Below are 130250 nucleotides of genomic sequence, written 5' to 3'. Positions count from 1 at the left end.
GGCTGGGATTGAGTTTGGGGGTGATGAATCATAAGGGGGTTCAAAAAATTTAAGGGGGGATTTTTTTCCCCTTTTTATACGACCGCAAAAAAATTTTGTGGTCGTATATTGGTATGACGTTGGCGTCGTCGTCGTCGTCGTCGTCGTCGTCGTCGTCGTCGTCGTCGTCCGGCGTCGTCGTCCGAAGACACATTGGTTTTCGCACTCTAACTTTAGTTTAAGTGAATGGATCTTTTTGAAATTTGACCATAAGGTTAAATACCACAAAAGGAAGGTTGGGATTGATTTTGGGGGTTAAGGTACCAACAGTTAAGGAATTAGGGGCCAAAAAGGGGCCAAAAATAAGCATTTTCTAGTTTCCAGGCAATAACTGTGGAACGGTGTATGGATCTCTCTGAAATTATACTACAAGTTTCCATACCACAAAGGGATGGTTAGGATTTGCTTTGGGGGGTTATGGCTCAAACCGTTTAGGAATTAGGGGCAAAAAAGGGGGAAAACAAGGTTGTCCTGGTTAATGGACAAATACTTTAGTACAAAACATAATTTAAAGCAGTGTAAGGGAGATAAATCAAATACATCATTGAAATTATCTCCCTTACACTGCTTTTAAATTATGTATAAAGTAATGGTTAATGAACAATAAAGATAATTTAAAACAGTGTAAGGGAGGTAATCCAAATACAACGTTTTGGTTACTTCCCTTACACTGCTTTTAAATTATGTTTAAAGAAATGCATATTTATAAAGGAAGACCAGTAAAAATATCTGCAAATGTTGCATCTTTTTTTTTTACAAAAAAATCCATATGAATGATTTGACACTATATTTTTAATTCTATTATAAAATAGATTAAGTTAGCACTATGGTAAATTTAAATGGGTAATTATGGTTGCCAACTCCATTGGAAATTTGAATTGAGATTATGACCATATCTTGAGGGAAAGAATTGTTTTAAGGGAAAAAAGGGGGGGGGATAAAAAGAAATTGTGGGGGGGGGGCAATTTTTTCTCATTTCAGAAATTAAAAAGAATTATTCCTCAAATATTATTTTTTTTTCAAATTTCAAATATTGAAAAATTTCAAGAAGTAATCTTTAATTGCACAGTATGGCGCATTAGATTTGTAAAATCTTTGATCACATTTATTTATTTGTTATGCCGAATCTAACAGTGTATTTAGATTATTAATTTTGGGTCCAGTTTTCAAATTGGTCTACATTAAGGTCCAAAGGGTCCAAAATTAAACTTTGTTTGATTGTAGCAAAAATTGAATATATGAGGTTCTTTGATATGCTGAATCTAAACATGTATTTAGATTTTTGATTTTTGGCCCAGTTTTCAATTTGGTCCAAATTGGGGTCCAAAATTAAACTTTGTTTGATTTCAACAAAAATTGAATATATTGGGTTCTTTGATATGCTGAATCTAACCATGTATTTAGATTTTTTATTTGTGGACCCCGTTATCAAATTGGTTCATATTGAGGTCAAAAGGGTCCAAAATTAAACTTTGTTTGATTTCATCTAAAATTGAATTATTGGGGTTCTTTGATATTCCAAATCTAACCTTGTATTTAGATTTTTAATTTTGGGTCCTGTTTTTTAAATTGGTCTACATTAAGGTCCAAAGGGTCCAAAATTAAACTTAGTTTGATTTTAACAAAAATTGAATTCTTGGGGTTCTTTGATATGCTGAATCTAAACATGTGTTTAGATTTTTGATTATGGGCCCAGTTTTCAAGTTGGTCCAAGATAGGGTCCAGTATTTAAACTTTATTTGATTTCAACAAAAATTGAATATATGGGGTTCTTTGATATGCTGAATCTAAACATGTATTTAGATTTATGATTATGGGCCCAGTTTTAAAGTTGGTCCAAATTGGGGTCCAAAATTAAACTTTGTTTGATTTCAACAAAAATTGAAAATATGAGGTTCTTTGATATGCTGAATCTAACCATGTATTTAGATTTATTATTTGTTGGCCTTGCTATCAAATTGGTTCATATTGAGGTCAAAAGGGTCCAAAATTAAACTTTGTTTGATTTCATCAAAAATTGAATTATTGGATTTCTTTGATATGCCAAATCTAACCGTGTTTTTAGATTTTTAATTTGGGTCCCGTTTTTTGAATTGGTCTTCATTGAGGTCCAAAGGGTCCAAAATTAAAATTAGTTTGATTTTAACAAAAATTGAATTCTTGGGGTTCTTTGATATGCTGAATCTAAACACATGTTTAGATTTTTGATTATGGGCCCAGTTTTCAAGTTGGTCCAAGTTGGGGTCCAAAATTAAACTTTTTTTGATTTCAACAAAAATTGAATATATGGGGTTCTTTGATATGCTAAATCTAACCATGAATTTAGATTTTTTATTTGTGGGCCCCGCTATCAAATTGGTTCATATTGAGGTCAAAAGGGTCCAAAATTAAACTTTGTTTGGTTTCATCAAAAATTGAATTATTGGGGTTCTTTGATATTCCAAATCTAACCGTGTATTTAGATTTTTAATTTTAAGCTCCGTTTTTTAAATTGGTCTACATTAAGGTCCAAAGGGTCCAAAATTAAACTTAGTTTGATTTTAGCAAAAATTGAATTCTTGGGGTTCTTTGATTTGCTGAATCTAAACATGTGTTTAGATTTTTGATTATGGGACCAGTTTTCAAGTTTGTCCAAGTTGGGGTCCAAAATTAAACTTTGTTTGATTTTAACAAAAATTGAATATATGGGGTTCTTTAATATGGTGAATCTTACCATGTATTTTGATTTTGGACATTGGACCATAATAGGTAAATTAAAAAAATTCAAGTTCTTAGACCACATTCTTTCTGTGTCAGAAACCTATGCTGTGTCAAATATTTAATAACAATCCAAATTCAGAGCTGTATCAAGCTTGAATGTTGTGTCCATACTTGCTCCAACTGTTCAGGGTTCGACCTCTGCGGTCGTATCAAGCTGCGCCCCAGCGAAGCATTTTATTTTCTTTAAAATTTTCCATTTTAAATTGGTTATTTCTGATTTATATATAAAAGCAAATAATAATGATATGGTTTGAATAGGTAAATTAAAATTTATTAAGTTCTTAGACCACATTCATTCTGTGTCAGAAACCTATGCTGTGTCAAATATTTAATCACAATCCAAATTCAGTGCTGTATCAAGCTTGAATGTTGTGTCCATACTTGCCCCAACTGTTCAGGGTTCGACCTCTGCGGTCGTATCAAGCTGCGCCCAGCGGAGCATTTTATTTAATTTGGGCACAGTTTTCAAGTTGGTCCAAATCTGGGTCCAAAATTAAACTTTGTTTGATTTCATCAAAAATTGAATATGGGGTTCTTTGATATGCTGAATCTAAGCGTGCAGTAAGATTTTAGATTGTGAGTCCCGTTATCAAATTGGTCCACAGGGTCCGAGATTAAACTTTGTCTGATTTCATCAAAAATTGAATTCTTGGGGTTCTTTGATATGCTGATTCCAACCATGTATTTAGATTTTGGATATTGGACCATAATTTGTAAATATCCAATTTAAAATTATTTAAGTACTTAGACCACAATCATTCTGTGTCAGAAACTATGCTGTATAAAATAATTTAATCAGAGCTGTATTGCACAATTAATAGAAATTATAAGTAGTAGAGTCATAGTTAAAAAAATTATATGATTATCTAATTTCAGAGAAGAAATATTGTTTGAAATTTACTGTTTATTATGTATGTCCAGTTTCTGATATTACCACTCCGGGACAGGAACAATGAAGTTATTATTTTAACATTTTTATACGACCGCAAAAAATTTTGCGGTCGTATATTGGTATCACGTCGTCGTCGTCGTCCGAAGCCATTTGGTTTCCGGACAATAACTTTAGTAAATGTTAATAGAAATCTATGAAATTTAAACAAAAGGTTTATTATCACAAAAAGGAAGGTTGGGATTGATTTTGGGGGTTAAAGTCTCAACAGTTTAGGAATTAGGGGCCAAAAAGGGGTCCAAATAAGCATTTTTCTAGTTTTCAGACAATAACTTGTGGAAAAGTGTATGGATCTCTCTGAAATTATACCACAAGTTTCCATACCACAAAGGGATGGTTAGGATTGGTTTTGGAGGATTATGGCTCAAACCGTTTAGGAATTAGGGGCAAAAAAAGGGGAAAACAAGGGTTTCCTGGTTAATGGACAATTCAAAAGCAGTGTAAGGGAGGTAATCCAAACACATTTAAAGGACAATGTTGTGTATGTTTGGATTTACCTCCCTTACACTTCTTTTAAATTATGTATAAAGAAATGTATTGTCTTGAGGTGATTAGCTGTCAATTTATTTTTAGAAGTTACTATTAAAGGAATTTTAATTTTAGCCATGATTATGTATGTCATTTTCTATTTTAAGACTTTTATGATGTATTTAAATTGGTAATTATGGTTGCAAACTCCATTGGAAATTTGAATTGAGATTATGATCATATCTTGAGAGAAAGATTTTTTTTTTTGGAAAAAGGGGGGTGTGTGAAAAAAAAGGGGGCGGGGTAAAAAAGAAATTGTGTGGGGGGGGGGGGGAAATCTTTTCTCCTTTCAGATTTCAGAAATTAAAAATATTATTTTTTTTTGCAAAAAAAGGGGGGGGGGGGGGGTAAAAAAAAATTTTTTTTTTTGGGGGGGGAGGGTAATATGCAACAGCATAGTGTATTGCACAAAAATAAAAAAAGGGGGGTATATTTTTTTTTTGGGGGGGGGGGGGGGGGGGGGGGGGGTCAATTCGCAACAGCATAGTGTATTGCACAAAAGCAAAAAATTGAATAAAAATTAAAATCATATAACCAATTCTAAGTTCTTTGACTACAGTTATTCTGTGTCATAAACCTATTATGTGTCAAATATTTAATTACAATCCAAATTCAGACCTGTATCAAGCGCGAATATTGTGTCCATTTTTGCCCCAACTGTTCAGGGTTGGACCTCTGCGGTCGTATCCAGCTGCACTCAGCAAAGCATTTTATTATAACCATAGATATAATAGGCTATTATATCTATGTTATAACTGATCATGGAATTTGAATATTAAAATGAATAAAGGAAAGTTTGTGATTAATTAATTCCCTTTACACAAGCTAATGTGTGTATTTGTTTGATTATTTTGTAATTCTTTGTTTGTTATATTTCAATGTATTTCATGAGGGCCTCGTGGAAAATTAGTTTTACAGCTAACTGTGTAACCTCTTTAAATAAAGGATTATTATTACATGTATAATTATAATTATTACTTAAAAAAAAATAGATTTTTTTTACTTCCTTTAAAAGCTGCACACAATTTGTATTACATATTTACACTTGTAATTAATTCACATTTATGAATATGGATAAGTGTTGTGTATTTACTATTAATTCATTCATGCAGCAATTACCACCTATTATCAAGAAAAGAAAACATGTGGTACACTTATAATATGAGAGACAAATTTATTTGAAAATTTGGTGTTTTCTAAGTGATGTGGCTGAAAAGCTGATTTTAAATCCATCATCGTTTTGGTATCATTTCTTGGGGAAACCTGTAGGACTGTATTAATGGGGAATCGTATTTTGGAAATTGTTTTCTTCATTTTTTTTGTAAATTTTTTTTAAGAATTTAGTGATAGGTTCGTTACTCTAGGTTCGTTAGTTATTCTGTATAAATTTCTTTTCAGAGTGCTATATAAATATATATATTTTTTTTTATGAAGCGAACCCTTTAAAAACTTAGCTCATATTGTCCATTATAAAATAAATTAATTAAATTCTTGGTGTACTTGGATATGCTGAATCTGTCCGAATCGGGGTCCAAAAAATTAATATATGGGGTTCTTTGATATGCTAAATCTAACCTTGTTTTTAGATTTGTGATTTTCAGGGCCCTGTTATCAAATTGGTCCACATTGAGGTCCAAAGGGTCCAAAATTAAACTTTTTTTTTTATTTCTTGGGGTTCTGTGTTATGCTGAATCTATCTCTAATCGTGTATTCAGATTTTGGATATTGGACCATAAAAGGTAAAAGTCCAGTTTCAATTTTTTCAGTTCTATGACCACATTTATTCTGTGCAAGAAACCTATGATGTGTCAAATATTTAATCACAATCCAAATTTAGAGCTGTATCAAGCTTGAAACGTAGTGTCAATATTTGCCCAAACTATTCAGGGTTCGACCTCTGCGGTCGTATCAAGCTGCGCCCTTCGCAGCATTTTTATTCCAGCATGTAATTGTTTCCGAATTCCTATATTTCACACCCATATGTCAGAATGGGTAGTATAAGTGTATCAAACAGTTGTAATTGCAAGTCGACAGGTATTGATAGATTACGTATCTTGCAAAGGCTAAATAGTGCTTTCTGTGCTTGTTCACTTAAACGTTTTTGGAAAATGACGCTATCAGCGGCATGTTTCCGATACCATTGACCAGAACTAACGGAAGTTGATTATGCCTCCGCCTACCGCACTCGGTTTCATATTTACTATTTTACATACTAACTGGAATCTGCTTGTATTACGCTACACTCGAACAAAGTCTTTGTTAAAGTGTTGTAGTCGGACGGGAACCAGTTTACATACGTTATTTTATTTACCAAAAAGATATCTTGACCTGTCCATATGTTTTTTTGTTATTAAATGGTATTTGGAGCTATCCCTTTGTTATATTTTTCATATTTATTCGAGCTTTCACTTTTATGCACATGTCTTACAATCGTAAACAATCGGTATGTATACATGATAAATAGATCCGTTTTGTTATGGTGTTGGACTTTTTACCCTCCAATGATCAGCAATCGCTAGACAAAGTAGTTCTCCTAAATAATGTCAGCCTTTCATGCCATTTCAACTTTACAATCATTAAAAAAGTAATAATCAGAATCATTTTGATATCCATTGGATAGAAACTGGTCTTTATCAAGATTTACGAAGATTTTAATAATCGGAAATTAGTAATACGGTTATACCCACGCGGTGCGTATGAATCTTTGTTCACAAAGTTATAGCAGCAGAGTCTGTAACTGTATCATTATTAATTAACTACACTGTTATTGTACTTAAAATGATGAAAACTGCATATGCAATATAAGATGTCAACTCGGCCAATACAGATTTTTTTTCCGTATTGGCCGAGTTCTGATCCGGCCAAAACAGGATTTCGGAACGTCTCTAGTTTTTAGATCGTAAGTCACGATAAACTCAAACTGAAAGTAAACAGTTGTTTGTACGACGCAGTTTTTATTTACTCACCATAATTTAAACAAGCTGAAACGTTCAGTATGGCATATATTTTAGGTTAAAGACGGTCCCATTCATTTGAAAAGCATTTTGAAAGTAGACGATGGAATTATTTCAGGTTTAGGGAACGAGTAAATTATCACAAAGTTCATTTCTTGACGACCTCATAATTTCATCATGTCGATTTTTACTGTTCACTTTCGCTTCTCATGTTTTGTAAACGGTCTTTTATTTTTAAACCCGAACCAGGCATATGCATTCTGTAATTGCGCAAATCTTCGTTCTTTGGTCAATTGGCTTATGGATAGTTGTATCAATTTCAACTCTTACATTATTTTTTTTTTAAATATATTTGCATTACACATGCAATGGCAGTACCTTTCCAATTACTATTTATGTGTTGTGTCTAAATTAAAGTTGTAACACTTTATAGTGACTGGAAAGGGTAGAAAAATTCATCAGATGAGAAAAGGCTGAAGATGCATGGAAACGGCACCAAATCATTAGATATTGCATCTTATAAAAAGAAACTGAGATTTGGATAGTTCCACTTCAAGGTAAAAATGTTTATCTCTTGTGAAATGAAATAAAAAAATATTGTAACACTGTAGTTAATAAATAAAGATACTATTACATGTATTTCTGTATTGGCCTTATTGTTGGTCCTCGGCCAGCAGTATTGGCCTTCGGCTTCGCCTCAGACCAATACACCAAGACATGGACCAATAACAAGGACAATACAGAAATACTTACGCAATAATATTATAGAATGACAGTATGGTTCAATAGCGGGAATCAGCCCCTCAACTACTTTTTACATAAATATTAACTTCTGGCTTCAACTCCTTGTTCGTCTTGTCTGGAGATCTTGTTGTAGTTCCAGTTAGGCAAGCATTTTAGAGACGTATCCCGTCCATCCTCTCTTGACTTGTAATTTCTGGTGATAGATTTTGCCGCTTGACGTTGTATCTTTTCAAGCTTTTTTTTTTTTTTTTGTTACCGTGTAGGGGTCCCATACTATGGCTCCATATTAAATTGTAAGATCCATTCCTAAAGGTCTAGATCATTGTTCTAATCTGACACAAATTTCAATAACTGGAATGCTACCCGAGTTGAATATATGGTGACCTACTAGAACAGCATTATCACTATTGGAATTGTGTTTAATACCATGATTGTTCAATGTCATTAACTTAAATGGAGACAGACATTTGACCTGAAAGGTGGTGTGGGAGTGCAAAATCAAAAACTATCTGACTATGATATATGGTTAAAGAATGAATATCAATTACATGGGTCAACATGGTCAAGGGCAGAGTTGTTATGAAATAACAATATGGCAGAGAAGTGGTTTCAAGTTTCATATAAAGCGACCTGACTGACATGAAATAAAAAATCAAAGGAGTATCCCTATTTGTCTAATCTTCAATTCAAGGTGAAATAAAACTAGTAAAACAATATTATACTATTGTCTAAATCTACAGAAATATAATTTGCTTCAAGTAACAGAAATAACTAGGTCACTAGTAACTTATTTAATGAGTATGTGGGGTATAAGAGCTTGATAACAACAGGCTCTTCATAATCATTTGGTTTGAAAAGGATACTAGTAGTCTTTATTCTTGATTTAGAAAAATGTAATTGCAAGACAAAAATCACATTACTTAGAATACTTTAGATCATTCAGGTAGTCTTCATTTATATGTACAAAAGAACAGCCAGTAGTCATTGGATATTGTAGATCATTCAAATAGTCTTGACCTATTTATTAGTACAAAAGAACAGCCAGTAGTCATTGGATATTGTAGATCATTGTGGTAGTCTTGACCTATTTATTTATAGAAAAAAACAGCCAGTAGTCATTGGATACTGTAGATCATTCAGGTAGTCTTGACCTATACATTTGTACTAAAAAAACAGCCAGTTGTCATCTTCACATATACGAATATCAACTATATGCTTATGAGACATGTTGGAATGTTAAACTAATTACGGTATGTGAAAATCAAGACTTGCATAAAAAATATCACAATATTAGAGGCAGTGGCGTCATTTTTCCTCAGAGCTTTCAGCTCTTTGATTTTGCTGTAGCAAATGAACCATTGTTATTAAAAGTTAGTCCTAGATATGAATAAGAATCTTAAATTTCAATAGGCTGGTTAAATAGTTGAAACTTTGGTAATGTTCTTGATTTCCGTTTGCAGAACACAACAACCTTTGTCTTTGATAAATAAACGTTTAACTTCCATCGGAAACATTATCTTTCAAAAACATGTAAGGCTTGCTGCATCGATTCAACAATTTCAGATATAATTATAATGTCATCGGCATAATAAAAGAACGAATACTTTAATATAGATATGCAAATAATTGCTGCAAATATTTTCCTTAACCTGCAGGATCTGAACATCATTTTTCAACAAAGAAAAATTCAAGATCGTTGAGATACACAGAAAATAAAAAGGGGGATACATTTTCTTCCTGTCTCACTCCAATATTACAGTTAAAAACGACTGAAACTTCGTTCCCATTTCTAATTGACGATTTATCATCACTATACATGTTATATATTACCTTAAAAATTTTCCCGGAGATATTAGCCTTTTGTAACTTTATCCATAAAGATGTATTAGAGATTGTGTCAAGTACGCTTTTCTCGCCACTTTGCGTCCGTCGTCCGTTAACTTTTACAAAAATCTTCTCCTCTGAAACTACTGAACCAAATTTAACCAAACTTGACCACAATCATCATTAAGGTATCAAATTGAAAAAAAAAATGTGTCTGGTGACCCCACCTGTCAACAAACATTGCCGGCATGACTTAAAATAGAACATGAGGTAAAATACAAGTTTTGTCTATTATCTTGAAAACCGCTATAAAAAGAGAAAATCTGACGATCAAAAATATTCAAGAATTTTGAGATCTACCTACTGTCCATTTACATCAAATCTGTCAGACGACTTCTTATAGAAGCAATTGTCCTTAAATGACGAATTTTTCATTTTTTCATTTTTGCCTTTTATAAATGACAAGTATAATAGATCTATATAGAAAGGAACTGTAAACATCTAAACTGATCAGCAATACAAGAATAAATCAGTCAACATGGCCAAAATCTTTCCAAACCTTATTGCAGTTATTGTCCTGAAATGAAGATTTTTACCAATATTTTGGGTTTAGCTTATTTTATAAAACTATAGTAGATAGATACAAACTTTGAATAGCAAAAATTCGTAAGGGTTCCGCAGAACCCAGTGTCTCGCCTACTCTTGCTGTTAGTCGCAGGCTCAACAAAAATGGGGAAATAATTATTAAAAATTTTCCTCTAGATACTATCTTTTGAATGTAAGAAGCTTCTGTTCAAGTTTGGTAAGAATCCAGGCATCTTCGCTAGCCAAGGGTTACGATCCACTTCCCTTATCTCTGGAGAGGAAGGGAGTGGATCGTAACCCTTGGCTAGCGAAGATGGAATCCAGGATGGTTTATGAATCTAATTAATGTTTTAAAAACTTTAACTGCAGACTGTATGTAATGTTAACTGGAAGAAAAACTAAGTCCATTTATAAGTAATATACGGAAAAACAGGATTTTTTTTTACAATATTTCATTCTAGATACTAGCTTTTGATCATAAACAAGCTTCTAGTTTCACTGTACGTACTGTTGTGCGTTTGTTTTTTCTACTTTGGCTAGAGGTATAGGGGGAGGGTTGAGATCTCAAAAAACATGTTTAACCCCGCCGCATTTTTGCGCCTGTCCCATGTCGGGAGCCTCTGGCCTTTGTTAGTCTTGTATCATTTTTAATTTTAGTTTCCTGTGTATAATTTGGAGTTTAGTATGACGTCCATTATCACTGAACTAGTATACATATTTGTTTAGGGGCCAGTTGAGGGACGTCTTCGGGTGCGGGAGTTTCTCGCTGCATTGAAGACCCATTGGTGGCCTTCGGCTGTTGTCTGCTCTATGGTCGGGCTGTTGTCTCTTTGACACATTCCCCATTTCCATTCTCAATTTTATTCTGTCCAAGTTTGGTACAAATCCAGGATAGTTTAAGAAAGTTATTAAAATTTTGAAAACTTTAACCACAGAGTGAATGTAATGTTAACTGGCAGAAAAACTAAGTCCATTTATAAGTAAAATACGGATAAACAGGATTTTTTTTAACAAAATTTACTTTTGAATACTATCTTATGATCATAAGCAAGCTCCTGTCCAAGCATGGTACAAATCCAGGATAGTTTAAGAAAGTTATTAAAATTTGAAAAAAACTTTAACCACAGAGTGAATGTAATGTTACCTGGCAGAAAAACTAAGTCCATTTATAAGTAAAATACGGATAAACAGGATTTTTGTTTAACAAAATTTACTTTTGAATACTATCTCATGATCATAAACAAGCTTCTGTCCAAGTATGGTACAAATCCAGGATAGTTTAAGAAAGTTATTAAAATTTGAAAAAACTTTAACCACAGAGTGAATGTAATGTTACCTGACAGAAAAACTAAGTCCATTTATAAGTAAAATACGGATAAACAGGATTTTTGTTTAACAAAATTTACTTTTGAATACTATCTTATAATCATAAACAAGCTTCTGTCCAAGTATGGTACAAATCCAGGATAGTTTAAGAAAGTTATTAAAATTTGAAAAAACTTTAACCACAGAGTGAATGTAATGTTACCTGACAGAAAAACTAAGTCCATTTATAGGTAAAATACGGATAAACAGGATTTTTGTTTAACAAAATTTACTTTTGAATACTATCTTATAATCATAAACAAGCTTCTGTCTAAGTATGGTACAAATCCAGGATAGTTTAAGAAAGTTATTAAAATTTGAAAAACTTTAACCACAGAGTGAATGTAATGTTAACTGGCAGAAAAACTAAGTCCATTTATAAGTAAAATACGGATAAACAGGATTTTTGTTTAACAAAATTTACTTTTGAATACTATCTTATAATCATAAACAAGCTTCTGTCCAAGTATGGTACAAATCCAGGATAGTTTAAGAAAGTTATTAAAATTTGAAAAAAACTTTAACCACAGAGTGAATGTAATGTTACCTGACAGAAAAACTAAGTCCATTTATAGGTAAAATACGGATAAACAGGATTTTTGTTTAACAAAATTTACTTTTGAATACTATCTTATAATCATAAACAAGCTTCTGTCCAAGTATGGTACAAATCCAGGATAGTTTAAGAAAGTTATTAAAATTTGAAAAACTTTAACCACAGAGTGAATGTAATGTTAACTGGCAGAAAAACTAAGTCCATTTATGAGTAAAACACGGATAAACATGATTTTTTTTTACAAAATTTACTTCTGGATACTATCTTATGATCATAAACAAGCTTCTGTCCAAGTTTGGTAGAAATCCAGGATAGTTTAAGAAAGTTATTAAAATTTGAAAAACTTTAACCACAGAGTGAATATTTGTGGACGCCGCCGCCGCCGACGACGACGACGGAATGTAGGATCGCTATGTCTCGCTTTTGCGACAAAAGTCGCAGGCTCGACAAAAATGATAAGCAAGACAAGATCTACAAAGAAGTCAACATGGCCGAAATCGTCAGTCAAATGGCGTGTGTAATGACTGAAACTAAAACTCAAAGTTACACACCGTGATGCGAAGCAAAAACTACAAAACAAATATTGTTCATACAACATTATGAGATGTTATGAGGTACATATTGTAATAAACAAAAGACATACAAATAACTTCATATCATTTTAATAGAGTTGCGGCTCATTAAAAGCACTCCTTGTAAATTTATGCATGTGTGTGTAGCAATGCAAGGATCGATGATCCATGAAAGAAAATCAAAAGAATACCAGTTACAGTCAACTGAGAGTAAATAACCACCAAAAGTCAATCGGATATATCACCATCTCAATTTTACATAGGTGCAGTCATGATGTCATGACCACTCATATAAATAATTATTTACAGTTGTTTCAATGCTCTCTGAATATTGTTAATCCATCAACCCCTTGCATTCCACATTTAGCTCCAGCTACTTTACACCCGTATGTTACAGCTTCTTCTAAAGTCTTTCCTCTGGATAAATACCAGATTACTGCTGCATTAAAAGTATCGCCTGCTCCTAGAGTGTCTACTACCTCTGTTGGCGGGAAACATGGAACAGAAATTAGTTTCCGGTCAGGTGACACAGCAGCTGCTCCGTCTTCACCCCATGCACACACGTTATTGTCCTGAAACTAGAAAAATGCTTGTTTTTTCCCCCTTTTTGGCCCCAAATTCCTAAACGTTTAAAGCAATTACCCCAAAACTCAAACCCAGCTTTCCTTTTGTGATATTGAACCTTGTAGTACAATTTCATAAAGATCCATACACTTACACACAAGTTATTGTCCTGAAACTAGAAAAATGCTTGTTTTTTCCCCCTTTTTGGCCCCTAATTCCTAAAATTTTGAGGCAATTACCCCCAAACTCAATCCCAGCCTTCCCTTTGTGGTATGGTACCTTGCAGTACAAATTCAGAGAGATCCATACACTTGAACACAAGTTATTGTCTGGAAACTAGAAAAAATGTTTGTTTTTAGGCCCCTTTTTGGCCCCAAATTCCTAAACGTTTAGGGCAATTATCCCCAAACTCAAACCCAACTTTCCCTTTGTGATATGGAACCTTGTAGTACAATTTCAGAAAGATCCATACACTTACACACAAGTTATTATCATGAAACTAGAAAAATGCGTTTTTTTGCCCCTTTTTTTGCCCCTAATTCCTAAAATTTTGAGGCAATTACCCCCAAAATCAATCCCAGCATTCCCTTTGTGATATGGAACCTTGTGGTACAATGTCAGAGAGATCCATACACTAACACACAAGTTATGTCTGGACGTTACAAAAATAAAATTGAGAATGGAAATGGGGAATGTGTCAAAGAGACAACAACCCGACCATAGAACAGACAACAGCAGAAGGTCACCAACAGGTCTTCAATGCAGCGAGAAATTCCCGCACCCGGAGGCGTCCTTCAGCTGGCCCCTAAACAAATATATACTAGTTCAGTGATAATGAACGCCATACTAAACTCCAAATTGTACACAAGAAACTAAAATTAAAAATAATACAAGACTAACAGGCTAGAGGCTCCTGACTTGGGACAGGCGCAAAAATGCGGCGGGGTTAAACATGTTTATGAGATCTCAACCCTCCCCCTATACCTCTAGCCAATGTAGAAAAGTAAACGCATAACAATACGCACATAAGAGAAGTCCGAGTCTAATGTCAGAAGATGTAACCAAAGAAAATAAACAAAATGACAATAATACATAAATAACAACAGACTACTAGCAGTTAACTGACATGCCAGCTCCAGACTTCAATTAAACTGATACTTAATACTTAATGCTTATTTTTGGCCCCTTTTAGGCGCCTAATTCCTTAACTGTTGGTACCATAACCTCCAAAATCAATCCCAACCTTCCTTTTGTAGTATTGAACCTTATGGCAAAATTTCATAGAGATCCATTCACTTAAGCTAAAGTTAGAGTGCGAAAACCAATGTGTCTTCGGACGACGACGACGACGACGACGCCAACGTCATACCAATATACGACGGCAAAATTTGTTTGCGGTCGTATAAAAATGTATCTTTATTCGTTTCAAAGTTAATCAAAGTATTATAAAGTATAGTAATTATTAATATATTCCATTTTAGAATTGTTTTATTTCTTTCTATGATTGTATGTGATTGTGTTTTGTATATGTTTACCTCTTGTTGCACATGTGAATGTGACATAGTGTTTTAAAATAAAGCGTAATGTATATTGTATAAAAAAGAAAGAAAATTCTTCGTATTTCGTACCATTATAATATAACTGTGGTAATCTAATGACATCATGAAAGAGCACAAACATGCGACCAAGTCGCTATTATCAAGTTAAAATCATTGCAGAAAACATGGTTATTAAATGCGGTTTTACTAATATAATAGAAATATTACTTTATTATGTTCTATTTATAGTATAAGTAGGCATGTTGGTTATTTTAAGCATACAACCAATAAATGATTTTGGTCAACATGTGTGCCATTCATCCTAGTCGCCTTTGAAGTAAAGATATATGATTACTGACAGATGACAAGTACTATATATAGTAATGACAATGACTTACATGTAAGGCCCAACATCGTAACTATCTTCCATCACTTGCTGTGTTAAACACGCTAAGAAGTAACAAAACTGGAAGAGTCTAAGAATTTTATTAATTAGAAGAAAAGAATTATGTTATTAGATATTTAGAACTTGAAAGCCTGTTTTTTTTATCTTCACTTGCTGTTACCACACCGTGTTTCCTTTATTGTAAAATCTTCACCGCTTAGCTAATATTTTTCGCTTAACTTTATATGATCCGGGTTGAGATCCTCATTAGGAATTTGTATGATCCTATTAGGATTGAATTAGTGATGAGTATATAACAGATAAAAAGAGTCAAGGTTGTTTAATAGCCTTCATTGCTATGACCTTCTCCTCGTCCATAGCACTGATGACGGAGACCTGAAAATAAAAAGACAATATGTGGTATCTACAGTACTCATCTCAGGTCAGGTATTTAAAAGGAACTCCCATTTGGATATCTTAGGGAGCTACCATTTGATCTTTATGGGGGGTCTAGGATGAAAAATTTTGTCCTGCCTTTTTTTTGGTTGTAATCTCTGTCCTGCCTTTTTATTTTTTACTCTATTCGGTCCAGCCTTTTTATTACTAGTATTAGTTTCTCCTGACTTTTTTTACATAAATTGTCATCCTGCCTTTTTTTTTTTTGCCAAGTTGCTCATCCTGCCTTTTTTTACTCAAAAGTCCTGTCCTGCTTTTTTTTCAAATTCCATCCTAGCCCCCCCCCCCTAAAAATCAAATGGTAGCTCCCTTAGCAGTCACATGATTATTCAGAATTTATATAATATAATATAACAATACAAAAATATTTTACTTTTTCTGGAACAATTTTTTTTTGCATTTGTATTTTGTTCTAAGAAATTCTTAAACATTCATGCCTGGTTATCAAATAATCTTTCACTTTGAGGAAATGTAATCACATAATCACCTTCAACAATCATGACAATTAAAAAATCTCAATCATGCTGATCTTTGAGTCAATGTTCCGGCGGTTTTGATAAGCTGTCGTTCTCGCTTTTTGTCTTTTTGTCAAAATCATTTAAGTTGCCCCATAGGACACAAAATTGTAATCAAAATCATTCAACATATTGCAACATTCGAAGTATCGGCAAACAGGATGTAGGTAATTGACAAATCCGAAAAGTGCTCATACGTTACATCTCATTACTATTAACCTGCTGATCAAATATGAAGTCATTTTATTTCGTGGTTTCTGAGAAAAGTGTGACGAAAACATTTGCCAGACAAGTGGACGGACGAACGTCTGGATGGACAAGGTGAATGTAATATAGCCCCACATTAATAGTGGTGTATAATTTAGGACATGTATTATTAAGACCTAATTATGGGAAAACCATTTTGCACACGAAAACGAAAAATAACTTAAATATAGATATAAACAAGTGCTATTACGTACCATGAAGTCTTCTTCTTTTTCAAACTTGACCTTAATCTCTTTTCCAAGGTCATCCTCCTCGACCTTGATGTCACTGCGAAGTTGACCTTTGTCATCCATGATAGTCAAATACCCATCACGGCTAATACTAACAATCTAAAAATTATAAAACATAAGCAATCGTTATACATGTTTTTCATTAAATGTGGGCCATTTAATGTTAAGGTCGAACTCACAACTAAGACAACAAAATGCTCCACAGGGCGCAGCTTGAAACCACCGCAGTGGTCGAAACCTGAACAGTTTGGGCAAGTTTGGACACAACATTCAAGCTTGATACAGCTCTGAATCTGAATTGAATGTGGTCCAAGAACTGAAAATTTGAAATTGGGCATTTGTCCGTTATTCTCCAATATCAAAAATCTAAATACATGGTTAGATTCAGCATATAAAAAAAGCCCAACAATTCAATTTTGATGAAATCAAACCCAAAATAAATGTGGATAGTGACCACATGTGGACACAGATGATGCCCCCGCTTGCATATCATATAGTTATAAAGGGACATAACTGAAGAACGGTAAAAGTGATGCTACCCAAATTTGAACTTGATCTGAGTTTTGTGGTAATTACCATTGTGTGTAAGTCTCATAACATTTGGTTGGGGCTAACTTAAGTAGAGAACAGAAACTAACAATTTAGCAATTTTTCTATTTGTAAACACGCATAACTCTAGAACGGTTGTGTATAAGTTTTTGAGACAAACTAAAGTTATCAACGGAAACGAAAAATTCAGCAACTTTTATGTTTATAAAGGGACATAACTCAAGAATGGTAAAAGTGTCGCCACCAAATTTCGTACTTAATCTGTATATCTGTGTATAAGTTTCATAACATTTCATGCATTTGGTTGAACTCCGATTTTATAAAATTACTTGATATTTAGAAGAAAATAAAAATTTTGCAATTTTTCCATTTATAAAGGGGCATAACTCTAGAACTGTTAAAGTGACGCCACAAAAATTCAAACTTGATCTGTGTTTTGTTGTAATAAGCATTGTGTATAAGTTTCATAACATTTGGTTGAGGCAAACTTAAGTTAGAGAACGGAAACTAAAAATTTTGCAATTTTTTCCATTTATAAAGGGACATAACTCTAGTACGGTTAAAGTGACGCCACCAAAATTCAACTTGGCTTGATCTGTGTGTTGTGGTAATAAGCATATTGTGTATAAGTTTCATTACATTTGGTTGGGGCAAACTCAAGTTAGAGAACGGAAACCAATTTTGGGTAGAGACGGACAAGGGTAAAATTAATGCCCCCACCGCTACGGCGGGGGCATAAAAACTTTTTCACATCAGGACAATAAAAGATTTTGAGTAGGCAGCTATTTTCTTGGAAGGTAGGGTTAAGGCAAACAAACATATTCTTTTTTATGGCCCAACGTCATACCATTATTCGACAGCAAATATGTTGTGGTCGTATTAAAATAACTAGCAAAACGACAATTGACACAAAGCACCGATCTGAGACTACTCGAAGTTACTGTAATGCAAGTTAAATTTCCTTACTACTATCCATGATACCAGATATTTAAAATCATGTTCCCACCTGATATTCCAGACGTTTGACATTAGGGACATCCATGTTATGGTGTGCTGGACAAATGTCTTCGTACTTCTTTCCAGTGAACAGATCCAATCCAATGAGGTGAACCTGTAAACATAAATTATAAATTGCTTCGCTGAGTGCAGCTGGATACGTCCGCAGAGGTCCAACCCTGAACAGTTGGGGCAAAAATGGACACAATATTCCAGCTTGATACAGGTCTGAATTTGGATTGTAATTTAAATAATTGACATATTATATGTTTCTGAACAAATGTAGTCAAAGAACTTGAAATTGGTTATATGAATTGAATTTATATTCAATTAAAGATTTCTTGCTGTTGTGCAATACACTGTGCTATTGCGCAATACTTAGTAAATCTGTTGTCAGACTATAATCAAATAAATTTCAATTTCTTCTCAATGTCATATTTGAAATTTATGAAAATCAATAGGGAGATTACATCAATAGCAATAAATAATTCACCAAAGTTTCATAAGAACTGCTGAAAGCATTTTTGAGTTATTGTCCAAAATCTGGAAAATCCCCCATTTTTTAATGAATAAAACCCCATAACTCAAAAATGTAAAATCTAAAATTTATAAAATTCTAAAGGGAGCTTACATCAACAGATATAAACAATTCACCAAAGTTTCATGAGAACTGCTGAAAGCATTTTTTAGTTATTGTCAGAAAACTGTAAAATCCCCCTTTTTTTATGAATAAAACCCTGTAACTCGGAAACGTAAAATCTAAAATTTATAAAAATCGAAAGGGAGCTCATGTCAATAGACATAAACAATTCACCAAAATTTCTTGCAAGTTGGTGAAAGCATTCTTGAGTTATTGTCGGAAAACTGGAAAATCCCCCCTTTTTTAATGAATAAAACCCCAAAACTCAGAAACGGTAAATCTGAAATTTACAAAAAAAACGAAAGGGAGCTCACGTCAGTAGATATGAACAATTCACCAAAGTTTCATGCATATTGGTTAAAGCTTTTTTGAGTTAATGTCCAACATGTTGACGACGGACGGACGGACAGACGGACGGACAGACGGTCAACGGTATACCATAATACGTCCCGTAAACGGGCGTATAAAAATGGAGAAGAGTCCACTATAAAAGTAACAAAGGTAACCTGTAAAAAGAAGGGAAGTGGTTCTGTACATATTTTAGTTGTATATAGTAAAATGAACTTATTGTTCTACACATACGGATTTTCAGTTGATAATTTGAATGAAATACACATTAGCCGAAATTGCCTGTGCAACCCTACATGTGAATTTATTTATGAGACATACTCTTTTTTTTTTTATTTATGGATTGACACTCCTCTATATATATGTACATCAACTGTATGCATCACAACGTTCAGTTACTGTCTGAAGAAACGAACGACCGAATGCTCTAACAGTGAAACTAACATATTTTTTAATATTTATTACTGTGCCAAGTACTTTATTATATATATATATAGATATATTTCAAATCTGCTTCTTTGTGGCATTATTGGCTACCCTTAGCTTGATAGTCCTTTTGTATAAATTCGAGCCTAATTCAGCTTGTTCATATAAGGACGTTCTATCGTACACGTGCATATTTCTCTTAGAGAAAAAATGTTCCGGTATTTGTGGAGGGAAGTATGAACTTACCTTTGCGTGTCCATGCTTTCCTGGGGCAGATGTGGACATCTCTACTATTTTACAAGGACGATTTTTCAGTAGAACATGGCCTCCCTTCCTCAGACTGGAACATTGTTCTGGGTAAGTACTAGATGCTCCAGCATCTCCATGTTCAAATTCCTCCTCATCATTGATAATAATGACTGCTGCTTCCTTGCGAGCACTGAAATCAGAGAACTCAAACTTCAAGGCGTGGCAGATGTACTTAAGCGGCAAATAATGATTTGAGAATTTCCGTCCTCCGTTTTCATTAGCAATTTTGAAAGCTTGGACAAAATAAACTGCTTCACTGAGCGCAGCTAGATACGCCCGCAGAGGTCCAACCCTGAACAGTTGGGGCAAAAATGGACACAATATTCAAGCGTGATTCAGGTCTGAATTTGGATTGTAATTAAATATTTGACATATTATAGGTTTCTGAATAAATGTAGTCAAAGAACTTGAAATTGGTTATATGAATTGAATTTATATTCAATTAGAGATTTCTTGCTGTTGTGCAATACTTAGTAAATCTGTTGTCAGACTATAAACAAATAAAGTTCAATTAATTCTCAATGTCATGTTAGAAATTTATGAAAATAAAAAGGGAGCTTACATTAATAGATATAAATAATTCACCAAAGTGTCATGAGAATTGGTGACAGCATTTTTGAGTTATTGTCCGAAAACTGGAAAATCACCCCTTTTTTTAATGAATAAAACCCCATAACTCAGAAATGTAAAATGTAAAATTTATAAAATTCTAAAGGGAGCTTACATCAATACATACAAACAATTCACAAAAGTTTCATGAGAATTGCTGTAAGCATTTTTGAGTTTTTGTCCGAAAACTGGAAAATCCCCCCTTTTTTATGAATAAAACTCTGTGACTCGGAAACCTAAAATTTATAAAAATCGAAAGGGAGCTCATGTCAATAGATATAAACAATTCACCACAATTTCTTGCAAGTTGGTGAAAGCATTCTTGACTTATTGTCCGAAAACTGGAAAATCCCCCTTTTTTTAATTAATAAAACCCCATAACTCGGAAACGTAAAATCTAAATTTTATAAAAAAACGAAAGGGAGCTCACGTCAATAGATATAAACAATTCACCAAAGTTTTATGCAAATTGGTTAACGCATTTTTGAGTTAATGTCCGACATGTTGACGACGGACAGACGGACGAACAGACGGACGGACGGACAGACGGACAACGGTATACCATAATACGTCCCGTAAACGGGCGTATAAAAACCTGGAGGTATTTTACAAATAAATATCCTTTTGACCCTAAGCTTTCTCGTCCCTCCCCCAAACTGTTCTTCAAAAGCTTATATCACCACATATGATGTTGTGACAAACCACAACTTACTATTCATAACCGGTTTACAAAAATATCCCTTTGTTGGTGAACTTAGACTTTTATTATAAAGCTATAGCATATAAAGGCTTTTATTCTTTACTGTATAATCTACAAATATATTTTTTAAGTAAAACTTTGTGGAAGATGAACATTAAAACCAACTTGTGGAATGCAAGAAAACAGATATTTCTATGTTTTGTGCTATTTTTTCTCTTTGGTCGGGATGTTGTCTCTCCCGTTTCCATTCTCTTTTCTATCAAAATCTAATTAAAATATAGTTCTCTAACTTCGTTATACTTATACTTATATACCCTTTATGGGTTCTTGATACGAATAATAAAAATTCTTATTCTTATGTACAAGCACGCGAGTTAATATAGATTTGAATTTTAATTAGATTGCTATTCTTTATTAAAAACAAGACCTTACAACTGTGATGTGTTTTGGTCGGATATTCTAAAATAAATCTATGAAGAAACTACATATTTTAAAAACAATTTTATAAATAGATAGATATTTCTAACATTGCGATACGGAATACTTCGTTGAGTCATGTGCGGTTGGGGCATGGAACCCCATTTTCTCTATTCTTATTTGCCATTATTTCTATAAATATTATTCGATTCAAACATTTTGGGGGTATGCCATAAAGTATATATAATGTCCTTACTAGACTGAATAATTAATAATAACGATTATTTTGTGTACATGAAAATATGTAAATATTTAAATCACCATGCAGTTATCGATTTATCTCCAACGAGCGCCAGTATGTATGTTGTGCAATCAGTGGATAATCAAGAACTGTGCCAAAATACAATGGATTGAATTTAGTTATTTTATACATACAAAATATAGTTTTTTAGTTAATCATTTTATATTTTCGAAAAGATTTGCAAAATTTTTATATCCACATTCCCCCCCCCTTTTTTCTTTGCAATTCTCAATTCGAAAATGTATCAGGGTGGTACATAAAGTATATATTATGTTATGAAAAAGATAAAAACAAATTATCGGAAACTTTTCGTAATGCAATTTTTCATTAAATTCTTAAAATGTTTAGAAATATATGCATCCGTTCCTTCCCGGTATAGAAAATGTTCACTCTGCATTTTTTGATACCCTTCCTACCTTGATCCTTTGTTTTTGTTTTTCATTGTTAGTCCTTTTCCTGTTTTTCCTCGGAATTCCGCAAAGTGTTCGCACTATAGATATTGGAAATCAGTAATATGGCGTCAATATCAAAGTTGTATTAATATATATAGTACGTATTGCACAACCAGTTGTAAATAAATTATAATTGAAAATGAGGTCATTTTTTTTATAATCACATGTATCGCGTCACATGTTTGAACTTAAAAGCAACAATTAACTTACTTTCTAAGTTTTATAAAATGGAACAACATGTCGTTTGTTTCGATGGAGAGGAAACGCAGATAAATTATGCGAAACAATGACCGTACCCCTTGTGGGTACCTCTAATAATCCAGCCCCCTCTGTCGGCCAGATTTTTCATATTAACTGGGGTTTTTCTTCCTTTATATTTGTTTCTTTTTTCAATTTGTATAGTTAAGTTTGCCACTGCAAATAAAACTAGTCGCACAAAATTTACTAAAAGGCGCTCGAGTGATGAAATTCCATAGACTAAGCTTGAGGGGAGCCCCTTTTTTCTTCAGTGTAAATTTATAAATTTTAACCCTCTATTATTATTATGGAGGGTCAAAATTTATAAACTTCTGTCATTGCAATATCATACGGAAAAGAGCAAGAACACATTAAAAAGTGAAAATAAGTTCAACTATTACAGAATATTTACAACAACAAAACACACAAATAAAAAATTACAAAAAGGGGGGTCCATTTCTCAAGCGATTGTTGTCAAAACAAATCAACAATCATAACACCCCCCATCCCCCCCCCCCCCCCCCCCCCCAACTCCTCTTTCCCACAAAAAGGAAACAAAATGATGAAAAGACGAAGAAGAAAGATGTTCATATTATATGTCAACTTAAAATCGCCTCTGGGTCTAGAAGTTTTGTTAAACAAAAAGATTAACCACTAAAAAAATCTAAGATGTAACAAAAGACATCTACGAGGTTCCCGTCTATGAAATATATGTATACCGGATTTTTAAAATGTTAGTTCACAAGAAGGCATGTCACCCAAACCGGATATTTTGTTCAGACTCGAGGCCGACCGTTCTTTGCTCTTACTCCTATCTGAGACCAAAGAACGCGTGCTTAGGAGCAGCAAGTACCCTAATTTTGAAGTCTGCAAATTTGCGTTCAAAACCATGACTTCCCGCACTTTAGGCGAGAACGCCAACACGAGATAACTGAGAGTTTGAAACATTAAGGAGTTTTAAATATTAAAGGATACAAGATTGACACAGCAGTGAACGCAATATTGTAACTAGAAGGGAAAGATGAGTTAGACAAACAAGCGAGACTCAAACTTGAATGAACAGGGAACATACAATTCGCATTTCACTTTCGATTAATAGCCAAAAGGTTCAGACTGGAATCCTTCAAGAAAAGCTCTTTAACCTTTATAACACGGTATAGAATGAACACGACTTGATTTATGGAGAGATCACCAAAATAACAATTCCTTGTGCAACTATAGCCATATTTTTCAACGTTTAACTATGTTGTTACTGCCAGTAGACTTTGTACAATACAATTGTAATTAAGATGTAAAGGATATGTTTCTGTATGACGTTCTATTGATTTAATAATCAACTGACACAAGAGGTTAGCTTACAATTGCAGATTAAATCATCATCTTGACACCATAGAAGTACTAACATTTAATATGTACATTTTGACTGCATTTTTCTTTTGTAAGAACTGCCACAGTGGTCTCGTTCCATCTCTAGCAGGAAGGTCATTGGTTATTTTCCTGGCCGGTTCAAACTAGCCTTAAAAATTGACATTTGCTCATTTTCCTCTAATCACTCATTCTGAGTCAGAATAAGGCATCTATAAAGGGTGACTGGTCTTCCTGTGATCAATTACTTTGGGAACTAGGAAGTTAAAAATCCAGCTCAGTGTGTCAGTCTCGCATACAAAGCAGTTTTCACGTTCATATGTTCTCACCTGGATTTGCATGTAATATTTGTCAATGTACGTTAAATATGATTTCATCATCGTCCTTTGAATTAGTGGTTGACGGGTAGAAATATTGTTTGAAACACTTGAAAGGAGTTTAAACGTGACGCTCTTTTAAATAGCACTGGATATAAAAATTAGAGGCTCTAAAGATCTTGGACTATATGCATATTCAACAAATAACTCTCCAATATTGTAGACGAGAATATAATTCATGACAAAAATCTGTTTTGTTGATCTTGTATTGCTGATCATTTAGCCTGTTTAGTTTCTTTCTATCTTCTTTAGTTTTTGCTTTAACGCAGAGGGTGAAAAAATCTTCAATTAAGGACAATCACTCCTATAAAGAGTCACAGTCTACAAACTATATCGGCAAAATTTGACTTGTGAGTAGATCTTGTCTTGCCAATTTAAGTTTCTATCTATTATTATTTTTAAGATACAAGGCAAAAACGAAAAAAAATGGTAAAAATCGTCTTCAAACGGCAACAACTCTAATAAGAATTCGACTGACGATTTAAACCATTACACTTATTTGTAGAACTTGTCTTGCTGATCATGTTTACAATTTAAAGTTTCTCTCTTTCTGTTCTAGTTTTCAAGATGATAGGCAAAAAGAAAGAAAAAATGTTAATTTGTCATTTAAGGGCAATAACGCCTAAAGGAGTGGTCCGACAGTTTTTAAGTATATATACAATTGGTAGAACTCAACATTCTGAACATATCTGCCTTGTCAGATTTTTCTCTATTTATAACGGTTTTCAAAATACTAGACAAAACTTTCATTTTACCCCTATGTTCTATTTTTAACCATATCGGCCATCTTGGTTGGCAGGTATGATTGTGGCCAAGTTTGGTTAAATTTGGCCCAGTAGTTTCAGAGAAGATTTTTGTAAAAAAAAATACAGACGACGATGGACGCCAAGTGATGAAAAAGGCTCACATGGCCCTTTGGGCCTGGGGAGCTAATAAAAAGATGTGGTACAATTACTAACCTTTTGTGTTTTAACACAGCTTTCTGCACTTTTGGGGGCCCAATGAGAACCAATGACCTTCGGAAAGTCAATTAAGATTGTAGTCGATCATACATTCAACATGCGGGGTTCAAACTCGCCTCAGTGTTGACAGACTAGTGGTACAGTAGTTTGACTACCTAGACCACATGGCAACCGAGGCCGCCCAATGAAATTAAACCAGAAGTCACGGTACAATAAGGAAAACACCATGTATGTTAAGCTAAAGAAGATCCAAGCATGACAAAATGAGATCCAATTCACGAGAAAAACAACCACCTAAATTTTACATAACAAAAAATTGCAGAGTAAACAACCACCAAAAAATAAGAGCATATTTTGAATTGTTTTAAAGGGACAAAATTATTACTTTAACTACCTGGTATGTACATGCAAAGTTCAATTGTTTTAAGAAAGAATACTGGTATTATGTTAAGACAATGGTCATCTCTTCCCCATGAGATATGAAGCTTTTGTATGCTGCTTTGTATTGCTGGTGTTTTATGTGTATTTGCTGCAATGTTGTTTTTTTATGCATCATGATCTAATAAAATAGATGAATTACTTTATGCCCTGTATCAAATCTGTGCCCATTAGGTTGAATTGTGTGGAGCTGTTTTCAAGGAGTTGTGGATTAACCACCTGTTTTAATTTTGAAGCAGAACAAGTCTGTGTTTTAGTATCGGAAACCCTAAAATCCTTCAAACCAAAAATTAGCAAGTGCACAACTTCATGTGAAATTTTTTGAAACTTTTTTTTACTTGCATATCTTAAATGTGGAGCAACAGACAAATATGATCACTATCTCGCAAGCCTTAACTGGATGCTGTCAGGAGACACAATGTGCAGGTCTTTAAATTCCCTTTTAAGGTTTTATAGCCATACTGGCACATCACTTACATTGGTATGACCAACAAAGTCGACTATTCATGTTCAGCTCTTATGAATACAATCTCAGTTCAATATAATCTCTTAGTTTGAACATTTAAAAGAATGATTACCATGCTTGTCTGACAGGTCAACTAATTTCAAGTTTCTGTTTTCAGGGTTAAGTAGATCGATCACGGATTGGTCAACTTGTTTTTTGTTGTTGTAAATTCAAGGTGCTTATCTGCAGGCCTTTAGACTTTTGATCTTAATTTGCAACCAAGTGATTCACAAAGTCCAAACATACTATTTTCCGTACTTAGGTGACAATTTTTGAGGATGGGAAGCAATGAAATTACTTAAATATGGGTATGGTGGTTTCATTTTCCTTTGAACTTTGTAATAATTTTTAGTTAAATATATTCTTTATTTTCTATGGGGGAATAAAACTAGTGCCTCCAAAACTTTGTATTTGCAGAAAATGAATGGTTATATAATACTTGAGTATTTTTGTAAAGGTATAATATTCCAAAATTAAAGGCATGGGAGGCACTTTTTTTTAAACCCCAACCACCCATACTGTAAAATTTCTTTTTATTTACAACTCTTGCATTATTTCAAGGAAAACAAGCATTCTGTGAGTATTGCCTGGCAATGCATAGTCCCCTTCGGGTTAAAAATTCATTGTATTGGAACAAAATTCGAATTTGATCTGTAACTTGTCATGATAAAACTATATACCAATTATCAAATCAATATCTTCAAGCATGACAAAAAAAATTAAGAAAACTGATTATTTGAGTGAATTTTCTGTCCAAGGACCATAACTCGGCACAAAATCATTAGACTGGACAAAAATTCAAACTTGATCTGTAACTTGTCATGATAAAACTATATACCAATTGTCAAATCAATATCTTCAAGCAAGACAAAAATAAACTGCTTCGCTGAGCTCAGCTGGATACACCCGCAGAGGTCCAACCCTGAACGGTTGGGGCAAAAATGGACACAATATTCAAGCTTGATACAGGTCTGAATTTGGATTGTAATTAAATATTTGATATATTATAGGTTTCGGAATAAATGTAGTCAAAGAACTTGAAATTGGTTATATGAAAGATTTCTTGTTGTGCAATATACTGTGCTGTTGCGCAATACTTAGTAAATCTGTTGTCAGACTATAAACAAATAAAATCTTATAACTCGGAAGAGTAAAATGGAAAATTTATAGAAATCAAAAGGGAGCTTACAAAAATCAATATAAACAATTTACCAAAGTTTCATAAAAATTGCTGAAAGCATTTTTGAGTTATTGTCCGAAAACTGGAAAATCCCCCTTTTTGTAATGAATAAAACCCTATAAATCGGAAACGTATAGTCTGAAATTTATAAAAATTAAAAGGGAGCTCATGGCGATAGAAATAAACAATTCACCAAAGTTTTTTGCAAATTGGTGAAATTGTTTTTGAGTTATTGTCTGAAAACTGGAAAATCCCCCTTTTTTAATGAATTAAACCCCAAAACTCGGAAACAGTAAATCCGAAATTTATAAAAAACTAAAGGGAGCTCACATCAATAGATATGAACAATTCACAAAAGTTTCATGCAAATCGGTGAAATTTTTTTTTAATCATTGTCTAAAAACTGGAAAATCCCCCCCATTTTAATGAATAAAACCCCAAAACTCGGAAACAGTAAATCCGAATCTTATAAAAAACGAAAGGGAGCTCACATCAATAGATATGAACAATTCACAAAAGTTTAATGCAAATTGGTGAAATTGTTTTCGAGTTATTGTCCGAAAACTGGAAAATCCCCCCTTTTTTAATGAATAAAACCCCAAAACTCGGAAATAGTAAATCTGAAATTTATAAAAAACAAAAGCGAGCTCACGTTGAAAGATATAAAAAATTCACCAAAGTTTCATGCATATTGGTTAAAGTGTTTTTGAATTAATGTCCGATATGTTGACGACGGACAGACGGTCAACGGTATACCATAATACGTCCCGTAAACGGGCGTATAAAAAGTGCGGAAAACTGATTATTTGAGTGAATTTTCTAAGTTCAAGGACCATAACTCTGCAAAAAATCGTCAGACCTGAACAAAATTCAGACTTGATCTGTAACTTGTCATGATAAAACAATACACCAAATAACAAACCAATATCTTCAAGCACGAAGAAAAAAGTGTGGAAAACTGATTTGCTGGACTGACGGATGGACAGACGGACAGAGTGCAAAAATTAAGTCCCCTTTGACTTCGTCAGTAGGGGACTAATAAAATCACACACATTTATGTAATTTGAGTGCCTCCCACCCCTACCATAATCAATTTTAGAACAATCCTTAAACATTTTCAACTAATTTCACATTTAAATAATATTTTTTTGGTGACCAGAATACCAAACTGACCTTGAAATCAAATTTTGTCTAATGGTGTATTTCATATATAAGATAGCATATATTCTGTACCAGTCACATTTGTAGATTTAACCCAACAATTTATCTCATAAAACAAGATTCAACGAATAAAATAACAAAGGAAGCATTATTTAAAAGTTTTAACAGCTTTACTTTTTTTTTAAAGATCAAGATGAATCAACAACCATAGAAACTTTTATTAAATAAAATTTAGTGCTGAAATTCTACAATTTTATTTGATATATATCCCTGCCATATATTCCTCTCCATAAAGATCTGTTAACACACTTGTTAAAATACCTGTTCACATTCCGAATGGGCCAGAGTGCTGACACAGGCATATTGTCAGATGCTTCTCTCTATTTATCTTTAATTTCTTGTAATAGTTGTTTTATGAAGATTATTGTTCATTTTCACAACTGTTTTTTCATTTAAAACATTGCAAATATACATCACTAGTTTTCAACCTTTGCTTTAATGATTATAATGTCATTGACCACAATGTCTGATACATGATCTAGCAGGTCTATTATTTAAATCAAATGAATGAAATTACAGATTTCTTGCTCACATAATTTCAGGAAAATTTAAGATTATATTGCCAGTATTAATACACACCAGCTATATCAATAATAAAAACAGAAATTTAAGTCTACAAAACAATCTAAATATTTTTTAACAAAATCTTTAAATGCAGTTTTTCTTCCTTTTCTTTTTTATAGCAGCACCCACCCATCCAATCCCTGCACCAAATTTTTCCTTACTGTCAATATAAAACAAGTTCTTCAAGTACTTCACACAATTTGTTCTGACAGTTATCTATATGGATAAATAATATTCATAAAATATAAGTCAAAAGGTCACAAGTGCATTTCCCCCTTGAAATTTTACCAATTTGTGTTTGTACAAAAAAGTGAAGGAAAATGCTCTTCAGCAAATTATGTGAAATAGAAGTTCATTGTTTTAGAGCAAAGCAGTAGAATTCAAGTGAAAGTTCTTTTTTGCATTTTTAATAGCACTATAATTGTTTTAAAGGCTTGATATTTCAGGAGTCTGGGTAACAAAACAGGACATATGTCATAAGGTTTAAATAGTTTTTGTTGTCACATCAAAATATCAAGCCTTTATATGTCTTTAGGTTATCTGTGCACTACTTTGTCTGAGCTTTAATAGCAATAGCTAGTTCTTCCCCCATAGCTTTAATAACTGTTATCTGAAAAATAAATAACAACTAAATGAAAATGTTTGCTTAGATTGTGTTCTATTCTTCAAATAGTGTTCAGATTGTGTTCTGTTCTATAAATACAGTGTTTAGATTGTGTTCTATTTTACAAATACAGTAAAACCCATCAAAGGGTCGAGCCCTCACAAATATGTTTAACCCTGCCTCATTCTTTATGTGCCTGTCTCTTCAGAAATTCAGCGATTCATGTTGGTTTATTTTTATTTTTATTTTGAGCATAAATTAGGCCTTTGGTATTCGTGTTTGAATTGTTTCACATTTTGTCATACCAGGACTTTTATAGCTGACAATAATATGGTTTTCTCATTGTTGATAGCCGTACAGTGACCTAATATTGCATACATCCATTCATTTGGACTCTGGTGGGTAGCTGTCTCATTGGCAGTCATACCACATCTATTTATTTTTTTAAGGATACAGAAATGTTCCCACATGACAATCAGGTTTTAGTTCAGAAATCAAGCATGAAGTCAGAAAAGAGCAGTTTAAAGAATTCTGCAATGTTTAAGAAGTAAATCAATGTACATGAGAGTTTACTATCTTCCTTTGGGATTTAATATCTTGTGTTCTTTATACATTGGGTATAATTCAATGACAAAAGATCCTTTTTCCAACAGGCTGCACTGTTCTGAGAGAAAAATGTTGAACAAGATGTTAACATGGATCTGCATAGGTACAATGCATGTCCTGGCAAGTAAAACCATTTGCAATCACAGTAGTAGTGTGGGAAACAGTGTACTCCCACACTTTCCATATGTGAGTGGAAGCCAGGTTTGCAAAAGAGAAATGACTCTTGGATACTCACCAATGTGGTAAGATCATTTGATTGGTCAATATATATTGTCAATCAAAAACCTTATTTATAAACCTATTTCAAATTTCTATATTTTATAACTTACTAGAAGTTGCTCATCCTTTTCAAATCTGTCTTTAATTTCTTTTCCTAAATCAGTGTCTGGTACTTTTATATCCTCACGGGTTTCACCATTGTCATCCATAAGAGATAGAAAACCATCATTAATGTCAAGTAGCTAAAAGAAAAACAAATTCAATTACTTTAGATATTTTGAATTTAAAAATGTGCACTACAGACCAAAGCAGTATGGAATTAAATTTTCCACAAATGCATCCTTTGGATATTCAATGGCAGATCCTAATGATTAATTTATATTTTTTTTGCTACAAATTATTGTGGATTGAGGAAAAATTGTATTTTCGTGGATATTCATACCTGCCAATCTCCATGGGGGATTTTAAGGGCAGGAGGACCTATTGCTCCTGTTATATTGCCATAATCTACTACTATATTGTTTGAATGAGTATTGATGTGCTTAAATACCCTTCTAACTGTTTTGAGGTCTTCAGTTTATATAATAAAGAATTTCAAAATTCAGGTCAACACCTCTCATGGGGGATATCCTTCATAATTTTGGGATAGTTGGCAGGTCTGGATATTTTATTTGGTGGTTTTGATGGTATGCAAACAAAAATTTATACCTCTTTGAAGAGTGATATTTGTTGTTCACCTATATCCACGAAATCTATGAAAATTTATATCCAACGAATAATAATGAATCCACAGTTGTGGTATGACCCACTCTGTTAGATACAGTTCAATAAGAGATTAGGGATTCACTATTCACGAATAACTGCAAATAGCAGTGCCACACCTCAAATATGGTCTAATAAAAATACTTGAGTTTCCTCTAACTGTACATACCCCAATTTAAAGAAAGCTACCCTGAAGATTTTTGTTGTCCTATTTAATCAAGCTAGACTGTTTCCTCTGTTAAAACCAGTCAAAAACTTTTGAAAAATAGCATTCCTTCCTACTTAATTTTTTTCAGCATGTAAGCCAACACATAGATATTATTTCATAAGGCCTAACATATTTTACTCCAAATTTCTCCTAAACTGACATGTCTTGCTTGAAAATTTAGTGTGAGGTGCAGAAACAAATGATTAAAATCATTTTGAAAATTGGATTAGACATGTACTTTTTGGGAAGTCAAATATTAGATCAAGGACTGAACAAAGAAATCCACTGTTGAAGGTCTTTAACATCGACCCATAGATCTCGAAAAATAGGCAGTATTTTGAAAAATGCAGACTTTGTCCCTGAAAGTTATACCAATAGTTAAGAAACCTATTAAAGATAAAACAATCTGAAATAGTGTAGTAATGAGAAAACCAAAAAGAAGAGAAAACAAGACTTTGAGTTTCTTGTTTAGGTTAAAAATATCTGGACTATGGGAGATCACTCTACCTTCATTATTATTCAAATGTACCAGTTATTAAACAGAAATTGCATTTAGTATTACCCCTGACATATATATATCAAATTTTGTTGAAATTGTTTCATGTACATGGTTTATATTACTTTTCAGCTAGATAGCAAAAGGGTTGAGGTCAGAACAATTTGAAGTTGCAACTATCTTTTGAAATACATTACCGTAAAATCTTTTCTGATAACATTAGGAACATTCATGTTGTGTGTTGATGGACATATATCTTCATATTTTTTACCAGTGAAAATATCTATTCCAACCATATGAACCTGAAAACCAATAAAGACATTAATAGCATTTACTCTGCAATAATGTAAATGTTAGTTTATCGCTGATCTAGTGGCATATAACTTGTGTATTCATGATTCATGGCACCTAACTGTAACTAGGAAGACTTTACAATTGGTATATTCTTAGAGAAATACATGCACATCTGTACAATTTCAGTGATAGAAAGTGGAATTCAAATCTAAAAGGATAGTAAGTATGCTCTCGTATGTACTTCACACTACTATCATTTATAACTTACACGTAACTGTGGTTCTTCTACAGCAGTTGTTACAATTTCTCACCAGTTGAACAGTTTGATTCAATAATACAAATTGCAAACGGGGCAGAATTTAGAATGAACAGCAATAGATAGAGAGCAACACATATAATCAAATGTAACAGAAAAATCAGCTGAAAATTGAAGGTGTAAGAATTCTAACAGTGTTAGACAGACTGTTGTCATACATCGCCATTTCCTCCTCAACTTTGCAGCAAAAAACAAAAAAATTTACACAGCATTCCTCAAATCAATCAGAATTGATTATTAGGTCAAAAGCAGGCCAACCATACTGACTTATAAAGGATCTGAAACTTCTAATTACAAACTATTTACAAAGAACCACTCCAAATCTACTATTAAAAGGAAGAGCACAAAACAGAAAACTGTTTTTTGTTGTTTATCGTCCCAGACAATAGGTTGTTCTGGAATCAATATTGAAATAAGCAGGCAAATGGAACAAAATTCTTATGTTATCTATTTAGAGCTATTCCATTAAAACAAACATAATGCACAGGCAATGCACTTTCAAAATGGGGCAACCATCTATAGAGGCAATTATAGAATTTGTGTCACCCTGCAACTAAAACATCATCTACCTATGGATGAGATTAAAAGTGCCTTCCCTTTGTCCCATGTATTTATTTCATGTTTCATAAATCAGTGTTCCAGCTTGATTGTTTTCATTACTTATTTGAATTGACAGGTAGAAGTGGTGATAATATGAAGAGAAGTGCTTGATTGTTACAATATTGATATTTTTCCATTTGTATCCTTTGATTTTCTTCCTTTTAGTTTTATACAAATCTTAATTTGTTTTTAATATTTTATGCCTTTTATAATAGCACATAATCAAAGACTTGAAAACTGGTATTGGATGCTTCTTAAAGTACACAGCAACTGGGAGTCAGAATAATGTGTCTCCCTGCGGATTGTTACCTTCTGAACTAGCACAGTGTGTCAGTCTACATGTAGTACAAAACAGGGTCTATATATTCATAACACAATTGCATGTTCTAGTACTGAATGTATTTAATTTGCCACTGAACATTAAAACAGCCATCCATCTGTAATGGTTTACCCACTTATGACTTGCATTGTAATTATATTTGGTTAATAATCCTGAATAGTATAGGTTGTAGTAATACTTGCCACTGGATGTTAAGCAACCAACAATCAATCAATATAGGTTGTAGTAATTCTAGAGATGTTATGCTGGTGAATGTACATGTATGCTATCAATTTACAGAAAGTTATTTTAATATTTTTGAATGATAAATCCGAGGATGTTCAAAGTCGCCATTTTATTTATTTCATTTAATCGTCGACAGTATTAGTCAATGGTCATTTCAAAAATCTAAATTTTCCTTGTCAGTCGCCATTTTCGTTTACCTGTGCGACTTGTAAATCACAAGTTGTCTCCCTTATACCGATTTTGATAAAGACTTGACTTTGCTATGAAATCAGTTGGCCTGCGATTTTCAAAATTCTTTGGTGACTAAAATAGTCATTTCGAGGGTAAGATTATGGCCTGAAAGGTAAGTACAACAGAATGTAAGCTATTGATATACATGTACCATCCATTTATTTAAAAATCATTTTCAAACAACATACATGTGCACACATAACCATTGAGATATGTACCTTAGCGTGACCGTGTTTTCCTGTCTTGGAAGTTGACATTTCCACAATTTTGCATGGACGGTTTTTAATACAAACATGTCCATTTTTCCTTAGAGCAGAACACTGTTGTGGGTAGGTTTCAGAAGACCCAGCATCACCTGTAGTAAAATCATCATCTGCATCTGCCATTGTGAAGCTGGAAAAATTAAATATTTATCAAGATTCTCTTCATTTATCATGTTGAATGAATAAAAAAATTTCTAAATAATTTCTCATGCCTTGTTTATAGTAATCAACAAGAGATGTTAACAGGTGCCTGTAGGCTCATCTGGCAATGTAGTAAGAATATTTACAATATAACAAAATCTACACTTAGATAAAAATCATATTTCAAGGACAATTACACCTGCTACAAGTACAAAGACTGTTGAAGATTTTGACCTGATCATTTTTGCTATTTACAGTTTCTCTCTATTTAATGTAAATTCTGCAAAAAAAGAACAACAAAAATGGGTAAAACTGTCATGCAAGGGCAATAACCCTTATAAGGATAAGATTGAGAATGGAAATGGGGAATGTGTCAAAGAGACAACCACCCGACCAAAGTGAGAGAAAACAGCCAAAGGCAACCAATGGGTCTTCAACACAGCAAGAAATACCGCACCCGGAGGCGGGCTTCAGCTGGCCCCTAAACAAAAATGTGTACTAGTTCAATAGAAATGGACCTCACACTAAACTCCAAAACATATAAATGAACTAAAATTAAATAAAGTTAGAAAACGGAAACGAAAAATTCAGCAATTTTTATGTTTATAAAGGGACATAACTCAAGAATGGTAAAGGTGTCGCCACCAAATTTCGTACTTAATCTGTATTATGTAGTAATAAGCATTGTGTATAAGTTTCATAACATTTGGTTGAGGCAAACTAAAGTTAGAAAACGGAAACAAAAAATTTGTTCTTGATCTTGGTTTTGTGGTAATGAATATTGTGTATAGGTTTCATGTTTGGTTGGGGCAAACTTGTTACAGAATGGAAACTAAAAATTTTGCAATCTTTCTATTTATAAAGGGGCATAAAGCAATAATGGTTAAAGTGACACTACCCAAATTCAACTTGATTTGTGTTTTATCAGTGGAAGTCAAAATTAAACATTGTATTGTATAAAGCATTGATTGTAGTTGATTCAACTCTAATCATGGACAAAGATAACTCCAAATTTAATAAAATGCTTCGCTGAGCGCAGCCTGATACGACCGCAGAGGTCGAACCCTGAACAGTTGGGGCAAATTTGGACACAATATTCAAGCTTGATACTGTCTGAATTTGGATTGTGATCAAATTTTTGACATAATATAGGTTTCTGATACAAAATAAATGTGGTCAAAGTTCTTATAAATCCATTGCGCAATACTGTGCAATTGAAGATTTCTTATTGAAACTTTTCAAAATTTGAAAAATTTGAAAAAAAAATATGAATCCCTTAAAAAAATTTGGGAAAAAAATCCCCCCCCCCCCCCACCCAACTTTTTGAAACCCCCCTTGGAGCAATAACCCCATCTTTTCCTTTGTAGTATGGAACCTTGTAGTACGATTTCAGAGATATCCATACACTTACACACAAGTTATTGTCTTGAAACTAGAAAAATGCTTGTTTTTGGCCCTCAATTCCTAAACTGTTGGTCCCATAACCCCTAAAATGAATCCCAACCTTCTACTTGTGGTATTAAACATTGTGGTACAATTTCAGAGCAATCGAAATATTATACATAAGTTATTATCCTGAAACTAGAAAAATGCTTGTTTTGGGCCCCTAATTCCTAAACGGTTGGGACCAACATCCCCAAAATCAATCCCAACCTTCCTTTTGTGGTATCGAATCTTCTTCAAAAATTTCATAGAGATCCATTCGTTTAAACTATAGTTATTGTCCGGAAACCAATGCGTCTTCGGACGACGACGCAGACATCATACCATTATACGATCCCAAAAAAAATGTTTGCGGTCGTATAAAAATTACTTGATATTTAGAAGAAAATAAAAATTTTGCAATTTTTCCATTTATAAAGGGGCATAACTGTATAATGGTTTAAGTGACGCCACCAAAATTCAAACTTGATCTGTGTTTTGTGGTAATAAGCATTGTGTATAAGTTTCATAACATTTGGTTGAGGCAAACTTAAGTCAGAGAACGGAAACTAAAAATTTTGCAATTTTTTCATTTATAAAGGGGCATAACTCTACAACGGTTAAAGTGACGCCACCAAAATTCAAACTTTATTTTTTTTTTGTGGTAATAAGCATTGTGTATAAGTTTCATAACATTTGGTTGAGGCAAACTCAAGTTAGAGAACGGAAACCAATTATGGGACGTACGTACGGACAGAGGGACAAGGGTAACACTGCTATGGTGGGGGCATAAAAAACCATACAAGACTAACAAACTACTAAACAAAGGCCAGATATTTCTGCCTCCTTGGACTTTTTTGCTGATCATTATTGATAATTATACTTTCTCTATACATTGCATTACGATTATCTTTAATAGTTTTAAACATATAAGTGAAATTTGCAAATAATTGGCTCATTTCAGGATATTAACTCCAATAAAGAGTGCAGTGTTCTAAGAAATTTCTTGTATCATCTTGGTAAACAGGAAATTATGAAATACCATCTTGTTTCTAGAAATTACATGCATAGCATCACATCCATAACACTATCTATAAGAAAATCATTTTAGATACATGTAGCATCACATTACCATGATAATAAAAGGCCCTAGGGAGACCACTGGAGTGGTCCGACAGCTTTAGTTGAAGAATACAGTAGGTAGACCTAAATATTCTGATCATTTCTGCCTTCAGTCAGATTTTCTCTTTTTACAAGGGTTTACATGATAATAGACAAAACTTGCATTTTACCCCATGATGTATTCTTAGCATCATCAGCCTTGTTAATTGGCAGGGGGAAACAAGATACCTTAAATGATTGTGTTCAAGTGTTGATCCAAGGCCAAATCAAAATACACAATTGTTTCCAGTTACCCAATCAACCCTATTTTTATTTGCGGCTGTTTTACCAACCCCAATATTTTTTTTTGTTAAACTGGAAATTTTTCAACTTCAGGAAAAAAATTGGGTCTGTTCTGGCATCATTGGGGTTTTATATTTATCAAATCAATCATGGCGACCAACTGTTTACTGGCAGGTCGCTGAGGGCCACTGGAATAAAGGGAAGCAAGTTAACCTATACCACTAAAAGTCAACTCGTACCAATGTAAACTTGTACCACTGCGAAGTCGCACCATTGCGAAAACTCATACCATTAAAAATATACTAGAACACACCCGCGGTTCCGTGACTGAATTAAAGAACCTACGCTTTATTTTTAGTCTGGATTTTCATCTGATAAAAGTTTGCTGATTATAAGGTGAGCAGTTTTCTCTGCTTTCAAAATCTTTCTGTTTGAACCCATCCTGGTTTTCTTACTACAACCAGAAACTACATGTGACAATGGTTCAATTAAGTAGTGTCAATCCCTATGCAATGACAAAGTTCAGGTGTGATTATGACCCGTGTATATAGCAAATCCCAACATCAACCCTGGGTTGGGGCAGGTTTATTAGAGTTTCAAAATGGCGTCAAGCAGCTCCAACAAAGAAAAGTATGATACAAATTGAAAATAACTGACATTTGACAAAATACAGCCGAAGAAAGGGGCTGACAAGAATTTATTTTTGCCTGTATTTTGGCATCAACAAATATTGTTCATGTGTATATTAACTGTCGGTGATGTTTATGAATAGAACAGAAATTAATTTCGGCATGCTCAGAGTTGCACGTTTTTTATTACAAAAATACATTCACTTTACCATATCAATGTCACTTATGCATGTTATGTAGGATTTCTGGGCGTACATTAACATGGGAGTGTTTGATACATCATCACATCACACTGAAGGGGATATGTTAATTTTCTCCATCTGACTGTCTGTACGTCCGTCGCTCGATAACCCATTAGTACACCTAGACCATTTATCAGAAAGCTTTAAGGGAACCAACAATTCATTTTTTATTGGGGGTGGTGGGGGGTGTTTTTTTTTCTAAGAATTTTTTTTTCGCAAATTTTCCTCAATAATATCTTCCATTTTGAGATTTTTTACTTCAATGTGATTTCAAATTATATACTTTTTACAGACTTATGAGGTATTGAGTGAAATTTAAAAAATATTTATTCATCATTAAACACCATTTGAATGCATTTAAATAAGTTGGTACGAGAATGCAATGATACGAATTTACTGTGGTACGAGTTACCATTGGTACGAGTTTGCAGTAGTACGAGTTTGTTTTTAGTGGTACGAATTGACATTGGTACGAGTTTGCAATGGTACGAGATAACTATAATTCGGAAAAAAGAAGTCACTTTCCTGGTTGTCAAAAACAATATCTGGTTGACTAGGTGTTCAAAACAGTCCCTTTCATCATCAGCAATTTTCCATTTGTACCAAGTCGATGAAATAGAAGATTGTAAAAGACTGATATTTCAAAGTCAAATGTCAAATGAAACTGGTTTGTTGACATAAACGCTTTCCCCAAAAATGTTCTTCTTTCATTTAAGATAAGCCAAATTCCTTATATGTTTATAGTGTTTTCCTACAACAAGGTTCAGTAGGATATGTCAACCTTAGAGAAAACATAATTTTTGGTCCCATGCCAAGTGTACAAGTAAAGGAAATGCATCTTTAAGCAACGCTGTTACAAAAGACTAAACTTGGAACAAAGAAGTTAATAATCTATCCTATAACATGTTAGACCGGGATTTAGGCATTTCCTTAGGTAGGGTTAAAGCCAATAAAGGAGTGAAAAGGGGGGAATGTTGCGAGTACTTCTAAAATTATGAACTTCGGGGCAACAAGTATGTTCCTTTAAGTCAATTAATAAGAAAATTAACTCATTCAAATGTCAGAACAAGTAAAAAGATAGTTCAAAATATAGGTATTGCACAACTGGTTACTTCTAATGTGTTGTTTCGATGTTTCCACAAAACAAAGATGGATGACAAACTCGGACCGACAGCCGCATGTCACATTTAATGACTTCGGCCGTACAATTTACACTTTTCAATATGATTTCACGATATTTGATTTAAAAGTATGTTGAATATTTATGTGTGCTTGTTATTAAGACTTTTTATGGGGGTGAATTATATTCTTTGGCTGAAACATCCGAACTCACGTGTTGCCTGTGTTCCGGTGAAATAATAAGAGACCCTACTACGCATGCGTTCCACGTTAGTTCAAACAGTTTCTTCCCTTGACTAAAGTTCATTGGTGCAAGCGGTCTGAAGTAGAGGGGTCTTTTAAATAAACAGATATATATAACTAGATTGGTTGGTGCTGGGACATAATGTATTGTTTATTTTATTAATGAAACATAGAGCAACATAATCACATGCTACTTTACATCTTCACAGTGAAAACGCCCCTGCTTTTAATTTTCATTCTTTTATGATCTGTATCCCCCGTATCGTTACGTCGAAGGTACCATGCAATTCTGGCTTTCACTCGTCGGGAGAGAAAGCACCTATTGACGGTGTTGGAGAGCTATTTTGAAGCTGTTAACTGACTTGGCGCATACTATATCTTCTTCCAGCTGGTTCCAATTAACCACAGAATTAGTTCTTGAATTGTTCGGTTGTTCTTGTGTTAAATGCCTTTGAGTTGTATAACTATATTTGTTTCTACAACTAGCCAAGAGTATTTTGTTGGAAAGTTATGAGCCTGTGGCCAATCATAGTAAGCTGTAAGTCCATGATTTCAGGTAGATTCACTGTCATGATACCGCCATCTTGGATTGTACAATAGCAGTACACAATCGGTCTAGTTCTTTGACTAAATCTGCAAATTTTGAGACATCTTTGTAGTTTATATGTAAGACTGCTTATTTGTATAAAGAAAAATAAGTGTTTTATTGCATTATCCAAAATGTTTAAACAAATACAAATATTTGAGTTTTTAGAATCAATTTTTTTAAACGTGACCTTTTAAGGGGAGATAACTCTTATAGTAATTTTTTTATACTGGAATGATAGTGAAATTTTCATTTTTAACTTATAGAGAGAAAACGAGTTCGGTGACACCATTTTTTATTTTTATTTTCTCAAAACATATTATAAGACCTATCTTCTCATATTTTATTTCAAAATTCTATCTCATAGATTTCTTTTTATTCACAAAAATGTGTTTTTTCATGAAACATAGAGCAAATTTGGGCAATTTTGCAAGACTTGTAGTTTGAAAAATAGCACAGTGACCCACACTTTTTATTATATTTCTGAAAAAAGCATAGTAAAATCTTCATTTTGGCAAAGTATAAGAAAATTCTATCTGAGGAAATATATACCGACGATCCACCTTAAGTCACTAAACGGTTTCAGAAAAAGTATTTACTAACTTGGCAGAGTGGGACATACGGTTACATGGTTAATATATATATATATATTAATCTTGATATTCAGCTATAGCTATAAAGATCTATAAAATCCGGTTTACTACCCACCATTGTCAAGACTTCGGAAAATTCCAGTACCAAGTACCAAGTCAGGAATATGACAGTTGTTTTCCGTTCTTTCCTAAATTTATAAAGTTTCAACTTCATATCATAATGATTTAATGTTACCATCTGATGCATGTGAGGAGTATATGATTATCAATATTCAAATAATAAAGTGCACACGAACAAAACATAAGCTAGTTTTGCAGCTTTACTTGTTTTAGTGCTATTCACATGCGGATCAAGACAATAAGTGATATGTACAAACTTTGATATTTATTAACTTGGTTAGTTTGCGTTGTACTTTGAAAACAGTTGGTGTCAACTGTTTCCGAAAGGATTTAATAGTACTGCGCATGCATGAACATTCCTTAACAACTTTTGGTAGCGGCATGTTATTGTACTCGATGATTGTTGTGGAAAACAATACCATTTATAACTTTCTTTTCGTAGGTGGAGATTTGCCGAAATGTTTGGTACCTAATGTAATTTTCTTGTTCTAGTATCTGTTAGAATTAGCATGAGACCGTCCATGGATGACCTAATATAGAACATAATCAGCCGCTGGACTGGTTTTGAGGCATCGCTCTGAAAGTGATGGCCATTCAAGTTTGATTATGATCATGCATGGATGTGTATCTGTACCGTTTATAGTGTGGTTATGTATTCTATTGTACATGTGGTATGTGATGATGTACAGCTGAATCAAATTTTGGTCTCTGAGTCTCTATGGGTTGATATGCACGTAATTTGATGTTGTTGTTTGATATATTTAGGTTTCTCTTCAGGAAGCCAAAATATGTGCTTGCAATTGTATGACAATATTGTCGTAGTGATTGTTCCATTTTATTTGACAGAAGAATGCACCAAAATGAATACATTAGTCCCAAAGATATTTGACAAATTGTGTTATATATAAGTAACTATAAAGTCTTTTTTACTCCGGCCAAGTAATAATATATTTCGATCAAGGATTTTTATATCATACTATTCCGACCAGTACTCGATAAGTATGACTTCACGTGATTCATTGTTGGTTGCTTAACGTCCAGTCCAAATATTTCATGCATGTTCAAGACGATTCTTTATTACTTTTTTTTTACTAAATTATATTGTTGTTTTGCCTGTTTTGTTTGTTAGTCTGTGTATTTTTGATGTTTTTTTTTTGGGGGGGGGAGGGGATCTACTTTCTGTTTATTTTTCTTTCTTTTCTTTCTGAAGATACAGATGAATTAAAATATTTCAGCTATACGAAGTTTCAGAAAGTATTTCATTAACAAAAAATTACGTGATTCGACTTCATTTGATAAATAATTAAGATTGTTTTATCGTTAGTGCAAATTTACGCCAAGGTAAAAAGAGTTGACAACAGAAGTCAGTAGGTAGATCACTCTTAAACATGTCTGCTTCGTGTACAACATAACTTTTAAACACTAGATGTAAATGCCCAATGTAAAAGCCCTTTCTCGAATGCACACTATCACGGCGGGCTCATTACATTTATTTTTCGCGCATTTGGGGATTAGTTTTCTTACGATTGCGCGCAATGTTTCACATTATATTTGAACGTAATTATTTTTAAGGTTAAACACTGAGGTAAATATATATTTCATTCAAAATAACTATGCCTATTTTTTTAAACTTTCAATATCATCAATCATATTAAGCGATTCTATATACATATATAAGGGACATAAATAGAAAGCGCATACATGTACTATAACTGTGAATATCAAACAATAACCAGTATTCTGTTTCCTTAGAATTATATTCAGTACTTTCATGCATTTTGGTGTTTCTTGACAAAATCTTGAAATTTCAAATAACCACATCTATCAAAATTATAGGGCTTGAAGCAGTAGTTTTGAGCAGAAGTACGAAAGAGAAAAAAATGAACTTCATGCGTTTAACGGTAAAGTAAAAGCGCGCAAATGTGATGATTTTGACGCGCAGTTCATGGTAATAGGCGCAAATGTAATGATTTTTAAGCATAGTTCATAGTAATGCGCGTAAATGTAATGTTCTGATTACGACAGTTTCTGTATCCATGGAATTAAAATTAACTCAGCGAGTACTGCTTTCCTTTTTGGGCGGAGTCAAAAGTCAGACAGAGAGCCGATAAAAAAGTAGATATGCAAGCATAACATCATTGTGATACCGTGCAGTCTTACAAATAACTGGTTTCCGCTATCCTGGTATACGGAATATATGTGGAGCGTTTTGGTATAAATGTGGACAATGTTCCGGTATACTAGCACAATTAACCCGGTAGTTAAACTAGTAGTTTTTTTTAATACAATAACTATACATGTAGTTACATTACATACTTTAACATAAAATTTCACTCGCAGATCACGATGAACCTAAAAAGCGGACAATACAAAAGGAACTCCCCCTATACAGCATCAATTAACCAAAGGTGGTGCCTTATAAAATATACCTTGATAACATTGCATTGCAACAAGGAGCACTTCGTCTTAAGTAAAAAACATCCTCAACATTCTTAACTAGTCTTTAACATTATCTTTATACAATAGTTGAACCGAGTTGTATATTATAAATTATAATTTATCATTGTTAATCGGTAAAACAGGTAAAATAAAGGTTGTTTGCATACACACTTTAAAAAATGATGACAACGCTTTATACATTTCATGCATCCGAAGCGCTTTCTGGATTTATCTTCATCAGGAACGCTCAGATCCGAATATTAAAGACCAAGATGTATAAGAACCGAAACAGTTAAAGAGCCCTATGACCAAAAAGAACCCACAAATAACAGCCAAAGTCAATCTAAAGTCAACTTTGCCCGTAAGGGAGTTGAAACCTAAGTTTCTTTATATTTCTAAATGTATTACGGACAATTTTAGAAAAAAAGTTTGTTGTAAATAATGTCAGTACAGAAGTACTGACTACTGGGCTGATGATACCCTCGGGGACTGATAGCCCACAGCAGCGGTATTGACCCATGCAGTGCTGTAAGAATGAAAACAACATGTTATAAATTTCAAGCATCCGAAGCGCTTTTCTAGATTTTTTTTCATCAGGAAGACTCAAAGCCAAATATTTGAAAGCAACTTTGGAGTTTGTAAAGTTTTCTATCTGTCTTTTAGAAGAAAGACATGACTCCTGTTGTAAGTGCTACGGGTGCTGGAAATGGATGGTATGACGGGGAGGACAATTTATCTTCGGCTCCTAGGATATTTTTTTGTCAGAGGAACATGTTCTCTTTCTCCTGTCTTGTTGTTTAACTCGCTTCAGAAGTTGGATATGTGTCTATGGGGCTCGATAGGATTACCTTCCTATTGCTGCATGGTCATAGGGAAGTTTCGAGAAGCCGGCATGTGTTTTCCATGCGTTGCGAGTACTCGGTATGTGTTCCTATGTCTTCTCAACCTTGTCGAGTACTTTAGCCTATATGTCTGACTTCATGGCTTACTCATGTTAAGTTAAGTGTGATCATCATGGCTACAAATCGTTTCCGAGTCAAGTCATGTTATATATATCTACACTTGCCTACACGAATCACTATATTGCATATGACCATTCAAGCAAGAGTTCAGGTAGCTGCGACTCTTTTCACAAAAAAATCTTACGAGAAATGATATTCGTAAGTCAGGAACGTTACATCATAATTTAAGATCAATTTAAATCGTAAGATTATTTGTGAAAAGGCAATGGCTATTTTGCCAACTTCGGCAAAATAGCTTCTTAGGTGCTATTTTACCGGCTCCGGCAAAATAGCCTCCTTAGTGCTATTGTGCTGGCTCCTGCAAAATAGCGAATTATATAGTGTTTTGCTATTTTGCCGTTGAAGTTGTTGAGCTTTATTTTTAATTTCAAAACTTATGGGATATTTTATTGTAATCTTTAATAATAGTATCAATTTTATATGTATGCTTTGTTTAAATGTTATATTTTCAAAAAAGACATATTTTTTGTATGTAAAGTATCTTTTAGTTTCAAAACTTATGGGAAATTTTTTTTTAGAATATGCATGCTTTGCTTATGTTTAAGTTTTTTTTAAAGAAGACATATTTTTAGAGATTTCTTATTAACATGTTAAAGTGTATGTTTCTACATTTCTTTCTATTCGTAATTAATATACTGAAAAATCTAAATCAAGACCAGCAAAATAGCAAAACTATATAAATCGCTATTTAGCCGGAGCCGGCAAAATAGCGCTAAGGTAAGGAGGCTTATAGCCACTGCCTTGTGAAAATAGTCGCCGGTACGTTAATGGCTTTGGTCATCTTTCTCAAACTCAGAGTTCGCGAAAACTTATTTTGACCCGTCGGTCATGGGACCGACAAAGCATGATTATTTGTCAGTCCTACAAAATTTTAGCCAGTCCTACAAAATCTCTCAATTTTATCCTGAAAAAAAATTAATAACATATTTTATCGAAAAATAACTTTATTAATATTAGTTTTATTCTCCGCACCCACAGGCAAATTAACAATGAAAGACTAGTTCGGGTCTTCTGATTGTTCTTAATTAAAGTCATCTTCACTATCCATTTCATCATCTGAATCACTTTCTCGGCTGTTACAGTATTTGTTTGCTCCATTGTAAGGTTCAATCGCCGATTGTTTGCCAGGGATGGCTCTATGGACAAATTAAGTAGGCCACGTGTAGATCGCCGCTTTGGTTTGTTTATAATAAATCCGTAAACCAGTACCGGAAATTGGCAGCGGATACATCTGATAACCGATGTAAACACTTATTGGAAACAGTTGCGGTACATCTAATAACCGATGTAAAAAAGTGCCGAAATATGCACTACAACGGCCGTTTTTACATCGGTCATTGGGACCGGCCCTAGCCTTCAAAATACTGGTCCGAGCCTCATTTTGACCGACAGGACCGACAGGACCGACCATTTTCGTGAACTCTGCAAACTTGTTCAACGGTGACGTTTATCCCAGTCGCTGTCCCGTCTTAGGCTTACGTCCAATGTCCTTGACACACACGAACATTTTGTTGTAGCTGCAGGCGCCTTGCTCGAAAACAAAAAGGGGAAGGTTTTGATGATTTGAAGTTCAGTGGTATCTTATTGAATTTTTTTATCCAGTTTGCTTAATGCTTCATCTTTATTGGTCACAGAGAGCAAACCTTCTGAGGGTTACCATTGGATCTCCCAGAACCCACTGTGACCTGTCACTGTTCACCATCTTCGCTAGCCAAGGGTTATGATCCAGTCCCCTCCTCTCCACCCTTGGCGGATTTAGATAGAATTTCGGATCACCGAGGTAATGAATTCTATTAATCGCAGTTGTAACTGGCTGGAGAGGACGGGACTTGATCGTAACCCTTGGCTAGAGAAGCTGCTGTTCACTGACGCATCACTTTCTCGATAGGGTCCTTAATGGAAAACAGGACAGTATTGGGACCTGTATTGATTGCTATATACCGACAATACAACTGTAATACTATGATAACAGAATCAGGGGAGTCTCACTCAATGTTCTTATATCTATTATACAGGGAATTTCTGGTGTTGTGCAACAGTGTTATCAATGAGACATGTCCCAGGGAAAAAATCTGATTGAAGATGCAATATAATCAGTGTTGTCATACTCGAGTGAATACGGAATGGGAAAAGCATCTGGCTTTTTGTTTCAAGTCTTACTCTGAAGCGGGATCACCCTAAAAAAGATCTGCTTGTCACATATCTAAATCACAAGCTGCAGACTAAATAGATATAAGGAGATGTGGTATGAGTGCCAATGAGACAACTCTCCATCCAAGTCACAATTTGTAAAAGTAAACCATTATAGGTCAAAGTACGGCCTTAAGTACGTTGCCCGAATCCCCGATCCGAAAGCCTCAGTGTGAGAAGTGTCCTTTTCATAGAAGGGTACATTGAGCTAAATGTTTCCACCTTTTCGGCTACTTCACACAAGATTCGAAAAGATAGATAGATAAGCTTTTTTCCAGTGGGTAAAGTGGGCCAAGTGTGAGTGAGAGGGTCTCTTAATTTACATAACAACTTTGTTTAAACTGGGAATAGTGTAATAACTTTAAGTGGATTTGAACTAAGTCAATAAACTATGTCCTAGGTTTGAATTGTAATTTTATATTTTAATCAAATAATGTTTAGTTTCTTGTGATGAATAGTTGTAGGGTGGCATAGGGTAATTTTCATTATAACATGCTTGTCAGTTACTGCTAGTAGTCTGTTATTATTTATGTATTATTGTCATTTTGTTTATTTTCTTTTGTTTCCTATTCTGACATCGGACTCGGACTTCTATTATACTGAGTTTTACTGTGCGTACTGTTGTGCGTTTGTTTTTTCTACATTGGCTAGAGGTAAAGGGGGAGGGTTGAGATCTCAAAAAACATGTTTAACCCCGCCGCATTTTTGCGCCTGTCCCAAGTCAGGAGCCTCTGGCCTTTGTTAGTCTTGTATCATTTTTATTTTTAGTTTCCTGTGTATAATTTGGCGTTTAGTATGACGTCCATTATCACTGAACTAGTATACTTATTTGTTTAGGGGCCAGCTGAAGGACGCCTCCGGGTGCGGGAGTTTCTCGCTACATTGAGGACCCATTGGTGGCCTTCAGCTGTTGTCTGCTCTATGGTCGGGTTGTTGTCTCTTTGACACATTCCCCATTTCCATTCTCAATTTTATTGCTAGAAAGATTTTTATTCTATTGATCAATGATGGAGGATTTTCATTTTTGAGACATATTCTTTTAATATTTTAATTTCAGAATGAGGACTGTTTTTTTTTTTCGCCTTCTCTTAACATTTGTCATTGATATGGATATGAAAAGGATTTTCAAAGGACATCATGATGAGTATTTTTAATAAATTTATAATTTTGCATTTTCTGCAAAAAGGTATTGAAAATGTAAATTTTTAACATTAAAAAAAAAAAAGAACTAATTTGATTATAGTTGGGTTCTTTCTTCCTTACAAAAATATGCTTATACAAGTACCTTATTTTTTTTTAAAGATTTGAAATGTTTAAAATATAGATAGTACTTATACATCTTTATTTGTACAGGTTTTATATTTTGTCTGTTTTTTTTAAAAAAGGTCTTGTTAATCCTTTATCACCCTCTTACCTAATCAAATTTACCCAGCAAATTGACAAAACCATAGACATCCATACTACTTGAATGAACTGCTTTAAAAATAGGTTATAACCTCAAGTTGTGCATACATGAGAATTATTGAGAGCTTTATTTCAGTGCGTAAAGATTTAGTAGCTAACATAACTACAGCCTGGTTGTTGAGGTGTGTGCCTTAGGAAGGATTGGAACAATATGTAGTTTTTTGTTTGTATTTATTGTAATTGCACTGTGCTAGAAATGTCTGAATGTGTACAAGGATTTGTATACAAATCTTTGATGTGTATGAATTAAATTGTACTAGGCCAAAAGATCATTCATGCTTGTATCTACCATAGATATATCAACTTATCAGATACCCTCAATAGAAAGTAAAACTATTACCATTTTGTTTTATCTCAAAAACACAATCATAGATTGGACTCATCAATTTACATAACAAAAGTCACCTCAAACCATAAGACATGCTTGTTAATGTTTGATTCAGAACAGGGAGATTCCCAGGGTTGAAATTATTTTTAAAAAATCACATAAAAAAATCTAGAAAATTAGACAGGAACCCACCTATTCCAGATGGAACACCTAAAACCCATCCTTTTAAGAATTTCTGAATCTGCATGCTTTGTAACTTTTCTTAACAAGATTATACCTAATTTCCATAATAAAGTTTATACAGAAATGCATTATATGTCTCTGGTCAACATTAACAAACAGAAATGCATTATATGTCTCTGGTCAACATTAACAAACAGAAATGCATTATATGTCTCTGGTCAACATTAACAAACAGAAATGCATTATATGTCTCTGGTCAACATTAACAAACAGAAATGCATTAAATGTCTCTGGTCAACATTAACAAACAGAAATGCATTATATGTCTCTGGTCAACATTAACAAACAGAAATGCATTATATGTCTCTGGTCAACATCAACAAACAGAAATGCATTATATGTCTCTGGTCAACATCAACAAACAGAAATGCATTATATGTCTCTGGTCAACATCAACAAACAGAAATGCATTATATGTCTCTGGTCAACATTAACAAACAGAAATGCATTATATGTCTCTGGTCAACATTAACAAACAGAAATGCATTATATGTCTCTGGTCAACATCAACAAACAGAAATGCATTATATGTCTCTGGTCAACATCAACAAACAGAAATGCATTATATGTCTCTGGTCAACATTAACAAACAGAAATGCATTATATGTCTCTGGTCAACATTAACAAACAGAAATGCATTATATGTCTCTGGTCAACATTAACAAACAGAAATGCATTATATGTCTCTGGTCAACATTAACAAACAGAAATGCATTATAATGTCTCTGGTCAACATTAACAAATGTTTTGTCTATAAAAACAAATATAAAATAAGACAGTAATTAATAATGCTTGAAAAAGGTTATCATGCAAAATCTTCCAAAAAGAGCAATTATTATATAGGAAAATCCCTGATAACTCATCCAAGAAAATGGGTAACATGGGTATATAGAACTGATGGTTACCATACTTGAAAGGTGCTCCAGAAGGGTAAGGACTCCTTACTAAGGAGATCCTGCTCCACATGTGGCATCTGTCAAGCTTTAGGTTTTTTGGTTCACTGACTGTTTTTGTTTGGTCTATATATCTTTCTCATTATTTTTTATTTGTCGAATTCATACATTGTCATCTGAATTTTCTGATCTCCACCTTTTAGATGGTTCAAAATTTGTTCTCCAATATTTGACACACTATTAACAATGATTACACCAGGTATACACTTTGTAGCAATAGGTATAATAAAACTATATTTCAGGATAATACTATTCAAATAGAACTACACTTTAGTATGTGGAAGAGTTTATTGATAAAATCAATAAATAATATATTTATAAAATGTCATAAATTTGTTCACAATTCATTCAACAATTATAATGCCATTCATATGTAAAAATTTCTTCTATTTTCTCATAACATAACAATTACAAATTATCTCCCCTAATAATGCTAAGAAAAGGGAGATTACTAGGTTTTGTTTTAAGGACAAGAAATGTCTCTCTGCTAGACTGGAATTGGATAATAACCTACTAAAACTTTTGCCTCCACTAAAGAACCTAATATTGCAGAAAATTTAGATCCTTCACTTCCAGTCTAGTGTGAGTGATTAATTTATTCATAAATTGTATTTCAGAAAATATTTTGGTATTTCTTAAAACTTGATATTCTGCAAAATGTCTTCTCTTAAAAATGTCTTGCAGCTTGAAACTCGATCATCACCAAAGGAAAAATTCTTTTTTCAATTTATTTATTAAATACTAGTAACATAAATATGTTTTGAATACTATCAAATGAATATGTTGCATAAATAATGTCTGAATTAATCATAACACAATGCAACTCTTTGTCTATCTAAACAAATAGATAGTTTTAAATTAATGAATTTGAGTTGAGTTATTTCCCTTTGCCACCATATTTTAGGTCTCTACTTTCACAAATTCTGTCATAGTTCAACCAAATTCAACATATTACACTGACTGCTATACTTTAAAAAAAGGTTTTCTGAAATATTTGTATTTGTTTTAGCCTTTTATATAATCACTATGATCTAGTACGGATCTTTTATCAAACTTGATTAAACATCATGTTTAATTTGTTAGTCTAAAATGATAATCAACCAGTTTCACCACCAACATGGCGACCAAGGGTAAAAATCCAGATTCAAATTTTGTTGATTGATACATTTCTACAGGTTTATTTTGCTTCAAATATTAAAACAAGAATAAGATAATACAATTTTTGTAGATCTATGAAACAACTAAATAATTTACATATTTTTTCAAACATCTATGTGTTTAAATTAATATCTTTCTGTATACATTTGTATTTACTTCCCATCCATCTTATTCTACACAATAATGGTCATATCTGTTTATTATATCAATATTATATACAAGTAGACATTAAAACATTAATGAAAGACAAATATAACATTACAGTGTAACCTGTGTTATCCAACACACTGGGGGACCAGAAAAAAATGTTGGATTAAGCAGGATGTTGGAATATTCAGTTTTTTCTGCAAGGATAGGCATATTTTGGGACCAGAAAAATGTGTCGGTTAAAGCAGGATGTTGGAATTCCCAGGTTTGGGATTAGGTAGGTTACACTGTATATCATTATCACAAAACAAGAATCGTTGTCGTGCTAAGCATACTCCCACTTGCAATTCAAAGGATGAATAAACAAGATGTAGATGTCTTATTACAAATAATTACTGTAAAGATGCTGATGAAATATGAAGTCATTCTTTTAAGTATTACTGGAGAAAAGTGTTTTGAAGTATCATAAACAAGAAGAAGGTGTCTGACAGTTCTGAAAAACACATACATGTTACAATTAATCACTGTTAAACTGCTTACCAAATATTAAGTCATTCTGTTCAGTAGTACGTGAGAAAAGTATGACAAAGTTATTTGTTGGATGAATGGAAGGACAGACGTAAAGACATGGTGAATGTAATATAGCCCCACTCCTAGAGTGGGAGAATGATACAAATATACAGTACAATATCACAATAAAACAGATCATAGAAGGCATAACACATTCAATTCATATTTATAAAATATATACAGGAATGCAAGTTTTTTTTAATCCTGATTAAATAATTATTCCGGATGTCATTTTTAATGACCAAAATAATGTGCCAGTGTAATGGAAAAAAGTCTAGCATAAAAGATGACTTGAATTGTTTTTTTTTCCTAATAATATGGAATATTCAGCATTGTCTATTTCAATAACTATCTTTCAGAAATTTTTTGCTTTTGAAATGAAACAGATAGGTCTAATAAACAATTGATTATAAAGTGGCAGTGAATTAATTTGACTTTAAAAAGGTATTCAATTGAAATAAATTTTGGAGGGTAGAAAAGGTAGTTTCATTTTTGAACATGGATCATTTATGATTGTTTGTCCATTCCATGTATGCAAAATTACACAAAGTAGGTATGTTGGTTGTGAGGTTATTTTTCTTAATCTCTTCCTACTCTCCTACACCTATTTTAAATGGAATAGCCCTTACCTTCATTATGATAAAGATGAAAATCCACATACATGTGCATACAAAAATAGTTATTTATAATAATATGTATATTTATGTTGAGCATGAAGGTATATTGCTAAATTTAATTGTAAAATACTGTAGATGCAAACTTTTATGGATGAAAATGATCATAGTGCATATATAATTTACATTGCTTGTTGATCATTATGATTAGCTAATATGCATGTATAATGAGGGGGTGAAATGAAGGTGCTCATTTCCCAAATCCCACTTTTTGTGCAATTTCCCACATCTCAAAAGTGTGTCATCTCCCTTTATAATATCATCTGTAATTTGTTTTCAGTTTGCTGAAAAACAGGTACCCTGTGAATACCAATAACGTAACTAGTTATTGAGTAGCTGACAAATGTTTTATTTCCTCTGAAAAATTTGTTAATATTATTGTATAGAGGAAAATGGTGTAATATAGACGCTGGAAGTGAAGGGAGGTTTCTATTTAGAAGGAAATGAATAAAAAGTACTGTAAACCATCATATATTCACAAGTGATTTATTTTCACAACTTTCAGAGGTAGAAGAGTAAGATAAATATGTCAACCTTAAATCTTCTTATTAGGAATGCGTAAATGAAGTTCAAAGTTCAAGAATATAGATCTCTGACAAAGTGGCTGACAAACGTGATAGAAAGTCTCAGCGAAAATAAGTTGGCTTGCAGTATTATTTTTCAACATCCATGACTTCAAAAATATACGTAAACAATAAATGGCTTTTTAGAGATACCTATTTCACAAAAGCCCACTTGTTACAGGTGAAAACTTAATATGAGATTTTGTAGAGTACAGTTATAGTATAAGTGGGAAAATGTAATGATATAATTCAACATAACATATGACTGACAAATAACATACAACTGATGAGAAACTTATAATAATACATATATCAAATAAACCATGAAAAGAAATACAAGCTTAGGGACCATTTCAAAATTTAAAACTAGATATGGACAATGCTCCCCCCCCCCCCCCCCCTTTTCTGCTCTGCCATATGCATGAGTATAGTTCCATATATTTTAGATTTGACAAACAGTGATGTTGGCATAGAACTTAAAATTGTTACGCTTTTTGTAAGACACAAGTGATGCCCCCGCCTGACCATAGGAAATTATAAATTTAACACTATGTGTGATGATGTAACTGTAGGAGGAGATAGCCAGACAAACCATGATCTCTTTATGCAGCTAGTACCCAAAAACTGACTAAGTCCAACTACCTGTCATTTTCAGAATATTTAAAAGAAATCAAAATCCTGTGGCCATGCACACCTCCATTATGTGTATGAACATCCTACAAAATATTAAATTTGTACCTTCAAAACTGTAGGAGGAGATAGCCGGACAAACAATGTATCCTAATCCGGACAGACTGACGGACAAACGGACAGGGGTAAATCAATATGCCCCCCGATATTTTGTCGAGGTTTAATGTATTAGCTTCCACAGAATCACTTCATTCAATTAAAAGTGTGAAAAATACATGCTAGCCAAACATAAGAAATTTTTAATATTATAATTATTTGCTTTACCTCCAAACAAAATAGCAGATATAAGTTCATGTGAAAAATGTGTATTATGAGATGGTCCCTTACACTTATATATCTTAACTAAAAGAAAAAGCATATAATATATAGATAAAAAATAAAGAAAAGTGGCACTTGACCTTTTGAAGATCATAAGATGACTTAGCACTTTAGAAATGTATAAGTATAATGACTTTATTGCCATTTTTCATATGTACATATTTACATTCCAAATAAAACAAAGAAATAGACAATATTTACATAAATATTCATAAACAGACACAAAAACATAAAAATGTCATAAAATTACAACATATATCACATTTATATTGCATAGCATTTAGACATCAGTCTAATGTTTCATTCCAGGTTTCTTGAGTTTTTCCTTTCATATATACCAAGATAATTGGATGAATACAGATTAGGATATGAAAGCTTTATCTTTTCCAGTCATGGATAAAGCATCAATTTTTCAACTCCACTTTATCTCAGAGCTTTTAATCATCATGTGAATGTTAAAATACAGGTTCCCCCTTCGTGCTCTGACCTAAGAAAAGCATGTACTGAAAAGTTAAAGACAGATACTTCATCATATAAATAGTTACATAATATTATGACAAGTAAATTTCATTTCATAGATTACCTTTTAATTTGATTTAAAACTACTTTATTGTAAAAGGCCTTTCCCTGTTTATAAAAGCTAGACTAAGAAAATTATTATATTGCTCAACTAATTGGAAGTAAAACTTAAAAGTTTTGTGTTTAAAGCTTAATCAAACAGTTATCTATTACATGGGTTAATATGTTTAGTTACAGGTCAAATAAAATTAATAACACTTATATGAGGGTCTGGATGAGGGGTCCTTCATTTCTTTATTTTTTAATCTTTTAGACCATTTTTCTCTATTACCTATTTTGCCAATTATTCTTTATTCTTTGTATCTAAACACCCATTATTCTCTGTTATTTATTTTTTGGGCCTATTTTTCGGTAGTTTATTTTTTAGCCCTTTATTCTGCATTTTTTGCCCATCAATCTCTATTTTGTAAACCCCATCCAGATGCTCTTGTATGTTATGTTCACAGGTAAAGTCTCTAAGGACAATGGACGATATCCAAATGAAGTATCCACAAAAATACAAATTTCCTCAATCCACAAAAATTGGTACCCACGAAAAAATAAATGAATCCACAGTAGTTAATCTACTGATAGGAAATTCGTAATATGACATAATGTTGTTACTTCTATAAAATCTTTGGAATGTCAAAAACAGTGTATTGAACTTGTACAAAAAGCAATGAAGAAAAGATTACAAACTATTGAAAGAGTACTCAGTAACAGTTGTAATTATTAATTCAAATTACTGGTGCCACAGGGGAAAAGTATTCATTGACCTAACATATAGCTGAAGGGAATGACTCAATTCTGTAACACAATGCAGGATAGGCCAATTAAATTATCGCATATTCATATCAAACTCTGTTGAGTGTTCACGGTGTTTTGAGAAATACCTCTCCATTTCCATATCCATTTTGTGTTGAAAAAGTAAATTTGAAATGTTATATGATAAAATTCTTGGTCCTGATTACTTACCTACTACCTGTTCTTATATTTTACATCTACAACATATCGACAGTGTATTGAACTTGTACAAAAACAGTGTATTGAACTTGTACAAAAAGCACTACCTGTTCTTATACTTTACATCTACAACATATCTACAGTGTATTGAACTTATACAATAAGCCATGAAAAAAATTACAAACTATTGAAAGAGTAACCAGTAACAGTTGTAATTATTAGCCATTCAAATCATGATAAAAAAGGATAACTGAAAATCCTTTTTTTGACCAGTCAAGTACCTATATTTACAACAGTAAAAAATTCATGTTTCACCTAAAACAAGCAAACTACATGTATAGAGAATTGTTAATATAAAGTTACACTACCAAATAATCTTGTTACTTTTCTGTGATTGCAATACTCCTAAAAAGTTGAATTTCATAACTTATGTCCTTGCTTAGTAACTATATCTTGTCACACATTGCTGTCTTCATCTGGAGCTGAGATCTGTACATATCTTGTCACACATTGCTGTCTTCGTCTGGAGGCGAGATCTGTACAACTGGATATTCAAAGTCTGCATCGTTTGAATGACTTAACATAAAGTCACTGGGATGAGGTGCAACTTCAACCTCTAATTCCTGAGGGTCAAATTCTTTATCTTCAGATTCTTCCTCTCTCTTTTTAATAGCTTCTTCAGCATCAATCCTGCCTTGAATGGCATTCCGAAGCTACAATTGAAAACCAACGATGTATGATAAGGCCTTGAAAAGATTTCATTGACTGAAGAGGTTCAATGTCAAACAATACATCTGATTGCTTGATTCATAAATTGTTATGGAAATTAAGGTGGTACCAAACACCTTGACTAAAATTAATTTGGCTCGTTTAATTTTCATAAAATTTTGACAAAATATTTACTTTGACCCTTTGACAAAAATATAAAAATTTGAAAAAACTTGAACCACACACTTTATCGGAAAAATTTCATTGGATATATAGCAATTTGATGAACACTAATTTTAATCATTGAGAAGCTTAATATTTCCTTAACAATAAAACGTGATTAAAACGTTCTGCTGATTTTTACAGAGTTATCTCCCTGTAGTGTTATGTACCACCTTAAAGCTAATTTTCAGTACTATCTTACTAAATTTACATAGAACAAAAGCAATGGTCAAACTGTTTTTGTCGCCAGTGTATTGATAAACACAAATAATACTTACTGCTTAAAAATATCTTTTGGGCAATGAATATGCTCTATATTTTTTCTAAGCATGTACAAGTTAAAATGTCCTGATTTTGTGTAATTTTGTGATGTAAGTTACCAGGTAATTGAATTTCATCTAATGGCTGTATAATCTATGAAGAGTATATTAACAAACAAAACTATCTACTAAATAGATTCAACAATTGACTCTGAAGTATATATACAAGTGTTGGGTGGAACTTGAATTATTTTTGTATGGGAGTGGGCAGGTCACAAAGTTCAAATTGTTTTGTTATGTATGCAAAAGAAAATGCAATTGTATAAGTGGATGGCCATAAAAAAGTGCCTACCAACCCCCTTTATCTCCTGAATTTTAATCATTTCTTTGATTAATAACTATCTATATAACATTAATACTAACCTGAAAAAATCTCCAAGAATGAGTTTTAAAAATACCACAAAGCTGACTTTTATTTAGTATCATTTGTCCCCACAAATACTGACCATATCAAATAATACATGTAGCAAATTAAATTACTAAACATTTAATAGTTCTCCATATTCATGCATTTTTTTATTTGACTTACGTATAAGTTATCCCACATGTGATAAAACAATGAAACCTGCATAATAACTTTAATTTAAGGTCAAGTTACAGTAAATGGGCTATGTAACAGATTTTGGTAAAATATTGCATACAACTTTGGCTCGTTTAACTTTAACTGAAAAGCTAAAAAAATAATGCATTTATCTCATTTATTGTCTGAAATATTACTGATTGAATTCTTTAAAATTTGATGATTATTTGTATAAAAAGCTCATAAAATCAGAGAAAAACATTCTAACGAGGAATTATTTGAATCTGGAATAATTTTGAATTCTAGAAAATTGGTGATAGGAAATGTATGATGAAAACTAACCCAACTTAATAGGGTTAGCCATGCACGCGTGCACGCATGGCTAAGGTTAATTTTACTTTCACTGATACTTCGGTATGAACTAACTAACCCCCCACGGCTAACCCTCCTAAATTGGGTTAGTTTTCATCTTACATGTCTTATCAATTTTCTATAATTCAAAATTATTCCAGATTCAAATAATTCCTTGTTTTCTTAAATTTGTCTTTAAATCATCAAATCTCCTATTTCAAGTACATAGATATTTAGTTATAGTTCAAAGAGCCAAAACTGCATACAAAATTTTACCAAAATCTGTGACAGCCCATTTACTGTTCCGTAATCTTAACATATAATTTTTGGAATAACATTTGACTTAAAAGGGTAACTGTTTATTATAAGTTGGTTTGACAGAAGATTTCAGAGAAAATAGGCACACTAATTTATTTGTTTCTAAATTCCGTTGAAAGCTTAGCTTTTTCTAATGTTTACTATTGAAGCATGTGCACAAAGAAGCTTACAACTAATCTATTTTCATATGAAATATATCTTCATGCATTTTCTTTCAATCATAATGTATTCAGATTGATTGATTGTTGTTTAATGCCTCTTTCAGCACTCTTGGCTATATCATGGCACAGGAGCTAGAATACCTGGAAGAGAACCACTAACCTTTGGCAGGAAAATGGCAGTCCTAGTCAATTAAGATTGGAGTCAAACACACCTTGCTATGAGCAGGGTTCAAACTCACAATCTAAGTGTTGACAGCCTAGTGATCACTGTAGATTAAATACAGACAAATGCCCCTAAAGTATTGAGTGTACTGTGGAGGACTTGAAAGAAATTTAAAGATACTTTCGAAAAGCAACAACATTTCCTTATTTATTCTTTTTTCTGTTTATCTTTTTATAATTTGGTAGTTGTTTTCCATACTGAAGACCTATATTTAAAATTTGATCTGTTATTCAAATCATTAAATTCTCTGGACTTTGACATCTTCTCCTTGGTTTTTTTTTAGTAATGTTCATTATTTAGCCATGAAACTATCTGACCTTCTTCAGCATGATTTTCTTTAGTACTGTGGATTCATTTATTTTCGTGCACACCAATTTTCGCGGATTGAGGAAAATTGTATTTTCTTTGAAATTTGACCTCATGGTTTTGCCAAGGACTGCATTCAAGCATTTAGAAAATTTGTACTCCCTCAAATATTGAAATTCTTGGTTCACCTAAACCTACGATATCCATGTGAATTGGTATCCCATAATATAGTACTTAGGACATGTTTTCTGATGCACATGAAAAGCAAACATTACAAAACCAAGCTTTCAATATAATTTAATTCTCCTCAACCTTTTTAAAACATAAAATTCTTACCAAAAATATAAATTTAAAATGATCAAATTTTCGGCAGGTGTCAGTGATCCTTGTTTTTACTTACATTAACACAAGGTAATAGCTTAAAAGAAAATGTCAAATACACAGTTTTTGTAACTTTTTCTCTTCTTCAAATCAATATTTGTACATTTCAAAATACTGGGAGATATCCAAGTTGATCAAAAATGAGTCCTGTTTCACCAATGCCAAGTGAGCATCACTGTTTACAAAACAAGAGTGCACACTCTGAAATGTCTCGCCTGTTTTTCTTATCATTGAATTCATGTTTTTAATTATTTGTATATTCCAGCTTACATGATTAAGGAATGAACCACACAAATTTTACCCCTTGTTCCAAATCCATCAGTGTAAGTGCGAAAAAAAAACACTAAATCAAATTGCTGTTGGTTCTGGATCCATATTCATAACTTTTCCCAAGGGAGACAATCATGAATATTAATAATTAGCCTATCAAAATCGTTTTTATTTTCATGTGATCATGATTTCACCACCTTATTAATGGCATAATTGTAAGCAACCAAGATTCCAAGTGTTTGAAATTTTGAGTTCTATTCCTCAGCTTTTGTGTGAAAATAATACAAGCCATGATCATATTTAATGAATTACAACTTCATAAAATATTTTGGCACAAAATGCTACATCTTAAAAACAACAATTGGAGCAAAATAACTGCAGCCCAAATTATAGAAACTGGACCTAAAAGAGGCAAAATTAAGAATTTACAACTCAACTCAAATCATATTATTAAAATATATATACCGGTAATTTAAGGCAGAACGGTCATACTGAGATCAGGGAAGTAATATATAAATGGCAGTTGACAATAGTGAGGAATATAATTATTCTTGCAAGTTTCACATCATGTGTCATGAAAGAGACAATTGGAATTGATATGACATGGGCAGATATTTGCTAGCCTGTTTACCTTTACTTGATTACTTATAAGAAATCTAAGCTGTTGAATTTTTTGATGATGTAGTAAAACAAACAAAAGGAAGGGCCAGGAATACAAGTGACATAAATAAAATATGAAAAGCTTTGATTTTAACAAAATATTGTATATATCATTCCATTTATAGAAATGGTATTCAAAGTTGAAAAAAGTAAAAAAGAGTTTTGGAATTAAACTGCTTTCAAATGATTTTTTTTACATCAAATAAAAAGTAAAACAAACTTATTCCAAATTGAAAATATCCTTGATGTAACAAATTTGCCTTTTATATTTAAGACTTAGATTTTATGATCCAAATAACACAAGATTTTTTAGAAATTTTTTCTTAAGGGATGGATCTTAAGTTTTTGAAATTTTTGAAATAAATCCTTGAAGTTCTCATTAAACCTTTAATAAAAGAAATTAACGACTCATAAGTTTCATATTCATTTTAATGAGAAGACAACTCACCTCTTGTAAACCACATACACCACATAATTTCCCTGTATTTGTAACATAGGCACGACTTAAACCCAGCAATGAAAATAAAGAATGGACCTGTAAAAGAGATCTTGATTGTTAATTACAAATACATACACAAAGCAAATGCATCTTACATTTCTAGTCATCTGTTATCCCAATTTTAAATGAAACCAAAACTGATTGACAAAAAAATGTTTTTTCTTTTAAATTCAAATCTGAACACAGTGACACAGATGACATGAATTCCAAAACATTAAATTTTGAATTTTAATATTTTAATCTGGACATTCTGATGAAGAAAATTCATTGTCATCTTCATAACGTATGTGAACATTAACTTTATAGCATCTTTTTGTCTACAATTGGGTTAATTATACAATTAAAATTGGTGGTAAAAAAGAAATCCAATCAATGTCAAGACATTTTCAATTTCTAAATTCAACAAAATCTTAAGAAATATTGAAAAGAATGTCTCCCACTTTGTTGATACCTATGTAAGCCTAAAATGTATACCTTGTGTAAAGATGTTCTTTCTACTAGCTGGAATGGAGCTGGATCTATCTGACAACCCTCCCATTCTATTGTCTCCAGTAACTTTTCCTCTTCCCATTCTTTTTGCTGTAAAGTATTGAAGTTTTTTTTTAATAGTTAACATACAGCCAATTACAGATGAACACGACAGATTATAATAAATTGCTTCGCCGAGCGCAGCTGGATACGACCGCAGAGGTCCAACCCTCAACAGTTGGGGCAAAAATGGACACAATATTCGCGCTTGATACAGGTCTGAATTTGGATTGTAATTCAATATTTGAAACATAATAGGTTTCTGACACAGAATAACTGTAGTCAAAGAACTTAGAATTGGTTATATGATTTGAATTTATATTCAATTTTTTGCTTTTGTGCAATACACTATGCTGTTGCGAATTGACGACAACGTGATACCAATATACGACCGCAAAATTTTTTGCGGTCGTATGAAAAGATTGGCAAAACCAAATTGGTATAAAATAAACAGAGGAAAATTACACATTCTGTAGAATAACTGTCTGAATTCTACACCTCATAGGTTAAACGGTTTCAACTCTTCATATATTGGCAGGAAACGAAAATATTTCTACATAGTAGTAAAATGCATTCAACTTTCTTGTCAATGTCATACAACTCACATGATAAATAGAATATGATAACATAAACTACACTGAGGGTAATTAATCCTTGCAAACTTATACTTTTCCATTACTTTTCAAAACTAAAATGATGATGATGATGAAGATGGATTGGTATTAAACAACCAATGGCAAATATCACATGCATATCAGGACAAGAACATGTTAATGATGAGATATGAATATGAATTCTGCAGTACTAGACCAACACTCTGAGATGGATTTTTAATGTGCTAGTTCACAAGGTTAAAGTTCAAAGGAATATATGTCACTCTTCCTGTACACATTATTCCAACTCCAAGCCAAGTCTATACTCTTACTCCTAAATGCAGTATGCTTCGAAGAAAAGCATCAAATAGATATAAGAAGATGTGGTATGAGTGCCAATGAGACAACTCTCCATCCAAGTCAAAATTTATAAAAGTAAACCATTACCAATTTTCAGGTTTAATTTTTACCCAGCCATGGATCAAATTCGTGACCTAAACTTGAGACAAGCATGCTACCATTAAACCACCAAGACCGTTCAACAAGATGTCTGCTAACTTAGTATGCTTTTGAGTACTAAGATGATATTAAATTTGTTGTTCTGATTAACCTACCTTATCTTCTGGTAAATTACTAATTTTAACTGGCTCTGGAGGCTGAAATTATAAAAAAAACATGTACAGTGTGCTAATGCATACTAATTATGACCCACTCAATATCGTTGACTAATTGTGATAAAAAATCATATATGTCCTAACGGCATTGATCCCAATAAATTAAAAGACATATAAAGCTATTGCCAACTGATTCAGCTGCTTTTGTTCTATAGGAAAATAAATAGAGAATGTGTCCATGGGACACAGATGATGCCCTGCTTGCATTTAACATTCTAAAAGGGACATAACTCAAGAACGGTAAAAGTGACGCCACCCAAATTCGAACTTGATCTGTGTTTTGTGGTAATAAGTATGGTGTATAAGTTTCAAAAACATTTGGTTGAGGCAAACCAATTTTGGGACGTGCATACATACGGATGGACGTACAGACGGACAAGGGTAACACTTAATGCCCCCTCTGGTGACGGTGGGGACATAAAAACTGACAACAACCAATCTTTCCATAGCAATTAAAACCAATTGGAATAATTCATCATCTGTTTTTATTTTACAATTATGAACAATAGCATTACTTTAAAGTCTATTTTATTATTACTGTAAAGTCAGAAATTACTGTGTGCATTTAATATTGCAATTTATAAAAAATGGCAATAAAAAAATAATTTATTATTGCGATTTCAGGAATATCTGCAAACAGATATATGTATCAAATATCAGAATGTGATTTCTTATTGTCATCATCACCCAGTAACATGATTCACATTAATAAAAACCTCACAATAATTTCTGAATTTACAGTAGTTACAGATTAAGCTTACCAGCTTCACTTTCTTTTTTCTTCTCTTTTCTAAACCTGGTAAATTTGAAAAACTGGATTTCTGCAAATGAAAAGAGAATGAAATGTAATTATGTTTCAAGAACTTATTTTCATATACTGTGTAATTCATTACACGAATGGTCCTTTCTAGTAATTTTTCAAAAGGGCTGCAAACTCCTCAAAATCATAGTTGAGAATACCTAACTGAAAATTATTGCTGGCATGTTTAATTAGTCCAATCTGGCTAGGGGTTGTGGATGAGAATATTTTCCATGTTTCCCACAACAATGATGGTCAATCAGGGGGTGCCAAGTGATGCAATTGCTCAAATGAATGGAGTTTAAAATGAAATTTCTGTATTACGCCAAACCATTTTTGGATACTAAGGGCCGTTTAAGTAAGTAAGTAGGTATAGCATTTAAATTTTGGCATGAAATCATATTATGAAATGAGCTAATATATAAACTAAGAATACGGAATTGTGGGAACTTTTTGCAAGGGTTTTATCTTCATGATTAAGGTCAAATCTTGAAAATATCCCTTATATGAATTTTATCTTTAACAAATCAGAATCAAGGAAAAAAATGTGACAATAAAATCACACGTCAGATTCATCCCTTGAAATCCCCAAATTCACAGTACTTACATTTATAAAGAATGGAACATCTTCTACAATGCTCTCTTTCCTTGTTCCGGCTAACTTTCTGTAGTAAGCATTTATCTCAGCTGAAAATTAATAAATGTTTAAACTATACCACAAGTACTATAATACCAACATTACTTTTCAGTAAATAGAAAAACTTCAAAGTTAAGATTAAAAAGTAAATCTATTGTTCTGACAATGAATTGTTCAGTATAGATCATATTAGTTCTTCTTTTGCATTGAAGGAATTCATTTCATTTCTGAGATTAATTGCATCGAAGGAATTTATTTCCTACCTTTTAGATCTGTAGCACTCCCAGATTTGATAGGAAGTCTGGAAGCCGATGTTGACTTCTTCAATATACCCCTTAACGGTACTTGTATTGTATGATATTGCCGTATATCCCTCTCTTCAGCTGTTAAATTATCTTCACTGTGCTGAAATAACATCATAAATCAACATTTTTTTTCTTATTTCTTTTAAGATATTAATCAACAACAAATTCATGTTAGTAGGATTTTAGATACTGTAGAATCGGAAATTATTGCAATTTTTGTAGAAAGGACAAAAGTGCAACACTAATCATTAAGATTTGGGGAAGATCTGAATACAGATATATGTATCACATATCAGAATGCAAGTTCTTATAGTTGCGATGCTCACCACGTCGCGTAAATAAAAACCTTGCAATAATTTCTGTATGCTATCTCAGGTCGCCTTTTCTATACTTTTTTTAACGTTATTACCAGCATATAAAACATAAAATTAAAATGCCTTAAAAAAATAGGCTAATTGAAACACAAACAAGAATTCATGTGTTGTCAAACTAAGCTAACCCATACACATAAATTAAAGTATCTCAAAACGGGTAATAGGTGTCTGACAAATCTGAAAAACTCACATTTCAACTCATGATGACCAAATATGAAGTCATTCTGTTCATTAAGGTGGTTGCAATATAGCCACCATTTATAGAGTAGGATATAGAAATGAGAATTGATAAACAATTCTATATTTGTATCAACAGACATCATAGCTCATTCAATCACATATATTAAAAGCATTACAACTCATTAAATCTGCCTAAGTAAGTAAGAGGAATTTAATTTTTGGCTTGCCAAGTAAAAAATAATGGGAACTATTTATACACCTCAACTTCCTACCATAGAAAATATCAATATCACCAGCACGTTCATTTTTAATGACATATGATGACTACCTGCCATCAAGGCTTAATAATGATTTACTTAGGTGTCTTGGTCACTAAAGTACAGGTGACCAATACTAGACTGATAGCAAATTTTTATCTGTATATAAGAATTGCTCTCTAAAGTGGTTATGTGGTTATATGAGCTAAGGCTGATCCTGTTTGGGTGTGTAGGATTTTCTGTTTAAGGATGTGGTTACTAAAGGCTTATGGGAATAAGTTAGTGTATAGCACTAGCTACATGCATCATCTTTTCATGTTATTTGGGTTTTTATTTAATACTGTCAATGAAAATCGTGCAACCAACTTGATGGCAAAGGCCAGCAACTCTTTTCACGAAACATCTTACGATTAAAATCAATCGTAAGTTACACTGAAATGTGTATGACTTACGAGTATTTTTACTCTTAAGATTTTTTTGTGAAAAGAGCCGTAGGTCTACAAATTTGAATCTTTACTGTTTTTTTTTTCAAATAACAAATGCTTAATTTGTCATTTTACATCTATGAGCTAATTCCCTCTCTAAATTTCAAAGGTGACATGAAAAGATGAAACATTATCTACAAGTCCTTTCATTAATTACAGAAGAAGGGATCATCTGTATCTACAAGTCCTGTCATTAATACTTCTAAAAGGTCAAAAGATAATCAATTATTCACGAACTGTTAAAAATAGTCTTAAATCTGAAAAAGAAATAAAAAGACTGGAAGGATGAAGATTGGACAAAGAAAAGAAGACAAAAACATACAATTAAACTCTGGAAGATCAAGTGCCTATATTAGTTTAATACATTGCAACTTTTTTGATTTGGAAATTATTGCAATATTTTACCGCAAGTATTTATGCAATTGTTGATCAACAGGGGAAAAAAATGACAAAATTATAAAAGAAATTCCAGAAAATGCACACAGATAATGTTATCAAAAAGTGCAAGTTTTAATTAGTTAATGTGAAACTATATCCTGTATAATTTTTTGGAATAATGAAAACATTGAAAAAAATTCCTTTAACATATAAATTCAGTATCACCTTGATTCCAGTATGTCTTATGTATGTAGATAGGTAAACATCTGTGAAAGGGAGGGGTACGAGTATATCTTGGTTATAGAATCGTATTGTCTTATTTCATAATTAAGTCTTTTTGATACAATGCAGCAGCATGTGGAAAGAGAATGCAGCATCTAATGAGTTTGTTCTGTTTGTAAAGTACCAATTTTACCTCATATTTTATTTTTACTCGTTTCTCCTAGAATATAAACCATAAATAACATAGTCACATTTGTAACATTCTTGACTAAAGCAAATAAATACCTGCTGTAAATTTAGAAATCTAATATTTAATGATATTTACAAATAATTTTTACTAAAAATAAGTCAAGTGAACCAACACCTTCTGGCAGTACAAGGTAGAGTAATAAGGATGGATACTGAAGTATGCTGCGATTGTCTTTAAACCATATTACATGACAACAACATCCTGGTTATGATAAGGAAATCATTTACTGTGGTCAACATTTTTCGCCACTTAGAGTGGTGTCTTCACTTTAAGTGGCGAAACATGTTGACCACAATAAATAATTTCCTTGCCATAAACCAAGATCTTGTTGGTTTTTTTTTATAATTTTTACAATAGTTATTAAGTACTATTCCTTGTGGTATGAATAAAGAAAGATGAATTACATCCCTGTTGGTAACAGCTCTTGACTCACTTGCTTTTTGTATTATAGCATACTGTTTATTTGTTAACCAATTTTTACTGCATGTTAGAAATTCTATTTGGTTTAATTGATAAGTTGTTGTTACAATCAAAATGAAATCAACCACTTGCAAGGAAATTGATGATTTTTTGTTAGTTACAGATTTGTAATAACATGAGAAAATTAACAGCTGTGCCATGAGCGCATGATACGCCCATCGCTTTTTCAAAGAATAAAGTTCAATAACTTCTCAAAGTCATATCAGAAATTTAAAAATACTAAAGGGAGGTTATCTTAATAGATATAAACCAGTCACCAAAGTCTCATGAAAACTGCTCAAAGCACTTTAAAGATATTGTCTGAACACTGGAAAATCACCCCTTTTTATGAATAAAATCCCATAACTCTGAAAAATAAATTCAAAAATTTATAAAAATCGAAAGGGAGCTCACATCAATAGATATAAACAATGCATCAAAGTTTCTTACAAATTGGTGAAAGTGTTTTTGAGTTATTAACAGAAAACTGGAAAATCCTCCTTTTTTAATGAATAAAACCCCCATAACTCTGAAAAGTAAAATCTAAAATTTATAAAAAATGAAAGGGAGCTCACGTCAATAGATATAAACAATTCACCAAAGTTTCATGCAAATTGGTAAAAGAGTTTCGAATTATTGTCCGACATGTGGACGACGGACGGATGGACGGACGGACAGACAGACGGACAACAGTATACCATAATACGTCCTGTAAGCCGGCGTATAAACATGACAGAATGAGGAATCCATTTAAGTCCTCATGACTTAAGATTCTAGCAAGTACAGTTTCCACAGCTCTATACAGTACAAAATGTTGTTTTTACCATTTTCACAAAATTAAAAATACACTGATGATTTAATACAAAAAGACAACATACTTGTTTTTGTGATTTTTTTTTTTCAAGAAAGGTTTAGAATCCCACCAAAATTGCAAGCTTTTCCTTTTGGAAATACGAAAACAGAAATGTCTTGTTGTATAAAATTGTGATAAATGAAGGATATACTTTTGATACATGACATTTCACAAAATAGAACTCAATATCACATTTTATTGTAATGCATTGACTTTTTTTTGGCTTTCAAATTTATGCATTATTCAAAAATGTAAATATCTATAAATAGCATCATCAAAAATGTAAATATCTATAAATAGCATCATAAAAAATGTAAATATCTATAAATAGCATCATCAAAAATATGACAAGAAACTCAATACATGTATGTGTCATCAATTTTCTGTTAAACAAAACATATGTTTCCTTTTTTTTAAATCACGAAACCTAAAAATCAATGTCTGTTCTATTCAATGCAGGGATATATTAGATACCAACAAATATCATTAATAAATAAAATACAAATGTACATGCAAACACACATTCTACAGGTGTGGGTGAAAACAGCTTTAAAATACATTCAGGATTAATTCAACTTCTACATGATAACAACTGTCATAAATTTTCAATGAAACCATAGACACAGAATCAATCCTGGACAGATTTCATTGGTCGTAACCAAAGAACTTTTTCATGTTCTACCAGTAAACACTCACAGTGTACACACTTTAATTTGTGGATGCTTGTTTCATTGGTAACAGAAGAGGATTTGAATAAGGTTTTACATGTAAAATATCATTCAAAACAAAGCTCAACAAAATCTACTTTGATTGCATGCATCAGACTATAAACCACAAAATCTTGGAAAACAGGCATCCACCAAAATAATCTACTTTTATAATAGTTAAAATAAAGACAGTAAAATATTCTACTAACACATTTAGACTACTTAGTTTCGAAATACAAAAAATAAGGAGATCTGGTATGATTGTCAATAAGACAACTAATCACCAAAAGACCAAAGGACCAGGATGTAAACAGCTACTGGTTACAGTTTTACCTTCAACAATGAGCAAAACCCATATTGTATAGTAAGCTATAAAAGGCCTCAGGATAACAAAAATGTGAAACAATTCGTTTTGTGCTATAGGCTTCAAATCTAATATTTAAAAAGCGTAAGCATATTTTATAAACAAAAAATACTGTAAACCAACTTATAATTGCAAATACTATTTTGCTTTTAGCCCCTTACAGCCTACTTCAAGGCCATTAATTTTTTTCTAAAGATTTTCTAATTTTCTTGATGTATTTATAGAAGAAAGACTAAAGTTTTACACATTCTAAAAAATCATTTTATTTTTCTACTATCGAAAGTCACAAAAAATTAATGGCTTGCTCTAATATTAGTTGGTTTACAATAACCACAATTCTAATAAAGTATTGACATTAATAAATTGTTATAAACTATTTGAAGTTATTTAAAAGGCAGATATTATCATAATTTTGTTTTCAAGCTATTTTACATTAGTTGTCTAGTACATGTACTATCTTATACTAGAGTTGGACACCTCTATATAGAAAATCATTGCCTAAAAGGAGACTTCAGTAGAAAAATGCAATCCTTGAACAAACAGTACAATTGCTCATGCAATAACAAACTTCTTTTCCTTTTCAATAACATTTACCAGCAAAAAGAAAAACATGGACCAAAAACAAGCTAATTACAAAGAAAATTGTTATAGCCTTAAAGCAAAAATAATCTAAATTGTGTCAAAATAAAGGCTTGCAAAAGTCAAATTTTGCTACAAGAATTTTATGGCTCAACTGAGGCTATCAACCAAAAGTAATCCATTTCAATGAACTAGATACTTAGGTGTTAACGTTTGATGCTGTAGAATTTTAAGTCTCCATCAGAAGTCATACCAATAGGTAAACAAAAACAAGGGAATCAATGCTTGGCAAATATATTTTCTCAGGTTGTACAAACACCAATGCAACAAATTTTTAAAAGGGAGTCTTTTATTGCATTTTGAATGGTTTTATAAGAATAAATTTCAAGATTTCAGTCTGGAAACTTTATACTTTGTTCTGCTTTGCTTCTGTAATTACTAATGTAAAAGTCTACTTGCACATAATTCAAATCATGATTAAATAAATTTCAAGACTATGAGTCTAGTAAATAAATGGGTGTTTTATTCCAGAGGAAATTATTATCACAGAAATATGACCTTCCAATTTTACAGAAGTCATGGATATTTGAATCATTCCAACACACGTTGTTTTACAATACTGTGAAATTTGGTACAATTTTTATCTCCTATTCTTCCTATAATATTTTTTTCTGAATTGGTTCAATGGTTTGCAAACAATTGTTAGAATAGGGTTCAACTGACTTGATACAAAGCTGATATTCTTTCTGAAAGTTTAAAAGAAAAGGAAGTTCCTTTACCAATAATGCAAAAATTAACCAAAATTTACAAGAAAAGGGAAAAATAGGAAGCCTAAACCATAAAACCGTGTTAATTCTGTGTTATCTTGTAGAATTTTGATGCATTAAAAGGTTGCAAAATGAACATTCTACCACGAAGACAACATATATATTTCCTTGCAACTATTCAAATCTAATAAGCTTGTTCCGAGGGCTACAGAAAATAAAAATGAGTTTGTTTTTGACACAAAACATAGGTCCCCCCAGTTTTCTTCTCTATCTTCTCTACATAATGCAAAGGAAATATAAAACCTTTCCCCAGAATCAGTACCTGTTCATTAGGGTATTTAAATTTTTATAAAGTGAATTGTCCAATTGAATAAATACAAAAGCTATTGTTCTCTGTGGAGGAAATTCAATTAGAACTTTAAATTCTCCTTTGCAGGTTAAAAAATACACATATCAAAAAGTAATCTTGTTTAATCTTGTCAAGTTTGGTTTCATTTAAATGTATACTGTTGTAGATTTTGAGCTGAGAAACTTTCCCGTATATATGTAAAAATTGCAAAATCAACATTTAACTATGGGAAACCCCAAATTCCTTCTGTTTAAAAGGGAGGTAGGTACCTTCGTAAATAGTTTGAAGTAATTCTGTCAAATTTCTCCCAGACACACTGTATCAGTCAAGTTTTTAAACCTGACAAATTTTATTTTACAGTCCAACTTTTTCTAATCAGCACCTGGAACAGTTAAAAGATTTGATCAATTGCAAGAAAATAAGTACACTTTTGCAATAGAAATAAATACTGTTTACCTCTGAATCCTCATCCTCCTCCTCGTCCTGATTTAAAATGTATTATTAATTTTCTTCATTCAAACATAATTTTTCAAGAAGAAAATAATCAGACAAAATAGCTGATAATGATAGATCAATAAGTATGATTGACATCACAAAGCATAGGCCAATCATATTTAACAGACATTCAAACTGAGTTGAAAGTAGATCTGAAATTGCTTATCATATTTAAGAGGTTTTTAAGACATTCACAGTGAAGAATGATCAATTCGAAAGTATATCTGAAATTGCTAGATACATTTAGTTTAATAAAGTTATGGTTATGAAGCTTCATATATGATAAATGCATGGACTTTTTACAAGTATCACTCCAAATGTTGGCTTGCCAGCCCCCTCCCCCTTTCAAAATCATGGATTTGCACCTGAGAACTGTTACCATCTAAGAGAGAGTAGTAAAGTGACATTCACCTTGTGCAAAGATAAATTGTCTGACAAACAACAGATGTCATCATATAATCTTTTGCAGTACATAATAACAAGAATGCAAAAATGTTAACAAGCTGTGCAATAAACATGTTACCTGGATAATGATTTGGGGGATTATAAGGTGGTCATCCTGTATAAGAATTTAAATACATTTAAAACATATGTAAGGAGTCAGTATTCATTTTAAAAAAAAATTTCAATGTTTATTTTTCATTTTTTGTCTGCAACAAAAGGTTAGATTAAATAAGTCATCATTTTTTTCATGATTTCAAAATCTCTGTTTTCTTTTGCATTGATTGACAATTTTCTAAAAATTATCTTAAAAATGTAAATATACATAGGAAAATAACATCTATAATTTGAATACTATTCCTGTCCTTTCAATTTCTGTCTTAACAAAATTCATAATTGTACAAAATAAATGAAAAATACTTACTGCACTTGATAAAGACAGTTTACGACCATGTACTGGGTGTAATGGAATGTCGTCAACTTTTGATACATGGAATCGTGACTTTGGAGTCAGCGCCCTAAACTGAGAATCAATGAATGGCGGAGGTGTGGTCGGACGTGATGCTGATCTGGAATTTGGCGCTGAAGTTTCCGATAACTCGTCATCTGACAGATCATCAAGAGAACCCTGGGGCACTATTTTCTGATCGTAACTTAATTGTACATAAATAATTCTTTCAAGTTCATATCGTTGTACAGATCCTAACAGTATCATGGAATCTACAAAAGAAAGTGTATCCACATAAAAATTGTCATTGTGCATGGGTGTATAGTGTTGTATCCTATCAACCAAAGCTTCCTTATCCTGCCATCCTTCAATATTTTCACTCTTAATTATTTTCAACATGACAACTAGCCTTTAATTAAAATGTCCACCAAAAGGTGTGATTGTTTTATTTTTATTCTTATTTAAACCCATATTTTGTTTTTACAGCTTTGTGTCTTCATCTTTTCATATTCAACACTACATAAAATGTTTATAATAGAATTCACAGTATGCATGAATCCACAAAATTATAAAAAATGAGTTATGTCTCTGAAAGCAGAGTTACTATATCTATCTTACACCACCTACCTGGAGAATCTACAAAAGGATAAGTTTTATGTACAGTGTCTGACAGAAGGTCTTGCAAATCTTTGTATGTTGATATAAGTGTTATATATTTAACATCTTTAACCATGATATCTTCAATAAATATGTTCCAGGCACTGAAAAAAACAGAAATATGCAAATAATTATTAGTTGGAAATACATTTTTTTCCATTTTCTTTCAGCTGGAAAGGTGGTTGTGGCTTCAGATACAAGACAACTTTCTTTGAAAAAATAAAATCTTATTTTCTAAATGTTGGTACATTTAGTACTGTAAATTCAGAAATTATTGCATACATTTATTATTGTGATAATAGATGTATGTATTAGCTATCAGAATGCAAGGTCTTATTATTATATACTCACCAAGTTGCATCATTAAAAATCTCACAAAAATTTCTTAATTTAGAGTACTTGATTTTATGGCCATGCATACAGGGCAGCTGCCTATGAAAATTATTTTTTTTAAATTTTTTATATGGCAGCATGAATACATTTCTAACAATGTTACAATTATAACAGTACTAAATGAATCAAAATATACTGAGGGCATATTAATTTGAAAAAATTTGTTATGAGACCAAGCATTTTTTTAAGAAAAGCATAATAATTGGAAGAAATTTGCATAATGCATCGGGAAACCTCCTTTCTGTACTTATTTTAGTCTTTTTTCACTAAATATGACCTTGACCACAGACATATTGATCTAAATAAATTCGCAAGGGGTTCCGTGGTGTCTCTCCTGCAACTGCTGCCGTCAGTGTAAAAGTGTAATGTGTGAGTCAATTTATCGGTAAAATACAGAATTAAGAAAAAAATTCAAACTTTTTCTTTAGATGTTATTTCATGGTCTTGAAAATTAGCTTCTGTCCAAGTTTCATGACAATCCATGAAGGTTTACAAATTTATCATGTCAAAAAATTTTAATCCCAGACTGTCTGTAAATGATAACTGTAAAAAACTAAGTCCATCTATCAGAAAAATACTGAAAATGAAAAAAATATATTTTCAAAAGTTGGCTTTAGACATTATCTCTCAATCATCAAAAACCTTCTGCCAAAATTTCATAAAATTCTATGAAGGTTTGACAAAAATGTTGATGACTGAAAAACTTTAACCCCAGACTGTATCTACTTGTTAACTGTAAAAAGAAAACTCAGTCCATTTATCAGTAAAATAAAGATAAATGAAAATAAATATTTTCAAAATGTTGCTCAGAATACTGTATTTTGGTCATAACTAATCTTCTTTCAAAATTTCCTAAAATTCCATGAAGGTTTGACAAGTTATTGATGACTGAAAAGCTTTAACCTCAGACTAAATCTGAATGTTAAATGTAAAGAAGACCAAGTCCATTTATCAGTTAAAAAGGGAAAAATGAAAATAGATATTTTCAAAAAATTGCTCTGGATACTGTCTTTTGGTCATAAAGGTTTGACAAAGTTATTTATGTCTAAAAAAAAATTAAACCAGACCTAACCTTATTATTGACGCCACTGCCGCCGAAAGAATCAGTATTGCTATGTAACACTTTCATGACAGTAATGTCAAAGGTTCGACAAAAAGAATAGTTTTATTTCACTTATCATGTGACCATATATCAAATGTATACTTAATCTCATTATACATGTTATATGTGACCATATATCAAATGTATACTTACTCTCATTAAATATGTTATATGTGACCATATATCAAATGTATACTTACTCTCATTATACATGTTATATGTATGACTGATTGACTGAATGACTTAGGGAGAGACTGACGGGCAGATGAGTCATAGACTATATTTGTAGTATGAGTATAAATATAGCTAAAAAGTCAGAAGATTGATGGATTCAGTTGCACTGTGTACAATCTTTACCCCAAAAAGCATCTCCAGCAATCAATTAAATTAAGGTCAGCTAAAACACTGTGTGCACACAATACAAACCACCAAAATTTCACCAGTAAGTAAATAAGTTTGCTCAAATTAAAACAATTCAAACTACAAGCTGTTATTACTTTTTGATATAAAAAAACCCCACTGCAAGTTATAAAATCCTTACAATTTCAACATCACTTTCTAACTAAAATAATCAATTTATTCTTTCTCATACACATACATGTACTTTATAGTGTTAATACACTCATGATAATTCTATATAAAAAAAGAAATTTTGAATATTTGAACAACTACTATCATGTACATACAAGTCCATGGCATCTGTTAATAACTAGACTCCATAACTCAATAATTTTTTTGAAAATTAAAAAGCACAGGCAGAATACACAACTAACAAGAAACATGTTGAGATGCAGAATTAAATGCATGTTTAAGTAGAAGTATTTGTAAGCATCCAGCACTTTGTAAAAGTAGAGAGAAGAATCATGCTTAAAATAGCATTATTGTAGTTTTGATGCAGTAATGGTAAACGAAAAGAAATGAATAAATAATTTTGTTGCGTTAATGAGAACTTTGTAAATTGTTTTACAATGATAGTATTAAAATAAGGCAAGTAAACTCCCCTTATTTTGCCCTTAACAACTATTTTTTTACAATAGTTTTATATTAATATGTTAAAAATAATCTGCTTTACTGAGCGCAGCTGGATAGGACCGCAGAGGTCCAACCCTGAACAGTTGGGACAAAAATGAACACAATGTTCAAGCTTGATACAGGTCTGAATTTGGATTGTAATTAAATATTTGACACATTATAGGTTTCTGACACAGAATAAATGTAGTCAATGAACTTGAAATTGGTTATATGATTTGAATTTATATTCAATTCAGTGGCGAATCCAGAACTTTTCATAAGGGGTGGCCCTCTGACTGACCTAAGGGGGGGCCCGCTCCAGTCATGCTTCAGTGATTCCCTATTTAATCAACCAAATTTTTCCCACAAAAGGGGGGGCCCGGCCCCCCACCCCCTGGATCCGCCTATGCAATTGAAGATTTCTTGCTGTTTAGCAATACACTGTGCTGTTGTGCAATACTTAGTAAATCTGTTTTCAGACTATATACAAAGATTAGCAATTGTGACCCAAATTTTTATTTGGAAAATTTAAATTGACAATTTCTTAAATCTTGAAGAAAAAAAATACCTGTGATTGAATTATTGAAATTATTATGTTTCTGATCATTTATCAAAAACCAGGTGACCGTTCATAGAATTTTTCTAACTACTGTGGATTCATTTATTTTCAAGGGTAAAAATTTTCGTGAATTAAGGGATTTTCTTGGATATTTGATTTCGTGGTTTTGCCAAAGTCTGCATACAATCCTATATATATATTATACTTTGTTGAACATTTAAATTTGTGGTTCACATGTACCCACGAAATCCATGAAAATTGGTATCCTACGAATAATAATACACCTTATCGCTATTTGTCCGCCATTACTGGATATCACAAAGGTTCCCGTAAAATTTTGACGTCATAATACAAAATATCTGACGCCACAATGAAAAAGTGATTGTTGTATGACGTCAATAGTTCAAGCGGGACAGATTCTCAGGTCAACCAGGACAGATTTCCAAATAGCGATAAGGTGTATGCATCCACAGTATGATTTATTCACTGACTGATTCTTAAAACTACTACTGTATCCATCAAGTCTTGCTGTGCATTTAAAAGTTTGAAGAGACAAAGGTATCAGTAAACAAAACAAATAAACATAATAACATCCAACCAATCAATAAAGAGGAATCAATAATGTAATTACTGTGGATTCATTAATATTTGTGGGATACCAATTTCTACTGATTTCGTGGATACATGGTTCTACAAAAAACCAAATTTCTATAGGATTATAAACAAACTTTGACAAAAAAACTGAAATCAAATATCCAGGAAAATGCAAGTTTTTCCTGAATCCATGAAAACTGGTACCCACAACAATAAATGAATCCACAGTATGTTAGGATTAACAGTGTGTGTATTTTTAATCATATTCATTCAAGACAGAGAATGGTAACCATATAATATCTTCAGATTTTTATGATCTTGCTACACTATAGTATTTCATCTTTTAGAAAGCACAGATGTTTTGTATGGTACAATTTATTGATGCCAATACAATTTAATGTTTATGTGAAAGTCAGATATATATCTTGCTCCAATGTAGGACCTCTTTAGTTCATTGCTGAAGTCCTTCCAGCAACTGTAAAGATTGAGGACGACAATAATAATGTTGTATGTCATCTCTTTCCCAATTAATATAAAGTTTAAGAGGGACAGACACCAATATAAATAAAATTCAAAGTTTGATGCCTATGGCCTGAGAACACTATCATTTTGTAGCGCATTTCTTTACAACAAATGCAAATTGAAAAAAAATCCCATCTGCATTTTACAAATTACATCAAAACTATAGATGTAAAGGTACCAGCTCAAACTCAAAACATGGAAATTTTATGTATAGGGGTCTAAGTTTGACAGCTTGAGACAAAATAATTTTGGACCTTTTTAAACTGGACTAAATCACTACTTTATTTTATAATTCATGACCCATTTTTTTTCATGTAATTTCACCCCCCTACTTACTTTTTTATGCATAAGATATGAAGAAATAAATATGGAAGGTGTATGAAAAAAAATTGAAAGTTATACACTGTCCTCACTAGGGAGAATTGTAGACAACGAAAATCAATGGACAATAACTGTGTTCACGGACCATATAACTTGTACAAATATCAAAAGGTATGGTAATCTAATTCATATTCTATTGCTTCCACTTCATCTCTGATGGGGGGCCTCGGTGGCCGAGTGGTCTAAGTAGTTACTACTGTAATCACTAGCCAGTCAACATTGAGGTTGCGGGTGCACTCGACTCCAATCTTAATTGACTAGGATTGTCAGTTTTCCTATAGAAGGTCGGTGGTTTTCTCCAGGCACTCCGGCTACCTCCACCAATAAAAACTGGCCGCCACGAAATAGCCCAAAAGCGGTGCTTAAAAGTAGCCTTAAAACACCAAAAATCAAAATCAAATCAAATCATCTCTGTTGGATCTCCAAATGTAACATAATATTGTACTAAGAAAGATTACAAAAAAACAAGTGTTGTTAATAAAGTAATCAAAATCAGTGTTCACTCTGCAAGATTTCTACTTGTGAAAATATTAATGAGAAGTTTCTAAATTGATGTCAAAATACACACACAGCAATGAAAAGCAAGTTAGTAGCCAATAAATGTTTGAACAAATGCATGAGTCACACTGCAATTAATATTATTTAATAAATTGTACCTGACCAGATATGACTTAACAATAATTACATACATTTGGGCCTTTATTTAAGATGGATATTCTATGATAATTACTCACAAGTGTTCAATCAAAATTGCGATACCAAGGATTTAACTCTTATTTTCAAACATTTCATCATATTTTGTAGCATTAAAAATTATGCCAAGAAAGCAGCCCTCAATATATCTAAAAATATTATCTTACAAATACACATCTAAGCCATTCCCAGTCAGGTCAAATCAATGGAGTAATACAAACAGCATTATTAGCAGGAGTTCAGTAGAATGTGCATGAATTGGAATTGCACATATAAAAATAAGTGTTTATATGTGTGTAGTTTTAATCATGAAATTTTCACTGAACTCTCTGACAGTGATTCAAACATTTCACCAATACCTTTTCTTCAGGAGGCCTCTTGTTCTTGTGCAAAATCTACGTATTTAAATAATGTTAATTTACACTGATGCAAAATCTGATTGTACATGCATTTAAATATTTTTTTGCAACTGCTCATTTTAATCTGAGTTTTTTCTAGAGCTATTCAAAATACTGTTAGGTGTTTGGAATCAATATTAATCCGGCTTAATAACTTGCTTAATGTAACTTTTCTGAGATTAAACATGATCAAAGTTATTGACAAAAATTTCAAAGTATCACCACTTTGAACATAAAAAAAATTAAAATATTATATCATATACCAATCTAAGCCTTTTGTGATAAGCCTTTTTTATTGGGTAAATTGGTGGTTAGGGAATTGCATAGATTTATGCTTTATCAATAAAACAATGAAATATTGTCTTCTGTTTGATTTTTCAATATATATTAACTTCAACTTCATAGCTCTGTTTCTAGTGTATCTTTTAATAACCATACACAATTGAAGACATTTTGATCCTAAGGCTTCCATTAGTTTCAGAATATTTGCTTGACATTACATGTATGGAAAACTGGGTTCTAGGTAAACAATGAACTGCTAAATAGAGATTTTGATTCAATAAAAGTCTTCTGGTTGTAACATCTTTCATTGTTTGTGATTATTATTATATTGATTTTTGGTTTATCTACTTCCACAGTCTAACATTTCATGCATATTCATTCCAAAAACAAATTAATGAAACATGAATTAGTAGAAACTAAAAATTTGTGGACTCTGAGAAGAAGGAATAAGAGGAATACTTTTCACTGCCACTAAAACAAGACAGTATGTTATAAGAAGCTTGCCAAGATAACAAATATAGCGAGTGGCTTTATTCTAACATGTGCCTTCAATTTAATATGCGAAACTAGATGTGACATTACTGAGTCAACTGGATGCCTGTTAGACCTGTTCTAAATATCAGACAAAAGAAGTTCTAGCAGAGCTATACCTGTGTATGATTATTGAAATATTTAATAGTGCGTATCTAATCCCTGAACAAAATTTAATTTACAAACTACGACATTACTTTTTGTTTTAAATTGAACTATGTAGATAAGCTTTCCTTTCATTCTCACTCTAATGAAATCCTAGACAAAAAAAAAAAAATTCTATTGTTGCATTTTAGCATAAGAAGAAAAAGATATGTTGTTAACACAGAAAATAGTAACAGAAGCTGCATTTTAAGCATTCTATCAGAGGATTCAATGCCATTCTGATTCTTGAAATGATATTGGAACAACACAAAACTCAAACTGTGAAGCTTTTAAATACTTCATAAAAATGACTGACTTGTTAGCAAGCTGTCAGACATATTTTTCTTGATTTTATTTGGAATTTTCTCAGAGATTCTTTCATCTGTTTTCTCAGATTTAAGAAATAAAATACAATAATTCAAAGTATTGAAATTTAAGTGTACTTACTTCCCTTTAGCTGATACAATATCAGGGAGATATGGTAGCTTCTTCAAACGTATGATACTATCAAAAAATGATGGCTGTAATTTGTTTGACACAGCATTGGCTATTAATACAGAAACCTGAAAGCAGAAAATAGATATCACAAGACAATGTTTAATGCAGACAGCTATTTCACCACAGGATTTTAGATAAAAGAAAGACAAATGAAAAGAGAAAATATATTAGTTTTAAATTTCTAATAGAATTTTAAAAAAATAGTGTGACCAACGTAGTTTTTAATTCACTTATGGCCAATATGGGTAAGAATAACCAAAGTATTAGGTAAACAGGAAGTGGATGTATGGCGATGAATGTGAAAATACATTACATGGTATAAAATTGAGAATGGAAATGGGGAATGTGTCAAAGAGACAACAACCCGACCATAGAACAGACAACAGCAGAAGGTCACCAACAGGTCTTCAATGCAGCGAGAAATTCCCGCACCCGGAGGCGTCCTTCAGCTGGCCCCTAAACAAATATATATACTAGTTCAGTGATAATGAACGCCATACTAAACTCCAAATTGTACACAAGAAACTAAAATTAAAAATAATACAAGACTAACAAAGGCTAGAGGCTCCTGACTTGGGACAGGCGCAAAAATGTGGCGGGGTTAAACATGTTTATGAGATCTCAACCCTCCCCCTATACCTCTAGCCAATGTAGAAAAGTAAATGCATAACAATACGCACATTAAAATTCAGTTCAAGAAAAGTCCGAGTCTGATGTCAGAAGATGTAACCAAAGAAAATAAACAAAATGACAATAATACATAAATAACAACAGACTACTAGCAGTTAACTGACATGCCAGCTCCAGACTTCAATTAAACTGATTGAAAGATTATGTCTTCATCATATGAATATCAGGCACAATCCTTCCCGTTAGGGGTTTAGTATCATACCATCATAACATATATGAGAAGAACATAACCCGTGTCATGCCAACAACTGGTTTTTAAATAAATGTGTTTAGTGCAGATGCAAAGACCCTATAAGTGAATCAATATTAACGCCAAAATATGCAATCTTTAATGACCTGACAACAGTATCGTAACTATATCCCTTCTTAATAAGTCTATTTAAAGGTTTTGTTAGCTTCAGAGGTGAATACTGATATTTTTGTGCTTTATAAAGAATATTTCCATAAAAAATTGGATGAAATACCTGAACGTATAAGAAGTCTGCATGTTGAGCTATATTTACGAATGATGTCCTTATACCGATGATAAAATTTAGTAAATGTTTTGACTAGTTTGTGATATCGAAAACCCTGGTGTAATAATTTTTCCGTAATACATAAATTTCTCTCGTTAAAATCTAAAACATTGTTACATACACGAGCGAATCGTACAAGTTGAGATATATAAACACCGTAAGATGGTGACAAGGGAACGTCACCATCTAAAAATGGATAATTAACGATAGGAAATGAAAAATCATCTCTTTTATCATATATTTTAGTATTAAGCTTTCCATTAATGATATAGATATCAAGATCGAGGAAAGGGCAGTGGTCATTGTTAGTATTAGCTTTATTTAAAGTAAGTTCAACAGGATAAATTTCTTTAGTATACATACTGAAGTCGTCATTATTGAGAGCCAAAATATCATCCAAATATCTAAAAGTATTATTAAATTTGTGTATCAGATGTTGTTTCGATGGGTCTTTGCTGATTTTTGTCATACATTGTAACTCATAGCAATACAAAAAAAGGTCCGCAATAAGTGGTCCACAGTTAGTCCCCATTGGAATTCCGATAACCTGACGATATACAGAATCTCCAAAGCGAACAAAAATGTTATCTAGTAAAAATTCAAGGGCATATATAGTATCAAAGCATGTCCAATTGACATAGTTTTTTTGTTTATTGCTACTAAAAAATGACCTAAAAGAGTTTGAACATATATATTCACATTCTGACTTTTTAAATGCCCATTTAATTAGGTGTGTGAATTTTTTCTTAATGAGAATGTGAGGCAATGTGGTATATAGGGTAGAAAAATCAAAACTTTGAACAGATTCAAAATCACCAATATATGCATGTAATTTATCAAGTACTTCCAACGAGTTCTTGACACTCCAAAAGTAATTAATTCCACTATTTTCGAAGGTCTTATTTGAACAATTTATTATCAGGTTTTTGATTGTACCAAGTGTACTGGAAAGAAGAATAGACAATTTAGTAGTGGAACAATGGCTTGAAGACAAACTAAATCTATATTTGTAAGGTGTTTTGTGTAGCTTCGGAAACCAATACATAGTTGGGACTTTCATTGTATTTGGTTCTGCTTGTAAAGCGGTAGCTAAAAGTTTATGTTTGTTACAGATGTCGTTTTCTGAAAATGGAGTCAGTTGGAATGTTGGTGAATTGGTGATTTCTTTTTTCAGAACCTCAATGTAAAATTTATGTCAAACAATAATAATATTATTAGCAGCTTTATCGGCCGGGACAAAAACAAATTCCTTGGCTAGTTCTTTTAGTTTATGTTTGATTCAAGAAATAGGTTTATTGTGGTTATTGTTAAGAGTAAAATGTTCTTTAAAATGTTGAATACGTATATCAACTATGTTCATTACTGAATTAAAAAAAGAGTCCAAAGATTTTTTGTCAGCTTTTTCCCGTTTTATCCATTTCAAACAGTAAGTATGGAGTGAGTCGTAAATGATATTACGACACTCATTCCAATTAATAATTGACGGGGGACGATATTTAGGTCCTTTACTGAGGAATGATTTTAACTCTCGGTCTTGAACGATGTTAAGATCTCCTGTTATAACATGGGAAATGGGTGCATAAATGTATTCGGAATTACTGCAATTACATGAAGTAGGTGTATTTTCACTGATATTAATATCTTTACACAATTGGCTATAATTAAACACAAATTTCCGGGTAGATTTCTTGTAAATATAACAAATAAGAGGGAGCTCAGTCTTATCAAAATATCCCAGAATTTGTTCTTTAACAGAATGGTCGTTAAAAATACCAGCAATATTTACAAAATCAAAACCTTTATTGACATACTTTATTTTAATAAACTGTTTTTTATGATCTTCAGGGCGATCAATTTTGGGAAACAGTTTAGAGTAACAATATGCCATTATAATTTGAACGATTTCATACTTAGGACTGCTATATGAAATTGTGTTGCAATCCCCTAAAATTTTCTTTAACTTATTAACCGGTAATGAACAGAGCTTTGTTAACAGATAATGACTGCCGTTGTTTTTTGAAATAGAAATTAGGTCCGAAATATTGGTATGATTGGTCCGAAATTTTCTTTGATTGCGATTTTTTCTACGACCATGAGAACGGTTTTTACGAACAGTTTTAGAAACTATATCCAAAATGTTAACAGAATCGGTTCTTGATATATTACCAATTCCCATGATATTATCATTAAGACCGAGAGGGTAGACTGTCTGTAATTTTTTAATCCAATGTAATTCAATTATTTTCCGTGATCGTACAAACTTTGAATGAGATTCACCAGGCTGCTTATTTACTACTTCTAAAGGTTGAACTGCTAAATATTTAATAGGATGATTGTGCTTCTTAAGGTGTTGATAAATGATACTTTTGAATTTATTGGGTCTTTTAAAACGATACAGATGTTCTTGAGTGCGTTTAGATAAATATCGTCCAGTTTCACCTACGTACTGAATACCGCATCCCGGTTTGTTTTTACTGTTATATCAGTTTCAAAATTTAAAGAAAATGTGCGACCATTAAACGTGGACCTTACCGTATTGTTGGTGGAAAGACGGGGACATGTAAGTCATTTTTTGGCATGACACTTATCGATAGAAGGGTATCCACGATTTTTATTGTTAAAAATGTTAGCGATGGTAGTATTTTTAGATAAGCGATTTTGAAGATTGAGACGTGTAGATACCCTTTGAATGCTGCTCAATTTCAGGAAGCTCAGATTTGTAGTTCCTGAAAAAAGAAAATGTTATGGAACTGACAAACAGATTGAGGTAAACCAGTATACCCTTATCTTCAGAATGAAGTATAATAATACATACAAAAACTAGGAAAAGATGACTGATTTGACCTGTCAGTTCATATTCTCTTTCATTATTGATGTGGTCTTATCTAATGAGAATAAAGGGTGGTTTAAAATAATACTTACAACATCATTATCTCACATCATTGATATGGTCTTATCTAATGAGAAAAGAAAGGCATTTAAAATAATAGTTACAACAATTCTATCCCATTATTCAAATGATCCATCTTATAAGAAAAAAAGAAAAAGGGGGGGGGGGGTAAATAATACTTACAACAACAGGTAGAACATGACTGATTTGTCCTGTCAGTTCAAATACTATCACAGATGTAGATATGGTTCTAGTAACACTGCCTGCCAAAGAAGCTGCTCCTGTTATTGCATAACCTCCTGGTACAATTTTATGTACCAGTCCAGCAGCAGCTAACCCTAGAGGAAACCAGGCTGCCATGGCTTCTCCAATTAACCTACCAAAACCTGCTCCTGTAAAAGATACAATTCAAATCATAAAACTTTAAAAATACTTAATACTTATGTTGCTTATCTTTTCTTTACATTTTTGCATGTTTAACTTCAACTTTTTTTTATTTTGCTGAACACCAATTGACTGCAGAATGTTCATTTTCATTCTAAATTATAGCGAAAATTTAACATGTAAACTAGGCAAAAGCTTCAAATTCAATGGATAATGACTGTATGGGCATGACCTGAAAATCTCCTTTGAAATGAGATATGCTAATACTAATACAATTGCATACCAAATAGCATAGACTCAAGATTAGTGGTTTCTTTTATATTGACCTCATCACAAACTTTAACAATTTGTTGACGCTGCCTAAAACGCCTGCACACATAAGTCTTGCCTCTGTGATTCTTAAGGCAAAACAAAAATGATACCCTTTGAATAATACAATGTGTTCTTATTTCAACGTAAGTTAATAATTTGTTTCGGGAAGGTACCTACCAACCATAAACACCGGTACAAACACACCAGCAGGAATAGGCAGAGTATTACATATAGCACCAAACAAAAACTGAAAGTAAAATAAATATAGGTCACAGTGACACAAGTATCGGTAACATAACAACAAGTGAGCAAACACACTGCAAATTTATTGAAACACATAATGAAAGAAGCTGCAAGAAAATCAGCAGTTGCCTGTAGCTATAAAAATAAAATATGATGTTTTCATCCTAAAGTTCATGCAAAATCTAGTTTAAATGCAATGTATTGAAGTAGTCCTGAACAAGAGCTAAATTTCTTATAGACATACACTGCGGTAAATTATCTTGTTAATTTTGGCATGCAATCTATATTTCCGAAACAATAAACCATATGCCAGTATACTTTTATGGTGAGGTTATGACCATTGAAATAGCTTTAAAAAAGACACGGTAAAATAGAAAAATTGTTAAAAATCTTGATGCAAATTGTTTACAAGAACATAAATTTAAATTCAAGTATGCTATATTTGTTATTACCTAACACCAAGATGACTTTCCTTAGAATATCTCATGTTTGTTTGATTGATTGATTAGTGTTTAACGCCACTTTCAGCACTATTGGCTAAATGTGGCGGTCAGTTTTTATTGGCAAATGGAAGCGATGCATATAAGCAAACAGTTAACTATATTTTACAATTTCATACAGACAAAGCTAGTTAGACAAGTGATTGTATGTGAAGACAAATAGAGAAGTATACTCACATGCATGATTATAAACAAAACAAGAGTAACATAGACATTAGTATCAGGATGTATCCAATGACTTAAGATCTTCTCATCTTCAAGGTCATCTGCTTGACCTATTGTCCAAGTTATATTACTAAATAATTCGTTGATTGCTTGTTTATTGGTCAACTGAAATGATAAAGATAAAAATAGAATGTACAATATTCAATTAAAATAAATTTATTTAGTCTAAAAGAAAAAACCACACTGAATAAAAAAAATGAAAAGATGTATCTAGTCATTTATGTATGGCAGAAGGGGCATGATCTTTCATGCATATTTCAACTGAAATAAACAAATAAAAACACAGCTGTTTGTCTTATATCAATGGTCTAACACAAAAACTCATTTTGATATGCATCAAATTAAAGGACTTAACATTGAGTGTTGACAATAGTGTCTAAATAACACTGCTGCCTCTCCTTCCCACACATTGAAAGAAAGGAAGACAAACGACTTTTGTATGACCTTCTGTCTACTGGTACTGCAATGTGCCTGTTGCAAACCAGGAACATGTGGTGTACTGTGTCTCTTTTTTGACTTCACAATTGTTTTTCTGAAGTTTTAGACTTTTCAATTTATTTTTTTTATGTTAAGACCTTCTAGGTCTTCTCAATGTAAATTCTTGAATAGTTAGATATTACTTATTTGTTATCTTTTAGGTAATCACACCATAAATCATTTTTTAAGTCATGTTTATGAAGAGAAAAAAACATCTTTTATAATTGTTTTAACTTGATTTTCAATTTTTTTTTTCTGCTTTTGGTGTAAATACTTTCAATCAAGAATAAATAAATTATGGATTTTCACAATGTTTCTATTTGTTTTGTCACTTGCTATATTTTTGTTTTGTTCAAACATAATTAAAAAAAATGAGGATTTTCAATGTGACAAATATTCCAGAAACAAAAAAAAAACTTACCATGCCAGCAAAGAACTGGCCAAAACCTGGAGGGAATGTTAAAGATGATATAACAAAGGCAACCATTCCTGGGTAAATGAAACGACTGAAAAATAAAGAAAACTATCTATAATAAATATACACAATTTATATCATTCTAAGCATATTCTTCTGAGCAAGAAAGTTAACATATAGTTTCATAAACCTCTAACAACTACAATGAAGAAAATAATATCTGCATAATATTAGTCATAAAATCACTATCATTTCAATTATAAGCTTCAAATTAATTAAACCAATGAAATCAGGTGCATACAAATACTGTAATTTTTCGAAATAAATGTTTTTTATGAATGGAAAAAAAATCTCAGATGGCATATTTATAAACTAACTTTCATTCAAATGATGCATATTTCAATAAGAATCTATTTGAATCACATTAATAAAAAAAGAAGCAGAAGATATCTATGGGCGATTGCTTATTTTCACATTTCAGTTAACTTTTGATGATTTGCATTAGTAAATTCATACATTAATACCTGGATTTTCAGTAAATTGAATATATCCATTCCCTGAACCTGTGAATCAAGATAAATTTCAAAAGTAAAAATTAAAAGGAATTTGTATCACTCACCATTGACACAATGTTTATAATTGTCTTCCTGATCAAAACAACTAAAAAGTTAAAAAATGTTTTTTCTTAACCTGTACAGAAGCAACAAAGTGGGATTTAATTTAGAAAACATTATAAATAAAAGGTAGACTAGTGGAAAAAAAACAAACACCAAAATTCAACCAAAGTTTAAATTTCTATAAAAGTAGCATATTTATTAATCATAACCCAGATCCAGTTACGGTCACAAGGTCAAAATTTGGAACATACCAGTGCAATGGAACATTGCTATATGTCTCATAACTGTGATGAAATGTTTGTTTGGAAAAAAAATAACATAGGTAGAGATACATGTATATCACATGTATCCGTGAACTATTAACTGTTCACAAAAAATCAGAAACAGCAAATGACTTGCAAATGAATCAGTACCAATTTATCATTCATCAGTTTGAATTACAGGTCAAATCTTTGACCCTACAACAAGTAAATGATTACCGGAGATTACAATGTCGTTATTATGTTGCTACTGGTAAACCAATCTCTGCAAGCCATGTATTAACAATAGATTTATGAAGTGTTGCATTTATTTTTATACATTTATTTGTAATAGATAGTTTTATATTGTTATTTTATTACTATAATAAATACTAGAAAAGGTGTTTGTTTACAATTTCAAGTGGCTTGCCCCATTTTCTTAGAAAAAATATCCCAATCTTCATTATTTTTATCTCATAGGTAAAGGAATGTTTAAGAATTTCTAGGCATCAATTTTTCATAAAGGGGGGTTGTATTAAGGGGTCTCATCTCAAATTCCGGAGAAAATAAAAGCCAAATTCCGAATTCCTATGAAAACAATGTGTCCTTTTCCAGCATCACCATGTTATTAAATCCAAAATTTCAAAAGATTTAACTGGCTATTCCTCGAATTAAATGACTCAATCCCCATATCCTGAAAAGGGTCCTTCTGCCCCTCTTGATAAGATATTTATAGTTTTAATAATACTTAGCTCAACTAAAATGCCACTATTATCATATATAATTCATACAGGTAAAAATTGAAATTTGAACCCCTTCCTCAAACTTAAATCCTGAATAATTTTTCTTGCATACATTCACAGCTTGATAATTAATTGCACTTACTTTTTCTGTAAAAAATTAGTAAGTCTTCTTCTTTTTCTTGTAAACAAAATAATTTTTCTATGTAACAATATAAATAAGGCACCTGCAAACCCACATATCACTCTACAATATAAAAATTAATCAAAATGTTTTAATAACTTTGTAAAAATGATTTTTATCTGAACATATTTTGTACTTATTCAAAGTAAAATAGATAAATTTAGAAGGTGAAATTTGCAATATGAACTAAGCATTGCCTAAAAAATTCCTCAATAGATAATTGTAAAAGTTATGGAGATAAACTGCTTGGTATTCATTGCCACATTCTGTATGTGCCTGTCCCAAATCAGGAGCCTGTAATTCTGTGGTTGTCATTTGTTGCTGTTCATCATATTTCTTTTTCCTTTATTATTTTGTACATAAATCAGGCTGTTTTTTTCTCGTTTGAATTGTTTTACATTTGACATTTCGGGGCCTTTTATAACTTACTATCAGGTAAGGGTTTTGCTCATTGTTGAAGGCAGTACAGTGATCTATAGCTGCTAAATTTTCAAATAATTTGTTCTCTGGTGGAGAGTTGTCTCATTGGCAATCATACCACATCTTCTTATTTTCATATAGAGTATATACTATCTGCATTCATCAGGATTGAGTCTTGCAAGCTTCAAACTGAAATAGTTATAAATTTAAACATTCTATGTATCTTACCCTATAAAACTGTATGCCACCAGTTCTAAGGCATCAAATGGGTACTCTGTTCTTAAATTGGTCTTAAATAAAGCTGTGATAGTTTCTGGAAGTAATAAAAAATACAGTAAAATAAAAACAAGAATTTGGACTCATTTTAATTGTGGAATACCATTTTTTGTGGATTTTGTGGATATAGTTAAACTACTAATTCAAATGATTAACAAATTTCACATTTTCCAAAGGCTTGTGAACACATTTTGCAAAACCATGAAATTAAATATCCATGAAAAGTTTTTTCATGCAAATTGGTATCCACAAAAATAAATGAATTCACCGGACTCTTATATTTATAATTCAAAGTATCAGAAATCAGGAAGTTGGTGTCTGACTTATCCAAAAAGCACTCATAAGTTACAATTCATCAATGTAAAGATGCTGATAAAATGTGATGAAAACATCAGCATTCATATAACGTATATTGAAAAATTCAAAGTATCTACATACAGGAAGAAAGTGTTTGACAGATTCAAAAAGCAATCAAACATAAAAACTAAACACTGCCAAGCTGCTGACCAAATATGAAGTCATTCTGTTCAGAAGTTCCTGAGAAAACTGTGACAGAAATATTTGTTGGACAACAAACAGACATAGTGATTGGAAAAAATGAAACACTTTATAAATCTTTTGATTAAAATCCATAACTTTGAATAAAAATTTCAAATCAAAAGGGAGCTTACTTTCAACAATCTCAAAACAATATGAAGTCATATGTAAACTGATCCTAGCATATTAGAGTTAATGTGCCATGTGCAAAATTGTCTAAAATCAAATGGTTAAAGTCTAAAACTCTAAAATAACAAATCAGATTTGTTTTCAACATTGAAAGGGAGTTACTTTCAATAATTTAAAACACAGTGTAAAGCTTCAAGTAAATCAATCCAAGCATAGTCAAGTTAGTGCTTGAAATGTGAAAAATTGGATCAAAGTTGACAGTTTAAGTCCCATTACTCTGGAACAACAAACCAAAGATATTTCAAAAGCTAAAGGGTGCATTCATTTTTCTAATAATTGAAATATTCAATTTAAATTTCATTAAATTTTATCAAAGCATTCTCTAGTGTTTGAACAATGTGTGGACAGTCACAGACAACAATGTACCATAATACCTCCTAACTATGGAGGGCATATAAAAAGAGTAAAATATAAACATACCTTCATGTTGAAACCAGATTGCCAGCAATCTGAATGTAATGGCCCCACATACTGCTGCAAAAAATCCCCTCCAATAATTCCTCACTGCAAAGTAGGTTGCTGTGACTTCTATACTAAATAATACTCCTAAAAATTCAAATATTACAAATTTCACATGGAACAATATGTATGTTTTTACCCTGCAATCAATGGGATAGGAAGATTTGTATATGCAAGATGTGTTTCTTTAAAGTCACATGAAACTTCAAATTTAAAAAAAGTTGAATATGTTTTATATACTTGAATGGCTAACTATTACTCTAAAACAAGCTTACATGAACTTTTTCATAAAATAAACTGTTGACACAGAGATATGTCTCGCCTTTGTTGAAATTAAAATAACAATACTTTAACATGTAAGTTATGCAAATATTCAAAGTCAATGAACCATGACTGAAGGTACATGGCAAAACAATCTCCATGGAAATGAGATGTGCCAATGCTAATACAACTGCATACCAAATACCATAGACTTATCATAAGTCCTTCCCTTTCAACAAACCTAAACACAAACATTGACTTGTAAACTATGTAAAAGTTTCAAAGTCAATGAACCATGATGAGGGGGTGGGGCTATATAATCTCCATGGAAACGATAATTGCAAATGCAAATAAAAATTGGCATACCAAATATCATTGACTTAACATTAGCAGTTCATCTTAAACTGATCTAATCACAAACTAATACATGTAAACTAAGCAAAAGTTTCAAAGTCAATAGACCATGTCTCGAGGGGCGGGACCAATTATTCTCCATGGAAATGAGATATGCAAATGCTTATACAACTGCATACCAAATATCATTGACTTACCACTAGTGGTTCCCCATAAACTGACCTAATCACAAACTAATACATGTAAACTAAGCAAAAGTTCCAAAGTCAATAGACCATGACAGAGGGGGCAGGGCCAAATAATCTCCATGGAAATGAGATGTGCCAGTGCTAATACAACTGCATACCAAATATCATTGACCAACCACTAGTGGTTCACCTTAAGCTAGACCTAATCACAAACTAATACATTGTTGATGCTGCCACTGGAAAAAGCATACCTATGTCTCGCTTTTTAACTCCGTCAAGGCGAGACAAAAACCTTTATATCATCAAAATCTTCATAAATGTACTGCTTATGAATTATTGTCTCCCCGTACACTAATTCACAGATATTTTCCCATATGCAGTGACCTTCATTACAAGACCTCTCATCTTGAAACAAACATGCACTGTAAGTAATAACTGATTCTTAAAGAACAAATTTAATACAACAAAACAGGTGTTTTTAATCTGATAAAATATTAAAACTAACATCTTTCTCCCTGGCAGAAAACTCTCAATGTTTCAACTGATGTGTGAATAATATAACCAATAAAATATAATTACACACAAGAAAAAATATTCTTGATGAATCCAAAGTATAATGTTCATGGTGAAAGCTATTTATTTTTATCTTTTTATTGTTGCATCAAGATATAACTCTGCATCCTATGAATGACAGGCAAAGATGCAATACAGAGTCAAAAGGTAAAACAATTATAAAATTTACCTCCAATAGGAGCAGCGAAAGTGCCTGCAACCCCAACAGCACAGGCAGCAGCTAACATTTCTGTTCTTCTGGATTCATTCTAAAATAGACAAAATAGACTACTTACCAAAAAGAAAATCTTATAATTACATATTTGTCAATGTCATGCTCTTTGTTCATTTTAAACATGGTTAGGCATTGTATTAATTTTTAAATATCATTATATTGAGCAATAGCGACAAATTTCATCCCTCCCCATACCAAAATGAGCATAGGTAATAATATGAAAAGTTAATTCTAATAGGAAAATTCAGAACTTGTTTTGTTTGAAGCTGACCTATAAGGCATGTTATAACGGCAGCTATTTTTATTTAATGAAGCAAAAAAAACTCTAGATAAACAATGGTTTTACAATTAAAAGTTGTACAAATACAAAAAGATTTATATTCTAAAAGATTTTATTCAATTTCTTTACAAGCAACTCATGCAGAAATGTCTATTTGAACTTCAATTGTGACTTCAAGTATGTTATTCGAACATGGATTTGTTTACAAAGAAACATAGGAGTGTGATATAGTTAAGTTCACCAATTTTTCCATTTGTAAAGGGGCATAACTCTAGAATGGTAAAAGTGACGCTACCCAAATTCAAACTTTACCTGTGTTTTGTGGCAATAAGTATTGTGAATAAGTTTCATAACATTTGGTTGAGGCATACTAAAGTTAGAGAACGGAATCCAATTTCGGGATGTATGTTCATACGGATGGATGGACGTACAGACGGACAAGGGTAACACTTAATGCCCCCTTCGCTGCGGTGGGGGGCATAAAAATGTCAAAAACAAATTGCTGTAAAGTCAGCTAGACAGGGGGAAAAGTCATAAAAAATATTTGTGAAAATAATTTGATTTAGAGTATTGAATGACCTAAATTATGGACCTACCTGAATAAACTTACCTGATAAACCCCTTTAAATGATGAAAGTTTCCCCAACAAGGTAGCTACAATACTGGCTATATGTACAAATGGACCCTGTAAAACATAGAATCTTATACATATATATATATATGAATTGTGAAATATATTTAATATACTGTAAATTTAGAAATTAATGCATGCGTTTATCATTGCAAACTCTTGACCAATGGAAAAAATGCATAATATAATTAATGTGATTGCAAAATTTTTATGAAATTACAGCAAAAGGTGTTGAGTGGTCAAGCAGTCAAAGTGGACAATTTTGTTGATTCTTAATTTGTGATTGCAATGCAAGCTAGAAGCTGTATAGAGCATGTGTCCTACACTTGAAAACATGTCTAATGTTCATTTTAATCAGTCTCAGTCCATTCTTACTTGGAGGTCGCTAACCAGATTACAAGCTATATGAACTAAGCACCTAAGCATTCAATGTTGTTCTGTTGTTCTGTTCTAACTTTGTTGTATACAATCTAACATAAACATGAATGTTCTTCTGTGTGACAATTTTAGCTTTGTCAGTTGGTAATTAGTTGCAATTGAATTTTAAAAAACTGTCAATTTTCTTGTTTTTTTTTTAAACCAACTGAAATGACATTTCATAAATAATTTCTTTTTTGATAGATGAAACAGTTACTGTAGAGTGTTCAATACATGAGTAAAATTGTAATAATTTTGTGGAAATAAAACAGCTTTTTTTTTTTGATAATACTGAATGGGACAAGACATCTACAAAAAGTAAATCTTGTGACTTATAAAATCTGGTTAAATGTGTTCAAAACTGTACATGCTGGATTTAAATTCATGTATGTTCCCATCCTGATTATAGGTGTGATATTACCTACTGAAAATATAATCCAGTTTTAAGTACAGTGCAATCTTTCTAAACCTAATGTCTCAGTTTTTATGAGGATTTTTAGATGTTTTTTTTTTTATATGACTGTAAGGCCTTTAAAAAAAGTTTAGTTCAGTCAACTTTCCAATTAATATGTAGGATTCATAAGATATTAGGCAATTTTTATACCATATTTTTTCTTACCTCTTTCCCTAAAGTTAAAGTACTTCCTAATGAAGCACAAAGTCCTACAACTTTGGCAATAAGTGTTTTAAATGTTAAAAATTCTTTAAGAACAACTCCACGTAAAATAGTCTTCATTTCTGGTATACCAGATCCTAAAAAAAAAATGAGAAAAAATTGTTGATTCCGTTAGAAAAGGGAAAATATCAAACCTTGGCAAAATCTGTATTGGAAAATATCTGATCTTGCTATTTCTATGTTGTATGAGATGATATAATATAATATTCAGAATATCTTGTATTTATCTATCTCAATAAAAGTGGTGTATAAAATAAACATAATGTGTTTAACAGTAATTAATTTTGGTATTATGGTATTTGTGACTTTTTTTATGGTCTAAGTTATTATGATCTGTCTAAATTTGTTTAAGAATCAAAAAGTGAATATCCTCAGAGATGTTCACCTTACATAATGTCTCACACGGAGATTTTCTTTGTCCTAAGTGACACATATTACCGATTTGTAAGGTCTGGATTATGACTTAAATATAAGAAGATGTGGTATGATTGCCAAGATTCACAACTCTTCATTTCTTTAATTGTTTTGGTCATTTTTTTCTATTTATTATTGTTTTTCCCATTTGTCTCTTTTTGTCTATTTTGTTTGCCTATTATTCTCCATTCTGTAAACCCCACCCAGACCCTCATATTCTCCATTCTGTAAACCCCCACCCAGACCCTCATGCATTGGACGGTGATGTGTAATAAATTGTCATCAAAATAATGATTGAAATACAATAGTGACTCAAAAAACACTTATCCATCTTCATAGGTTTTAAGTTTACAATCTCTCTTTACCTTAACCCACAAATTAACACATAAAACATATCAAGTACAGTAGTTCCAATGATGTACGCAAGGGTTGTTTGTTTATAGTACTAAAGCAAAATAGTCGAACTGCAAGCAAGGCTCACCAAATGATACCGCTCATCCTTTTCATAAAGTCTATCATTTACAATGGCAATCCCCAAAAGTAATTCAGACCAAAATACAAAATAGAAGGTGCACAGTGGCATTATATGGTAAAGGTTCTGAGAAAGTTTTGTTTAATTATGAGTAGGGTTTAGGAAGAGATTGGAATACAAATGTATACTATAGTGTGCATATATGAAACAGTCCATGTCCTTGTCATCCCAAAGTCAACCCCAAAAATCATTCAAATAAAAAAATGAAATAGGTTTAATAGAACATCATGTGAGTAAGACTGTGTGCTGTTGTTTGTAATAACATTATTACACAGACTGTGAATTCATTAATATATGGTTGTTATAAGTTTTTTTCATAATGGAATTTGATAACAAGCAACAAGTGAAAGTTTTTTTTTAAATTTTTATTGATCTTTTTGGTATTTAACAGATAGTGAATGTTATAGTCATACCAATAGTTCCCTCCCCCTGAAACCTTATAGACACATTCCCTGAAACCTTATAGACACCCTCCCTAAAACCTTATAGACACCCTCCCTTAAACCTTATAGACACCCTCCCTGAAACCTTATAGACACCCTCTCTAAAACCTTATAACCTTATAGACACCCTCCCTAAAACCTTATAACCTTATAGACACCCTCCATGAAACCTTATAGACACCCAATAAAAGTACATGCACCAGACTCCATTTATCACTATAAAAATATAATGTTATCAAAATCTATTTGTGGACTGTAAAGAATAAAGCATTGTCATGTAATTTTCTGATGAAACAAGAAACTGGATGAAGATCTTAGCAAGTTAATGAAATTAAAATGTTAAACATAGAAATGTCCAAATAGACAATTTACGACAGACATTGTAAGACAGTTTACATGATAATAACTACCATGAACCTGTCTTCTAACACCTTTATAAACAATTAATTCTTTACTTTATAAAATCACCTTCTGGCAATTACATGGAAACTGAATTGAGTATATATAATTTTTGCTGTAAAGGCCATCTTATATTTATTCTATATGCAATACATCATTAATATTGCAAACCCTGGGAGAGAAGGAAGAAAATTAAATAAAATGTTCAAACAACAATTACAACTTAGGGATCATCCTGCAGCAATAATCATCTAAGCTTAAGTACAGATGAAAGAAAATTAATAAATGCAGAGGTGATTTGTAAAATAATTTTAATGCATCTCCAACTCCAATGAAATTACTTTTCTCTAAAGAGAGCTTTTTGTATGATTGATTTCCAAAATAAATTAATTAAAATGTACCTGTTTTCAAAATAAGTTGTTTTTTTTCTTTTAAAAAATTATTTTTCTTAATCCTACAAGGATTGCTGACATTAAACATGGAATGAAATGAAATTGGTCTTACGTGAATGATATTTGAGATGCTGTTAATTGTACACGTGATGTAACAAAGACTTACACATTTTCAAATCAAAAACTTTAAATGTTGGATAACAAAATTGTTCAGAGTACATGTTTTACAGATATGCTATTAAATGTGGAAATAATCTATCCATTCCAGTACACACGTATGTTCACTGATTGTACGGGTAACAAGACCATAAAATTAAGTTCTAAAAAACGACAAAAATTACATGTTTTTATTGGCTTAAAAAAAACCTGTAATACATAATTAAATCAATTTTAATTCTTTAACGCTCATTTTTCAGTATATACAAGAAGTTCTCAATAACCTTTATTTCACTATTACGGTTGTATTGTTCCAATATATGACTTTAAATGTAAAAAGTATTCATCTGTGAAGACAATATGTTGTGAATGCACATGTTTTTCAAATACAATAAAAAATCAATAAATTCAACTTAGAACAATCTTTGTTGCATAAGTTATTTCATTAACTTTGTCAAAGGAAACTTCAAGGAAACAAAAACGCTTTTTATAAATAATCTGTAGCTTCAAGAAAAGCATTACCTACAACTCAAGGTTCAATCTTTAATCAGAAAATTACTAACCATACTAAAATATGATAAAACTTATAAAATGAAACCCATATAAAATTGAGAATGGAAATGGGGAATGTGTCAAAGAGACAACAACCAGACCATAGAACAGACAACAGCAGAAGGTCACCAACAGGTCTTCAATGTAGCGAGAAATTCCCGCACCCGGAGGCGTTCTTTAGCTGGCCCCTAAACAAATATATATACTAGTTTAGTGATAATGAACGTAGACTGACTGAGGACTTAGCTTTCATTACACAGGTTCAGTTTTTAACAAGTGTTAGTGTCTATAGAACACCACGCCCCACTCACACTATTGTATTTCCATGTTCAGTGAACCATGAAACTGGGTCGCGACCATAATTTAACATATTCTTTTTAAAAATTTGCATCATAATGAATATGTTAACTTAATTTCAAGTTGATGACTTGATGTGACCACTTTCTTAGACAGAGCATAAAGATTAAACACAGTGTATAGTTTAAACTTATTTTTATTTTTAAATGTAGATGGGTTTCACTGTATTAAAGTTACATTACCGTATTTCCATGACAATATAAACTTACCCACAGCTTGAGGGGACACTAAATGTGTGAATCCAGTAGCAAATAATATAAATAATATTGTGTATGATATCCAGGCAAAATACTGTAGAGGTAGAGAGAATGCCAACTCTGTATACAGCCACATCTTAGCTGCAAATAAATCAACAAATATGAAATCCAGACAAAATACTGCTGAAAAGGAGAGGTTAACTTTGCTGAATTGGAGTTGTAAAGCCATATTTCAGCAATAAAATATTTATAGATATATAATATTGTTATAAAAATAAATCAATCCAAAAATAGATTTCCCCCAAGGGTGACAGTGGAATAGACATATGGTCATTTGGTCTTTTTCTGACCGGCAGTAAAACCCTTGCCAAAGTGGGGTTTGATAATAGATAAATAAATAAGTAAATGGGAAACATGTGCACACATAAATTCTGTTTAACCCCATCACATTGTGTGCTTGTACTAATTCTGCCTTATTGGACCATGTGTCGCTCAAGTTGTTTGTTTTCTTTTATACATCTTTTCTTGGAAGAGTCATAAAATGGTAGCTGCAATGGTCTGTTTTACTGTCCCACACTTTAATTAATTCTTGTTATATTTTTTTATGTATTAAGAAATACTCTGTTATAAAAAGATGGGTTTTTATACAACCACATCTTATCTATAAAATAAATAGTAAAGAACAGAAAAACAAAGGATATGGGGTATCCATCCATGACACAAAATCAGTACATGCACAGCAAAAAAAAAAACACACAAAAAGTAAAGGAACAGCGCTTTTATTGCTGTTCTTCATCTCAAAGTCACAGAGAGGCCTTCAACACGGAGCAAAAAAAACTCTCACATCACTACAAGTTTAAGACAGCCCCTAGCACCGGTCGTTATTGTTTGCCTGACAAATCATTTTCCATTTGACTATAAAACTGTTCCAGAGGAGTATTGAAAATGTTTCAGTCAAACAGATGACCTCGTGGTCATTTGGTATTGAATCAAGTCTACCACATCTAAGAGGGGGTGTAGGAGGGGTCCTGATCCCGAAATCCCGGGCTTAAAAACATGAAATCCTGAGGTCCCGAATTTAAAGAAATTCAAATCCAGACATTCCGTAATTCGAAAAAAGGAATCCCGGATCCCGAAAGGATCAATCCCGAAATCCAGAGCTTGAATACACCGGATCCCAAAGTCCTGATAAAGGTCCTAATCCCCCCCCCCCCTCATCTAATTTGGAAGAAGAGCACAGAAGCACTGATAGAAACTATCAATGGTCATAAACTTTAATATTTTGCTATGGAATAGCAGACAGAGAAGAAAGACATTTCTGAGGTCATCAAGGTCTAATATTTCTACTGTTTATTTGCAAATTTTTTACATTTGTCTCTGTAGGGTCTTCTCATTAACATACTTCAAATACATGTTTTATTATATTTAAAACACATAATGTATGAAAATTTCATGGTTATAAATTAAATTTTCACCCATAGAAACAGGGGTCAGTTGACAGTCATTAATAATGTTAACACTTTGTTCTACATGTCTATTTAACCTGTGGCTACAAATAGCACTGACATTTAAATTTACATTTCAGCTAATAAAACACCATAAACATGTAAGATTATGGCAAATAACAAATGGAGTGCCACTCCACCCCTTCTTATTCTTACCGTTATTTATCAGTGTGATAGACATAACAAATGTCAACCACTGTTTAAATAAAATAAACATTCCAATATTTTTTTTTTTTTGTAAGTTCCATAAAATTTCTTAACTGTGAATTCATTACTATTTGTTGGATACCAATTTTTGTGGATTTTGTGTGAATAGATGAACCACAAATTTCAATGTATAACAAAGTAAAAATTGTCTATAAGCTTGAATTGAGAATTTGCCAAAACTACGACATCAAATATCCATGACAATACAATTTTTTCCTCAATGCACGAAAATTGGTACCCAAGGAAATAAATGAATCTCAGAATAAAGATTTTTTTTTCATATTCTTTTTTTAATTTCAATAATTGGCTATCAATATTAATTATGGAAGCCATATTGGATAGGATTAAGGTCATCAACCATAATTCTTTGAGGACATAAAAAATGTAACATTGACAATAAGTATGGTTGAAATTGGCCCTCTACAAGATTTTTCTGAATTCTTCCTTAGCCTCTTTTGTCCAATTTTCTATTTTTTCGTAACACTTGATGTTGGATGTAGGCAGTTGTAATCGACCATAATTCTTGAAAGGAATCACTAAAGTATCAATTTCAAATAGTTTGGCAGCTATATAACCTTCACATGCTTTTTCATGATTTATCTTTTAACTTTTTTTTATTCATATCTATTTTTAGTAAGTGTGGCCAAGTCGGATGATAGATAGACTACCACATAGTTTTGAAACTAGACAATCAAAGTCAATTGTGGCCCTACCCAGTGGTTTCACAGGTAAAGAGTTTTTTTTTTTTTTTTTTTAAGTTTACAATTAATGATGGATTCCTAATGATGAAAAAAAAAAAGGCGGTTTCGATTAAAAATTATGAAAAAAAATATATGAAACATTGAGTTTCAAATCAAAATTCTTTTTCTGTATGTTATTGAAAAAAAATATTTGTGTTAAAGTCGAAAAAAATTTTGACCAGAAACCAAAGAGATAAATGGTACATGCCTTAAGTCAGTTAAAATGATAAAATTGATATAGAATCTAAAAATGAATGACCTGTGGCCTTAGAGGAAACCAATAGATGTATAAATTCATTATATACAAATATTTTTATAGGAAACCGATTTATTTTACAGATTTCACTAAATGATATATGATTTGTCATGGTAGGAAATGTTTATAATCTATTTATTTAGTCATGTCCTGTTATGAATGGTTATCTAGTTCCTTTTGTAGTTTATATGGTAGAAAAAATTTCGTTAAAGTGCATGCACTATGTGTCCTTTATCAACCTTATACATATACCATATCCATACAATGTAAGAAATATAAAATTTATTTGGACTTACTATGAAACAAGAGAAAAGCTTGGTGAGCCTCCCCCTTTTCTCTGTTTCTAAAGCTCATCAAATAAATTTTATATTTTCCTACACTGTACCAAATTGTTTTTATCCTGGAATTTAACAATGAGTTTAAATGTAGTTTTTTTCCATCCCAAACATTGAATTTGTTTTTTTGAATGAAATCGATAAGATTAAAACGTGGACCGCAATGAGGACCCCAAATTGAATTGTGATGTTAACAGTAATTTGAATAGAACTGAAAACTCGCAACAGAAGCAGGATACCAGGAGACCATAAACGAATAGTATACATTTATCGCTTGTGTTTTCTGTACTCCTGTATTTGTATAGTAGAAAGGTTGATTGCAGGATAAATGAACTTAAACAAAGATAGTGATTTCCGGTCAGATTTTTGCACTATGTGTTCCTCAAAAAAATGTTTGCCTGAGAAGTCAGTTTTCAATGTTTTTCAGTTGTCATGCTACAAAATGTAGTACATGTACCAATCATACCAACAGAGGCAAATTTTTGTTTCAATTCATGCAAACATCACAAATTTTGTGGAAAAAAACTATTTTCTGCATATTTAGATTAATGGTTTTGCAATATGTAATATTTCTTCCAAATGTGTTTTACATGTATTGTTGAAGCCCTTAGTAAGACCCACAAAAAACATGAGTGTTTGATGTATCCATACTGACCGTAACTTTTTAGGGATGACACTAACCCTTTTATAAATCTTACCACTTTGACATTTTTCTATGATATAATCCATGGCAAAACTAAGTAAGGCCATAAGTACTCCCAGGAGTGCCAAGAAGACCCAGTCTTCTCCAATGGATTTAAAAACAACATCTCTTACTCTTACTACATTATCTGTAAATAAAAAACAAAAATTTGTTACATCAATGCAACTGCAGGTTTGTTTAATGAATAAATTATTAAAGATTTCACATGTTAAAAAATATCCAATAAGCGACCTAACAACACATGAGGGGGTGGACAGCTTTTGAGGGAGGTGGGATGTGGTTGGAGGGGGGGGGGGGGGGGGGGGCAGATGGGAGACAAAAAAAGATTCTAAAAGTGGGAGGTGGGAGATAGGGGGCAGGAGGTGGGAGAAGGTTACCCCCCTGTCAACCCCCTCATACATACACTAAATGGCCAAAAGTATTTGTCACTTACAATTTTTTGCTATATATTTCATATAAAACACATTTTTTCAAAATAAATATTTTGAAGGCATTTATGGTTGGATTTTTACAAATAAGGTGTTGAAAGACGCAGTATTGTCTAAAAAATATTTGTTTATTTGGTCATAGTTCTGTTTTCAGCTGTTTTTGTTTTCTCTTCATGTGAACACATAGAAAGATTTTTTACAATTTAATTTGCTTTAAATATATAGCAAATTTCTAAATAGAAAATAATATTTGTGTTTATGTCATGAGAAAATGAAAATGCTCCACAACAAAAATACAACCAAACAAGCATTCTGAGAGGATTGCATGGCAATACATAGTCCCCTACCAGTTAAAAATTAATTGTACTGGAACAATATGCTATCTTGATCTATAACTTGTCATGGTAAAAACTATATAACAAATATCAAGTCAATATATTCAAGCATGATGACAAAAAGTGTGGATTTAAGTGAATTTTCTAAGTCCAAGGACCATAACTCTGCACAAAAATCATCTGACCGGAACAAAATTTGAACTTGATCTGTAACTTATGATAAACTTATATACCAATTATCAAATCAATATCTTCAAGCATGACGTAAAAAAGTGTGGAAAACTGATTATTTGAGTGAATTTTCTAAGTCCAAGGACCATAACTCTGCACAAAATTATCAAAATTATCAGACCAGAATAAAATTCGAACTTGATCTGTAACTTGTCATGATAAAACAATATACCAAATATCAAATCAATATCTTCAAGCACGAAGAAAAATAGTGTGGAAAACTGATTTGCTGGACTGACAGACAGACAGACGGAGTGCAAACCTTAAGTCCCCTTCGACTTCGTCTGTAGGGGACTAATAAACATATAAACCTGTGACAATTCTGTTTCTATTTGTACCAAGTTTCTTAAAATCAAACAAGAAATGACCCCAAAATAATTTTTTTTAAATGTAATTTTATATGAAATATGTAGTGAAAAATCCAAAGTGACGAATACGTATGGCCACACTCTGTAACTTCAAGAATACATGTAGAGCATGGTTGAATTATTAGTGTTGTTCAGTTGCAAGTTGAATATTTTTAAACTTAAATTCTTCAAAGGGTTATTCTTTCTATTTTACTACAGATTTTCAATACAATTTCACTTATTGTTGTATAAGGTCAAAGTAGTGAAAATATACGATTTATTTCACATGTGAATATTGGTTTTCATTTGGATTAAAATTATGTATTTAATTCGAGTTTATAACGAACTTTGTCAGCTCAATCTATTGGGTAGTTTATATTTCTGTAAACACGGTCATTGACGTCAAAATGCAAATTCCATTCTAATTTAATTTTGCTACGTCATTACTTCACACAATGTTTGCATATGATAAGTGTCTGTAAGTCACACATTCACTTCTATTTTTTTTATATTCTTGAATAAATAATAGTTTAGTGCTTAGTTTTTTATATTAGTACACTTCTCGTCGTATTTAGTTTTTTACTAACTGCAGACATGCGTTAATTAGGAATTGAGGTTTGGGTTTATGCATATGAGACCGCAATTCAAAGCAAGAATTATCAATTCTGTGTTTAAAGAGTAGATATTGAGTAAATGAAAGAGACATTAATTTGAGTTTAGATAAAACCAATACTAGCTTGTATGTAGTTTTTAAAGCTCACATTTCATTGTTGAAATTATATAAGGGTCAATACCTTGCAAATTTTGGTTTAGGGAAGGATAGTATGTGTCTGGTTCTTGCATCTATTTTCTTTTTACACTATATACTTTGTCTAGTAAAAGTTGAGTAAAAAAACTAGAATATCACAAACCAATTTCTTAAGTTTGATGAGTCATTAGAACCACTAGGTCGATGCCACTGCTGGTGTCTGTTTTGTCCCCAAGGGTATCAACAGTATATAATATCTCTATGGAAACGATACTTGCCAATGCCAATAAATTTGCATACCAAATATCATTGACTTAACATTAGCAGTTCATCTTAAACTGATCTAATCACAAACTAATACATATGTAAACTAAGCAAAAGTTTCAAAGTCAATAGACCATGACTGATGGGGCGGGGCCAAATATTCTCCATGGAAATAAGATGTGCTAATGCTTATACAACTGAACACCAATTAACATTGGCCTACCACTAATGGTTCCCCTTGAACTGACCTAATCACAAACTAATACATATTAACTTAGCAAAATTTTCAAAGTCTATAGACCATGGCTAAGGGGACAGAGCCAAATAATCTCCATGGAAATGAGATATGCCAATGCTTATACAACTGCATACCATAAATCATTGACCTACCACTAGTGGTTCCCCATAAATTGACCTAATCACAAACTAATACATGTAAACTATGAAAAGTTTCAAAGTCAATAGACCTTGACTGAGGGAGCGGGGCCAAATAATCTCCATGGTAATAAGATGTGCTAATACAACTGCATACCAAATATCATTGACCTACCACTAGTGGTTCACCATGAACTAGACCTATTCACAAACTAATACATTGTTGACGTCGCCGCTGCAGTCGCGGTCGCCACCGCCGACGCCGGAAACAGCATACCTATGTCTCGCTTTTTGACTACGTCAAGGCGAGACAATAAGCCTTATATATTTGTCGCATTGGCACTCATACCACATCTTCTTATATCTAGTCATGATTTTTGTAAAATGTACCTAATATAATATATAAGCCGAGTCGTGATTTTGATTTTACTATTTCAGTTTTTCCTAAATCTTTCTGATCTTTAAATTTCTTGGCTTGAAATTTGGCAAAACTTCCAAGGTCTCTTTTGTACTGGCCATATATCTGAAATGAGAAATTCACATTTATTAATTTTGGCAAAATACAATCTTAAAACATTTTTCAATACTTGTATATCAATTCACGAATCCTGAATAAGACAAATTTTACTTTACCTAATTTTTTCCCTTCCATGCTGAGCAACAGTGACAATTCAATGTATCAGAATGCAATGCACTGGATCTGGGTACAGTACTATTTTCAAAAGTGAACACCAAAACTTTCCAATTGGTTAAAAAACGTATTAAACAATGGATATAATCAATTGGGATCCAGTATTTAGAAAGCAAGCCAACATTTGGAGTGATACTTGTAAATAGTCTATGCATTTATCATAGATAAAGCTCCATAAGGGGGACCAACAACCCCCCCCCCTTCCCCACCCCTAAATCCGGCTCTGATAATTCAACCAATGAAGAAAAGGTATTTCCATTTGGTGACACCAATGAAATGACTCCCAATCCTTAACTTCTGAAACTGTGATTGGATTATTAGTTTGCTAGAAGTAAAAATACCAGGATTTACAGTCATAAATATTTTGAATATGATTATCACATTTACAAAACTGAAAACAATAGATAGAACAGCTTTTTTCCACAAAATAAATAAACCACCTAGCAACAGGTGAATCAAATGGTCTTCTCCTCAGTTAATGTTTTTTTGGCATGATTTACGTTTTGTACAAGAAAAATCTTTGTACTGAGGTCATAACTGTAAAAACAGTTTTTGCCCACAGAATATATAATTTATAAGGATAGACTCAGGACTTTAGGTTTTTTTAAGTACTAGTCCCAAACTATTTGCACTTAACACCTAGATTTTTTTTCTCAACTGACTACTTGGGACTAACATCAACATAAAATAGTAGCAATATTATCCCATTACATGAATAATAATTCCTTAAAAGTGAAGGATTGTCAATATAATTCCTAGTTCTAAATGCTTTTTTATCTTTTTCAGCTTGCTCTACACAATGTAACAATGGCAAACCACAATTTTAAATCTCCACAAAAAACTGTGTGTCATGTAGTACAAAAATGCATTGACATTATGAGAGGTAGACAATTCATTAGTGCAGTATACAATAATGTAATGGAATACATAATTATCAATCTAAACTGTCTTATATCTTAATAAAATATCAACTACATGTAAGTACGACTTGTCATAAACCTGTGATACATGTAGGTCAAATTGTCACCTTAATTGAGTGGGAATCACAGATTTCATACTCTTGACAGCTTTATGTTTCAGGATTCCCCATGTGGATTTACGTGTTCGACATAAATTATTATGTTAACATAGACGAGGACATGCTTATTATTTAAGAACAGTGTATGTTCTTAATTCTATTAAAACATGGATATTTAGGCAATTTATGTATCTCATACAATTTCCTACATATTTAATATTTATTCAAGTTTTTAAATATTATAATAATATGATGGGGTTTCAATTTAAAGTTGACAGATAAAACAATATAGTAATGAAATATATATATGATTTAATTATAGTCTTGTTTTTATTTGCAAAAGTTTATGGCTACATATGTCAAAACAAGTCCTATTAAAAAGAAATAAACAGAGATATAAATCTGAATATTCTCATAATAAACAATTAGGACACATGCTAATTACTTTGAGGACTAAATAAGCATTCTATGATATTTGCATATCAAAATAAAATGCTTCGCTGAGCGCAGCAGGATACGACCTCAGAGGTTCAACCCTGAACAGTTGGGGCGAAAATGGACACAATATTCGCGCTTGATACCGGTCTGAATTTGGATTGTAATTAAATATACTTGACACATAATAGGTTTCTGACACCGAATAATTGCTTTTGTGAAATACAGTATGCTGTTGCGTATTGACCCCCCAATAAAAATTTTTTTTTTTAAACCCCCCCCAACTTTTCCAAAAAAAAATTCTTTCCCTCAAAATATGGTCAGAATCTCAATTCAAATTTCCAATGGAGTTTGCAACCATAATTACCAATTTAAATACATCATAAAAGTCTTAAAATAGAAAAAAAATCCCACCCCCAAATTTTTGGAACCCCCTTATGATTCATCACCCCCAAACTCAATCCCAGCCTTCCCTTTTTGGTATGGTACCTTGTAGTACAATTTCAGAGAGATCCATACACTAACACACAAGTTATTGTCTGGAAACTAGAAAAATTTGGTACAATGTCAGAGAGATCCATGCACTAACACACAAGTAATTGTCTGGAAGTTACAACAAGGCTTATTTTTGGCCCCTTTTTGGCCCCTAATTCCTTAACTGTTAGTACCGTAACCCCCAAAATCAATCCCAACCTTCCTTTTGTGGTATTGAACCTTATGGTAAAATATAGAGATCCATTCACTTAAACTAAAGTTATTGTGCGAAAACCAATGTGTCTTCGGACGATGACGACGACAATGACGCCAACGTCATACCAATATACGACTGCAAAAATTTTTTGCGGTCGTATTAAAACAGTTGAATCATCCCCTCCCCAACTTAATAAGCCCAAGTCAGGCATCATATTGTCCTAAAAAAAATAAAATGCAGAGGGCATAAATGCAACAGCTTCAGTAGTGAAAAATTTTGTTACATTTGAACCATGTTAAACATCCAAAATCACTGAAACATGAAAGGGAAGAACCTCATTCTCCCTGAATATGAAGTACATGGATACTAATGCAGTGCTGGAATACCATATGTAAAATGTCTTGTCCTGTACATATTGTCTTGTCTTGTGTTAAAACATTTTTGTAAACAAATTTGTTAAATTGTGAATCTGCATATATCTATGTTGAGGAGACCACACATAGCCTCTAGCTGCGCAATCCTCTTTAAAAAAAATGATTTAAATTAAATTAAATTCTTCTAAAATTTTTGAACAAGCAAAGCAGACACTGCATGAAAAGACAGAAAAATAAATGTGGATAGTGTCCACATGTGGATACAGATGATGCCCCCACTTGCATATCATATAGTTATAAAGGGACATAACTGAAGAACGGTTAAAGTGACCCTACCCAAATTTGAACTTGATCTGAGTTTTGTGGTAATAAACATTGTGTGTAAGTCTCATAACATTTGGTTGAGGCTAACTTAAGTAGAGAACAGAAACTAAAAATTCAGCAATTTTTCTATTTGTAAACAAGCATAACTGTAGAACGGTTGTGTATAAGTTTTATAACATTTGGTTGAGACAAACTAAAGTTAGAGAACAGAAACGAAAAATTCAGTAATTTTTATGTTTATAAAGGGACATAACTCAAGAATGGTAAAAGTGTCGCCACCAAATTTCGTACTTAATCTGTATTATGTAGTAATAAGCATTGTGTATAAGTTTCATAACATTTGGTTGAAGCCATCTAAAGTTAGAAAACGGAAACAAAAAATTTGTACTTGATCTTAGTTTTGTGGTAATAAATATTGTGTATAAGTTTCATAATGTTTAGTTGGGGCAAACTTAAGTTACAGAATGGAAACTAAAAATTTTGCAATCTTTCTATTTTTAAGGGGCATTACTCAATAATGGTTAAAGTGACACTACCAAAATTCAACTTGATCTGTTTTTTATCAGTGGAAGTCAAAATTAAACATTGCATTGTATAAAGCATTGATTGTAGTCGATTCAACTATAATCATGGACAAAGGAAGTTAACTCCAATGTTAAAAATTACTTGATATTTAGAAGAAACTAAAAATTTTGCACTTTTTCCATTTATAAAGGGGCATAACTCTAGAACGGTTAAAGTGACGCCACCAAAATTCAAACTTGATCTGTGTTTTGTGGTAATAAGCATTGTGTATAAGTTTCATAACATTTATTTGGTTGAGGCAACCTCAAGTTAGAGAACGGAAACCATTTTTGGGACAGACGGACAAGGGTAAAACTTAATGCCCCCACCGCTACGGCGGTGGCATAAAAAAGCCAGTGTATATTTTATAAATATTATGTTTAAATAAGATAAAATTGAGAATGGAAATGGGGAATGTGTCAAAGAGGATGGGGTGGACAGGGGGTACCCTTCTCTCACATCCCGCCCCCTATCTCCCAACTCCCACTTTTAGAATCTTTTTTTCTCTCCCACCTCCCGCTCCCCCCACCTCCCTCAAAAGCTGTCCACCCCTTTAAAGAGACAACAACCCGACCAAAGAGCAGAAAACATAAAAATTGTAAAATAACACTTTATAAATTCCATGTGTCTGAAACGCTTTTCTGGAATTACCTTCATCAGGAGGGCTCAAAACCAAATATTTGAAAGCCAAAGATGTATATACCGAAACATGAGAAGAGCTATATGACCAAAGGAGAACTAAAGATAATAGCTTAATCCATCTAAAGTCAACTTGCCTGAGTGAGTTGGAATCTTAGTTTCTTCATATTTTATAAATTCATAAACAGAAAATTAAAGAAAGGTATGTTAATAATCAATATAGATAGCTTTTGTTTCCAATTTATATATTTTCACCCAGTTTCTGATCTTTATCATGTTTATGTTTCTCCAAACTGTTCATGGTAATACATGAATCGGCACATTCCTTATTAGTACATTAAAGCTCTCTTTCTATGTCAATGTTTTCTTAAAACATGATAGATATATTTGTCCTATATACTTTAATCTAAACATAGTTCATCTATCTTATCCAAAAGTTATTTTGATGTTTAAACACAGTGCACTGTACAAATATACTGTATGTCCATGTTTCTACTACACAAGAATGTAAATTCCAATTTTATACAATTTGATGGCCTAAAACTGTCATGCCTAATCTGGACGATGAAAAATTATGCTTCATAACTACACAGCAGGTTTTTGTACATTATTACATAAGGTACATGTATAAGAAAGGTCAGTGCTCAAAGGAAATAAAGAGAAAAGTGCACATGGTGAAATATCGTTCCTGCTTTATTGACTTTTATTGAATTTTATGTTATAAGTCTGTCAGATCAAGGCCTTAAATACTATCAATAATCCATGAAAATGAATTCAAAGCCAAATCCACCTTGTCTAACCTACAAATACATCATACAATCACATTTTTTATACCAAATTACCGCGGTAAGTTACGGTAACATATCATGTAAAGTATCCATAAACTGTTAACACAGAGATATGTCTCGCCTATTTGTTATTTTGATAATGCAAATGTTGAAATTAAAATAGCAATACTTTAACATGTAAGTTATGTAAATATTCAAAGTCAATGAACCATGACTGAGGGTACAGGGCTAAACAATCTCCATGGAAATCAGATGTGCCAATGCTAATACAACTGCATACCAAATACCATTGACTTTTCATAAGTCGTTCCCTTTAAACAAATCTAAACACAAACAATAACTTGTAAACTATGTAAAAGTTTCAAAGTCAATGAACCATAATGAGGGGGTAGGGTTATATAATTTCCACGGAAATGAAACTTGCAAATGCCAATTCATTCGCATACAAAATACCATTGACTTAACATTAGTGGTTCATCTTAAACGGACCTAATCACAAACTAATACATATGTAAACTAAGCAAAAGTTTCAAAGTCAATAGACCATGACTGATGGGGTGGGGCCAAATATTCTCCATGGAAATGAGATGTGCTAATGCTTATACAACTGCATACCAATTAACATTTGCCTACCACTAACGGTCCCCCTTAAACTGACCTAATCACAAACTTATACATGAAAACTAAGCAAAAGTTTCAAAGTCAATAGACCATGACCAAGGGGGCGGGACCAAATAATCTCCATGGAAATGAGATATGCCAATGCTTATACAACTGCATACTAAATATCATTGACCTACCACTAGTGGTTCCCCATAAACTGACCTAATCACAAACTAATACATGTAAACTAAGCAAAGTTTAGAAGTCAATAGACCATGACTGAGGGGGCAGGGCCAAATAATCTCCATGGTAATGAGATGTGCCAATGCTAATACAACTGCATACCAAATATCATTGACTTACCACTAGTGGTTCACCATAAACTAGACCTAATCACAAACTATTACATTGTTGACGCCGCCGTCGCCGGAAACAGCATCCAAAAAGGAGGTCATTATAAAAATAAGAAGAGGGACAGAACGAACAGACGCTCAAACGGAAAAACAGAATACCCTTAGGTGGGGCATACAAAACAATATGACAGACAGCAACCAACAACAACTACTGAATTACAGGTGCCTGATTTGAGGCAGCCACATTCAAAAAGTGGTGGGGTTATACATGTCGCCCCTAACCTGGAACATTGGTGTAACAATACTGCTACGGTTAGATGAACCTTTTCCAACTGACACATACACCTAACTATTGTTTTATACACCAAATATTATAGTTGACCTATCACTCATAGTATCTGAGAAAATGACATCATATCAAAAACTTAACACTGAACAATGAAAATGTCAAACTCTATCTACCATACCAGCACACATAACAATGTTTCTACATATATATCAAATATAGTTTTTTATGACTCATATTTGAAAAAAATCACAATGTAAAAGTCTAGTCTTTTTTATGCAGTCAATGAACCATGTAAATGAGGTCAATTACAAATGTAGACATAAGTCCAACAGATCTTCAGAACATAAATAATCTATAATTCTATTTCTTCTACCTCTGAAATATAAAATTAATACAAGTAGGAAATGCCATTGCCATTGCTCTTGCTGTCAATCTCCCTATGTTGCCCTTTCTGTGACAAGTGAGACACAAATTTGTTATAACTGTAATGACACAATAAATGGTTAGGAAGACCTTTTCCATATAAGACTGATAGTTAACTACAATTCCCTATACTGATTGATCAGTTATCATAATATGTCAAATGGTTTTTCCCACATTGAAAGACAAAAGCCTTGCTTTGAGGGGTTTTCTAATTGATTATTCATCTTTTATGGATTTGCAATCATGTCAATTGATCAATTTGTTTCTCAAGTTTGATTAGGTAAGCTCTATTTCCTGTACACATTAACCAACCACAATCAATCAATTCTTCCTGTAAATTAGCTTTTTGCCATTTTTTTCTATATATTGCATGCCTACTGTTTGTCAGGATTGGAAAAATTAATACAGTTAGTACACATGTACCTAAAAGTTATCTTATGTATATCATTATACCCCTTCCCCCTCTACAATTGTTAGTGAAGAAGTTCTGAAAAGAACAAGCTGCATTTGGACCCTTTATTTGGCAACTGACTAATGTCAGGCAAAACATAGACCAAATATCATCAATATAATAATAGTCTCTGCATCTTTGTGAAACCATAAATACTACCAAACCTCAAATGTTGACTTTGTATTGAAATAATGTTGCCTGGACTTCTCCAGTCTGCCAGTAAAACCTCCATCTATGTCTAGTCAGAATGGGGACATTAGACCCAATGTCTGGTCAGAATGAGGAAGTTACACCCATGAGAGTGTCATGATCTCTTCACTTTAATACACCCTTGCAACAACTATTTGAGGAAGCCACAAGGGGTCTGCTGCAAGGCATCCCCTATCCAACATTCCCTCCTTTTCCAATGGCAGCCTAGATTTCTAGCCATTCACCCCTCAATCCACATCACAGAACCTAATTGTTGGGTTCTTGTCCTGAATATTAACCAAATATTTTCCACAATATATTTAAAAGCAAACAGCAATCAATCATAAAGTCTACCAAACCTTGTTAATCAGTTGTAAATATAAATATAATTATTTTTTTCTAGCACAAGTCAATGATATTGCTTGACCTTTATCTTTTTATATTATGTCATACTATGGGTATTTGTAATTTATTAGTATACCTCTACCAACATACATGTATATATATATATATATATATAGAAAGTCACCTCACACCAAAAAACTCTTGACTTTGGGTATCAATCAAAATAATATCAAATCATAAAACAACCTGAAGAGAAACACAACAGAAACAAAAACAGAAGAAACCAACTAGTGTGTCAATTTCATAAAATATATATTTCCACAAAATAATGTAGATGTCAGAATAAAGTCTGTCAAGAAATGAGGGATGTAGTACACATACATCAAGGTTTTTAAAACAGTTCAGTGTATATTGTTTTTCAGTGCAATGTCCGACCATGACATTCTTTTTACCTCTATTTGTCATAAATTCTGGTCTAAACTGTGGTAAGTATGACTTATTGTGCTCTATTTTTTCTCCCCTTACTAAAAATAAACTTCAGTGCATGAAAACGTCTTATTTTAATGGAACCAAGTCAAAACAATCACGAATAGCAGTAATACATTGAAACATCAATGCTAGCTACTCCCTCCTTTGCAGCTTTTACTATTTTGTCATGTGTACTTGTCCGAGACATTTGACCATAAAAAATAATCACTAAAATTTATAGAAATTAGTTGTACAACTCAAATTTCAAAGTTACGACTTAAACCTTTTAATACTACTATACTGTGACCATGGTTTTTTATGCCTAACCTAACTTTGAAACTGATTAAGCTTCATGCTTTTGTAATGACATTCTATGGACCATTTCATTTGAACTTTGGTGGATAGTTGTCTCATTGGCAATCATACCACATTTCCTTATTTTTATATTACTGGTATATTAAATTTTGTGAGGATTGGATGTTTGCCTCTGGCTAGATCGACACATGATTGTATAAGGTATCAACATTAATAGATCTCCTGCATAACCATCTTCTGGAGGGATCCTCTTTTTCAATATAAAGGTGAACTAGACAATAAAACTTCAATTGAAATTAATGGAAAGTGCAATGTATTGCTAATTTGATCCGATGTAGCTCAGAAACCACAAAAGACACATGAATCATGTCTAGCCAAATGTAACATGTTTAACAACTGCTAACAGTGCTTACACTTCTTTCAGTTTTATAATGGAACACCACTTTTAAATTTTATTACAGTTTAAAATATAGGGTGGAGTAAACACACAAAACTTGACAAAAAATAGTAAAAAGGTTGTACAAATCTATGACATGCATGGAAATTACTGATTAACTTAAATTTACATATATGTAGTCAAATGACCTTAAGCTGTATGACAAACTTAACAAGTTTTCTATCACAATATGTTAATTATAGTAAACAAACTGTTTTCGACCTATAACGGAATTAAAAAAATTTGAATGAAGAATTTTCACAATAAAAAACCAACTGGTTATAAAACCAAAAATTAAATTGTATTAGAAGAAAGCAAAACTGTTATGGTCAAGAAATTAAACTGTAATGGACCAAAATACTGGGTAATCAGTGATTACAAACAAAATGTCAAATATTCAACAATAATGGACCAGAAATGAAACAAGGAATCTATAATAACACTTTAATTGACCAAAGTGCAAGCAAAGTATAAATAAATCGATCGATAGATATACGAAATGGTTAACATGATATGAGATTGTTATCAATTCAAAGGTGCAATAACGAAAGAAAAAGATAGTAAACCTATGAATTAAAAAGCATGGAAGGGTTATTTAAAAAAGAAAACATTTACATATGCTTAGGAGCTTAATGCCTCTTATTTCATCCTTATGCTTTGATAAAGCGAAGAATTCAAAGAAATGTTATGGATTGGGGTCCAATCATTCTTAACCAATTTGGAACTTGTCACCTTTTTTTCTCTAGCAAGAGTAAACTTATGCTCTGATGAAAGATAAGCTTTTTCAGTGGCATAAGATAAGCATTTTCATTGGCATAAGATAAGCTTTTTCATTGGCATAAGATAAACTTTTTCATTGGCTTAAGATAAGCTTTTTCATTGGCATAAGATAAGCTTTTTTATTGGCATAAGATAAGGGTTTTCATTGGCATACATGTAAGTAAAGTTTATTTCATAGTATGACTTACAAGTGTTACATAGAAGTTCAGAGTAAAGTTATCAAAGGGTCTAGTCCTGTTTTAAGAGAAGCAATAAAAAAACTGAATAAAATATTTCAGTATTCAACTAACTTTTATTATTAAAGTAATACATGTTTGTGCTTAAAACTTACATCTAAAAAGGTGCCGTACATCGGACAGTTTGAAAATCATTAAAATCCTGTTTTATAACTTTAATGTTGATAAAGTACTGTGGTAATAGTATAATATTATGTAATGTTAAAAACCTTCAGTCAAAACATGAGCCATCAAATACAAAGAATGTCACTTCCTACTAACAGCACAGCGAGAAACAAATCAATGCCTTTAAAGATTAGTAAATTCTTTCCATGTAAGTAGTCATTTGACATTTCTTTTAACATGTAGATATTATAATGCCATAATTTATTTTTAATTCGTGGTTCTTTTGGCGACAGATGCTGAATGCCAGTGAGGGCTGTCTTTTTCATAATATCACAACAGCAGATCCATATCTGAAAACTGTTTTAGGGCTTTGGTCATAGGGAAACATGGGATATACATAGACAAAAAAAGATTCAGTATGATTTTTAGGAATAATCTCATTATTTTCAGTAAAGAAAGAATTCATAATTAAAGACTTAATCCAGATTCCTTATGCAACTGATTTTAACAGCACATGATGTTCATTAATAAGTTAGGTACATTGTAAAAAGCTTATAACTTCTGTGCATAACACATATTATAAGTGTTTCTTGAATCATCTTCATCAGGTACGCTCAAAACATTAGTTTTGACAGCCAAAAATACAAAATATTTGATACCATAAAAATCAAAAAGTTCTAAACAGATCAGTAAACTGCCTGAAGGAGTTGCGACTTCAATTTTATCACAATTACATAATCTTATAAAAGTTGGAAATTTACAATAGAATGTTTCCTTTAGTTCATGTCAATACCCAAGCACTGGATACTGATGAGATCTGTAAATTCTGGGATGGTTAGGAAAGTAAAATGTGAGTTAGAGATTTTAACCAAAAAATTATTATATTTGGATTTTTATTTTACAAGTTGCATGCATGATAAGTACAAATTTTATATTTTTACATTGTGTCCTTTGGAGCCCCACAAAGATGGACACAGCTCTCCTCTGCCCTTTCTATGCACCCATAGTCCTTATAGTCCTGTGTTATGCATTTATCTTATTTCTGAAGGAAAATAAATACTTTTCAATTAAAAATAATCATTTTAGCTACTGGGAAAGGCTTTGTACAACACTATTATACCATATGTCTAGCAAAAAAACATTTATTTATTTAATTATTTTAATTTTTTATCTACAAACATGATCAAGTTTGTCCCTTTTCAGACAAAACCACACTAATGTGCCCCTTGTCTTAAAATTGTGCCCCATCTGTGTTAAAATCCAAGCTAAAGAACTGTAATACATGTACATGTAGACTAATAAGTTTTAACCTTTGAATCATGGCCGTGTACAGAATATATACTACTAAATGTAGTCTGAGCCATACATTCAATTATCACAGACTTGACACAATGTTAAAGGTATAACAATCTTGTGACGACAAGTACATACCAATGAACAAAGAAGGTGCTGTTATACCACGTTAACTACAGCTTATATTATCCTTAAATTGCCTCTAGGTGGTACAATATGACAAATACATTTTCCTTTGATTAAAATATCTCTATATTATATCTATATTCTATAAATGGAATGAAGGAAATGGTGAACACAAAATCCTGATGCAAAAAGAAATGGATCAGCATTTTTATTGCTGTTCCTCATCTCCAATGATAGTATGACCTTCAACAAGAAGTTAAAGCTCACACATCAAAGAAAGATGGTTCCTAGGTTTGATCAGATTCATATCCAAGAATTTCAAAAATGGGGAGGAGAGCCCTTACAAGATAACATTAGGAGTGGGACTTGTAAAAAGCTTAACAGGGTATGCAGAAATCATATATGGGGCTCTATAAAGGGGGTCCGGATTCCGCGCCCCTGCCCAGTAAATCCACCTTTGTTGAACTGGTGTGATGTTAATAAAGCTGTATCTGTGATTTGAAGCACACAGATCTATAAGAGTGCCATATGAGGTACATGTAATATCAACAAATCACGGACTGTAAAGGGCAAAGGAATCTAACAAAAACTGTTATAATTTGTGTATTAACTTTCAAAAGGTGTAGGTCAGACTGGCTATGATTAGTTTATAAATACATGTATATAATGACTTATTAATTTATCAAGGTTATCATAGTGCAAATTGATCTGTCTGTAACAAAATTTCCTTATTATTCCTTGTATATAAAACCATAATTTGCATACCAATAACTTATTTCTTGTCAGATTTTCATTGCAACAATTCAAAACAAATTTCAAGTTTTTTGCATTTTCCATGAATCATCATATCGACAAAATCTCTCTAAAAGTAAAGTTCAGTGCTGCAAAGACTTGTCAACATGTTTGTTGACTACATTTTTTCCATTTTTTGTCAAATATGATTTTGTATCTCTCCCATGTGATGATTTCCTCTAAATTTTTTTTACAGAATTTAAAATGAATATTAGATTTAGAAAAGTTACAGAATAATTACAAGATACAAAAGTAACATCAAACATATCAATTAACTACATGTATGAACAATTACAAATATGAACATGAAATTCCTTCTATAGAATACTAAAAGGTCTAAAAATGTACAAAAAAAATTATATGACAGATTGTTATACATAAAACAGTGATAAACATCTATTTTTGTCTTTTTTACCTTCAGGAATAGAATATTCACCATTTCATGTAACAAAAATAAAATTCTATTTAAACAAATTATTTGCTGTTTTTCATTCTATCATTTTGAAATTTTGTAAAAGTAGAAAATCTGATATCACATCTAGTGATGTCATGCCAATATTTACATTGCAGGTTCAATAGTTTATTTTATTAAGTAAAGGAGAAAAAAAACATAATTTAAACAGAAAAAACATTAGTGACAACCCAGTACAATGTACATAGAAATTCTAAATAAAAGCTGCAAAAGTAGCTTTTATAAACTTTCATAATATAACAAAAGTTAAACCAGCATAAATATGTTTTTATCTGGCAGCACAACAACATATATTATAGGTCCATGTACATGTTCACTGTACAATCTGTTTCACACAGGGAGGTTTTTTTACATAAATTTCGACTTTACTTTGTGCAATGGTGTTTGATTCTTTGAAGTCAAAATTATTTACAAACTGCACAAATCAAGGGCCATATAATGTTCTACCTGTAACCATCACAAACATAACAGAAAAAAGGTAAAAAATTACACTACATACTCAATTATTCAAATCATACTGTATTGCTCTAGTCTTTTAAATAAGACTGCAGGTTCATTTTAAAGTTAATATTCTAAAACTGATTGCTGAACCATTAGGCCTAATCTAAAGTAACAAAATCACAAAAATTAACATTCCGAAATTGAATTGTCAGACCAAACCTAATTAATTTTGAGATTTTGCCAATTAATTTTATGGACTACAAAGAGAATACTCCATTTTGTGAAATTCAGTTTAATTAAATAATAAAAATTTTGGCTAATATTTTATCACCTGTTTATGATTTTTTTATCATTCACAACAGTTTGGTGAATCCGAGACATTATAATATACACACTGTGTATATATGTCTCTGGGTGAATACACAAATCCTTGAAGAACACTTAGAACAGGAATATTCTGCATCAACATATACAGTTTGTCATACTTTTGGTGATTTAATAAATATAATACTAAGGATCCTGTTATTTAACAGTTTACATAAATTAATAATTCTTTACTGTAAATGGCCAAGATTTGAATAGCAGTTAGGTGTTTATTTGAGCCAATGTTTGGTTTCTTGGTAGTATACTATATACTTTGTTTACAGTCACTGGGAGCATGGGGATCAGACAAGTTTTTATAGTGTTATGTACAGTAATGTGACTGTGTCAAGACTTAGAGTACCGTACACTACTCACTAGGCTGCTTTTGAGCTCGGTTTATTTAAAAACTGTTAAGTGTGACAAGATTTTAAGCTATACGATTAATCATGTTATTACCAGTGTTTCTTCATATCCAAAGTTCTGTTCGTGTTGTGTCTGCTCTGTTTTTCGTTTGTTGTCTGCCATATCCGATGTGCCATTTGATGAACTAATGGGAGATAACTCTATATGAGTCGCACCTGTCAATGAAAAAAGTTTTTCACATCTGCAACCAATAGATTCATGTATTAGTCCCAGCCAGAGGCATATGATACATAATAATTGTATTATATGTCTCTGTCCCAGCTGATATAATTATATATTTACCTCGAACAAGTCTACTATTCTGTTTTAATTTTAAAATGACACAGAAAGCTGTAACATGTACTGATTCATGGATACCCCATTTCCTTACACAGAAAGAAAGTTTATTTGCTATTCAGTATCAGAGATCCTTACATTTTATACATGACAGGTACATATTCAAAGGTTTTCCGCTGTACCAAGGACTTTAGTAGTAAACATATACTGCTATAAAAATCTTGGCTGTACAAGAAATGAAATCACAGATATAACTAGTATACTGAAAAGGGGAGAAGACAAGTATTAAAAACCATAACTTAAGTTGAAGAAAATCAGACATGTCACAGCATCATGTCAAAAATAAGAACAGACAATGTAGCAGTCCACAAAACCCAACACATGAAACTAAATATACAGTACCCAATAATATAAAGTAAATATGTCTCTTGTTTGATATTGAGCAACACGAACGTTCACAGGCACTTGTTTTCTATCCACGGGAAGGTCGACTATGACCTTCACATGGATAGAAACAAGTGTGTGACACTAACTCCGTATAAAAAGTTAGAGTTGAGTAGTGCTTCGGAAGGATAAGCAGTTCCTGCTCCGTGATTGGCGTCCGTCGTGTCAGTACTCTAGTTAACATCCCGGGTGTGCATGAGATATAATCGAAAATAATTGAGGCATATTTATACAAAAACATATTTGCAAATATTTTGTCTAACTCTGAGAAATTATCAAATTTATATACCAGCATCGTGCAAATTATCTAACCATAAAACGTGACTGGATATGGATGTTTGAAAAATAGAATGTTTTAAGAAGTTATATATCTCAACTCCGAAAAGACTATATAGACTTTATATCTTTAATTCCTAGCCATCTAGACTTGCTACTAGCCCCATCTTCCATATTTTCATTTTGACAATATTTACTATTAACCGTGGCAAGCCAGAACCATGCTTACCTGATTTAATATTGGATGTAGAGTTAATAAGTAATAGAAAAATGAATTTAGTACTGAAGTACCTGGTTTAATCCCGCCACATGTGAGTTTCCTCTACAGCCAGTTAGGAACATCACTCGTCATATACCCGAGTATTTTTTTTTAAGTTTTATGGATTTGGCGCACATACGCTTGGGGAATGGACACCCCATATGAATCTTTTTTATTCTAGCTTTTACCTCACTTTACGATGATTCAACAATTACAGTATTATATGATCGCTGTCCCTCTGTCATCTTATTTTCCGAGGCATCGGTCATATGACTGCTGTTATTGTTGAATCGTAAAAATTGTAGCAAGAAAACGTTAAGAGGGGGAAAAATAGGTTTACGTACCAAATAAAAATATGTAAATTTACTTTAACTGAATTTAAAAAAAAAGGGGAGAGGGGTCCATTCCCCAAGAGCCTGTGATTTGGCGTTGATGGCAGATCTTTGTTAAATTTATTCAACTTTTTGCGTTTTTATTTGCTTTTGTTGAATACCTATCAAAAAGGCTTATAAAATCTGCTTACAGTTGTTACCATGCTAAATTATAGTGTTCCATTTGGTGTTTTCAATTAACTTATTTCTTGTTTGTTTGTATTGTTTTGCCTTGTATATCGGTTAGATCAATAAAGCTTATGTTATGTCTTTGTTTTGTAAACCATGCCGACACTGAATACATCTTATTTATATTTGTTCAAAACTTGTCGGTACATGGGGCGAAATTGAATTTGATTGATCGATTGATTGTTTTTTGCATTATGTCCAGTAGCAAATGTTTCATGCATATTTTGACATATTGGTATAAAAACTGACGTGACTGTTATTGACATTCTTACTTCTATTAAAGTTTCAGAAATTTCAGCATATACTCGGTTAAAAATTTCTTCAAATTTGATTCTAATCTTTTTGAATATAAGAAGCAAAATTGAATTTATATATAACTATATCTATGGGTTACGATAAATCTCGACCTGAAAAGCGGCCAGGGCATTGAAGTCTGTTTATCCATAATACTGAGGTTTGTGATGCTTGCATATTGACTATAGTCGCCAAATGTGCGCTATATTATGTAGGCATGCACATATCCAGTGAAAAAACCCTCATAATTATCGTATAGTTCAATAGATCCTCGGATAGGCGCTATAGTACTAGAACTCTTAGGCGATTAAGGAAAAAAGGCAATTGTAGTAATGAGATTTTTTTCTTCTATAATCAATATCAAATGGACCAGTAGCTAAGACTCTTTTCGGCTGTGTGTGCTAAAAGGATGCAAATTCTACGAGTTTTGTACACCTGCTACTCAGTGCAAAATAAACAAAAAAGGAAATGAAAAGAAAATATGTGACCCAGATAGATTCTTATGTCAATTCAGTTCATTCCTGAAGATTTCAAGGCTAATAGATAATTTATTCCAAACAATTGCCCCATATTTTCCCCTCTTCCACTCCAAGCGGCAACAGATGTGTGTGTGTGTGTGTGCTGTGTGTGTGTGTGTGTGTTAAAACCCCATCTCAATCAATGAATGTGTTCAACGAAAATGCTTAGAATAAAATTAAATCACAATGACAGTACCACAGGACTAGGAATAACATTAATCATGTTTTCTCAGTGCATGTCATATATTTAAATATATTTACATCTTTTTCAATATGTTTATGAAACCCACCACCCCACCCCACCCCCTTTCCCCCTTCCCACACTTCGTGGTCAGTGTATAAATCTAATTTTTCTTATGATATTCATGTCGGAGACAACTTGTTTCCTGACTAAACCAAGTTTGAACTGACTCCGGTATTATGTGTGACTGTAATACCCTTAACGGAACCATATATGTGCATATAATACCCTTAACGGAACCATATATGTTCATGTAATACCCTTAACGGAACCATATATGTGCATGTAATACCCTTAACGGAAACAATGTCCATATATGTGCATGTGAACATATTTAATAGATAAAATATATTTTCTGTGTTTTAACAAGACATTTATCATAATTCTATTATACATATACATTGTTTTCAACATTAATTCATCAAAGCAAGGTCGACAGTTATTGCAAGGTTAGGGAAAGCTCTATATAAATTTACCCTTGCATGCATACAGTTCTTTTAAATATGATAATAATTTTCATACCTTCATGCTTTTGGTCCATTTTTTTTTTGTTCAGTTAAACTTTGATCCTGTATCAGTCGAATTTACATATAGAAGCTCCCACAATGTAAACTATATATCCAAGTACATGAATGTGTATAACAATATTATATCCCCGTGCATGGCTGGCACAATCTTAAATCTAAACGAATTTTAATTACTTCATTCCGGCTCTGTAATTAGCAAACTAAATAAACCATTTTTCCATTTATGAATTGAAATGCATATTAACCTTCACTGTTACATATTTATCTTATCTCACTATATAATGTCGGACAATATCAACACTTGTAATAAAAACATAAGATAGTGATTATGATATGTTGTGATACAGATCAACATGTAGTGGAAGACTGGAAATATAAATTGTAAGATCTGGACATATTAGACTTGACATCCGTCGTGATGAAAATAGGAGGGGTTTACAAGTTAAAGAACATGACAGTTACAGATTTAGGCAAAGTGTAATATCTTGACTGGAATGGACCAATCCAGTCCAGTCAAGATATTACACTTTGCCACATATTTATACATGTATCTTGTATTATTTCATAATTGTTTTAAGATGAAGACCATGGAGTTTTATAAATGGCAAATAATCATCAACAGCTTCAAATTTTGAATGAGTAGATAATTAGAATAATGATTATGATTACGCAGTGTATGGAAAATGCGAATCGAGAAACCCATTTTTTTATGTGGAGTAGCGATATTTTTTTTTTATAAATTACAAGTATGTAATATGCAGACACTCCAAGAGGAAAAATATGTTTTCCGCAATGAAAAAAAAAGTTTAACATTTAAAAATGTGAATACGTTAAGTCCAGAATTACTTCTCGCGTTTTATGTATTATTACAAACCAGTAGAGTGCGACATCGACAACTACCTGCCTTTCAACCAAGACAAGTTCATTTTTAACTTAAAAGAAAAGAATATAATGCACCAGTTTAAACCAGAAACAAGTTAATATTTCTTTATAGATAGATATGACACACAAACGCCAATTAAGTCCTGAAATATGTTCAATAATAAAATAGTAGCAAAAGTATATGTCCGAAAAAAAATCGTAGTGCTATGATTTTCTTTTGTAAATGAATAATTAAATGCTATTTTTTTAATTGTAGATGCAACTTTATTTCTAATTATGTGTGGCTATTTATAACATGACTTATGACACAATCGAATAGGTTGGAAGAATGATTAAAGTCAGAGATTGAAGTAGTCACATAAAAATACCACCATAGCACCATCACTGAAAATAGAATTACTCTGTTGACTAATTTTAAGCCTTTTCAATTTTATGTTAACTTTCTGTTCTTTTTATGGTATCATAACAGACATTGCAACTAATGACATGAGTCTCATTGGCACTCATACCACATCTTGGATAGTTGTCTGATTGGCACCCATACCACACCTTGGATAGTTGTCTCATTGGCACTCATACCACATCTTCTTATTTATATTGCAACTAATGGCATGAGACTTAGATAATGACTTTCTATATTAATTCACGCTTGCTTTGTTTTGAGACTATAATGCTTGTTTTACAATTGTTACATACTCGAACTTTAATGGCAACGAAACTTCTTCTTCGGTTACAGAAAACCATCAAAGTATGTTTATTTTCCGGCTCATGCCTGGTAAATGTTTCCAAATTTAGTAGATATTAACCAAAATTTAGGTTATTATAAATTTGTAGTATGATGCAATAGTTATCTTTATTATTTTTTTTCGTCATGGATATAATATTTATATTACCACTGGACTTAAATTGATAATAGAATACATACTGCAATTAATATAATGTAAGCGTACATGTGGTCCCTTAAAAATAACGAAAAAGAAAACAAATATTTGTAAACCATGCCAAGTTCTGTAGATTAGAAGAAAAATAATAGAACTTCTGTTTGACCGATGAAAATGATGCAATACATCTATTATGGATGAACAGGAAAGCGCAGGTTAAGAAAATTAAATCCATGACAATTGTAAAAAAGATTGAGAGAAAGAAGACACATAGGGGCAATCACAAATCCCATAAAAACAGACAAAACCATGACAAAACGAAAAACGAGGAAAAGACAAACAAAAATAACAAAACCGTACAGAGAAAAATAAAGATTCAGTAACACAAACCCCACCAATATCAGAGTACTGAAGTACTGAACATCGGATGACTGCAAGTTCTTGTGGATGGTCACAAGCACTTGTCTCAGAAAAAAAATCACATCTCTATACCTGGAAGTGAGGTTAATGTACAGATATAATTTTTTTTTCTTAGACAAGTTCGTGCGTGGATGATAAATAAATGACAGGGAATCCAACCTCACCGTAATAAATATGATATTGAAGTGATACAAATCAGTATACTCTGGTTTGTTGTTATGTATTATATTAATATTTGTATATTACAGTTACATGTATATATAATTTTCATCCATTTGTATATCATTCTATTCTACTATATTAATAATAGTGCAGTGCAATAATTCGATTTTTTCTAATAGATTGGATTTGAGTAGGCATTCATATTTTCCCGCCAAACTTTCAATCTCCCTTGCAGAGTTATCGGTCATTGAGAAAGAGCGAGGACCGATAACTCTGCATGGGAGATTGCAAACGTTCTTGAGATATTCTTCCGCATGCGTTAACACACATTTTCTGTACATGTGCATAGATATTAAAGATTTCTTACTTATATATATATATTTCTAACGACAAAACATTTTCTTATTATTAATCTATGTTCTACAAATTTTTTTTTAGGAGTATCCATTGAAAAAATGAATTTATAAAGACAAGCGATAAGGAATGTTATTTTGCACTCGATAATGTCCGCGTATTTATCATGTTTATAGATCGGTTACAATCCCAACACGAAAGTAACGTAATGGAAATCTAGGCGACAGCAATACACCGGAATGCCCTCACGGTCATCCGATGTAAAAATGGAGTTAAAGCAGGTGCTTTGGAAGGGTGAGCAGTTCCTGCTCCATAGTGACACACGTCATGTTACTTGTGTAAAATTAATTGATGAATGTATCTGTCATTGAAAATCAAAACCAGGTGTTTACATTCCAGATCTTTTAAAATTGTTTCTGTAAAATTTAACTTGTGTGGACTCGGAACGATTAATGCTTGACATTTTATACAGACACCTGTCTACTGTTGAAGACTGTATGTGTGTTGACCTTTAGATATCTTTTGGTTATTTTATGTCTTTGGGTTGTTGTTTTGTTGACTTTTACATTACATCTCCTTTTATTCTTAGAAACGTTGTATCCTGTCATTTTATAAAACACATCGGGGATATCCAATACTAGTATGTTGCCTCCGTCTAATTGGTTTCCCTGGTATTTTTAAAGTATATTAAAGCATGAGGCTCCTATTATGTCATATGTTATTAATAATCTAACAAGCTATATCTGTTGCTGTTTATCATATATGTTTTTTTCGTTTATTGTTATGTACATACATCAGGCCGTTAGTTTTCTCGATTGAATTGTTTCACATTTGTCTAGTCGCAGAATGTTATAGCTTGCTATGCGGTATGGGTTCTGCTCATTGACGAAAATCGTATTGTGACCTATAGTTGCCTACTTCGACGTCATTTTTGCAGTGGCGGATCTAGAACTTTTCATAAGGGGGGGGGGGGGGGGGGCGCTGACTGACCTAAAAGGGGGGGGGGGTGGGCGCTCCAGTCATGCTTCAGTGATTCCCTATATAACAAAATTTTTCCCACGAAAGGGGGGCCGGGCCCCCAGGGCCCCCTGGATCCGCCTATGTTTGGTCTTTGGTGGAAAGATGTCTCATCGGCAATCATATCCCATCCCCGTAATTTTATACGGTGTAATGTTACTGCGTGACTAACTTTTACATAGACTAGATGGGATTCATCCTCACAATAGTAACAATTGTACTACTTTCCAATTCCTGAACTGACCAATAAAAATTGTGTTTACCATCTAGTAAAATGGTAAATGAAAACATTTAGTGTGTGTATTCTGTCGAAAAAAAAAAACACAAATACACAATTAACAGATGTGAAACAAAACAACCAACAAACGAACACTACTTTTTTGTGAATTGTATAAATGGAGCACAACTTCAAAAATAATTTAAAGCTTTATTTCACATTTTGAAATTACAGAATTCTTAGGGTAGTTTTATAACTTCATTAGAATACTAACTTTTTATCACATATACAAACTTACCACATCACGCCTGGTAAACCATCTAATGGCAACCAAATGGTTAAGCGAGAAAAAAGTTTACTGGCATTTCCTGTTGAGCTTTTCTGGTATAAAATATCATAAATACAGATAGGGTAGGTCGACTTGTCAATATAATACTTCCATGCTCGGACCAATATAATTTAAAATGACATCGGAATCACTTTTTCCCCGCAGGTTAGCGCGGACAGCTCAGAGAGTTTTTGACAAAATGACAGTGAGTTCATCAATAAAGCTAACGTATTTATCAGTATAAAAGTATTTTTCTTAATCAATAGAAACGTTTGATAACATTGTTTTTTCTATTTCTTTGCGAATATGATTTTATTAAGCTGAATAAGTTAAAGAGTATGTCGGGTTGAGATTGTCTGGCATCGGTTGTGATATTATGGACCAAAATTGAGATCGTCTGTCAAATAAAACATTCAACTATCGAAGTGTCGGATACAACCGTCAAAATTCATAATATTTTCGTATAGTGGTTTTCAAATGGAAAGTCTAGCGCTGAAGATTTAAACTCCAGCGCTGGAGATGTAAAATCTAATAGTGCAGAAGATATAAAACCTATCGCTGTCGATATAAAGTCAAGCTACATACGTATAAAGTGAGTCCGGCGCAGGTGATGTAAAGTCAAGCTCTGTAGATCTAAACTTTCAGAGCTGTAGAAGCAAAGTTCCACCGCTGGAGAAGTCGCCCACTATTACTGGAGAAGTCGGTCACTATTACTGTCCGCTGGACTACATCGATGTGTTTTACATCTCCATGACTGGACTTTAGAACTACAGAGAGATTGTGTTGTGTTTTGTGTACTTTTGTTTGTTTGTTAACATTTTTCTTTTTTGACCATGGCCGTTGTCAGTTTAATTTCGTATTATGAGTTTGAATGTCCCTTTGGTATTTTTCGCCTCTCTGAAACTTGTTTTGAAAACTATATTAAGCCTAGTTGCTACTTTTACCCTACTCATGCAAAGTTGGAAATTAGCAGTAAAACTAAACCAGAATGTATAAAAATTCATAATTTGATGTATCACAATTCAAAATGTAATGAACCACAGTTCAAAATGTATCTTCAAATTTTGCTTACAAATGAGTTGAAATTTGAATTTGTAACAAAACCAGTTCTTTGACTTGGATGTGTCTTTTAATCGAGCACGCGAAAAATGTTGCAATTCTAGGCCATGAGCTGCACATTACACCTTGTTCCTTAGAGCCGCATCCTCATCAACATTTCGCAAATGTACATTGGATTGTTTTGTTTTGTTTCCCCAAGCGGACATTTTGGACAGATCTTCGTGCATATGAGTCACAGTACTCCTTTATTAGATCAATGTTGACTAAATGATTTAAACAAGCTGAGGAGACACGTTCTGGTTTATTTACAACAAGATCTTCTGTGGTCAAGAAATATGATATCCACTAACAGCTTTAGCAGCAATCTCACTCCCTCCAAACCATTCAAACAAAAATCTCTTTCCTTTGAACTCTTCGGGTAAACACTTAATTCTGCGCAAACGGTTTTTTTTTGGTAGCCCAATTACAGTTTGTGTCATTCCCTTGGGTCTTCCACGCTTTTTGATTGCTGGTGGAAGTTGAATATCTGTTATACCAGGCACACAATCTATTAGATTTCCCACTTGTTGAATTACATCGCGCTCTTGGTCTGTGTTGTTTGATTCCAGACAGACCGCAGGACTTTATAACATTTCCTCCCCATCTGGTACATCATTATTTACAATTGAAGCATTCTGTAAGATTCCTGCTACATTCGGGTGTATTGATGATCGAACAAACTGCCTGGTGAATCAACTTGATCTTCTTGAGCACTAAAAAGCCAATGCAATGATATAACTGTACTCATCTTTCTGATATTGCTTAGTTTAGCAGAAAATATATCTTTTTGTTTAACCTCTCTTAATCGATTATCGTAGCATATACGCATGCCTACATGGGAGAAGCTTACACTGATGAAAAAAACAAGAACAACTGTTCAAATCAACATTCACTTTTCCTTCAGCACGTTGAGCTGTCCACTTTATATTTCCAGTATCTCCCTCTCCTTACTCTATCACTTCAGCAGCAGTTCTATCATGTACATGTACATAGAGCAATAGATTGCCCAATGATATTTTGAGAACACCAATTCACTGAAATGACTAGGTTGTATTAGTCTGTACCTTTTAAATCAATTTAAAGTAGATACCAAAATTTAAAAGAACCAGAAAAATAGCCACTGCCATAAGTATTGCTCACTTTTCTCTGTTCTTTACACTTTAAACACCCCATTGTTCTCTATTCTTTTTTTACCCCAATTTTCGGCAATATTGTCCAATTATTATCTATTCTGTAAACCCTTTCCAGACGCTCTTTTGTGGCTTATTTTATATCTATTTCCGTGTGGTACAGTCCATAATGCTATACTGGAGTTACAGGGGCGGATCCAGCCATTTATAAAAGGGGGTTCCAACCCAGGATAAACGGGGGTTTCAACCATATGTCCCCATTCAAAAGCATTGATCGTCAAAAAAAGGGGGGTTCCAACCCCCGGAACTCCCACACCTGGATCCGCCACTGATTTATCATCCAAAAACTTGGCTTGGAAAGAACTATTATGCTCCAGGGAGTATAATGAGTCATGTATCTCACCAATACTTCCTACAGAGATTTTTTTGTTGGGGAGAGTTCCCGTGCCCATTGCTAACATTGTCAGTAATTTGTTAAAAATTAAAAAAAGGGTTAGATTTCAAGAAAAAAACAACTATTTCCAAAAAGTTACTATTTTTAGTAACAGTGACCTTGAACTGTGACCTATTGCTCCATAATCAAGTGCCATCTACTTTTCCGAATCTGTCATTGGAACTCAAGTTACCATCTGGAACCAATAGCTGAGGGTCTGGATGGTCAATCCTCATTTCTGTATTTTTTATTTTTGAGACCATTTTTCTCAATTATTTATACTTTCTGCCCTTTATTCTCTATTCTTTATATTTTTTAGCCCATTATTCTCTATTCTGTAAACCCCCATTCACACCCTTATAGCTTTTCTCAAACTGAAAATATTAATTTTTTAGTCAGAGTGACCATGAAATACAGTGACATATTAACTCTTATTCAATAGATGTTGGCCATTCGCTCTGGCAGTTGAAATTCAAGTAAACATATGAAAACCATTTTTCCATAATAATTCTATTTTAAGTATCAGTGACCTTGACCTTTTTTACCTCTTGATACCAAAATCGTTTGGATTCTTCTCCTTCCCTATATAACTTTCCAAGTAAGGGAACACCATTTGGGTTTTTATACTGACTGAAGGAAAGGACAGACAGACGGACAGAAGTATGGACTGACAAAAATATGATTTTATGCTGAAGGAAAAGTTTTGGGGGAGCATATAGCAAACACAGTAATTGAACAACTGTATAATAATAACCTGTTATCAAATCTGTACATAATAAATTTGAAATGACTTAATTTAGATAAGTTCTAAGCAATCTGTAAATAACCATCTTGAAAAGACCAAATATGAAGCTTCACACAAATAGATATAATTACTAGTTCAGTTCATAGGAAAAAAAGGACAATTTATAATATTCAAAGAAAAACTCGGGAGTATCAACGACTTCAGGCATCATTCCAAAATAGACAGTACAGAAGCTTCTGCTAAAATTGTTTAAAAGCTACAACTCTATCTAGTCACTGAGAAGTGCTGCAATGTTTATATATAAGCAGCACATAAACAGTACCAAGAAAGGCTGTTAACCTGTGAAATTTTAGACAGTAGCAATTTGAATATTCAATATTTAAAGTTATCAGATTAATGAAGAAAACAGAAACTACATGAGACTAAACAGAAAACTGCACTTCCATTAGACCAGTACATCCTGTCCTTACTATGAAATCACATTCTCTCACACCTTCTCTTCCTCTCTACATACCACTCTCAATCATATACCCTCACCCTCTCATTCTGTTTTTCTCCCTCCCTTTCTCACCCTTTCACCCATTCATAACAACCTTAACTACCTATTACCTATACCCCTTCTGCTTGGTAGTAAGTCCCTATAAGAAAAGTGGGTTAGTAGATGAATACAGATCAATATAATTTTTATAAGATGTACCAGAAATGGAAGAACTTACATTTTAGAAATAAGAAAAAATTTAGAACTAATTGAAATGAAACAAAAATAATTATATGATACTGAGGCAATTTTGAAAATGTAGTTTTTATTTTCTACACATGATGGTCATCATAACATTCATACAAAAGATTAACAACCAAAGTTACAGAAAGCCAAATTGTGTAATGTAAATTTGAAAATAGAATGCTATTTTGATTGATAATCATTATGAATGCCAAAAGTGTATTTTTAAATCTTAATGTTGAAGTGTTTTGGGTGTGTTGATGAAAAAATAAGTTGCAAAAAAATGAAAAAAAGACATATATAATAAAATGCTACGCTGATCGCAGCTTGATACGACCGCAGAAGTCCAACCCTGAACAGTTGGGGCGAAAATGGACACAATATTCGCACTTGATACAGGTCTGAATTTGGATTGTAATTAAATATTTGACACATACTAGTAATAGGTTTCTGACACAGAATAACTGTAGTCAAAGAACTTAGAATTGGTTATATGATTTGAATTTATTTCAATTTTTTGCTTTTGTGCAAAACACTATGTTGTTGTGAATTGACCCCCCCCCCCCGGCCCCAACAAAAAAAAATTTACCCCCCCTTTTTTTTGCTTTTGTGAAATACACTATGCTGTTGCGTATTGAACCTCCCCCACAATTTTTTTTAACCCCCTTTTTTGCAAAAAAAAATTGAAGAAATTTTCTTTTAGATTTCTGAAATCTGAAATGAAAACAAAAATTGCCCCCCCCCCCCCCCCCCCCCCGCACATTTCTTCTTAAATAGATAATTTAAAAGCAGTATAAGGGAGGTAATCCAACATTGTACAACATTGCACAATTTTGTTTTTGGATTACCTCCCTTACACTGCTTTTAAATTGTCCATTAACCAGGAAACCCTTGTTTTTTCCCCATTTTTGCCCCTAATTCCTAAATGGTTTGAGCCATAACCCCCCAAAGCCAATCCTAACCATCCCTTTGTGGTTGGAAACTTGTGGTATAATTTCAG

The 130250-nt window shown here is 32.4% G+C and overlaps 3 protein-coding genes across 9 annotated transcripts; all 3 read right to left on the bottom strand.

Annotated features, from left to right (window-relative positions):
- Positions 1-15450: 15450 nt before the first annotated feature.
- LOC127710378 (eukaryotic translation initiation factor 5A-1-like) lies at positions 15451-22751 on the bottom strand. Its single transcript, XM_052216207.1, has 5 exons — positions 22543-22751; positions 20037-20229; positions 18387-18491; positions 16796-16930; positions 15451-15759 (listed from the first exon to the last, which is right to left on the bottom strand). Exons 1-5 carry the CDS (start codon positions 22566-22568, stop codon positions 15694-15696), a joined length of 525 nt encoding a protein of 174 aa, XP_052072167.1. The 5' UTR covers positions 22569-22751; the 3' UTR covers positions 15451-15693.
- Positions 22752-29007: 6256 nt separating this feature from the next.
- LOC127710379 (eukaryotic translation initiation factor 5A-1-like) lies at positions 29008-39835 on the bottom strand. Of its 2 annotated transcripts, none has more exons than XM_052216208.1 (5): positions 39763-39835; positions 34547-34721; positions 32520-32624; positions 30967-31098; positions 29008-30037 (listed from the first exon to the last, which is right to left on the bottom strand). In XM_052216208.1, the coding sequence occupies exons 2-5, from the start codon at positions 34712-34714 to the stop codon at positions 29975-29977; spliced, it is 468 nt and encodes a 155-aa protein (XP_052072168.1). In that variant the 5' UTR covers positions 34715-34721; positions 39763-39835; the 3' UTR covers positions 29008-29974. The 2 variants fall into 2 exon arrangements, with proteins under 2 accessions (XP_052072168.1, XP_052072169.1); XM_052216209.1 differs by lacking the exon at positions 39763-39835 and adding an exon at positions 39542-39565.
- Positions 39836-49998: 10163 nt separating this feature from the next.
- Positions 49999-117618, bottom strand: LOC127710371 (chloride channel protein 2-like). 6 transcript variants are annotated; one of them, XM_052216186.1, is made up of 27 exons: positions 117501-117618; positions 103431-103563; positions 100308-100439; positions 96579-96707; positions 93068-93201; positions 92011-92085; positions 91076-91154; positions 89492-89617; positions 88298-88382; positions 87611-87712; positions 85876-85960; positions 84930-85082; positions 84187-84256; positions 83497-83705; positions 79168-79283; positions 77725-77760; positions 72081-72214; positions 71430-71725; positions 71088-71123; positions 70526-70552; positions 63804-63945; positions 63511-63590; positions 62866-62925; positions 62045-62086; positions 60784-60888; positions 60259-60345; positions 49999-56083 (listed from the first exon to the last, which is right to left on the bottom strand). In XM_052216186.1, the coding sequence occupies exons 1-27, from the start codon at positions 117567-117569 to the stop codon at positions 55874-55876; spliced, it is 2952 nt and encodes a 983-aa protein (XP_052072146.1). In that variant the 5' UTR covers positions 117570-117618; the 3' UTR covers positions 49999-55873. The 6 variants fall into 6 exon arrangements, with proteins under 6 accessions (XP_052072146.1, XP_052072147.1, XP_052072149.1 ...); XM_052216187.1 differs by lacking the exon at positions 70526-70552; XM_052216189.1 differs by lacking the exon at positions 71088-71123.
- Positions 117619-130250: the final 12632 nt, after the last annotated feature.

This window comes from Mytilus californianus, unplaced genomic scaffold (assembly GCF_021869535.1).
Source record: "Mytilus californianus isolate M0D057914Y unplaced genomic scaffold, xbMytCali1.0.p SCAF_75, whole genome shotgun sequence".
Classification (NCBI taxonomy): domain Eukaryota; kingdom Metazoa; phylum Mollusca; class Bivalvia; order Mytilida; family Mytilidae; genus Mytilus; species Mytilus californianus.
Note: the sequence above shows the minus strand (reverse complement) of the source record. Positions and strands in the feature narration are given on the sequence as shown.

What these genes read in the sequence shown, in the direction of transcription:
- LOC127710379 (XM_052216208.1), bottom strand. Translation starts at nt 34,714, where the DNA reads ATGGCAGATGCAGATGATGATTTTACTACAGGTGATGCTGGGTCTTCT. An exon ending in TTATCAGAAAAGATTTTACG is followed by an intron (nt 31,099 to 32,519) that starts GTAATGTATTTC and finishes TTTTTCTTTTAG; the next exon opens with CTACTTGACATTAATGATGG. An exon ending in AAAAGGATGAGCAACTTCTA is followed by an intron (nt 30,038 to 30,966) that starts GTAAGTTATAAA and finishes TTTATTTTTCAG; the next exon opens with ATAACAGTTATTAAAGCTAT.
- LOC127710378 (XM_052216207.1), bottom strand. Translation starts at nt 22,568, where the DNA reads ATGAAAAACAAAAACAAAGGATCAAG. An exon ending in GAAAGCATGGACACGCAAAG is followed by an intron (nt 18,492 to 20,036) that starts GTAAGTTCATAC and finishes TTATGTTTACAG; the next exon opens with GTTCACCTCATTGGATTGGA. An exon ending in TCAAACGTCTGGAATATCAG is followed by an intron (nt 16,931 to 18,386) that starts GTGGGAACATGA and finishes TATAATTTTTAG; the next exon opens with ATTGTTAGTATTAGCCGTGA.
- LOC127710371 (XM_052216186.1), bottom strand. Translation starts at nt 117,569, where the DNA reads ATGGCAGACAACAAACGAAAAACAGAGCAGACACAACACGAACAGAAC. An exon ending in CGGCTTATATATTATATTAG is followed by an intron (nt 100,440 to 103,430) that starts GTACATTTTACA and finishes TTTTATTTACAG; the next exon opens with ATAATGTAGTAAGAGTAAGA. An exon ending in CTTTAACTTTAGGGAAAGAG is followed by an intron (nt 92,086 to 93,067) that starts GTAAGAAAAAAT and finishes TATGTTTTACAG; the next exon opens with GGTCCATTTGTACATATAGC.